The 141,011-nt window shown below is 48.0% G+C and overlaps 6 protein-coding genes and 3 pseudogenes across 7 annotated transcripts; 3 read left to right on the forward strand and 6 right to left on the reverse strand.

Moving 5' to 3' along the window:
* Positions 1-2,883: 2,883 nt before the first annotated feature.
* On the reverse strand, positions 2,884-6,072 carry TMEM125 (transmembrane protein 125). The gene is made up of 3 exons (XM_037149793.2): positions 5,887-6,072; positions 4,464-4,605; positions 2,884-4,226 (listed from the first exon to the last, which is right to left on the reverse strand). The coding sequence occupies exon 3, from the start codon at positions 4,076-4,078 to the stop codon at positions 3,425-3,427; it is 654 nt and encodes a 217-aa protein (XP_037005688.2). The 5' UTR covers positions 4,079-4,226; positions 4,464-4,605; positions 5,887-6,072; the 3' UTR covers positions 2,884-3,424.
* Positions 6,073-11,211: 5,139 nt separating this feature from the next.
* CFAP57 (cilia and flagella associated protein 57) lies at positions 11,212-69,133 on the reverse strand. Its single transcript, XM_037149662.2, has 22 exons — positions 68,977-69,133; positions 65,347-65,663; positions 63,604-63,890; positions 61,391-61,598; positions 59,293-59,445; positions 56,063-56,202; positions 54,885-55,050; positions 53,798-53,911; positions 50,964-51,176; positions 49,272-49,445; positions 46,558-46,719; positions 41,733-41,888; positions 39,650-39,743; positions 38,858-39,048; positions 35,273-35,446; positions 34,124-34,282; positions 31,609-31,752; positions 28,292-28,408; positions 26,916-27,050; positions 26,695-26,838; positions 19,682-19,814; positions 11,212-11,546 (listed from the first exon to the last, which is right to left on the reverse strand). Exons 1-22 carry the CDS (start codon positions 69,131-69,133, stop codon positions 11,332-11,334), a joined length of 3,753 nt encoding a protein of 1,250 aa, XP_037005557.2. The 3' UTR covers positions 11,212-11,331.
* LOC128626652 (transcription factor BTF3-like) lies at positions 45,315-45,782 on the forward strand (annotated as a pseudogene).
* Positions 69,134-69,513: 380 nt separating the features above from the next.
* EBNA1BP2 (EBNA1 binding protein 2) lies at positions 69,514-76,977 on the forward strand. 2 transcript variants are annotated; one of them, XM_037149675.2, is made up of 10 exons: positions 69,514-69,593; positions 69,685-69,772; positions 69,855-69,938; positions 70,175-70,344; positions 70,927-71,050; positions 72,167-72,256; positions 74,133-74,208; positions 74,423-74,516; positions 76,126-76,288; positions 76,448-76,977. In XM_037149675.2, the coding sequence occupies exons 2-10, from the start codon at positions 69,707-69,709 to the stop codon at positions 76,496-76,498; spliced, it is 918 nt and encodes a 305-aa protein (XP_037005570.2). In that variant the 5' UTR covers positions 69,514-69,593; positions 69,685-69,706; the 3' UTR covers positions 76,499-76,977. The 2 variants fall into 2 exon arrangements, with proteins under 2 accessions (XP_037005570.2, XP_037005571.2); XM_037149676.2 differs by having other exon boundaries at positions 69,516-69,772.
* A 5,128-nt stretch (positions 76,978-82,105) lies between these two features.
* CFAP144 (cilia and flagella associated protein 144) lies at positions 82,106-91,203 on the reverse strand. Its single transcript, XM_037149831.2, has 4 exons — positions 91,036-91,203; positions 89,026-89,085; positions 85,159-85,262; positions 82,106-82,269 (listed from the first exon to the last, which is right to left on the reverse strand). Exons 1-4 carry the CDS (start codon positions 91,166-91,168, stop codon positions 82,159-82,161), a joined length of 408 nt encoding a protein of 135 aa, XP_037005726.1. The 5' UTR covers positions 91,169-91,203; the 3' UTR covers positions 82,106-82,158.
* A 238-nt stretch (positions 91,204-91,441) lies between these two features.
* LOC119052450 (spermine synthase-like) lies at positions 91,442-95,858 on the forward strand. The gene has a single exon (XM_037149743.2). It carries the CDS (start codon positions 91,650-91,652, stop codon positions 92,745-92,747), a length of 1,098 nt encoding a protein of 365 aa, XP_037005638.2. The 5' UTR covers positions 91,442-91,649; the 3' UTR covers positions 92,748-95,858.
* A 20,465-nt stretch (positions 95,859-116,323) lies between these two features.
* LOC119052163 (olfactory receptor 2A1/2A42-like) lies at positions 116,324-118,152 on the reverse strand (annotated as a pseudogene).
* An 8,581-nt stretch (positions 118,153-126,733) lies between these two features.
* LOC119052223 (olfactory receptor 2A12) lies at positions 126,734-127,753 on the reverse strand. The gene has a single exon (XM_037149285.2). It carries the CDS (start codon positions 127,691-127,693, stop codon positions 126,734-126,736), a length of 960 nt encoding a protein of 319 aa, XP_037005180.2. The 5' UTR covers positions 127,694-127,753.
* A 6,814-nt stretch (positions 127,754-134,567) lies between these two features.
* LOC119052470 (adenosylhomocysteinase-like) lies at positions 134,568-135,934 on the reverse strand (annotated as a pseudogene).
* Positions 135,935-141,011: the final 5,077 nt, after the last annotated feature.

Here is a 141,011-nt window from a genome sequence, read left to right on the forward strand (position 1 = left end):
ATTTAGAAACAGCAAACTGGCTGTTTGAGAGAGGTCATATCCCTCTCCCATTCTCCATAGCAGCTCTTTAAAATGGCCTCTTCTGCCCTTGCTGGTTAGCTCAGTGATTGGGCACAGGCCTGTGAACCAAAGGGTCGTGGGTTTGATTCCCAGTCAGGGTCCATGTCTCAGTTGTGGGCCAGGACCCCAGTAGGTCCTCAATCAATGTTTCTCTCTCCCACCTTTCCCTTCTCTCTAAAAATAAATACATAAAATCTTTTTTTTTTTTTTAAAGATTTTATTTATTTATCTTTAGAGGGGAAGGGAAGGAGAGAGGGAGAGAAACATCAATGTATGGTTGCTTTTCATGCATCCCCTGCTGGGAATTGGCCTGCAGGGAACTGGTCTGCAACCCAGGCATGTGCCCTGACTGAGAATCGAACCGCGATTGTCTGCTTCGCAGGCCCGTGCTCAATCCACTGAGCTACACCAGCCAGGGCTCATAAAATCTTTTAAAAAATAAAAATAAAATGGCCTCTTCCTTACAGACAGAACAGTTGTTGCTCAGGGCCTTCCTCAATTTTCTGCTACAAAAACTACAAAGTTAACCTGTGTCTGTTCTTCCTTCTGTCTCATCCAAATGGCTTTACAAGCCCAGTACCTCCACTGTGTGTCCTGGGCCAACCTTCCCACCTGCTGTGCAGGGACTTTAAGACCAGCTACTTCTCTACCTTGTATCTTAAACCTCTTTTTGTGGATGAGAACCCATCTCATCTCTCCTATCTTAAAAGTCCGTCATGAAGACCTGCTGGTCCCAGCTTCCAAACATCCATGGAGTCTGTTCCATTTTACTCTGTCCCAACAGCCATCCCGTTGTCTACGCCTCTGTCATCTTCGACCTGGATGGTGGCATTAGTCAACCAACTGAGTTCCCTGCCTCCGTTTTGGCCCCTTGCGGGGAATTCTCTGGGCTGCAGGCAGAATGATTGTCCTAAACGCAATTCTGACCAGGCCATTCATTCCTCTGCTTATAACACTTTACTGGCTTCCTCTCGGCCTTAAGAAACTGCGCCTCATGCGGGCAGCTGCTGAAGCCCAGGCCTGCCTCTTCCCGTTACTGCGCCCTGTTCAAAAAACACACCCTTCGTAGTTGCTTGAAGGAGCCAAGTTCTCTTGTCCCCGGACCCTTCTGCTCCTTCTTCTTTCTGGGCGCTCCTGACTGCCTCCCAGCTTAGCCAGCTGCTTCCCATCCCTCAGGGCCCATGGAAATGTCGCTTCTTCTGGGACCACTGGGCCATTTCTTTTTATTCTTTCTCTTGGGAAGCTGACCCTGGCTCTACCTTGCAGCCGGCAAGTCCCAAAGCCTGCTCTGCTCAGAGTCCTCAGTCCTCTGATTAAACTCTCCCCCTGTTTGTGGGTGTCCCTCATCGGGGCTGCCAAGGTCATTGCACAGACGGAAGTAAGGGGGGCAGACTTGGTGGGAGCAAAGTGGAGGCTCCCCTCTGCAGGACGCTCATTTTCTCATGAGCTGGAGGGCTCGGGCCTCCTGCAGAGAGTGGTGTTGGGGGTGATGTGGATGTGAAGGGAGCGGAGGGAAGCTGCAGGTTGCCAGGGGAGCAAGTGACAAGGAACCAGCTGAGCTGCCTCGCAGACCAGGTTGAGACTGCTGATGAGGAATTCCTGCCGACGCTTGGCTGCCTGGAGGTGCTGGCTCCTCTAATAACTGCTCAGTGCGAGGCAGCAGGCGCAGTGAAGGCAGACGTGTGGATTTGTCTGTGGAGGGGCTTTCCTGGGAGAGTGGGACCAGAGAGGCAGGCGTCTAAGGAGATGAGGACTCTGTCGAGGAGTGGGTGGGATAATGGGTTGTAGAATATTAACCAGAGGGAGGTGAAGACAGGAGGGGGAGGTAAGGCAGGAGGGGGCAGCTTTAGAGAGACATCGGAGGGCCCTGTGGACATCTGGTTACAATGTGGGCCAAGATGGGGGTCTGCGTGAGAGGTGCTTGGAGCAACAAGCTGGAGGAGGGAGGCTGTGGGGCCGGCTTCTCTGACTGAGGAAGCGCTGGGTTTGTGCCCCGCCTGTGCCTGGACCCGTCTCTCACCCTCCCAACTGGTGCGGGCGGGTGTGCAGATCTACCTCCACTGCCCCCGGAAGTGGGCCCTCTGGGGCGGGAGCCAAACCCTCCATCCGCACCCTTTCCAGGGGAGTCCGACGCGGGCCTCGCCTACAGCAGCTGCTCCGAAAGACACTGTGTCAAGTAACCCTCCCCCTCCCCATTTTCTAGACCTCTGTTTTCCTTTACTTTCTTAAAGGAAATTTTATGAAAGAGTCTAACCTGCCTCAGCTGAGCCCTCTTCAGCTGGCGCTTTATCCTGGCCATGCGGGGAGTGTTCCTGCACCTAGAGGGGAGATCCTTCCACGGTGCAGGTCAGGCAGGAAGTGACTCTTACCACCCAAGGGCATTTCAAACGCCCCTCCCACACCCAGGAACCCAGAGGCAGGCCAGTCAGTGCGTTGGCTACGTGGCCCAGGATGCTTGGTTTCAGAGGCGGGGTAGGGACTTTAGCCTGCCGAGAAACCAGCCGATAAAACCCCAGCACTTAAGGCTTCATCTTGAGCCAGCACGTGAGCAAATACCAAGGACTCAGCACCCCCTTCCCTCCCTGGGACCAGAAACCCATCACCTTCCCGAAGCTGAGCACCCCCTACTCCCCATCTCTCTTCCAGCTTCAGGGTATCAAAGAGGAGAAAGCACAGGTGTTACGGAGGACCCCTTCAAGGCCCCCTTCATCAGCCCAAGATGGATAGGCACAGAGCGTTCATGTTGGAAGGGTGAGCGTGGGTAAGGGGAAGGTGGGGCAGGAGGCGTCTCTACGTGAGATGGGGGTGTGAAGACAGTAGCAATAAGAGCAGCCACCACTTTTATTGCACCTCTGTCACGTACCCAGTCCTTCCACACATGTCATTTGATCCTCAGAACTATCACGACCGCAGCCACGACTCTCAAGACACTGAGGCTCAGAGAGGTTAAGTCACTGGCCCAAGTTCCCCAGCTGGGAAGTGGCAGAAGGGGGAGTCCAATCCGAGCCTGTCCCATTCCAGAGCCCATGTTCTCTCCACTTTGTCACCAGCGATTCTCCTCAATGGAGACCTGCCAGTGCACCCTCTGGGGGGGCAGCCATTCCTCCCGGGGAAATCCCTGACGGGGTTGGAGGGCAGGGTTGGCTGGAAAGGGGTGTGGGGAATAGGAGCCAAGAGTCTCCGGGGATCCCAGACAGGTCTCTGCCCCAGGTCCCCAGATACAAACAGATGGCCCCTGGCAGTTCCACAGCCCCAGTGCACATCACACAGAAGGGCTGGACAGTCCTGGGGACACGTGCACACACACACGTACATGCACTCACTCACGCCCAGGCTCAGATCTGTGGGCAGGGTTCTGGCTTGGTCAGATGAGGCTGGCGATGCTGGACGTGGTCTCCTGACGCCGGACAGCAGACAGCCGTCCTGAGATGCTGAAGATGCTGCCGTTGCTGCCGTGGTCACTGTGGGCGGAGGGGGCAGCTGTGCAGATGGGAGGGCAGTGTCCACTCATGCCCACTTGATACAGCAGCAAGCCCAGTAGCAAGAGTGAGCTGGAGACAGCCAGGGCGATGCCCACGGACAGCATGGCGGTCAGTGGCCGGGCAGGGGTGGCGGCCAGCCCAACCAGTGTCAGGCCGGTGACCAGTAGTACCAGGCCACTGAACAGCACCACGAGGGCATCGGCACCACCACCGCTGCGCAGCAGGGCCACATGTTGGGGCTGGCGTATGCAGTTCATGTCCTGCACGGCTGAACTCATCAGCTGCTTAACCAGAACCAGCAGGGCCAGCAGGCAGAGCACGGTGCCCACTGCCAGCCGCCACTCACCCGAGCGACTGCTGGTGGAGGCGAGCAGTGCCACACCGCCCGCCCCGCAGCCGGCCACGAGGCCCACGGCCATGCCGAAGCAGATGGCCGAGCGCCGCGGCTGCTGGGACCACCACAACTCCACCTGCTCCGCCAGCACATCGGGGGGCAGCCCCCTGCCTGACAGGGCTGGAGCCTCTCCCCCGGGCATGGCTGGGTCTGGGACAAGTCAGGGCGGAGGACAGAACCAGGGAGGGACTAAAGGGTGTGGATCAGGGTCCGGAGCTCCCACCGCCTGCTCGGCAGCTGGAAGCCCAGAGTCCTGTTCCTTTCACAGTCCCGGGTGAAGTCACCGTCATCTGTGGGGGAGAGTCACAGTCGTTACCTCTGCGGCTTGCCTGCCGCCACTCGTGGTCTCTCCTGGGGGCTGTGGGGATGCACCCCGGGAACCCTCCCACATCCCCTGAAATGTCCCCCAGGAAAGCCCCCTCCCTAGCAATGCCCCTTGAGGGTGCCTCTCCAATGACCCCAGGAGAGTTTCCACACATATAAAGCACCCCACCCCTCCAAGGAACCCCCCTTGCCCAGCCCCTGACCTCTCTGGCTCTCTCAGTTGCCTGTCCCATCCCGGGTGGCCGAGGGAGCTGGTGCCACGATGGACTGCGGACGATGACGAGAGCCAGAGATAAAGCCTCATTCAGGATCCACTCACATGGCTTCAGCTGTCACCGCTGGCTCCTGGGGGGAGGGAGGCACGGAGGGAGGGGGCTGGGACTTAACCCTTCTGGGACCAGCAGCTTGACCCGGATCTTCTCACCTAGGGCTGTGTCTCTGCAGGTCAGGCTCTAACCCCTAAGGCCATAAGGCCCTCCTTCCCCAACATCCGGTCCAATCTCACAGCCACAGCTGCTGGGGCCCGAATCCACCCCACACCCCTCAAACCCAGATCTTCCTCCGGACTCCAGACCCAGAGCCAGTTGCCACCTCCATGTCCCATAGACTCCCTGTCAGCTCTGATGCAACAGGACCAGCCCCAGCTCATCTCACCCAAACCTGCTCCTGCTCCTGCGCTCCTCACTGACGCACGTCCCAGGAGCCACCTCTAAACATTTCTCCTTTGGTCCCCTGCCCTCATCCCCACGGCTTCCTGACTCCTCCCCCTCCCACCCCCAGCTCCTCAGGGTCTTCCTGTCTCCCAGCCCCCAGGCCTCTCATCACCCTCAGGGCACCCTCCTCCAAGATTTTTCCAAAGTTGCGCAAAAGGAAAGGAGGGCTCCGGGTCTGAATCCCAGCAGCAGTCCTTACCGCCCGTGCGGATTGGGGTGAGGGGCCCCATCATGGTTGCTCATTTAACATGTCCCTGAAAAGCCAGCCAGCAGGACTGGGGAAAATAAAGCAGCCAGGGTCTCTGCCCTCAAGAAGCCCCAGTTACTGCAGGTAGGTTTGTGGTTCATGTGATAAATGCTGGGTGGGGGGGTAGTTAGAAGAGGAATTTTGGGGGAAGGTCAGAGAGGTCCCCTTGAGTTCACCTCTTAGAGTTCCAGTCTCCTTATCCTAAAATTGAGGACAGTAACATTTATCTTGAGGGGTGGGGGCTAGTCATTTGATAGCTCCATTTCGGAATTCAGTGGGAATTCTGGGGCCTGTACAGATGCCTCAAACAAGATTTTTGAATGAAAAGACACTATGTTGGCTGTCCCCTCCAGTTTAGGATGGGACTCCTGCTAATACACAGGATGCAAGTCCTGGATCATTCAAGGACCGCGACTGTGTGGCTGTTCGTGGGTTACACCCCTGATGAGGTCTCCGTCCTCCACAACCCCCAGCAGCTGGGTAGGAGGGGCAGGTGCAAATGCTCCTGAGGGAGGTGGGGAAGGGGCTATGGGAGGGGCCCCTGGGTCAACGCCACATTTCCCAGGGCGGTGATTTCACGGGGCCTGAAAGTGCTCGCACCAGCTGGGGTGAGTTGGAGACGGGGGGGGGGGGTGGAGAGGACTGGGAGGGCTAAGGGGAACTCACGAGAAGCCTGGAATTGCTGGATCCAACCCGAGCGGGGCAGGTGGGGCGCTCCAGCTCCGTTTCCGGGGAGGTGCTTCACCTGCCTAACCTGCACCCCGTGAGACCAGCGGTGGGGAGGGAGATCAACAGGTGTTTCCTAGGCAGGGCTTGAGCCGATTGGCTGACGTGGCACTGCTCCTTCAGCGGACAGATGCATTCCAGGGAAGGGAGGGGCTTCTGTCAGCTGCTGTGAGGGCTGGAACAGAATTCCCAGACCTGGGCTGCAGGAGAAATGTTGTCTATCTGCTCTGGTGCCTGGGCCCTAACCCATCCCCCCCAGCTCCAACCCCATCTGGGCTTTAGCCCCAGTTCCAAACCTAACCCCTGCCCCAGCTGCAGGTTCACACCCGAACTAGAACTCCTAGCTCCAACCACAGCCCTTACCCCGCATCTTTGCCTCAACCCTGAATCTCAAATCTCAATCTCAACCCCCAGCCTCATTTCCACACCCAAGTCCTGTCCCAGCTCCGAATCCTAACCCCAAATCTGGCTTGAAACGTCAGATCAAATTCCTCACCGAACCCCAGCTCCAAGTTCTGGAACCTTCCTCTCATCCTCAGTCCCAACCTTGCCTCCTGTTCCAGAAGCCAGCCCCCAAATCCTAAATCCAAACTCAGACCATGCCTCAGCTTCAAGTTGCACAGCTGACCCCTGGCCCCAGCCCCTGTCCCTCCATTCTGTGGCACTTTCTCCTGGCTGAAATGCCCCAAGTCCCTGACTCAATTTCCTTCTGAGCTCCAGTGCCTGACTGTGTCCCACGGGCTAGTGCTGGGGGAGGCAGGATTTGAGAACACAGGGAGGAGGGGTAAAGGCACTTCCTGTGGGAAATAGGAACTCCCGTGCTGAAACCATATGCAGAATGAACTTCCAGATAAATGCCACACTCCTTCACAAGGGCTCACACACAGCAGGTCAGCCAGTTGCCACTGGTCCCTGCACTCCACCCAGGATTCAGATTGTTCCGGTTCAGCATGCTCTGCCCTCCACTCTGCGTTTCTGGTTGGTTTCTGAACACAGAGTCCCATCTGCTTGGGATACTGACCACCCCAGCTTCAGTCTGGCCAACATGAATTCAAATTCTTTAACTGAGATGTTACCTCCTCCAGGAAGCCCACTGTCCCTGACCTCCAGTCTGGTTTAGGTGTCACTTGGGTGCACCCATGGCCCCTGTGTTTTCCCCACAACTGCTCAGACTGCATGTGCTGTAATTGTAATTTTCCTTCTTTACTTACCTGTCACTTTCCACTAGATGTGTGACCTCGAAGGCATATAGGTTTGTGCCTATTTTGCAAACCATGGTGACCTCAGCCAGCACTGTGACTAGCACATGGGAGGCAATCGGTAAATATTTGTTCCATGAGGTGTGTGGGTTTTGAGCAGGCAGCACGTGAGATGAAGCTAGAAAGACAAGTTTGGCTCAGACTGCACTGGGCCTTGGACGCCACGGGGAGGCACTGGCTGTCATTGGAGGTGCCCACGGAGGGTCCCGAAGGCACCTCACACCACGCACTGTCTGTGTGGGCTGGGGGGGTTCTGTGGGAGGGGGTTGGGCTGTGCCCACCTCCTGGATCAGGCTCGTTGTAGTGAGTGCCTCTTGCTCTCTCCTCCTGATGTGTCTGCAAGAGACAAGGGAAACCAAGTCAAAGTTATCGTTCTACCAGCAGCTCACCCCCACATTGCACTCGCTCTGTCCACGCTTCTGTCTGCACTGTGCTGTAGGGGGGGGGGTGCTTGCGGGGCCGGGCCCGGCTCTGGGGCGGTGCTGTCCAGTAGGAATATAACAACATCAGCCACATACATAATTTCACATTTCCAGTATGATAAAAAAGTGAAAAGAGACATTCATACATCAACATTTTATTTCACCCCTAAATACTCACATTTTAACATATGAGTGATTAAAGGAGCTATTTCGGCCTTTCATTTTGTATGAATTCTTGAAAATAAGTTGTGTGCCTTCTACTTAGTTAGACTAGCCATGTTGCGAATGTTCAGTCGCCACATGCGGCTCGTGGCTCCCTTACTGGATGGCGTGTGCCGACTGCTGTGGGGCAGGCTGGGCCTCGGCGGGAAACACGAGGGTTTGCCACTTCGCAAAGCCCCAGTTACAGCTTTATAAAGGTGTCCCCTGTCCTGGGAGGAGCAGGGAGGCGGGGGGCACCCGGCAGGCTTTTGGGCTGTGTATTCCTCTTGCACATATCTGACACTTATTTATCCTCCTGGTCCCAAGGAAGGGCCAGTCCCGGGCAGAATGAGCTGGGGCAAGGAACTCATGATATTTTCCCTCCTCTTCTCCACTCCTGGTCCTGACCGGCCTCTCTCTCACTGCTCACTCCAAATCCAGAGCAATGAGTGTGAGGGGTAGGCCCTTCCTGGACATGCGGGTATTCCCGGGCCCTCCAGGGTCCCTCAGGTACTACTTGGGAGCCACTGGTTGGTAACTACTGGTCATGCTTTATATGGGGAAGGGTAGATGCCCACATCAGAACCTCCTGTGGGGCAGGGTCTTCGGCACTGGGAGAACAGGATGGCGGTGGAGGCTCAGTGGGAGCTCGTGCTGTCTGGTCACAGCTGATGTGGACCCTAGAAGAGGGCAGGGGAGCCAGGGGGAGTCTGAGGCCCAGGGGGAGGGCAGCCTCCATGGGTCTCAGCTGTCACAGCAGAACTGACCACATTCCCAGAGCTCAGTGATGGACTGACTGCAACCAGAAGGGTAAGAATGGAGTCCATGTGCCCATGCCTGGCCACTTGTGTGACCAGCAGGGTTCCTAAGGCTGCAGCAGGAGAAGGGGGCTGCCAGGCCCACTCCATTAGTGAGGAGTGGACCGGAGGGAGGGACCCTGTGAAGGAGGAGGCAGTGCCAGTGAAGGAGGTGAGACCCGCCCCATGGGGTCAGATTCGGCAGCGGAAGGAGGTCTCAGGTGCAGCAGCCGCCCAATCAGTGCCACCCAGCCGGCTGACGTAGGGACGCACAAGACAGTACACGGAACAGTAAACAAGATTGGACCTCTGACCCCAGACTTGCTCGGAAGAAGCTGTGCTCACTCCTGTGCAGCTGAGAAAACATGCTGCTGACCTGCTGGCCACGGGGCAGGCTCCGCTGGGCGGGGCCCTCCTTGGCCTGGCTTTCTCCTCCGCAGCTGGGCCCTGGCCAGGCCAGCGTCCATCACTGGAGTGTTGCTACATCCTAGCCACAGTGAATTAAATTCCTAGGGCCCTGAGAAGAGACCCAGTTTCCTCAGCATGTTCCTTCTTACCCAGTCTTTCTCCCTCCCTTGTTGCTTGGATAACCCCCACCCCCACCCTGAGTCCTAGAGTCAGAAGAACTCACTTCTCTGCTTCTCCAGTGCCTCCATGTTGGTTCCAGCAGCTGTCCCCACATGTGTGGTCCCACGGTGTCCTCCTAACCGGTTCCCCCTACCCCACTTTTGGGCCCCTCAATCAATGATCCACCCAGATAACTGAGTGGACTTTTGTTTATTTTATTTTTAAAAAAAGATTTTATTTATTTGTTTTTAGAGGGGGGAAGGGGGGAGAAAGAGGGGGAGAAACATCAATGCGTGGTTGCCTCTCACGTGCCCTCTACTGGGGACCTGGCTCACAACCCAGACATGTGCCCTAACTGGGAATTGAACCTGCGACCCTTTGGTTCTCAGGCTGGCACTCCTTCCACTGAGCCACAGCAGCCAGGACCCTGAGTGGACTTTTACATCAGACCCAGCCTTGCCTCCATGGAACTGAGAGCCTAGGAGAGGCAGCCTCAGACAACTGAACAGACATGTTCCGTGCGGCGAGGGTTTACGTGTGGCGAGGGTTATGAGAGGAAACTGGCCAATGTAATTGAGTCGGGGCGGGAGGAGTCAGGGACTGTCTTCCTGAAGAAGCGACATTTCCATTATCCTCTGAAGGATGAGTTCATTGGTGGAGGTATGAGGGCAAGGGCATTTCAGACAGACATACCAGCCCATGGAAAGACCCAGAGGCAGGGAAGAACGTGGCCTTTTGTAGGAATTGAAAGGAGGCCACTGTGTCAAGAGCTTGGGAGGCCGTGGGAAGTGACTCAGTGGCTCAGCACTGGGCTCTGCAGTGCGCCTTCAACGCCCGGCACCATCTGGCCCTGCTGACCTTATTTTGAGTTAGTTTCTTCTGCAGAGTCAAAGCCAAGATGCTGGTCTGGGATAGGGAAGCCTGGCTCCCAAAGAGCCTGTCTGCCCGGCGTGGCTGTTGTCTCAGTGGATGAGTCCCTGCACCCCAGGCCTGGCCTCCCAGTGGGCAGAGGACATGCTGGGGTGCACGCTGGTCTGGAGGAGATAAGCTGGACACTGAAACTGGGTGTGGTCTGGGGGGAGGTGGGCCTTGCTAGGGAGAGAGACCCATGTACATTTTGCTCCGTGCCCTCTGCCCCGAGCCTGCCTCCAGCTATTCCCAGCCCTCGGAGAGATCTGCCAAGTGTGATATCTGTGTCTCAGCTCTCGCTGGGGAAACTCACCCAAAGCAGTGCCCAAAAGCAGACGGGAACTTGGGGAGATGCCTTGGGGACACCATGGTTTAAACCAGCCATCAGGGACCAGCGGGTACTGGGGGCTTAAATATTTGTTATTTGGGTCTTTGGAGGGTGTCTGGCCTCTGCAAGGTGGGGAACACAGGACCATTTGGGTAGATTGCTTTGCTCTTTAGTGCATAAAAACTACCTTTTCTGGTACATGTGGCTGGGTCACACATACAGTATGGGGCCCCAAGGAAGAGGTGTCCCCCCCCAGAAATGGAGGAGTGGGGCAGGGCCCTGAGGAACAAGGATGGCAAGTCTAGAGTGGCAGGAGGTGAGACAAATAGGGCAGAGCTCTGATTATAGTTCTAACAACTGAGTCAGCAGATAAGGAAGACCCAGGGAACTTCGCCATGTTCATTATTTTACCCTCGTGTTTACACAAATGTAAAAATCCTCAGAACACCTCATTAGGTTTCACAGAGGAGAAGAAAATGCAGGAGGCTTTGTCTGGTCTCGTCTTGGCTGGCAGAGAAGGAAACCAGGTCAGAACTGGGAGCCAGCAACCCATCCGTGAGGCCCAGAGAGGAAAGGGGGTGGAAGGAAGCCAGCTACCAGTTCAGTGTGGTTTCTATCGGGACAGGCAGCCGTGACTCTGGAGGAGCTGGAGCCCCTCCCACCAGCCCTCAGGGTCCCTCTTTCCCTTCCTCCTTCCCCAGCTCCCTGGCTAAGCAGAGAGTTGGACACAGCTGTGGTCAAACACCTTTATTCTGAGCCAGCCTCACATTCTTCGGGGCAAGAGAAAGAGGCTGGTGCCCTCAGCGCAATCAGTGCTGCAGGGACCGCAGCCCAGAGTTGGTCTGGGGACAGGTGCTCAGTGCTTCTTCTAATGTGACTAGAGATGGCCCACTGGAGGGGGGTCACTTGATCTGCACCTCAAAGTCCTCTTCTGACCCGACGAGGGAAGGAAGCCGAATCCCCGTGATGGGGTGGAACCCGGGGACCTGCTCCTGTTCTTGGATCTGGTCTCTGAGGCGCTGGATTTCCAGGCGCTGCATTTCAATAATTCTCCCGGTTTCTTCTTGATCATTTAGTCTCACGGTGGGAGTGACGCCGAGCATGTTCGTACTGGACACTGTAAGGACAGAGCAGGACTAATGTGGGCCAGTCACTGAATGGCAGCGAAGCCTTTTTTGAAACCAGCATATCCTCCCTTCCTGCCTCCTCAAATTTTTATTGAGCACCTACTATAAGGCAGACACTCAATCCCAGATGCCAGGGATACAGAGATGAGCCACTTCACTGTCTCACAGAGATGGAGAAATGAAGAGACACACTTTAGAGTGATAGACAAATGCTGAGCATGACCTCAGCCCTGCCCTCTCCTGAGCACCCCCGACTGCCTGCCCTGAGGCCCCCTCCAGGGCAGGCTGCTCCTTCTCCCATTCCCCACACCCAAGCAGGGGGCCTCTCCTGTTGACTTTGGTCGCTACCAGACCACCAGTCCTCCTCCTCAGGTAAACCCCGGCTCCTGGAGACAGACTCCTCTCTCCCTCCTGCTGTGGCCACTCATTCACGTTCTTTGAGGCCTTTCCCTGGACTCTCGGTCACCCTCAAGTGCTGCCATCACCCTGGGCAACACTGGTGTCCACAAGGGTCCAGGGCTCATCCATGACCTTGCCTCACAAGGCTGGACCCTCAGCATCAATGTCCTCGGCGTCTGTGGGCCCCCCTCCCCCGTCACACACGAGCACTGCGTTCTCCCATCAGGGCCTCCCTTCCTGTCTTAGGCTCGAGACCCCTGGCCTGTGACTGAGTCTGGACCTCCTCTTCCTGGACAGCTCCATCTTTTCCCCAAGTGGGGTCCTGTTACATTCACTCCCTTTCTGTTAGACCCACAGTGAGTTTCTTGCTCCTTTTCTTGCAGCGCCCTCGGTGGTCTACCTCTTTTCCTTCGGCCCCCTGTGCCCCACACAGCCCAGACCTGAGACGGTCCCACCACCCAGTGTCCCCACTTTCACATCTGGCCTGATGCACGCCACTGAGAAAGTGTTGTGTGAGATTCAAGTTCTTCGTGTCCACACGAAGAGTCTGCAAACTCTCATCCTCCACGGCAGCCCTTCCAAAGGTCGATCTTGAGCTCCCCTTCCCCACTCCCTTTAAACAATTGTGATAAAATATATATAACGTAAAATTTGCCTTGTAAAGCATTTTAAGTGTACAGTTTAGCAGTGTTAAGGACATTTGCACTGTTCTGCAACCAATCCCCAGAACTCTTCTGATCTTGCAAAACAAAAACGCCGTCCTCAGTGAACGGCAACCCCCCACCCCCCACCCTCCCCATAGTCCAGGACAGCCCTAGGCAGCCCTGGGTCTACTTCCGGTCCCTATGCAGGTGACTGCTCTAGAGGCGCCTCGGATGAGTGGGACTGTGGGTGTTTGTCTTTTTGTGACTGGCTTATTTCATTTAGTATGGTGTCCTCAAGGTTCATCTATGTCATATCATACGTCTAAATTTCCTTCCTTTTAAAGACTGAATAATATTCTGTTGTATGTGTATACCACATTTTGTTTATCCATTCATCTATGAGGGACACTGTGGCTGCTTCAGCCCTTGGTTACTGTGAATATTGCTGCTGCGAACATGGATATACAAATATCTCTTGGATACCCTGCTTCTAACTCTTTGGGGTATATACTCAGAAGCAAAACTTCTGCCCCAGCTGGCGTGGCTCAGTGGATTCAGTGCTGGCCTGTGAACCTGGAGGTCACCAGTTTGACTCCCACTCAGGGCACATGCCTGGGTTGCAGGCCAGGTCCCCAGTAGAGGGCACGCGAGAGGCACCCACACACTGATGTTTCTCTCCCTGTCTTTCTCCCTCCCTTCCCCTCTCTAAAAATAAATAAATAAATATTTTTAAAAAGAAGTAAAACTTCTGATTCAAATGGTGACTGTATTTTAATGTTTTGAGGAACTGCCATACAGTTTTCCACAGTGGTTGTGCCATTTTAACACAGTAAGCACCCCACTGGGTGTGACGCGGCATCTTGTATCTTTGGTTGGCATTTCCCTAATCATTAGTAGTGGTGAGCCTGTTTCCATGTGCCTGTGGACCATTTGTTTACACCTTCTTTGCAGAAATGTCTATTCAAGTCCTCTGCCCATAGTTTAATCCCTCTCTTTTTCTTCCTTCCTTTTTTCTTCTTTTTTTGGTTGTGGTTGAGGTATAGAAGTATATATTCTGGGTATCAATCCTTTATCATATACATAGCTTGTAAATATTTTTCTCCTATTTTGTAGTTTGCCTTTTTATTCTTGTTCTTTAATGCACAAAAGTTTTAAATTTTGATATAGTCTGCTTATCTATTTTTCCTTTTGTTGCCTGTGTTAAAAAAAAAAAACTTTATTTGTTTTTAGAAAGAGGAGAAGGGAGGGAAAGAAACACTGATGTGAAAGATTGGTTGCCTGTAGGGGCTCCCAACTAGGGGCCTGGCCTGCAACCCAGGCATGTGCCCTGAGTGAGAATCGGACCAGTGACCCTTCAGTTCCCAGGCCAGGACTCAGTCCACTGAGCCGCACCAGCCAGAGGTTGTTGCCCATGTTTCTGATGTCATAACTAATAAATCATTGCCAAATAATACAATGTAATAAAGCTTTCCCCCTATATTCTGTTCTACAAGTTTTATAGTTTCAGCTCATATTTAGGTGTTTGGTTTATTTTGAGTTAATTTTTGTATATGATATAAAGTAAGGGTCCAGCTTGATTCTTTTGCACATGGACATTCCATTTTCCCAGCACCGCTTGTCTAAAAGATTGTCTTTTCCTCGTTGAATAGTCTTAGCATCCATGTTGAAAGTCATTTGATCATGTATGTGAGGGTTTATTTCTGGGCCATGTTATTCCATTGATCTGTATGTTTGTTTTCATGCCAGTGCCACACTGTTTTGATTACTATGGCTTTGCAGTAAGTTTTGAAAATCAATGTATGAGACCTCTAACTTTGTTCTTCTTTTTCAGATTGTTTGGCTATTTGAGGTAACTTGAGATTCCATATGCATTTCAGGATTAAAAAAAAAAATCTCATCCAAGGACATGCTTACTGATTTTAGAGAGAGGGGAAGGGAAGGAGAGAGGAAGAGAAACATCGGCGTGAGAGAGAAACACTGATGAGTTGCCTCTCGTACATGGCTCAGTTGGGGACTGAACCTGCAACCTAGGCAAGTTCCCTGACCAGGAATCAAACCTGCAAACTTTCAGTTTATGGGACAGTGCTCCAACCAACTGAGCCACACCAGGGCTGGACTTTCTATTTCTGTCAGGAAAAACATTCCTGAGCTTTTGACAGGTATTGCATTGAGTCAGTAGATTGCTTTGGGTGGCATCGGCATCTCAACAAGATAGTCTTCTGATTCATGATGGAGACACATTTTCTATTTATTGGTGTCTCTTTAACGTCTCTCAGCAACATTTGTTCGTCTTCAGTATGAATGTCTTTTGCCTCCTTGATTAAGTTTCCTCCTATTTTATTCTTTTTGATGCTATTGTAAGTGGAATTGTTTTCTTAATTTCCTTTTTGGAATGTTCTTGTTAGTATACAGAAATGCAACTGATTTTTGTGGGCTGATTTTGTATTTTGCCATGGGAATTTTTGATCCTGTGCACAAAAGCCCCCCTTATCCTTTTTGGAGGTTTGGAAGATTTTTGTCTCTGTACTCTGTCTGGTGTTCTGAAATTTCACGGTGATGGCTCTGGGGACGGTCTATTTTTAATCATTGTCTTAGACATGAGGTGGATCACATGGCTCCCTAGAATTTTCCCTTTGGTTCTCAGCCCCACCTTTATTCCCACTTCCACAGAGGTCCGCTGCTGCCCACTCCGGGGCCTCTTGAGGGCTCTGCCACGTGCACCAGGCCCCTCCGGCCTCCGCAGTCCTTCCGCAGGGGCCAGGCTTCTTGTGCCTATGAGGAGGGTCGACGCGCGGGTATCAGTTTTCCAGCTTTCAGAATTTTGTATCTCTTGTTTCCTTTTGGGTTTTCTTTGATCTTATGGTTTATGTATGCCATTTTAGTAGGTTTTCGATGAACTGTTTTTAATTAGGAGTTCTAATGACATGGTTTTAATAATGAAGAACAAGCAGGTATGACTATCAGAGCTGTTCATTAATGGTATGAATGGAAACATCATAATAAATGCAGCTAAAATGAAGATGGTGGTTTGGGAGTGGCAACTTCTTCTATTGGAATGAAGAATTCTTTTTTTTTTTTTTAAGATTTTATTTATTTATTTTTAGAGAGAAGGGAAATGAAGGAGAAAGAGAGGAAGAAACATTAATCTGTGGTTGCTACTCATGTGTCCCCTACTGGGTACCTGGCCTGCAACCCAGGCATGTGCCTTGACTGGGAATCGAACCAGCAACCCTTTGCTTCACAGGCCCGTGCTCAACCCACTGAGCTACACCAGCCAGGGCTGGATGAAGAATTCTTTTTTTTTCTTTTTTTAAATATTTTTTAATTTTATTGATTATGCCATTACATTTTTTCTATTCCCCCCTTCATTCCCCTCCACCCTGCACACCCCTCCCCCACCACTTCCCCCCCTTTAGTTCATGACTACGTGTCTCAAGTTCTTTAGATTCTATATTTCCCATACTATTCTTACCCTCCCCCCTATCTATTTTCTATCTACGGTCTATGCTACTTATTTTCTGTACCTTCTCCCCCCATCTCCTCCTCCCACTCCCCTGTTGCTAACCCTCCATGTGATCTTCATTTCTATGTTTCCACTCCTGATCTAGCTGTCCTCTTAGTTTGCTTTTGTTTTAGGTGTGGTTCTTAGTAACTGTGAGTTTGCTGTCCTTTCACTGTTCATATTTTTTATCTTCTTTTTCTTAGATAAGTCCCTTTAACATTTCATATAATAAGGGCTTGGTGATGATGAACTCCTTGAATTTGGTCTTATCTGAGAAGCACTTTATCTGTCCTTCCATTCTAAATGAAAACTTTGCTGGACAGAGCAATCTTGGATGTAGGTCTTTGGATTTCATGACTTGGAATACCTCTTTCCAGCCCCTTCTTGCCTGTAAGGTCTCTTTTGAGAAATCCGCTGACAATCTGATGGGAACTCCTTTGTAGGTGACAGTCCCCTTATCTCTTGCTGCTTCTAGGATTCTCTCCTTCATTTTAATCTTGGCTAATGTAATGATGATGTGCCTTGGTGTGTTCCTTCTTGGGTCCAACTTCTTTGGGACTCTCTGAGCTTCCTGGATTTCCTGGAAGTCTATTTCCTTTGCCAGATGGGGAAAGTTCTCCTTTGTTATTTGTTCAAATAAGTTTTCCACTCGTGGCTGTTCCTCTTCCCCTTCTGGTAGCCCTATAATTCGAATGTTGGAATGTTTAAAGATGTCCTGGAGGTTCCTTAGCCTCTCCTCATTTTTTTGAATTCTTGTTTCTTCATCCTTTTCTGGTTGGTCATTTTTTTCTTCCTTCTGGTCCACTCCCTTGATTTGATTCCCAGTTTCCTTTCCATCCCTATTGGTTTCCTGTGCATTGCCCTTCATTTCAATTAGTTTAGCCTTTATATGTTCCTCTAATTTGTGGCCAAAATCAATCAGTTCTGTGAGCATCCTGATCACCAGTGTTTTGAATTGTGCCTCTGATAGTTTGGCTATTTCTTCATCGCTTAGATTTATCGGCTCTGGGGCTCTGAGTTCTTCTTGAGCCATGTTTTGATCTGCTTGTGCCTGTTACTTATGAGGAGCGGAGCCTTAGTTGTTCACCAGGGCGGGGCCACCCAGGTCGCTGCTTTGTGACGCTATATTTTGGGGCGGGGGTCAGAGAGGGATCAGTGACGGTCCTCACCGCTCGTCCGCCCCCCCCACCCCCTGCCTGTTTATCTGTGCACAAATGTGCGACCGCTGTCAGCCTGACGCCCTTTGCCCTTCGCCGGGGCCTGTGAGGTCTGTCTCAATGCTCGTCTCTTCGCTGGTTTATCTGCGCACAAATGTGTAACCGTAGTCAGGCAGCCGCCCTGTGCCTTCCCTGAGTCCACCCTGCACCTGGGATCCTCGCCCTCAGCTGCCTGCCACCCAAGTTGGGGGATCTTTTTTGCTCAACTTGCTCTGCTGCTGGCTCTGCCCCTCTCACCAGTTTAGCTGAGCAATTTGTTGTTTTTGGACTCCGTATTGTTCGATTTTCTGTGGCTTAGCTGCGTTTATTGTTGTTAAAACTTTGTTGTTTTTAGATTTGGTTGTGCGAGGAGGCAAAGTGTTTCCACCTACGCCTCCATCTTGGCAGAAGTCCCCCTCTGGGTGAAGAATTCTTAAAACCCAACAGAATCGGTCAGTTCCTTAGACAGCTGGAGGATGTACATTTTAAGCTAACATGTCTTGGTGGGCCCATGTTCAAACTCGGAGGTTGGGCTGAGGTTTTTCACGATCAAAGCAGATGGTTGGAGATACAGGATTCAGCCATTAGGGACAGGATCTTCCATGAGAAAACTGTAGCACACGGTGACATGACGTTTGATTGTTTAAAAACAGTCCCTGATGGGTGTGGGGGGAAACGCCTGGGGGTGGGGACACTGACGAGGCAACAGTGACAGAGACTGGTACTTGTTGAGGTTGGGGGATGGATTCATCAGACTTTTCTCTCAAGTTCTGGAAAATGTTTGAAAATTTCCATGATTGTTGTAAGAAAAACCTGGCCATATCATACATCAACCTGAGGAGGTCTCACTTTGATTGTTTGCTGGGATGCTTGGGCATAGTCAAAGTATTTTTTAAGGAGAAGTTTTGCAGTTGTTTACAGGCACGTCTACGCTTCACCCCACACTGAAGGCCGTTTCACCTCCGAGAGGCCAAGCATCTCGGCCGTGGCGACAGGCTGTGCTCTTCCGCCGCTTTGGACCCGATGTTGCTGCTCAGAGGGTTTCTGTTGTGTCAAGTTCTCAACTCCAGCAAAAGGGCACAGGAGACCACAACTTTATATATATAATGTTCTAGACTCACAAGGAATGATGAAGGTGGCCGCGTCTGTCTTAACCCCAGCACGAGAGACAGCGGGCCCTTGGAAGGCCCGGTCCACAGCCCTGGGCTGTTCGGTTCACTGAGGTTTCTTGTGATTCTTACGTGTAACCCCCCACAAAACAATATACTTGAACCATATTGGCTTAATTTTCTATAGAAATGCCTTATCCTCTTGGTTTTTATTGACTGTCCAGATAAGAAATGAACACCTGAAAAATGTCCTTTACAGGTCTGAAAACCTATAGTGAGATACTATCAGTTATGTTATTCAACATCCCTTTTGTAAGCATCCATGTGATAAGTTTTCTATGCAATTTAGTGCCAGGGAAAGATCTGTTTCTCCAGAGAAAGAAACTTCCTTCTTCCATAAATGATAACCATGTAAATGCCCGTATTTCTTTGCTTCCTCTTTTGCCTTGACTGTCAGAAATTCTGAGGAACTTAAGGATATAATTGCAGTAATAACTCGTAATGTCATTCCCCTGCCCCTTTAAATAGCTTCTGATTTTTTGGTCTTTCATTGTGCAGGTGGGCAACTCCTCACCCACGGTTCTAAAAGCCAAGCAGCTCTACAGATAAAGAGCCTTTTTAAATGACCAAGTTTGGTGTGAGTGTCCGACAGAAACACTAACGTGTCTGAGTTCGGAGCGCTGCGCCCGGCTGCAGGGCTGCCCTAGAATACACGGCACACGGCGTGTTCCAAGACAGCGATTTTCAACCGTGTGCCGCGGGAGTTTTTAAAACACGCCATACCTAACTGTTTAGTCGGGGGCACTGACCTCTTTTCCCCTTAGATTGTCAAATAAAATATGACAACAGCTAACACCACAATAGCTGCCTGCTGTGAATGAATCAAAATTATACCTAATTTTTTGTCAGATTGGCAGGAAATATTATATATTTGTTGGTGTGCCTCAGAATTTTAGTAATTAGTTTATATGTACCAAGAGAAGGAAAAGGTTAAAAACTGCTGCTCTGAGATCCCACAAATTCTGGAGTCTGACGCCGTAGCTAACCCCGAGGGTTTTGGACCCGCATATGTTTGAAGGTAGTAGGTCCTCACACATCCTTTGCAGAGCTAGTGTGTGGCTTGCAGAGGCTCCCAGAAGCCTGCGGGGTGGATGTGACCCGGTACAAGCAGACATGTGGGAGAAAAAGCTTTGGAAACCAAAGGGAGACCTGCTCACAGCTGCCATCAGTCCCTTTGCCCCAGCGCCAGTCTCCGTTACCCACTGGCGACATTACCTGTCTCCGAACCCTCCTGTGGGTGGCCTTTCTTGGTCACCTTCAGCGCTGCTTTAAGGTCATAGACTTGGGAGCGGGTTAACTTCAGCTCCCGGCGGAGCTCATTAATCTCCTTGATGAGGGACACATTTTCCTACAGAAAAGAAGGAAAGGAGAGTGAGCACGGATGGATGGCTGTGTGAGCAGTGGGCACAGGGCCTGCCCGGGCCAGAGCCGAGGGTGGGGCACGGGTGGGGTTGGTCCCGGACCCAGACGGTTCTCGGGTTCCTCTGGTGGGGCCTGAGCCGTTCTCCTCGCCGATGGCACAGCCTCTCAAGGTCCCTTAGCTTCTGGTGGACTCGAAAGACACAGACAGTGCACACGATTCCTGATTCCCGTCCGTCCAGCCTCTTTCCAACATCAACAGCAACAACGGCACTTTCCTAAGAACTTCATAAGCACTTAATTACCCTATAAGTAGATTTTATTATAATCCCAACTTCACAAAAGAGAAAACTGAGGCAAAGGGAGGTTACCAAACTTGCCCCCATTACACAGTCACCGAGCGACAGAGCCAGGGTCCCGCCCCTGGCAGTCTGGCCCCAGAGCTCCGAGCTCTTAAGGGCTGTCCTATATGTTACTGATTTTTTCCCCATTCATTGTTGAACCTGCATTTATAAGGTATCTGCCATATCCCTGAGATGCAGACAAAAGAAAAAAAAGACATAACCATGTTAGGTCCCAAGAGCACATGTTTAGTGACAAACACAGAAGAGCAAATGGATCATTAACATTTGTGACACCCACTTGAAGGTCGCTCCTCTTGCGTTTGACAGTTTCTATCCACCCACCCACCCGTGCATCACCCATCCAATACATACCGAGCACAGTAATTATGCACCAGGCACTGTGCTGCCCTGTGAGAAGGGGCCCTGCCCCTGAGGAGTCTGGGTGCAGTGGGGCATCCGGGCTCCACTGGGCATGAGGGCTGCTTGCTGCGATGCAGGAGCGGTGCATAGAAGAAATGCCCTTGGCTCCGCCTGAATGACCAGGGTGGATTCCTAAGAATTGACCCTTGGGCTGAGGCTTGAAAAAGTTACCATGGAGAAGGTAAGGGGTTTCCCAGACAACCGGCACAGCAGGAGGAGAGCCAGTGTGGGGGTGACTCGTGGCACTGGAACGCCAAGAGAGAGAGGGGAGTGGGGAGGACTGAGGATGAACTGAAGAGCCTGCAGGACGCTGGGCAGTGGGGGCTCTGCACCCTGGGGACGAACACTCTTCCCGTCCCACACCTTCCCGTTCACACTCAGCACGAGGGCACCAAGGGTGGCTCTGTGGAGGTGCCCCCTTCACCACAGGCCCAGAGGGACACTGGCCACTTTGCTCTCAGAGCCCACAGCCACAGCATGCGGCATCTCACATGACTGTGCAAAAGAATGACCTGAGGATGCTGTTACAGGCGGCTTCTGACTCGCAGGTCTGGAGCTGGTCCTGAGAGTCTGCATTTCTACCCAGCTCCCAAGAGATGCTGCAGCTGGTCTGTGAGCCAGACCCCCCGTGGGTAGCAGGGCCTGGAGGGTGAGAGCACCGGAAATGGCAAATGCAGGCCAAACTCGCATAAAATGGACTCGTGCCAGGAACCAGCTCTGCTTCCATGCAGGACACGGTGTGGGAACGGTGAGGGCAGAGTCAGAGCCCTGAGAACAGGAGGGTCCGAAGCTCTGCTCTCACCGAGTCCTCACCCTTCTCAGTCACAGGGACAAGCCTGTGGAGCTGAGAGGGAGCAGGGACTAACCTGGAAACACCCCCCATAGTCTTTCCCTCCAGGGCCTCTTCATCTAAAGTCAAACACACCTTCAGATTTTCAGGGCATCACTGCAGTTTAGCCTTCCTCATCCCTCCCTTTTTCCAATCCCTCGTTCTCAGGTGAGGCTCTGTGCTGTTTTTGCGTAAAGTCAGCAGCTTTTCTCCGTCTGCTCTTTCAGCCTCTTCACCCACCCAGGTCTGGGTGACGAATCTCCCACCTTCCCTGTCAGGTGCTCTCCCGTCAAGCTCTGTGTGTTTCCTCCCCCAGAGCCCCTCCAAGCAGACTTCCAGGCATGATACAGTCAACTGAGTATGAGTTTACTGGGTTCTAGGACCTTGGACTGTCTTGCTTGTAAGAGGTGCTCCATAAATATTTGTGAACTGGATAAGCAGATGAATAACTAATGAGTGCACACAAAGTTGAATAAGACGAGATCCTTACTAATGAGGAAATTACAGCCTGGGGGTAAAGGTCGGGCAGGGCTGAGGAGACAGAAGGGCCTCTCAGAAGAGCCGCAGGAAGGCCGAGGGCACCTTGTGCACAGGCGGGAGCCCTCCCCGCTCCTCCTCCTCCTAGTTGGTGTCGCTGGGCTTCGCTCTCTTGCCTCGTTCAACACAGTAATTAACACTAATCAGCTTTCCTAGCATCTTCAGTCACTTCTTGGCCACCTCCGTCCATTTTCGTTACTGGATCCTGTGGATTTTCTGTAGGAACTGAACCTCCTGTCCTCCCTTCCTGCTGTGGTCCGTAGCCACCTCTCAGCCTGTCTTCCTTCCGCTGCCATCATGGCCCCAAGTGACCCCCTAACCCCAACCCTGTCCCGTGACTGGCACTTCTGGCTCCTGGTACCTTTTGGTGTGAATGCCCATTTCGGACCCGGCCATCAGCCTTGGACACCTCCACAGTGCTGGCCACCGAATGGCCCTCCAGGGTGTGGATGGCCCACCGAATGACTCCGTCCTTATCAGGGTGTGATGGGAACCCTTGACCCAGCACAGCCAGATTCCCGGGCTCTGCTCCGTCTTTTGTTTGTTCATTCATTCAGTCCTAGAAATTACCTAAGAACCAGCTCCGGTAAGGCCTGCCATACACTGGTCCTTGTGCCAGACACTGAAGGTCCAGCTTAGATCCGATGCCAAGAGACGCCATGAGAGTTTGAAGAGGGGCCCTCAGCCTGAGTGAGGAAGGCTCCATGGGGGGCAGGGAGGGGGGGACAAGGAAGAGCGTTTCAGGCCCAGAGTCAAGAGGGAGCAAGCAGGAATTGAGACACTAAGTACTTGATGGTAATAATAAAAGTAATCATAACTTCAAGAGTTGATTGGGCTCCCCTCCCTGGAGAATACTTCCTGGGGCGGTTCACGGCCCCAGGATCCAGAGGTCACACTGAAGGCTACTGTGCAGGCAGGCGGGCCTCGGGGCAATATCGCGGGTTTGGTTCCAGGCACCACAACAGAGCAAATAACGCAACACAAGTCACGTGAATTTTTTGGTTTCCTGGTGCATATGAAAGTTATTTCTATATGACACTGTGGTCTATTAAAGTGTAATAACATGATATCTAGAAACAATGTATGTATCTTAGTTAAAAATACTTTATCACTAAAAAAGCGCTAACTATGATCTGAACTATTGGAAAACCGACAGACTCGCTCGATGCCTCCACACACCCCACTCTGTGAACACACCACCTCTGTGAGGTTTGGCCAAACACGGCGCGCCTGCATGTGCTTTGCTAGCTTTGCCCGTTGAAACCGTGAATGCAACAGGTTTGCTGCACCTTCTGTTCCTGATCCCTCCTCAGTCAAGCAGGCCTACAGAAACCCCTCCAATACTCCAGACCCCCTGGCTCAGCCCCTCTATGGCCTGGGGTTCACCAAGTGCTCAGGCGGTGGGTATGTGCCAGTGGCGGGCTGGGGAGGCTGAGGTCTGTTGATATAAAAAGCCTTCTACAGAAAGGGACTCTCCCCAGCCGTCCAGGATTGCTGTTGGCAGAATGTGCAGCTGGAGAGCCACAGGTGGGAATTGGCTGGCACATCTTACCCCCGCACAGTTGGCAGGGAAGGCAAAGAATGCCTACTGCACCCCCTACTGGCTTCTCCTCAGTCAATATCTTTAAGAAGACCGCCATGTGGAAAGAGCAGACAACTGATTTATTCTGGGAACTTGGAAGCCCTGCATTGGTGGCATTTTTCTGGAACCCACAGTGGGTGGGCTCATCGTCTACCGAATTGCACAAATGAGCCATTTCTCTGCTCTTCTTTCAAACTTCTTCTTGTGTCTAACCTGTGCTGGGCAACAAAGCAAGGTCTGTGGACCCCTGGGACCCCAAACACCCCACAGGCCTTGCTCTTCTCTGCCTGTTCTCAGGCTGTGCCCTCTGACTGAAAGGCTCTTCCCCCCCTTGCTTCACCCTCCACTCACCCTTCACGGCCGGCTCAAAGGCCGCTTCCCCTACCCGCAGCCCACCTCCACAGGGAGCTCACAGTCCTGCAGACGCTGAGGGGGCAGTGCTTCCCTGTGTCTTGTTCCAGCTCCTCCGACGAGCTCCCTGGGGGAAGGCTGTCACACCCACCTTGAGGTCCTGCACCGACGGCACAGAACCGTCCAGGCGAGAAGCCCCGAGAACACACACACTGAATGAACAAACTACGTGCCCTACATATTTGCATCCCACAGCAACTCGTTTCCATGTCTGCAAGCGTGCTGGAGCCTCCGTGTTCCTGTCTGTACCTCCAGTGACACAGTGACCTCATTTTCTGTTTCCTAATGAGTTTCTCTCAGGTGCTGCGTCCACCCTGGCCTCTCCTGTCCTTTTTGGACTGAAGTGTGAGGGCCCTGGAGCCCACAGACACGGCCCCTTGTCAGTGCATACCACGGCGCCTGGGCCCCAGCTGGGGGGGTGGGTCTGGGATCAGTTGAGTGGCCCCCTCTCTGGCCCCCCCAGCCCACAGGTACCCCTGGTCCGGGTCGTGGTGGCCTTCCAGGCTCTCCCACTGGATTTCCAACTTGGTTCTTCAATAGGCCTTTTGCTTGGTAGACAGGAAGGGAAATAATTTTTGAGCACCTGTTCTGTAGCTGGCCCGTGCCGAGTGGTTTATATTAGTTATAGCATCCAAACTTCGCATTAACTCGCCGAAGCCATTGTTTTCTTCCCCATTTTGTAGACAGGGAAGCTAGCTCCTGAAGAAGCGAAGGGGTTTTCTCAGTGGCTGAGGCAGGTGAACGAGGTCTGCACAGCATCAGTGCCTGCCCAACACCTGGCCTGCCCCCGGCCCAGCCCCTCGCCTTCAACTTAGGATCAAAGAAAGGAACAACTTTTAAAACCCAGACCAGTGGTCTTTTTGTTTTTTTGTTTTTGTCCTCATCCAAGGACAGGCTTAGTGATTTTTAGAGCGGGAGGAGGGAGAGAAACATCGATCGGTAGGCACCCAGGCTGGGGGACCAAACCCACAACCCAGGCATGTGCCCTGACCAGGGATCGAACCTGCAACCTTTTGGTTTATGGGATTATACTCCAATCAACTGAGCCACACCAGCTAGGGCCAGCCCAGTGGTTTTGAAAAGTTGCCTTTAAAACAAAATTTTCCAAATAAAGTCTTAACACAGAGCCTGCAGTAAAAAGCAAGCTGGGGGTCGAGGGGTGAGGACCCTGCCCCCAACCCCCTTCTTGCTCCCTGCAGTTGTCCAGGGAACTTCCAGGGGCTCCTCAGCACATGGGTTTACAATGCTGCCCAAGAAAACACTCCTCCAGGGACTTCCCTCTGCCCGCCATCGGGGAGCGAGTGCCAGGGCCGGCCAGGCGCCCCGCGGGGCCTCTGCTGCTCCCCACCCGACTTGTACCCTGGCCCAGCAGGAGTGGGCACACAGCCTCTGGGGGCACTGAGGAGCACAAGGGGACCCCCGAGTGGCCTCACGCTGATGCTCGCACCTTCTGGCCAGCCTGCCGTCTCCGCTTCCCTTCCTCAGTCTCCCTCTGCTGTGACTGACTTTGGCTTTGGAGCCTGCTTGGCACGGAGAGAGGCACGGGCCCTGGCAGACCCTTCGGGCTTGTGCTCTGGGAGCAGCACGCAGACAGGAGCTTGGCAGTGTCACACGCCGCCAACTGCTCCTGAGGCCCCACTGGTCCCACTGCCCCGCACGCTGCACTCCCAGGAGGGTTCCTCGTGCTTGGGGGCCCTTGAGACCCTGAGCAATGGCTCTGTGTATCAGCTGCTCTGCCTCAGGGCCTCACCAACTGCAGCCACCTTTGCCCCTGGGCCTCTGACTGCTCTCTTGGCCCTGGAGTGGGGCAGTAGTTATCCACGGCGTGGGTTGCCTTTAATCAAGGGCTACTTGTGAGGTGGCACGGGACCTATCATGCCTGGGCCTGGCCTGAACTGCAGGGTGCTCTGCCCAGCAGTGAACGGACTGGCCAAGCTGGGCACTGGCTTGTCTCCATGCAACTGCAGCCCATCCCCATTCCAGTATTTTAATTATGGCATGAACGAAATATAAGCATGAAAAGGAATGTGCCTTATTAATGCGATTCTGATTAATCCACATTAATTGCCTTAGACAACACTGATACCCAAACAGAAATCTGGCAGAAGAGGCCTGACTGGCAGTCCTGATAATGTGCTTAAATGGAGGAGGCAGTAATGGGGTCAGGTTCTCTGTGCAGCCCTATGGAGGATCCTGGGAGGTGGGTGTGGCAGGCTCGTTAAATCAGAGCGAGGCTCTTCGGGTGGGTGCAGTCAACTCTGCACCCCAGAGATAAGGGTAGGAACCTGAGGCACCAGAAAAGTCAGATGGGGTGGGTGGAGACAGGCGTGTTCAGAGAAGAGAACTTGGCCAGCAGGGGCCATGTGATACGAGCAGCAGAATAAAAAGCAGCAGAACAAAGTCAGGTGAAATAGGAGCTGGAAATGCAGGAAAGGGGAAGGAGAGTGGGACTTAGGAGAGTTAAAATCACGCGGCTGAAGGTCCAGAAGGGACAGGGGTCAGCTAGAGGAGTGAGGCAGGACACAGAAGTGCTTTGGATAAAGATGAGGCAGAAGAGAGCAACGGGAGAAGCGAGGGGGAGAAGTGCACAGACAGCGGTGGGGCGGGCCTGGGCACAGATGTGTCTGGGAGACCTCCGGGGGGGGCTCTGGGCCCTGGTCATGGCCGGGAGGGGCTCTGGGAGGTCGGAGGAGAGGAGTCAAAGAGAAGGTTTCAGGGAAAGTCAGCGGGTCCCCTGTGCAGGTACCTGCATGATGCGGACGTAATCGGTGCGGTGCAGCTCACTCTCCTTCACCACCTTCTTCTTGAGAGTGGCCAGGTTCCTCTCCAGGTGCTCCCGCTGACGGGCGTACTCCTGCTGCAGGTCTGTGTTCAGCCCTGCGATCTCCACCTGATGGGGCAGAAGGTCCTCAGTGAGCGAGGGGAGACCAGGGAGAAGGGGAGGGTGGGCAGGGAGGCAGAGCTCACCATGTCTGCCCGCTGCACATACTTCTCAAAGAGACCTCGGACCTTCTCCTTCAGCTGCCGGGGCTCCTGGATGTACGCTACGCAGTTGTGCAGGTCTGTCTTAAACCGTTTGACCAGCGCCTCCAGGTCCCGCTCCTGCAAGCACAGGTGCTTACTTCTGGCAGCCAAGGGATTCCCCGGGGGCAGGGGCTGCAGGCTAATGGCTGCAGAGAGGGACAGGAGACACCACATCTGGGACTTGGGCACGGAGATGGGCAAACAGCCTGCAGGCACCAAAACTCCTGTGCGCCTGGCCTGAACAGCGTCACCTTTAAGGGGACATGGACTGATTCCTTTACTGGCTCTGGTTCCATTCAGGAGCACAGGCCTGAGAGGGAAGCACAGCAGTCCCCCTCACTCCTTTCTGAGCCAAGATGGATCATTGCTTCTCTCCTGCAGGTCCCTGGGCCGGCCAGGACTTCCATACCCCCTTCTAGCTCACCCAGGGTTTATCCTTCTCGAGGGCTGCTGTGATGGGCAGGGGGAGGAAAAAGACAAGACTGGGCTACATCCTCCCTTTCCCATCATGCTTTCTCTGGTACCCATGTTTCCCTTAGCCTTGACATAGCCAGTCTCTCCTCTCTCCTGGCTCCCATGGCCCTGTATTCACATGCCATGATTTTCCACCATGCATTATAATTATCACACACCCGCCACAAATCACCTGCCAATCGTTTCAGTTTGTGAAGGGCAGGATCCATGTCGGTTCATGTTTGCAGCTCTGTAACAGTTTCTAGTATTACCTAGTACAGAGCCAATGCTTAATGTGGGGGATGGAAACATTCAATCCGATCCAACCAACATGACAGGTGCCCGGTGCCAGGAGGTGAGGGTGCAGCCAAGGCCGGGCCCAGGGCCGGACGACCTGGTTCCTGGTACTGGCTCTGCACCTGCTAACTATGGATGCCAGCTGAAGTTTCTTAACCTCCTGGTCCTTCTGGACCTGCTTTCTTTATTTCTTTCACAAAGAGACTAGAGCTGGTGATCTCCGAGGTCCTCCTAGAATCAGCATTGACTTGGTAGCCAAGGTCTTTAACAAATGACCTCTCTGAGCATGTGCCTTTCTAGCACAAACAAGCCAGTGCTGTGAACATCCCCATGAAAATGGTTTCCTACCCACTGGTCACTTAACCCAAAGGCACCCTATAGTCCCAGATGGATTCGGTCACATAAATTTGCAGGGGCCTGAAATCTGGCAGGGCTGTGACCATGATGCCAGTTAAAATGCGATTGCATCTCAGCAGTGGGCTGGCTCTGTCTCTTAGAAGCCAGCTGCCTGCCGCAGACGGGTGCCAGATCCTGAATCTAAGAGCTCCAGACGCTGAGAATCCTCACACCTTCTGCCTCTCTCTGCGCATCTCCTGATCGGTGGCTCTTAATTTCTGCCACAGTTCTGTGATGTTCAGCTCCAGCTGGGAGTTCTGCTTATGGAAACGCTCCAGTTCGGCTTCCATCTGTAGAAAACATGGGACAGAGTCAAGAATAAGAAAGTAAGAGAATGAAAATTAGGTTTGAATTGAAATTTTTAGTGGGAATGTCTCCCTTGGTACCAGGATATGTCTTTTCTAGTTTCCACATGTCCTCTGGAACAAAACCTTTCTTTTTACTCCTTGCCATCCCCAAAGCCCCCGCCACCTTGGTTGACATGTTAACACAACCATATTTTTCTATAGCCAGGCTACGAATTTTTCACTGTTAGTTGCCCTATTTCTTCAACCAAGTTCATTGCCTTCTTCTCATGCATTCCTTATAAATTGATAACTATTGAGCACTGGAACCTCAACCGGAACCTCAGGTAGGGTGCTGCAGAGAAGCACCTTCCTTGGCTTCTTTGTGACGTTGTATGAGTGAATCTTGACCCTCTGGGGCCACAACACATCAGTGTCGATTCTAAAACAGAAAGTTTTGAGGGACGGGTGTGTAGGTGTCCCCAGCCAAAGGCATAAGACAGGAAAGAAGAAGCTGAGAAGGAAGCTCTGCCTAATCACTCTGTTGAAAGGGTCTTAACAAGTACAAATGAGGGGAGTTTCCCATCTTCAAAAGAAAAAGCAGCCCTTCCTGATGTGGCTCAGTGGATTGAGTGCTGGACTGTGAACCAAAGGGTCACTGTGTTCGATTCCCAGTCAGGGCACAGGCCAGGCCGGGTCCCCAGTAGGGGGTGCATGAGAGGCAACCACACATTGATGCTTCTCTCCCCCTCTTTCTCCTTCCCTTCCTCTCTCTAAAAATAAATAAATAAAAATCTTCTATTGAAAAAAGAGAAGGCAGTAACCACACGGAGCTTCTTAAAGATTTTCCTCATTATTGCCTTTTTATTACCTGAAGATGTGACTGACATCTGGAGCTTCTGATGAGCATGAGACCAGCTCTGGGGGAGCTCTCAGTTGGTCTAATTCCTCCCAAAGGGGAAGAGTGATGCTGATTTACACACTAAATCTTGTGGACCCTGGTGTCCCTGTTAGCAGAGAGGTTTGCCATTTTGGGGACATGGGGCAGTTCACTGGTTCTGTGCATAGGTAGATGGAGTAGCCCCTCTGGTCTATTTCAGGCCCTCTGCTCAGATTTCGAGGCTCCTGGACCCCTGCTGGGGATACCAGGAGGTCCGAACAAGCCACATTCTGTTCTGAACACAAAGGGGCAGACTTTAGAAGAACGTTCTCATTACTGAAAGCACTTGGTACACGCAGAGAAGCCCAAATGTGTCTCTGAGCCCCGAGACCAGAGACCTCTGAGGAAGGAGTCCGGCCCAGCTGGCAGCCGTGGAAGCGACTGGTACCAGGGTGGAGTAGGAGGCGCCCTGTTTGCTTACTCCCAAGGTTGGGACGTGTCCCCTACTGAGAATCAATGCCATGGTTGGCCCAGCTCCTGAAGGGAAATGAATAAGCTCTCAAGTATGCTGGGGTAGAAAGTGACTGACCTAATCTTAAACCTGGTTGACGAATATGTCAAATGAGGAGGGAGAAATGGGCAGCGATTTCCAGGGCTGGTGGCATATTGATTCCCAGGCAGGTGGGACCTCTGCTCTCTCTTTCATATTCTCTGGCTACCATTTTTGGGCCCTGAAATCACTCAAGAATGGCAGCAGGCCCGGAGGACGCAGCTCTGTGGTCAGCTGGGGGCATCTTTCCTTAACCCGGAGGCCAGGGAGAGTCACTGTCACAGGGACACACCTCCTCTGGACCACCCTGGCCCTGGAGATTCTACACCGGGCTTCTTCCCTGGGCCTCCTAGAGAACAGGCTTTGATTTTCTCCACCGTAGCGCTTGTGGATCCAATTCTAGTTGGATCCACAAAAGGGTGCTCTCTGACACCCTTTTCCTTGTTATCCCTGCTCAGCACAGAGAAAATGGAGGGAGAGGCGGAGGTTATTCTGGATAGGGAGGTCAGGGAAGGCCTCCTTGAAGAGGTGACTCATGCACGAGCTGAAACTTTGAAAGACGCAAAACCAATCATGTGAAGATCTGGAGCCTTCTGGGCAGAGGAAGCAGTGATGCAAAGATCCTGAGATGGGAAACACCTGGCTTGTCCTCAGAAAGCCCTTGGGCTGGAGAAGGGGAAGGAGCCTGGAGTTGCGGCTGGAGAGGAGGCAGAGGCTCGGTTGTGTCTCCTGGGCTTCCATGGGGAGTCTGGCTTTTATTCTAGGTGGGATGTGACACAGCGGGGGCTCGCTGTGGCCTCCGTATGGAAGAGAGTAGACTGGAGGGTGGAGGCAAGTCCGGACCAGAGGCGACGGGGGCTTGGATCAGGGTGATGGGCATGGAAAGGAAGGAGGGCTGGACTGGAGATGTCTTTTGGAAATCAACCAGATGGGCATTGGTGATGCTATGGATAAAGGAGTTCAGGGAAAGGGCGAATCAAGGAGACGTCTACGCATCTATATTAAGCACACGGGCGGACTGCAGTGCCATTTACTGAGCGGTGGGGAACGAGGAAGGGGAACTCAGGAGTTTAGTTTTTGATCCCCACGTCCCACCATCAGCTGCTCTCTGCCCAGGGAGGGGAGGCTGACAGGTGAACACGTGTCATAAGGAAATGCAAAGTGCAAGGGGCAGAGGGGCCAACCGAGGGCACCTGTACCTCACTGGCCTCTCAGAAGTCCTCCACCAGTTGCTCTTGCTTCTCATCTTGCTACCTTCATCCTGTTTGCTTCCTAAAACACACACTTAATTTTGCCACTCTCCTGTTCAAGGGCCTTTGATGACTCCCCATTCCTTATCAGATGAAGTTCAAACACAGCCTTGCAGAGGGCCCCAACCAACATTTCCAGTCTGAGAAAAAAGTGTTGAATTGGAGGCCTGTACTTTCTGGTGCCCAAGGCTGGTGGCTGAGTGCACATTGCCCCCTGGTGGCTGAAGGCCCAACAGCTGCGGTTTCCCTTTGAGGGCCCAGGGCACGCACCTTCAGGGGCCGGCAGGGCCAGAGCCCACTCTGAGGACCTGCAGCAAGAGAGATCCCAAAGCATTTTGCTTTTGCACAGCTGACCACCTGGTTGGGCCTTCTCTGTGGCACCCTGCACAGAGTGGAGGCTGTGCACACCTTGGGAACAGGGAGGGACTGTGAGGGGAGCTTCCTTTCATACCCCTCAGACCAGCCAGGAACAGCAGGGGAGGTGGCAGTGTGCTGGAGAGGGTGGGGAGGGCAGGTGGCTTCTCACCTCTTGGATCTGCTCCTTCATCACCTTGATCTCCTTCTCTCGAGGTTCTATTTGCTTCTTTAGCTCCTTTATTTTGTAGTCAAGGACAAACTTGAATTTCTCTAGTTCTTGATTTTTCTTTTTCAGATCATAAATTCGCTTCTCCTGCAGGTGAGAGAGAAATGAGGTGTCCAGAAGCCTGGGCAAATGGGACCCCTTTAGGCAAAGAACACACGTCCTGTGCCGTCCCGATTGAAGAGGCCACAGACAGCTCTCCTTGCTGGGGACACAAAGGCCGGCTCCCCACGGGGCGGCGGCACTGCTCCTTGGCCCCTGGGCCCGCACTCTGTGCGTGCACTCACTCGTTCACACACAGGCTGCAGACGCGTGTTTTCCAAAGCTGGCCTCCCTGGCCTTTCTGTGCCCACATGCTTTTGTACAGTCTGACCTTATGCTTCCCCATTAGGTGGTAGGACTTGATTGCCCCCCCCGTGCATCTGGCTGGACTTCTAGCTCACTTGTAACCCACAGAATATAGCTCACCTGGTGCTGTGTGGCTTCACAGGCTGGCTCAAGAAAGGCCAAGCAGCTGCCACCTGGTTCTCTGGGTAGGCCACCTACCATGTAGGCAGTGCCACTACACTGAGACCTCCAGGCTGGAGAACACGTTAGGTGCTCTGGTGGCCGGTCCTGGCTGATCCCAGCCCCCCTGCCATCCCTGCCAAGGGGCTGAGCACATGAATGACAAATCCACCTTATATGCTGGCCTTCCAGCCCCCAGCTGCCTGAGTCCCCCCGACTGAGGCCCAGCTTGGCCCCAGACACTGGGGACAAAGACAACCCAAACTGTGTCACCCTGTCTTAATTCCAGACCCAGAGACTCTGTGAGCATAATTAACAACTTGTTGTCTTTCCCTACTAAGTTTTGGGGTAATTTGTTGCAAGGTAAAAGTAATTAAAATGTAGGTCCATCTATCCATCAAATGTTTACTAAATAAAGACCTTTCAGCAAGACCTGAGATAACGACAACAACAAAAAGGAACAGATGCTGCCCTTAAAAGGAAAACACCAGCTGGGGAAGCAGGAGTGTCCACAAACATGCCTGCCACCCCACTCGTGATGGGTGGTACAGAAGAGGACGGTGTGCACGGGACAGTGTGCACTGAGCGCCCTGAAAACCAAGCGGCGGGTGGTCCACAGGACAATGGAGGCTGGAGGGGAGCAGGGATGGAGGCCAGGGCCTTGCATGTTGGACAAAAGGCTCCGAATGTACCCAGGAGGCCAGGAATTGGTCCAACTACAGCCCTCCGATCAAATCTGACCCTTTGCCTGTTTTCGTGAGGCTTCATTGGAACGTAGCCACCCCCATCCACTGTGTTGTCTGTGGCTGATTTCGCACTACGACGGCAGAGTGGAATAGTTGTGCCAGAGACCATCCTGCCTGCAAAGAGTGAGGTATTTACTGCCTAGCCGTTCACAGAGAAGAACGTTTGCTGACCCCTGCAGTAGGCCATGGGGAGCTAGGATAGAAGTGTACCTGGGAGACTGACGTAATTACAGAGGATAGGGGCAGGGAGCTGGGGGTGGGGGGTGGGAAAAGAGGCCTGTGGACTGGTCAGGAGGCTGTTGCAATTTTCTAGGTCAGAAGGTCTTCACCTCTCTCATCACTCCTCTTCCCTGCTTTGAGAATCTGAAGAGAGTTCTGGACCCTCCCTTAAAGACTGCCTGGACAAACACATGAACACTCACATGTAGAAATTACATGCAGGTGTGATGTCACGTCACCCTTATGAGAGGCCCCGAGGGGCCAGTTTCACCGGTGAGAAAACAAAGGCATGGAGAAACTGCCTAAGGGAAGCGCCTGCATGGAAACCAGCTAACTGGGCTGCAGCCCGGTGTTCTCTCCGCAGGAGAACTGCGCCCGAGGCGGTAACAGGACCGCCTGGATTTGCTCAGGGGGATCACACGGGATTTTGGATATTGAGGTGGTGTGTCCCACCAAATGTGATGTGTCCATCTTCTGAAAGTGTTTTGTGAGAAAAGGCACCCTGAAAAGTGACACCAGCCTTCTGGGGAGCCCGGCAGCTGTGGGGCCAACATGGGGGAGTTCCTCTCTGACCGGAATGTCAGTGTGTGGGCAGTGGGTGGGTGAGCTGCCCCCATTGCACAGGAAGGTTACCTGGGGACTGGCGCAGCAGACAGCAGGGCCCTTGCAGTCAGCTGACCCAGGTTCTTATCCCAAGGTGTCACCTGTAAATCGTGTGACCTTGGGCAAGATACTTAACCTCGAGTTTCCTGAGCTTTACAGCTGGGCTGCTCCTGGCCCCTGGGGTTGCTGGGAGAAATGAATGCAATGTGTTTACAGCAACTAGCCCAGGGCAAAGCACACAGTGAGCACTTCACTGACCGCTCACCCCCCCACCAAGTTAAATAAATGTGCTCCGAGAAGCCAGGGTCCCTCTCTCCTGGACTCTGTCCTCATGGCCTGGGTCCAACCAGGCTGCAGTGGAGGGAGCATGGGAGATGCGTCCTCACCTTATCCTGAATCGTCTCGTCCCTTTCCTGGATCTCCCGCTTGAGGCTCAGGATGTCCTTCTCCAGGGACTTAATGACTCCTTGCAGCTTCACCTGCTCTCCCTTCAGGGCCTCGATGTCATTGACTCGCTCTTCAATCTCCTTTTGTAGGCTGCTGAACTAAAGATACAGACGGCAACAACAAAGTCTTTGAACTCCCTCCATCTATTCTTCCCAGCTGGCTGTAAATGTAAAGAGCTCCCCGTCAGAATTTGGGACAGTCAGGAGTTCCCCAGGCCACAGGGACAATGCATGGAGTATTCTGTCTGAAGAGTCCCAGTCCCACCCCCTCAGGTGGGAACGGACTGCCTGCAGCAAGGGGTCCCAGAGACCAACTCCCTGAGTGGACCCAGAGTTTCCATGACCACACCGGCCTTGAAAGGTTGGAATCCATCTCCCAGCAAAGTCACAGGTAGGGAGCCCTAACTGATGAATCTTCACCGTGTCCAAGAAGGAAAGACGTGACTGTCCTCTGGATGGGCTAGTTGCATGATTTTTAGCAGGAAGGAGCGCAAGCTTGCTTTGAACTTGGCTTCTCTATCACTAAACATTTTGGGGAAACTGGCGATTCTATAAGGATCTCTAAGTTGAATCCCTCCTCACACCAACCATCAGTGACTTGTCCTGTAAGTGAAGCATCCTACAGCCCCACGCTGCTCCCACCCACAGAGCCTGAGCAGGAGCCCCCCAGGACTCCCTGCACTGAGGGCCCAGAGCTCTAAGGACACCTCCAGCGAGACCATCTCACCTCCACAAGACCTCATTTCCATTTCTATTGGGGATTTAGCTCTGAAAACTTTGACTGATTCCTACTTGCCAATAATGAAAGCCCAGAGAATGTCCATCAGTGTCACAGTGAACCTCACTGTCCCCAGAAAGAAAAGGGGAAGCCCCGACTGCGACCCTTTAGAGGAGGTGGTAAGGAGCCACCAGCCCGACGGTGCAGAAAGAACCCTCGCGCCAGGCGGCTTCCCCTTCCTGACCCACCCGCTGGAGGCGAGGACCGCTGCAGCCAGGGGACCTCTGCTGCGCCTGCCTGCCCCCCCCCCCGCCCCCACGCCTTCTCTGCAATCTGCCCTCCCACACCGGCCTCTCAGGGAGCGGCCCTACCTTCTTCCTCATGATGCCTGTTTCTCCTTTGAGCCGGAGGTTCGACTCCTTTTCATCCCTGAGCTTCTTCTCATACTTGGTTTTGATGTCTTGGATTTCTCGGTCTTCATCTTCTTCAATCTGTTTCTTGGTCTCCTCAAACTCTCGAAGCTGCTGCCTGACATCTTCCTGGGCCTGCTCAGAGAGAGGGAGGGTGTGCGCTCCGGGCAGGAGGGGCACATGTCACCTCCGTGCTAAGAGGGCCTGGGCCCAGGTGAGCCCGTGGGGCCTGCCATGGGGATGGGAGACCGAGTGTTACTACAGAAATGGAAGCCGAGGCCACGGGTCCCTCGACGCCACCAGATTCTTCCTATCTGTCCTAGCTCCCCTCCTTTCCCTGCCAGATCAGGCCTCAGGCTCCGTCACCTAGACATTGCCTTACCAACACCCCCAAACCCTGTTCTAGCTCCAGTCTTTACACTGACACCAAGGCTTCCTGTACCTTTCCTGCACTGAACTTGTGACACTGGCAATTTTATACTTATTTGTGAAATGACTCGATTGTCTCTCGCATTAGATGTAAGCTCCTCGAGGCTGGGAACCCCACCGTGCCCACCAGGGAGCTCCCAGGGTACATACAACACACAGCAGCGCACAGCAGGCGCGCGGTAAACCCCTGAGCAAATCAGCGAATCTTTAATTCTGCACCACTCGGGACCCCTAATCCAGTCGACGTGATCTTTCACCTCCCACTTAGGTGAGGGTTCCTGAGTCCATCACTTCTCGTTATGCCTGCACCACTGCCCACGCCACTGTCATCTGTCGCCTGGAGCACGGTCTCCACCTCCTAACCAGGCTCCCCGTCCAGTCATGGCTCCTTCCAGTCTGTTCCCACTCTCCAGTCATGGGGGGCGTTCTAAATCACACACCTGATCGTGGCTCCCCCAGCGTGAAAGCCCCCTGCGGCTCGCCCTTGTCCCCGGGATGCGCGCAGTCCGGACCACTGAGCTGGGTCTACAAGGCTGTGCATGAGTCAGCAGCCGCTCACCTCTCAGCCTCGGCCATCGCTCCCACCCCAAGCTCTCACGGGAGTAACCTAACTTCGGTTCCCCAAACGTGCTTGTTCCTCAGCTGCTGGGCGTGGCCCGCGCTGCTCTGGTTTTCAGCCCTCTGCCTGTGACTGTCTCCTGTTCTTCCTTCAGCTCTTGGCTCAGCTCTCACGTCCTGCTGCTCCCCGTGGCTTGTTGTACTGTAGTTGCCTGTGTGACAGCTTCCTCCACTGGCATGAAAGCTCCTGGGTGGCAGGACCACCTCTCTCTGTTCCCCACTGCGAACAGCAGGAACAGCACCGGCTGATGCTTGGTGCTGAGTGAGTGAAAGCCTGAGAGCCCAGATGCTGGAGAAGTCACTCTGCCTTGAGGGTGGGGGGCAGGGGCAGAGTCTGGCGAGTGATTAGGGCCCGACTCTCCTTTGCTTGCTGCCATGGGGGTGGGCATTTTAGATTCCTTCAGAATCAGTTCTTTCCTCTCATACCCACCCTGGCCCTCTCCCAGGCTGGACTGTGTGCACTGCGCCTGGACTATGAGTTTCGAGGGTTAACAGAGGTGAGATGGTTTTAAAACTGGGCTCACTGGCCTCCTAAGAAAGGCTTCTCTCTGCCCATCCCGCGTCACCACACCCCGACAGAGAGAAGCCTGGCCAGGTCAGCCCTGTAGCTCTGTCTGAAGCCTAACGTGGCCCACAAACGCCTGCTCCTTTTTCCCCATAGATGTTGCTAACAAGTAAAAGCAGCCCAGCCAGGTTAGTTAAGATGGCATGCCAGGTGGGCGCTCTGGAGAAAAGTTCTGAGTTACAGCTTATTGCCTCAGAAGGAGAAATGCATTGCGATCACTGTGGGGGATTCCGGGGGGAGGCCAGCCTCTCTCCCCCCCGGATGGATTCAATGTTCCTAAAGGCAGAACTCTGAATGCGGGGCGTCACCATGTAAGCCACGCAGGGGTAGGCGAACATAAAGGAAGCCTGCTGGGCCCTGCGGGAGGAGAGAGAGGTTGAGGAAGAAATCCTCAAAGAGTCTGCTCTTTCTGAGTCTGAAAGGTGGGCACAGGTGGCCGGGAGAAGAAGGGGAAGGGGTCCTGGGAAGAGGGATCATCCTGAGCAGAGGCTCAGAGGTTGTGTGGAAACTCCGGCTGCTCCGTATGGTAAGGTGGTTGGGAGCTGGACAGGCAGGCCGGCCGGAAGTTGGGGTGGGAGGGCGGGCAGACCCGAGTTGGACAGGCTCTGGCAAGCAGTGCTGAGGAGCACCCTCACATCAGGGAACCGAGGTGAGCCGCATGGGGCTGGGGGCGGTGTCGGCGCTCCGCCTGCTGCTCTGTGGCTCCCCACGTTGATCTCCCGCTGTCTGGCCCCCTTCCCAGGGCACTCCAGACTTCCAGGTGCCGATTCCGTCTTTTCTGCCATAATTGGGCTGGTTATAGAGGATCCCATAATATCTCCTTTTCTGACGCCTCTTTGGCTGGTCACTGGCTGACCTTTATTTTCTGGGGCACCACACTGATAAAACCCCAGCTCTGAACCCAGCCGCTGCGTCCCCCTCCCTCCCACACCTGCTTGCTGTGCCGCGCTGTGGAACCGCGCTCAGACTGGAGGATTAACATCCGAATTCTCGTCTCACACCTGAGCCGGGCTCTCAGCCACATACCTGCCAGCCCTCTTCTTGGCCACTTCCTTCCCCATTTCCTTTTTAAACAATCGCCCCACCCCCTCCGTGACTCTCCTGCCCTCTCACTCTCAGCACGCCATCTGCCGCCATCTCATTCCAGAAAGGAGGCCGTCTGGCCTCTCTCAGTTTTCTCTTCTTGGGAAACTCGGTAGTTTGGCACCTCCAACCGCTTGAACATTCTGTCCTATTGCTCTGTCCGGATGCTCTTCCCTCCTACATTTTCCCCGTCTCCTGTGCATTCCAACTCACATTCCTCCTGGATCGCATTGGCTGCTGCAGCCCTGCCCTGACCCAGGCGGGGGTGGTTGGTGCCTTTGTCTGAGTCCCCCTACTGTCCTGTGCACGCCTCACTGAGTGCTGATGTGTGTGACTGCCTCGCTCACCCAGCTGAGAACCGGGCCCCACGCTTTATTTCTCTTGGTCACCCAGCACTGGGGCTGGTGAACCAGCAAGATGCTATTTGTGTTTGCTAAGTCAGCAAAGCAACGATGTCATCTTCTCAGACAAAAGAAGTTCCTAGGCGGGTTCAGGCAACCCCCTTCTCCACTGTTCAGGGCCCTTGTTCCTCTCCAGGCTCTAGAGAAGCTTCTTCTAGAAAAGTCTCCCCAGGTGTTAAGGCTTGAGGGTACATTTAAGAGAGAACGATAGGTATCAACATAGTCCGGCCAAAGAACTTCAGACTCAAAAACTGAGCACCCCCAAGCTCAGTGGGTCCCCTGGTTTGCAGAGAAACAAATGCGTGAAACAAAGGTCGCTGGGCACACACACGGGAAGGAAAGCTGGGGAAGGAGGTGAAGCAGGCTTCCCGCAGCGCTTTGGGCTGCTCACAGGTGGGGCCTGCAGGACGCGCTGGGGAAGGGAGGCACAGCTGGGCTCTCGGGGGGTACCTCTTCCAGAAGGTTGGTTTTCTCCTGCAGTTTGGCCTCGTAAAACTCGGTCAGCTCCTCCAGGGCCTGGCTCTTGGTCTCATCGTTATCTCGAAGCTGTTTTTCATACTCCTCCTGCATCCTTTGGGACTTCAGCTGCAATTCCTGGTACTTCTCATATTCCAGAAGCAACTTTTGGTTGTTGCAACATTCTTAAGAGAAGCCAGAAAGGTATTTAAGGTGGGACATTAGCACCAACCTCAGGGACACCTAGCAGCCTTGGGTGTTTTCCCAACCCCTTCCAGCACCCGCTAGAACATCTGCCACCAAAGCCAAGATTCTCCCTCATCTGCCCACAGCACCATCATCTCATCAGGCAGCCAAACTCCCCGCCCCCCCTTTGCTGTCTGGGCAGAAAGGTTTCCAGGAAAGTACAGATGGGGTGTTTGGGGGCTTGGGGCCAAAAAGAATGTCCTGAGTATGCAAAATAGGTAGTAGTATCCTCATTTTACAGAAGAGTAAACTGAGGCCTGGTGAGGTCAACTGATTCCCTAGACCTCCTCGCAAGTACTTGGTGAGTCTGGACAGTCCATTAGGCTCCAAACCTGCACTTTTCCATACGCCTACTGGCTTGTGTTTAATGAATGAGTAAGATACATAGGGATAAGAGCCATGCTGCATTCCAGGAGATAAATGCAGCCTGTTCATAGACAAAGCCATATCACCTGGGACTTTGGCTGGGTCTGGGGGGCTCCTAGACTTCTGCCCCTAACCAACAACCCTGGGCCTGCACAGCCTCTACTGCGGACTCACCCATGTCCTGCAATTCCCGGCTTTGTTTATCTAGGAGTTCATCCATGCGTTCACGGTGACTTATATCCTGCTTTTCTTTTTCTGTTTTTAAAACCTAAAACACAGGGTCAAACATTCTTCTTCTACACACCTGCTGAACACACTCCCAGGCCAAGAGCACGTTTTACAGTGATGGCCACCTTCACTCACCAGCATTTCTCAAGCTCGTGTTTTGCACCGAGCACTGTTCTTCGAGCAACAGAGCTGTCACTTTTTATTTACTTTATATTCTGCTCTGAAAGTTCTATTGGGGGGGCAAAAAACCCCTGAAATTTATTTATTAAAAATTGTGGATTTGTTCTTACATGTTTAAACTTCAGTCACCTTCAAAGTACTCTCTACTTGATGCAATACACCTATGGAGATTTTTTTTCCCCACTGCTCAAAACAGTTTTTGAACTAACTCATCAATGTTGATGCCTTTTAGTGCTTCTGCTATTTTTTGTCTCACCTCTTCCATGTCACCAAAACATTCCCCTTTGAGGACTTTTTTCATCCTGGGAAACAATGGAAAGTCACTTGAGCTGAGACCGGGCGGGCAGAGAGGCTGCGGCACGGGGGTCATGCGGTTTTGGCCTAAAACTGCTGAATGGTCAGCACCATGTGAGCAGGCGTGTTAATAACTCCCCCATCATGAAATGGGCAAATGCATCTAAAGAATCTTCCAAAAAAATTCACTGAAGCTGAACAGAGCTTCTCACTCACTCACAACACCACCAGCTGGTGCACTGACACAGATGGATTCCTAGAACACTCACCTAGTGGGGGAAGCTTGTACCACAAGGGGCACGCCCTCCAGAAGACAATTCTGGGTTTTGTTGTAGATATACTTTCACTTCAGTAGAAGATATATATATATGCTTCTACTAAGTGTGTCTTAATAAGGACCTCAGTAGTTTTGGACATGTGGCAAATGCATTTTTTAGGTGAACAAAGTAAGGATTCAGTGGAATCTTCTGCTGTGGGCACGTTTTTGTTAACTGAATCCTTGGAGATGTTCATGTGTCAGCTTCCAAGGCAGCATTGTCTTTAAGGGAGCAGGGAAGCTCCCTGCGGGGAGGGGAGGAGCCACGCCCAGGACTAAGTTTGTGTTCAGCTGGTGGAGGGCCCGGAATCAAAGCTCACTGACTAACCGAATGGAATGATAAAATCAACAGCCAGCGTTTCCCCTCCACCCAAATTCTCTGGCCCATGGAGATAACATAAAAACAAAAAATAGTCCTTGAGCAGAAAATAGGTAGTTTTGGACGGAGGGCCAAGCAGATTAATGCAAATAAAAAAATTATTCCGAGGGAGTCCTGGACCAAATCTAACTACAGGAATACCGTTTAGACTAATTTTATTTAATCTATCGGCAATCCAGAGATCAATATTCTGCTGGCTTTTCTTTCTATACTTAGTTTTTCTTGTGAACTTTTCATTTTCTTTTTCAATAAATTTCTCTTGATCAGAAACATAATATATTCTTCTTGTAGAGAATTTGGAAATTATAAAAAAATATAAAGAACAAAATTTAAATTATCCACAATCCTAATTCTAGAGACAATCACACCATTAGCTATTTTCTTTAAAATTGTTTCATGCATATTTATTTTACTTAACACTATTTAGTATAGTGTTTTATATTCTGCTTTTTTTTCCACTTAGCACTTCTTGGTAACCATTTCTTTTTTACATCCTCAGCCGAGGACATTTTTTTCCATTGCTTTTTAGAGAGAGAGGAAAGGAGAGAGAGAAACATTGACTTGAGAGAGAAACGGTGATTGTATACACCTGGATCAGGGGATCAGACCCGCAACCTAGGTATGTGCCGTGACTGGGAATTGAACCTGCAACTCTTCGGTTATGGTACTACTCTCCTACCAACTGAGCCACACTGGCCAAAGCAGTTGTAATCATATCTAATGTTATGAACTATGCTTTCAGATCACACTTTGTCATATATCTTATTGTGTGGATATATGCCAGTTCCATCTAGAGTACATTGGAGTAAATAGGACATTTCGTGTTAGCTGTGGTTGTTGGTTTTGTCTCTCAAACAGACCTGGTTTTTTGTTTTCAAGGACTCCATTTCCTGCATGAACTTGTCAGCGAGCTCCTTAATCTTCTCAGAATAGTTCATATCCTTTAGTCGCAATTGATACTCATTTTCCATTTTCAATTCTTCCACGCGAGTCTTCAGCTCCAGCATGACCTGAGCCTTTGGGAGAAAGACACAGAATGGAGAACGCCAGCAGTGTGGGCCACTCGGCCCAGCTACACCTGCGGCCTTGAGCTCTCTGAGACCCGCAGCTCTGTCTAGCCTCCAACTCTGTGTCTCAACTAGAACTTGTCATCTTTCCCCCACAAGGCACGCAGACTAGAGACCAGGAGACACGTGAGCCTCTTCCTCTACCCACACATCACGTAGTCAGTGCGTCCCACTGTGTGCCAGACATTATACTAATGCTCTCGTCTCCTTCAAATATGCGTGAATGCCGCCTGCTCAGTGGGCTCTGTATGGACCGCACTGTTTATTCCTGCCACTCTCCCCTCTCATTCCCAGCACTCACCACCACCCCTTCCCCAGCTCTGTCTTACTTTTCTTTTTTTTTTAAGGTGGCTTCAATAGGGAAAACATACTTCATTTTCTTTTTTAAAAGTTTTTTTTATTTATCTTTAGAGAGCAGGGAAGGAAGAGAGAAAGAGAAGGAGAGAAACATTCATGTGCGAGAGATACATTAGTCAACTGCCTCTTCCACACCCACAACCAGGGCCCTGGCCTGCAACCCAGGCATGTGACCAGACTGGGAATTGAACCAGCAACCTTTCAGTTCACAGGCTGGCACTCAATCCACTGGGCCACACTAGCCAGGGCCACTCTGTCCTATTTTTAATTATTTCCTTAGATCTTGGCACTTTCTAACATATAAGTTATTATTTTATTGGTTGTCATTGTCTTCTTCCCCTACTAGGATTTAAGCCCCAAGAAGACTGAAGGTCTATGTTGAGTTTGGACGTTGATGTATCCCAAGTACCCAGAACAGTGTACAACACTTAGTAGGCGCTTGAAACGTATTTGTCCAACCATGATTCCTGCTCCCGCGGAACTTACAGTCAGAGAACTTACAGAGCGAGGCGGCCAGACAAACAGAACATTACAAACTGCATTAAGTGCCCGAAGCCAATACTGCTCATTTGCCCCCTCGCTGTCTGCTGGGCCTCGTCTGGCCTCACTGTTGTTACTTTAATTTAGGCCCCAAGTTTTTTTCTCCTTCCTGGTTCCTATGTCTAGTGTCTTCTTCCTCCTGTCCATTGTACTCACCGTTGCTACAGTGTTATGAAAATACTGTAATACACATACCCCTCATCTAACAAAAAGTTACAGTTGAGGACAGAGGAGGCGAGAACATGGGTGCTTCTTGCTCACTATGAGTACACTGCATGTGGTTGGGCGCAGGTGGGAGGCAGAGGGCGGGAGGGCGGCTGAGACTGGGTCAGACCATACCGTAGGCCATGTGGGCCATGCTAAGAAATTTGGAGTTTACCCCGGAGGGCCTCAGAAGGACCTTGGAGGGCTCCTGTCTAACCCGATGAAGCTGACCTTGGCCTTAAAAAGACATTTCTGATGGCAGTGTGCTGCACGGGCCAGATGAGAGGACTGAGGCAGGGGTGCTGCACGGGCCGGTGGGGGAGGTGGTTGGGGCTTGACTGGATGCAGGGTAGGGGGGGCGGAGAGTAACGGAAAGATTCGAGAGAGAGGTTTTAGGGAATGGGAGCCTGACTGGGTGTGGGGTGGAGGTGCAAGGTGAGGGTGAGAGGAGGGGGGATGAAGACTGTTTCTCTGACTAGGTGGCTCCCTGTGGGTGCACTTGGCCTGTCTTGCTTCAGGGTTTTATCCTGGGAGCCTGGTGTAGGACCAGCAGCATTGCGAGCACTAAATAAATATTTATCAAATGAATAAATGATGCCTTGGATAGTGGAATACATTTATTATGGGGATGATCTGGTGTTTGACATGTTGTGTTTGAAGTATTTGCTCATCGTCTTTCCGTAATCCCTTCTCTAAGCTGCTGCAAAGTAGTGTCTCCAAGACACAAACCTACCACATCGTTCCCTAACCCAAGTCTATCGGTGGGTCCAAGGGAACAATTTCCAAAGTCTAAACATGGCGTAAAAGGCCCACAAGATCTCTGTACAGCATTTTCAACCCCTCCCTCCCTCCCTCCCGCCCTCTCTTCTCCTGCCCCACCTGGCCAGCAGCACCTTGCCCAGAGCAGCCCCCTCTCCTCCCTCTGCACACACTTATTCCTCAGTGTTAAGGTCCTTTCTCATTTGTTCTGGAAGGCTCCATCCAAGGCTCCCTTCCTCTGGTACCACCGGCCTGGGTCAGGGTCCCTTTCCCACCATTGTTCCATCCCAACACCCATCATCCCCTGAATTCCCTTTTTAAATTTCACCCGATCTTCCTCCCAGGCTATACGCCGAAGGAGCCTCTATGTCCTTTGTTTCTGTGACCCCAGACCTTAGTGCCCAGCACACAGCAGACCCCTCTGTGGATACTGGCTGGATGAATGAGTAAACGCATGGCTGAATGAGGGAGTAAACCATGGCCTGAGAGAGCGACAGAGAATGTCACAGAATATAAAGAAAGGAAGGAGCTGGGAATCCTGGGGAATGTGACTTTTAAAGGACTGGTGGAGGAGGAGCCAGGGAGGAGTGGAGAGGCTCACAGGGAATAATAAGAACGTGGCCTGGGGGATGCTGGGACACTGCACACGCTAGTCACTTCCAGCTTGGCAGCAGTTCTGTCAGGCTGGGCAGGGGCAGGGGCAGGAGTCTGCCGAGACACCTCAGGCTTTTGGTACAAACGGGTGTCTCCTATTTGGTCTCTTCCTCTCCCCGGTGAGAGGGAGAGAGAAGGAAACAAAGAGAAGGAAGAGGAAGCACTTGCCCGCCTGCAGTATGCCAGGCCCCGGCTCTCGGGGGCTCTCTCTCGTCTCTTCCTCCCACTTTGCCTTTCCTGCAGAAAGTTCCAGGCAGCTCTGGGAAATGCCAGGGGCCTATCTTCCTGCTTTGGGGCCACTTTGGCATTGCCGGTCTGATGGTTTCACTTGTCTCCGTCCCTCGTGACTGTGATTTCCTGATCGCAGGACCCAGGCCTGTTCCACATAAGCATCCCCAGCACTTAGTACACAGGAGGCACTGGAAAAATGCACTTCAAATTCTGGACGAACGGCACTGGGCACATAGTTTTGCCCCCTGCCGTAAGCCTCTTGAGTGGATCATCTGCGCAACTTCTCCTGTAGGGCATGAAGCCCAGGGTGTGCACTCAAAGCCCTCAACACACACCCGGATGGAACGCTGACTACAGGAAGAGGAGAGAAGGCCCCCGGGGGAGATCGGACTCTACAGTAAACTGGATCGGAACCTGGTCCTGCTGCTTATAGCTCAGTGACTTTGGACACGCCACTCAACCTATCTGAAACCACCTGTGGAAACATGGGAGAATACCAGTATCTCCTTCACAGAAACTGTATGAGCCTAGCTGCCATCTTGTGTCCCCACGTGTGTGTGCTTATTCCCAGCTGGTCCCCCTGCGCGCCAACCCTGGTCCTCCACGTGGCCCCGTTTTCTCCCCAGTAAGATGGAAGAAACTGTGGCAAACTGAGAGAAACTGGCCAAACGGCAGGCACAAGTACACACTGGTGGGAAAGGCACTGCTCATAGAAAGGAGCAGGTGGTTCACAGAACAGCTACAGGAGACCATAGAAACCTTCAGTTCTCCTTAAAGGAGTTAGGGGTACACAATATTTCTGGTATCGAGGGGTAGGTACGTTCACAAGCACTCACTCTCACAGCCCTAAAGTTCAGGCATCTCTGGCAGCGAGCGCTTTCAGCGTCACAGGCCACGCTGAGACAACACCGCTGACAGCAGTGCTTCCCAGCATCTTCAGTCAGCTGCACAGTCGGACTAGTCTAAGGAGACTCACTGAAACCCCGCCCAAACAATCTGGATGGAAAAGCACCACTTGCTACAGGAGAGGATGGTGATGATGAAGTTCCAGATCTTGGGGAGAATGTTGATGAGGCTTCCGAGAAGGAAGCACACTGAACTGAGTCAACTTCTGAAGAACTTGAAGAAGTCATGGGTGGCTGCTATCTTATATTATGGCTGCTTTTTCAAATTTTGTTCATGGATCTGATAAAATCTGCATCTCTAATGTTTTTAAGCCCTAGCCCCTTGGACACTGCAGCTCTTTTCAGTTTTTGCTTCTCCACACATCATTCTTTGCAGCTAATTAAGCTGAAGAAGCCTGGGAATGAAGTTTGAAACCAAGGTTAATTTAAAAAAAAAGAAAGAAACTACATGAGATTTAAATGAGAAAATGCTTGTAATTAGCACAGTGCCTGGTATGTGACAAACCTAAAAAAGAGTTGGTTATTGATTTTTACTTTTATTGTTTTGTTGTTAAGAGGAATGGGTTTTGGGAATGCTTTGCAAATACCTCCTTTTTAAAAAAGAAGGCTCTATATACTAGCAGTTATTAAGTTTCACAGATACAACTGGGATACTCAGATTGTCAATTCAGTTTTTATCAATATTTACTGATTGTCTTCCACGGGCTAGGAACTTCCGTGGGGCCCACCATCAGAGAGTAGGAAGGGAAAAGCTAGTTCGTGGGGTGAAGAACAGTGTACAGCACAAGATGACCAAGGGGCAGAATGACAGACAGGGTGAGACGGGAACAGGTTGGGCAGCAGGGAGGAGAACGGCAGGGAATGCTGGGCCCCGGGTGCAGCCAGGCTGCGGGGGCCTCCAGTGCCAGCTGGAGTTTGGGAGCCTATAGGGACTCTCCGCATCCCTCTTCATCAGATCCAGTTCTTACCTTCTCTTCCATGTCTGTCTTAGTGACAAGCACCTCTTCGGCAAAGCCCACCTCCCTCTCTCGCTTGATTCCCCGACCATCCTTATCAAAGACCCTCCAGGTGAACAGGCAGCCATCCTCAGAGACCGTCAGCAGGAACTGGTCATCAAAGGTGAGCGACATCTGAGAAAAAGACATGGACAGGGGGCTTTCTGAGACCCTGGAGGGCCAGGACTGGCTATTGGGCCAGGCCCTCTCCATGCAAGCCTGGGCCCTGCTTCACGGGGAGGAGGACTAAGTCCTGGGTGAGAATGAGAGATTAGCCATCACGGGTTTCCGATAGTAAGTGAGGAAAGCAAGATGATGTCTACATTCTTTGTGGATTTGGAATCTTAAGAGTCAATTATTATCTAGACTATACAGAAAACTTTTAAAACTCTATAAAAAAAGCCCAAACAATCCAACTAGAAAGTGGGCAAAGTATGGAAACATTTCACAGAAGAGAGTGTACAGATGGCAAATAAGGTCATGAAAAGATGTTCAACATTATCAGCCATTAGGGAACTGCAAATTAAGACCATGATGAGCCCTGGCTGGTGTGTCTCAGTGGCTTGCATGCTGGCTTGTGAACCAAAGGGTCGCTGGTTCGATTCCCAGTCAGGGCTCATGGCCTGGGTTGCAGGCCAGGCCCCCCGTAGAGGGTGTGCAAGAGGCAACCACACATTGATGTTTCTCTCCTTTTCTTTCTCCCTCCCTCCCCCTCTCTGTAAAAACAAATAATCAATAAAATTTTAAAAAAAAAGACCATGATGAGCTATCGTTAGACATCTATTAAAACAGCTAAAATAAAAATAGTGACAATACCAAATGCTGGCAATGATGTACAGAAACAGGCTCTCCGCGCACTGCTGGTGGTAATGGAAAATAGCTTGACAGGCTCTTAAAAAATGAAATATACACTCACAACGACCCAGCAGTTGTACTCCTGGGCATTCACCCCGGAGAAATGAAAATTTAGGTCCACACAGAATCCTGTCCGTAATTGTTTTAGCTGTTTTATGTGTTGTAGCCAAAAACTGGGAGAAAATAAAAACATCCTACAACAGGGAGATGGTTCAAAAAACTATGGTACAACCTTACCATGGAGTGCTACTTGGCTGTAAAAAGGAGCGAACTATTGATACACAGAATAACTTAGCTGGATTGCAAAGACATTATGCTGAATGGAAAAGGTCCCAACTCTCAAAAGGTCCCATCCTGTATGATTCCACTTATATAACATTGTCAAGATGATGGCATCTTAGAAATGGAAAACAAACAAGTGGTTGCCAAGGACCAGGGATGGGGGCCGTGAGGCGGCCGTGTGAGACTGCGAAAGGGCGGCAGGAGGGGGCTCTTGGCCATGATGGCCTGGTTCTCCATTCGGATCACAGCAGTGGTTACACAAATCCATGCACGAGACAACATGGTAGGGACTCGTGCACACACGCATTGTGCCAATGCCGGCTTTCTGGTTTGGTGTCCTACTATACGTCCACTGGATGTGATTTCTGGGGGAATGTGGGTGAAGGGTACACAGGACCACCATGCTATCTTTAAAATTTCCTGTGAATCTACTATTATTTCAAAACAAAATGTAAAAACAAAAGAGCCGACTATGGAAATATCTTCCCACAATCAGTAGTATGTATCTTGAAGATGGAGATGCTCTTTCCCTCGGAAATTCCCTCTGTCTGGGAATTTAGCCTTAGGGGATAATCGGAGATGCCCTTGGAAGTTTGTCGACTAGGACATTTACTAGAGTTTATAAGGTAATTTCAATGCCGGGGTATAAGAGAAGAGTTAAATAAGTTATGGTCCAGTACATGATAGAATATCCGCATAGCTACTAAAATCGTGCTTTTGAGGACTATTTAATTATTGAATATGGCAAAGTGCGTTACTAGCATCCAGTTTAAAAAAAGGCTACAAAACGGTGCACATATTGGCATAACCTCAATTTATTTGAAATACACGCTGTATATATTTAAAAGAGTAGTAATTTAAAATGTACCAGAATATTAATGATGATATTATAACAAGGGTTTTTATTGCTCAAATAAACATGCATCACGTTTATAATCAGAATAACAGACATCTTATCCACGAAACTCAGTAGACCAAAGGGAAGGTGGGAGGGACTCTGTTACAGTAATTTACTTTGGCCCCAAGGACCAGGCTCAGTACAGGTGTGTTCCAGTTTATAACGAAAAACCCATGTCTGCAGGTGAGCCAATAGAGTCTGGGGCATGATAAAAAGCCTCAGGTGTTGTGGTGTCTAATCTGGAATGAGTGAGGGGTGGGGGAAGGAGACACACATTTCCCAGTGCCTGTTCTTCTGAACTCCATGTAATAGAAACACTGCTATTTTAGAAGGGAGAACGGAGGGACAATTTATTAATACAAATGTGTGCTCATGGTATTGCCCCCAAGAGGGCCTTTTGTAACTTTGTACATAAATCTTTAGGTATGTATCTGCTTATTTCCTGTGGTAAATTCCTGGAATAGTTTAATAGTTTAAACGAAGAATGTTAACAGCCCATAAATGTCTACTGAATGGATGTATGGACGGAAAAAGAAGACAGGAAAGACCCGGGGAGGTCGATGGGGTGAAGAAGGGATGAGGGGGAGGATCAAACGGATCCACTGACAGCCAGTCCTGGGACTGGGCCCCTGGAGAGAGGGGCCCCTCTCACCTTGGTGACAGGACCAGCGTGGGCCTGGTAGTCATTGAATTCTTTCTGCAGAGGCAGGGGGTACTTCATCGCACGAATGGTTCCCACTGAGGTCCCCACAAACAGCATGCGCCCCGAGTGAGAGATGACAATGGCTGTGTAGATGACATCAAATGCTGGTATCTCTCGCAGGATCTGGAGAAAGGACAACTCTGGTCAGTGTAAAGGGTGAGCCCTGTCCCCAGGTCCCCAGGTCATTCTTTTCCTCTCCTCTATTAGCCATGGTAAAGAAAGTTCTATGTTTAAAAAGTGTGTTTTCCTCTTCCTGACAGCATTTGTCACCGTGTTTAGCACTTAAAAGGCATAAGCTGAATGTTTCTCGGCTGCTGGACTGAGAGTAAACAGTTCTGCAAGTCAGGAACACCCTAACGAAGGGAAACCTTCAAACAGCACTGACTCGGGGCCAAGCACCATTCTGTGGCTTTTCTCCGTACATGTTGTGACTCTGAATCCTCGCAAGCCCCTTTGAGGGAGTTACTGTTACCCCGACACAGGGTCACAGAGATGGTGGGTTGTTTGCCTCCGTCCCCCACACAGTGAGTGGTTGTCAGACTCCAGAGCATTTGCTCTTGGCTGCGATATGACCATGCTTCTCAAACTCAGAATGGGATGTGGACCACAAATTTATTCAGCAAACATTAATTAACATCCATTGTATAAACAAAACTATGCTTTTGGGGAACTCATCCCTTCACATATTCATCCACCCGCCCAGCCGCCTGCCCGCCCGTGTGCCTGCCCACCAGGCACTGACTGGGTGTGGGCCACGTGGCGGATGCCGGCTGGTGGGAATACCAAGAGGGAGAACCACGGCCCTGCCCTGCAGAAGCTGTGCTCTGGCGCAGCAGTGCGGAAGCCAGAGCCAGGATGGAGCTACCGGGGGGCACGATAGTAAGACGCCCTACTCTGAGCCATGTTCCGGTCACGGGGAAACCTGCCCCAGGCCGGTCCGGTGCCGTGGTATCTCTGCATCTCCCCAGGTAACAGCACTAAGAGAGTGCCAAGCGCCAAAGAAAAGCGAGAGAAACCGGTGAAGACCAGATGCCGTGGGCTCCTGGAGAAGGACACAGCCATGAAGTGTCCTTGCTGAGCTCCCCTCTCCTCCCCAACCACGGTGGTGCCTCAGTACTGGTCGTTAATTGGTTCTGGAACTCGTGATGTGTGTTCCGAGAAGTGCCCAGCAAGCGCCAAGTGCTGCAACACGTTCTTGTCGACATGTGATGAGTACAGGGTCTGACGAGTACCGTGGTACGACTGTATTTGGAGCTAACAAACAAATATGATGGCAAGCCTAGGCGATGGCATAACTACAGTTCTGTTTCCACCAGGAAATAAGTGTGGGCCAAGGGCATGGGTGCTGTTTGGAGACACTGCTGAGCTCCAGGCCTGGAGGGTGGAGAGAAGTTTGAGACAGCAAGCAAAACAGAAGCGGAAGGGGCCCCACCATTTAGCCCAGTCAGGCAGGGCCCCGGGCAGGAAATTCTGGAAGTAACAATAACTGGGTGACTGAAGAGGAACGGGGAGCAGGGGCTCCCCTGTGAAGAAGGGACCCTGTTCTCTCAGGCCTTCTTCCCACCACGCTTTCCACTGAGAACGCAGGACTGTCCCCGAGGATCCGTGGGGCAGCCCAGGGGTGGGCGGGGGCAGACTCACGGAAGAATCTGCAATCTCCTTGAGGGTGTGGTCGGATCCAACAGCAAAGATAATTTTGGCATCGGGGGAGATGGTCACGCAGTTGTAGCTGCAGGACTTGAGCACGCACTCCGTCTCCCTCTTCCCTGAGGACAGGCTCCACTCATACACGGCACCGTCGGTGCCGCAGGAGATCAGCCTGCTGTCCTCCGCGTTCCACACGACAGAGCGGATCTGCGGGGGGCAGGGGACACATCCAGGGAGGAGTGCACATGTACGCACACAGCCTCCCGTGGAAAAGGCACACGAATTCTTCACATGTTCCACTAGACTGAGGCGCAACTCCTGGCACGCACTCTCCAGTAAGCACGAAACCTAGCTTCTTGGCAATAGCAACATTCTGTTCTCTGAGATGCTTGCAAAATACAAGAGGTGAAACACTCCCATTTCCTTTATAATACCTGAGGTGGGAAGACTGAGTTGTAATAGTCCCTATAATGCTAAAACCAATTATTGCTACGTTTAAAAACAAATAAAAAGCTTTCTAGGGGGAAGTAATTATATATCCACAGGAAGTAGCAAAAATGATAGAGAGACAGGGACTTTTGGAATGGCGGAGTAAGGATCTTAGCCAACCTTTTCTCCAACAAAATAAGTTAATTGTTGAAAATGATACAAGCAATTATTTGAAGTCTCTGGAAATGTGGAAATATCCACTCAAGAAAATGTACTCAGTCTCAGTAAGACAGAATCTGTGCATGAGCTGTGGCCTGCTGCTGTACCCTCCTCTGCCCCAGGATCTGACTCCTGCGCACTGTGCGTGTGTGGCCCCGGGGTGGGGCTCCTCCCCCTCTGGCTCTCAGGAAGGACGGACTGCTGGTGTTCTTGTCTCCAACCAGAAGCTCTGCTCCAGGCAGGCATGGCCAGGAGGACCCGGTCTCCCTTCCCCCAGCCAGGCCCCACTGGTGGTGGAAGCTCTGCTCCAAGTGCAGGAGGCCAAGAACATTAGTGACCCGAGAGTATTGACTCCATGCCACGAGGGAGAGCCAAAAAGTCCAGGGGCTTCCACTGCGTCCCCTCTGCAAGTGCCACTGAGAGTGGGGATGTCACCCCCGGAAAACGGAGCAGGGATTCTGCCCAGGGGGCAGGCAGGCCATAGAACAAGAACTCCATAGCTCTGCTTGAGGGGACTGACTTATCTGAAGCAGAGCGTGGTGTGCTTTGTCTGTGTCTCCAAAGTCACTTGGAGACCGACCCGACCGTAACACAGCTCTCACCTGTGACCTGTTTGTCGCTCAAGTCAACAGTCAGTTTTCAGTCTTCACAGGACCTCTCGCAGACTCAGAAGACTGGTGACCACTTTTTCCTTTTGGGATCAGGTTCCCTGGCCTCTCTGATCCAAGTCCCTGATTCCAGGTTCTCTTTGTACCTTCATTTGCAGTCTTTCTGATTTTCTCTTTTACAGTCCTTTAAATGTCGGTCACCTGTCTTCTGCCCAAGATTCCTCTGATTCCACATAGGCTCCTGGTGATCTAACCTATGCCTCCAACTTCCACTACAACCTAACCCCCTGAAGCCTAATTTTCAGCCTTGACCTCCTTCCTGACCTCCACACTCACCTTTCACACTCCCTGCACGTGTCAAACACATGTCCAAATGCAACTTGCTATCTTCCTTCTCCCTGTCCTTGCTACTAAAGCTGTGGTCTAGTCCCTAACCCGTCTTCTGCCCCCAATTCCCAGCTGGTCTCCATCCCTCCAGCTTCCCTCCCCTCTAATCCATCCTCAATACCGTTTGCAAAATTACCTTCCTGATCCCTTTACATCTTTTCCTAAATCCTTCTAGTTGCTTCTCATCACCTACAGACCAACGTCCAATTCCTTGGCCGGGCACACAACACCATGATAGTCAATTTCTCCAGCTCTTTCCTCTCTCGTTCCTCGTATGTGCCCGATGTGCCAGCCCTAGAAACCACCAACCACCATCCTATTTTATGCTCCCATTCCCTCACCTGGAACGTGTCCTGCCTAGAACAGCTTTCTTTTTCCATTTTTTTTCTCCAAATTTATCAGCTGACATCTTCTTAGCCCTTTCAATCTTTGGCCCCTCCCTTTTCTCCATGCTTCATATCTACTCTGTCTTCAGAACTATTGGTTTCAATTCCTAAGTATCTTTTGAATTCATTCACCTCTCCCTGTCTGTACCAGCTTCATCCTGGTCCAAAATACTATCTTCTGTTGTGTAGACACCTACGATAGTTTCCTTGTTTCTTTCAATACATTTTTTACTCTGTAGCCAAAGTGATATTTTAAAATGCAAATCTAGTCATATCATTCTCTGCCCTGAAGGTCTTCACAGATTTCAAGGAACAAGGATAAAGTACAAAAATCCTTAAAGGCCTACAAGGTTCCATGTACCTGGGCCTCAGCTAACCTCTCCAATCTCAGCTCACCCCAAGTTTTATTCTGATACTTATGTTCCAGCCCCGCAGGCATCCCAGTTCCTCTGAGACCCCACGTGGTCTCCCACCCCAGGGTCCTCGGGCCCCGTCTGCAATGATTATCCCCTCCAGCTCTGTCTGGTTCATTCCTGCCCATTCCCTTGGGACCAAGCCTTTGTGAACACCCCAGTCTCCTTCATTGTGCCAATTCCTTTGTATTTCCTCTTATAACGCCTCATGTTTTTCTTTCATCGAATGTACTGCAGTTAGCAACTAAGTTTGTGCACCTGTTTTATTGTCTCTTCCCCCAGGTAGACAAGGACCCCCCAGAGAAAAGGCATCTCTCTCGTTCAGCCGTGTCCCACTGACTGCCACAGTACATGGCTCCGTGCCCCCACATGCTTCACTCACTCACCTTCCCTGTGTGTCCTTTCAGGTTTGAGATGTTCTCTAGGCTTGTGGTGGTAAACACGTGAATCACATTTCCATTCACTGCAGCAAACAGGTGACCTCCATTGCTAAAGGCACACTACAAGGAAATACGGCCAGAGAGCAGGCTTTGGAGAAATGAGCCGTCTCCCTGGAGGTTACAGTCCAGAGCTCCTTTCCTCAGAGGGTGCAGGCTGAAGCCATGTGTGGGGGTGGGAACTGGGGAAGGGACGGACACACTGAGAACCGCCTGATGTTTTCGGACCCTTTCACTGGTCCTGCAGCTCATAGCAGCCAAGGGGCTGACACTGCCATGTGCTCTGAGTGTGAAGCTGCTTGGACCACAGGGCAGAACACTCATTGTCTGTACCAGGGGTCTCAGGGTGGGGACACGATTCCTGGAACTGCCATCTTGTTTCTGCACATCTTCTGGGGGGGGGGGAGCTGACGGGCCGCTTACCGCCTCGCTGCTTATTTTTCCTGACCCCTCCCAGTCTCCAACCTCACCTTCCCAGTTGTGCCTCTGGTTCTGCGGTCACATTTTCTTTTTTAAAAAAATTTATTTATTTGTTTTTAGAGGGGAAGGAAGAAAGAAAGAGAGGGAGGGAAACAACGATGTGAAAGAGATACATCCACCAGTTGCTGCCCACACGTGCCCTGACCGGGGACCACACCTGCATCCCAGGCAGGTGCCCTGACCATGAACCAAACCGGTGACCTTTCGCTGTGCAGGACGAAGCCCAACCAACTAAGCTACACTGGTCAGGGTGTAACTTCTCTTTTTCGGTACTTTCGTATCACTCCACAACCACAGACAAGACTCATCGCAGGTGGGGTCTTCTAAGGCTTCAGGCTCAATGAAACATTTTGGAGAGAATAAGAAAAATGTAACAGGGTCCTATACTCAGTAAGTTTGGTGGGAGAAGAATTGGATTTTTCTTTCTTCACTTTCTTTTTCAAAGCCACTAAAGTTTTCTAAGACACGCTGTGGTCCCACCTCCCTAGAATGTGTTCCTTGATGTTTCAACCCTGGATTTCCAAGAAAGGAGACCTTCATCTCCAGCAGTTCTCACCTCTCTGCATCCTCTGACAGAGTATTCTTTGAAAGGACGTATGTCATCGATGAGCAGATTCATGAGGCACAGTTTGTCAGCAAACCCTACTACAATGAAGTGACCAGACGGATGAAGGCTGATTGCATACGCCTCTTCTTGGTATTCCTTATAGAGTTCCAGACTGCTGTGGAAAAGATCAGTTACTGAACTGTAAGTCTAGCCTGCTAAATCCCTCAAGCCCCCCGTTGTATCTGGTGTGTAGTTTTATCATAGCACTCAAGACACTTTATTGTTTGCAGTGACTACTTCCTTTCTTTTCTAGATCTTGGTTGCTTGAGGACAGTGTCCAGCATGAGTATGGCAAGTCGGGGGACTGATCAAGGGCTTCTCTGGTGACATTGAGTGTGCAGCTCCATTTGGAGTCCCTGCACCAGAAGAACAGCCCGTTTTATTTTTCAGCAACCCCAGCAGCTGCATGTAAGAACAAAGAAATTGTGGTGCGGGGCCAATCTAGGTCAGAGACTTTCAGGGAAGCTATGCCAGGAGGAAAAAAAAATCACTGGGGGTTGTGGGCAATGACAAGGAGAAAAAAGATAAATAATAGTCTGGCGAGCTCTATGAGGTCAAAAGCAGATCCAGTGGGAAAGAGGGATTAGGAGAGCTGGAAGGACATAGGAGGTCGTGAAGGACAGTGAGGTACTGGAATGTTGTCTCTATTTCCCCAGAGTCCAGCATAGTATCTGACAAGGAGAGATCATTTAGTAAATCCCAAGGTCACCTTCCAGCCTATGCAAGAGTGAAAAGAGAAGGTAGGCCAACTGACTCGATTAAAAAAATTTTTCTGCCTTGGCAGTTGTGCCTCAGTGGATTGAGTGCCAGCCTGTGATGCAAAGGGTTGCCCATTTGATTTCCAGTCAGGGCACATGCCTGGGTTGCAGGCCAGGAACCCAGCAGAAGGTGCTTGAGAGGCAATCACACATTGATGCTTCTCTCTCTCTTTCTCCTTCCCTTTCCCTCTCTGAAAATAAATAAAATTCTAAAAAAAAAAAAAAGAATTGTTTATTTTTTAAAAAATAAATGTTTCCAACTGAAAGCTTCTAAGTAATTAAAATTTAAAACCCTCTACAATAATTCACATGAAAAATGTAACAACCCACAATCTCCATATTACAGCAGCAAAGCCTTTTACTCCTTACTTTGACTCATAATTCCAGATGCGAACGGATCGATCCAGAGAACAGGTAGCAATGAGGGGTTTGCGGATGCAAGTAGCTAGGCCAGTGATGGATGCTGAGTGTAATGGGTACATCAGGTAGTCAAAGTGGGCAGGCTCCCCCTGGAGAAACACACAGAAGGAGATCGGGAGAGTGAGCAGACGGCCAGCGGTGCACCGCAGCCCTCATTACCACCCATGAACAGGGGTCAGCCTGGGGGCGCAGGAGCAGGCCGCGAACAAACTGTTCGAATATGAGGCATATTTTCCGGAGCCACTATTATTTAAAAACATTATTTCAGTGGCAATAGAATATTTCATTCCATGAATATACCAGGATTTAATTTAGCCATTCCTTTATGGGAGAACATTTAAATGGTCTCCAATTTTTGTTATTTGGGAATAACTAAATTTCCTTGCAGGCAAGTTGGTGCACCTCTCTGGTACTCAGGTACCATCAGTATCCTTAGATACTGTAGACATTATACTCTTTCACTGTGATGTAAATGCATGAGGGTTGGCGTTGGATTGTCGGGACAGCCATCTGAAGAAATTCGTCTTGAATAAACATATTGCCAGCTATGTGATGTAGCAAAACAGCAGGGAAAAGAATTAGGCTGCCCTCCTCTTTCAGGAAAGCCTGGATAACTTAGATACCTTATGGCTTCAGTGACCCCGCTTCTCTCTTCCCGTGCCCTCATTCCCAGTCTTATGCTACAAATTATGCACTAAAGAATAACCCCCAAAACCCTGGACACCCCACCCTTGGACCCTAATAAAGGCAGAGCCCCAGCTCAGTGCTCTCTCTCTACCTGTGACCTCTCTGTGTGGCCCCTGGGCATGCATGCTGTGTATCCACCAGGACCTGTGAGTCATAAATCATGTTTTTCCGAATTCCTGATGCTTTTTGCTGAAGTGCACCTGCAATTATGATAAGGACCAGAAAGGCCCATCCTGCCACAATGCTGGCCCCTGTAGGGGAAACATGCAGGCCTGGGCCACGGTCTTGGGCTTTCCCAGCTGACAGCGTGACTGTCAACAGGCTGGACAGATGGCACAGCAGGTACATTTCCAGACCGGAGTACCAGGACACATGGTGTGAATGGTTTTCAGGACCTTGATAGGTACTGCCAAATTTCTCCCCAGGGAGGCCATGCTACTCTATCTCCAGCAGCAATGGGGCTTGCGTGAATGATGTAAATTAAAGTGTGTCCCATTACACTGCTTGTGTAGGCTGCAGGTGCCTGTCATCAGAGCCCTTGTCCCTGAGGCACCTGAATGAAGACAGATGATTGGGAAATTGAATGAGGGGTACATATTTCGGGTCTGTTCCCAAGACAAGGCAAAGGCTAAGGTGCGTGCGAATTCCCCCCAATTCTGGCCCTCCCCCACTTACAAGCTTATCTGTATCATTCCATCATTTCCTACTATCTCAGAGAAAGAGGTGCTGTGCTGGGTGGGGGGCAGGCGCGGAATACAGCCATTCTTCATCTATTGCCCCTTCTTTCTCCAATACCTTCAAACTCCCTGCCTCTGTAGGCACATTTCCTATTAGATGTTTTTGTTCTCCGAAGGATGAAAAAGAACCAATATGGGGAAGAGGGGAGAGAAGAGTGTTCCAGGCAGAGGGGCCATCGTTTGCACAAGCCTTTCAGCAGGAAGGAACATACAGATTCATGGCAATGGGAAAAGTCTGCCCTGTCAGGTGGAATGATGGGATGAGGCTGGGGGGGGGCAGCAGGCCCAGACCATGGGCAGCCCATGCAACCCAAGTTCGGTTCTTCTCAGAGCACAGGAGCCACCGAAGGATGGCAGCTGTGGTGGCGGTGGTGGTAGAGGATGTATATCTTGCAATGACCAGATACGGGTTTGGAAAAGACCACTTTGGCATCAACATGGAGTACAACTCAGGGGCCGGAGAGCAGAGTGTAAGTGTGGAGACTGGCAGAGAACTCACAGCTGAGGAGAGAGAGTGGAAACGCTCCCCCTGGCAGAAGATCCAACTCTTCTGGCCTAGTTCTGTCCGCCACGCACCCCTCAAGACGTCCCTTTGAGAGGCCCCGCCCACCTGGAGGGAGCGAGGCTCCATGCCGTGGGCTCACCCCTCCAGACAGAGCGAGCAAACAAACTGGAGAGTGGGCCATCAAAAGAGTCCTTTTGGCATTTATGTGAGTCAGTTCTCAGATAAAATGATAAAAACAGTTTCCCAATCAGCAGGTTAAATCAGCCCTGGCTTCATGGTGACCCCAAGGACAGGCAGACAGACCCAGCTGAGAGCGTCAGCCGGGCAGCTTCACCTCCTTTACTCACCTATGAATTCCAGGTAAGAGGTCACCTCTTATGAAAACAACCTGTGTTCATCGATTGATAAATGAATGGAGAACATGCGGTACATACAGGATACTACTCAGCTATTAAAAGGGTGAAACCCTGCCATTTGCTATAATGACCTTGAGAGGATTGTGCTAAGTGAAATAAGGCAAGTGGATGCCCTTGTGGAAAAATAAACAGCATATGACATTATTAATATGTGGGCTGTTTAACAACAGACAAGCAAACAAAACCCGAAAATCCCACAGAGGCAAACACATTGGTGGTGGGGGGAAAGGGAGGAGGGGGTAAGATGGGTAAAGGGGTCTGCTGTATGGTAATGAGTGGAAACTGGGTTTTGGTGGTGAGCATGATGTAGTACATACAGATGTCAAATTATAATTTAGATACCCCAAATTTATATATAATGTTACTTTAAAACAAGAAAAAAGAGGCCATCTCTTACAACCTCCTGCTGAAAATATGTAGAAAGAGGTGCCCAGAGAGGTTTAGTTCAGAGAGATTTGGCCAAAGTCACACAGGAACTTTTCAGAACTAGTCCCCCAAACTTTCATAAACTCTTTGGTGAATGATACTTTCAAAATGCTCTACTGGATAGCATCGTTTTTTTTTTAATTGAGATATAATTAACATTGTATTCTTTGGGTATATACAACACAATGATTTGATATGTTAGCCTACTAGCTCACTCAGATCTCTCTTATCTTAAAAAAAAACAAGCCATTCTCTCTCTTTAGCCTCATTTCTACACCTTCTTCTATGAGGTTAGTATTATCCTGATACCAAAAGCAGACAGAGGCATTGAGAAAAAACCGCCAGACCAACTCTGTTATGAATATAGACGAAAAAAGCGGGGAGGAAGCACTGCGGGGAAAGACTGACCTTGCTGATCTCCATCAGGGACATGGTGATGACGTAGAGCTGGTTCTTACTGGTGCTGGCGACGAGCATTTCCTCGGAAGGGCTGAAGCACAAGCAGAGGATGTCCTGTTTGTCGGACTGACTCGAGTCGTTGCTCTGCAGGTCCACGGGAATCTGCCCAAGACGCAAGACGGCAGTCAGGGGTGTCCCCACCCTGTCGGTGGGCCCTTAAGCTTTCAGAGTTCTCTCAGATACTTTGAACTCCCAGCTCCTGGACCAGCATGGCTCCGGGCTCCACCTCAGAGGTAGAGAAGGGAGGGCTTGAGTTGCCTCTGTTTCTGTGGGTTTTCTATTCACCTTTAAGTGATTAGTGGTTGAATACTAAGACAATGGCCTACATAAAGATGATCAATCTGCACATGTCAAGTTGAGATCTTCTCTGAAAATGAGCGCTTTCACACAAGTCTAATTCCCACTCATTCCCAGTCTTGGGGTTTTTTTGGATGTGTTGAAACCCATTCAGGTGCCTGCCTGCCCCAAGCATACCAGTGTGCACTTCAGGGCACACTGTCAGGGGAAGGTGACAGCCCTTCTCCCACAGGGGGTGGGTGACAGGGCAGAGAAGAGGGAAGGGGGTCACACAGCTCCTGCCAGCTGTCTCTGAGAGGGCCCGTAGATCCCAAGTAGACATTATAAAATTTGATCTCCTTTTCCCTGCTATCGTTTTTCTTCCATTAACCACGGAACTTCTTGAAAGGCTGGCCTGCACAAACTGTCTCCACTTCTTTATCACACACTCAGTTCTTACTTCCTTATCATTGACAAATGAATTTTCCTTCCACTGCATCATTTACTGAAACTGTCCTCATGAGCATCAGAAACTTCCTTAGCACCAAAGCCAGACACTGTGCTCATCCTCATCTTCCTGACTCTTCCAGAGCCTGCAGCAGCGATGGCAGCACGTCCTCCCTGGGCCCAGGACACGGGGCTCTCGTGCTTCCTTTCCTGTGCCTGGAGCTCTGTCTTGCTATTTACCCCCTTATGCCTTCTTCACGTAGTCAACTCCTCCTGCTCCACAGGACAAGGAAGGCTCTGGGAACCTGTCCCTGACCTGCCCTGGGCTGGGTGGCCACTAACATTCCCTCAATGAGCCTGTAGCACCCGACAGCTCCCCCTGCTGTACATTCATCCCGCTGTGTAAAGCAGAATGGGAGCCACGGACTGGGGACTCGTCTGTTGTCCAGCTGCTGTCTCCCATAAAACCTGAAGACACAGAGGTTTTGCTAGATTCAGCTGTCATCTAAGTCACTCACCCAATAAGCAGTAGAGTCAAGTTTAACTCATTCAGTATGTTTTTAACCGCTTCATGTCCAATGGCCCTGAACGGCCTCCACTGTCTCTCGTAGGCTGGGTACTGTTCTTAAGTATATGCTTCTCCACTCAAACAGGTTGTCTGCTGAATTACATACACACTCCTCAGATTGGCATTTGGGATCTTTCACCTGCCCTAGCTGCCATCTTCTCCCTTCACGTGACTTTATTCCTTCTCTACTGGGGCACGGGGGCTATCCCGAATGTACCACCTGCTCCCTGACAGTGAGTGGTGTCTTTGCTTAATTGTTCCTTCCATCTGGAATTCCTAATCTGTTTCTTTCTGTCAGATGTTACCCATCCTCTAAGACCTCTCCTCAGAGATGACATCAAATACCCAGAAGCCTCTCTGGTTCTTCCCCAACTAGACACGCTCTCTCTCCAAGGCAGTGCGCATCATTTATTCCATACACATTTACCAAATGCTCACTGTCTGTGGGGTAGTATGCTGGAAGTTAAATATGAACATGTATCACAATCATACGATTTTTATGGGAACACTAAGCTTCTAAGAGAAAATAGAACTTGCCGAAGGTCTTTCCCAGGATTCAGATCTAGATCTGCCCAATTCTGAACTCCAGCTCCATTCAATCCATCCTAAAAACTCCCTCAGGACAAACGGCTCGAATCCTCATTTCCACTCAGCCCGACAGCCCCTCTGGTCCCCGTCAAACTCCTGGTCGGTGCTCTGCTGCCAGACAGCAAGTGTCTGCAGGACCCCAGCTCTGCCTCTTCCTCCCCTCCTTACCCGGATTTCCCTGGCCTCATGGTAAACATCCTTGTCTTCCATCTTCTCAAACAGCAGAACTCTTCCCGGCCCAGCAGAACAAGCAAATCCCTTCGAATAGGCTGCAATGGCAAACACCTGGGGCATGGCCAGCTGACTGTGGCTAGTGGTTACCATGACCTGTTCATAGGAAGGGACTGGGGAGCTGAGTGGTGGAAAGTCGATCAAGCTAGAAAGAGAAAATTGCATGTAAAGTTTACCGACACAATCCCCAGGAGATGAATTCTGCCGGGGGGTGAGAAAGCAGGGCTGTCTCTGGGTGTGGGAGAAGCCGCCCAGGGCAAGCGCCTTTCCCAGAGCCGGCTGCTGCCCTTTGCCCTGGGAATGCGACCCAAACTCCAAAGGAAGCCTGGAAGGTTGCGCATTTATTTGGTGGTCTCACAATCCTGTGTGGTCACTGCTATTATCATTGGTCTTGTTGTTATTATGATTACATTATCCTCATTTGGGTGTTTAGTAAAAAAGGGGCTCAAGGAATTGAGTTTCCTAAAACCACATGATTAGTAAGTGGAAGAGCTAAGATTTGAATCAAGGTGTCCATTTCCTCCCTCCCTCCCCTGCCTCTGCCCCCTCGTTTATTCATTCACTCATATAATAGTATTTATTGGCATTATACCGTGTTAACAACGCTGTGAGACAATGGTAAATGAGACTGATACAGTTCCAGCCTTCAGGAGGTTACAGTCTAGGACAGTTACAGAGAAGGTGCGCGTACCAGAGATGAGCAGAGGCTGAGCCGAAGAACAAGCAACCTTGTGTCAGGTATCGTGCATGTGACCGTGGAAGTGGGGTGTACTGGGGGGGGCAGGTGAACTACACGTGACCAAGTCCAGAGGCAAGAGCGTGCATGAGGCTTGCGTGGTTGGTGGAGGCCACAGCCAATGCCCTCTATGTAAAGGGTCAGAGTAGCAGTGACGTGTGGGTCAAGTTCAGGACTGTGGGCTTTATTCTTAAAGCCCTGGACCCAGTGAAGGATTGTGAACCCAGCAAAGTGGAGGGCATTAGGAAGCTCTTCATCCAATCACAACAGAAAACGAGATGTCATTGGCATGGGGGATGGTGACAATGGCGAAGTTACTGAGGAAGAAGGATCTGTAGTACGCTACTGCGGCCAGGGCTCAGGCTCTGGAGTCAGGCGGGTCTGGGTTTGATTCCTGACCCTACTACTGGACAGTGCTGTGACCCTGGATGAGCCAGTTCACCTCTTTGAACCTCAGCTTCCTTGTCTATAAAGCAGGCATGATAATAATATGTATTCTACAACATAAGACTCAAATGAGGATACTTATGAAGTGCTCAAGGAGGTGGGCCGGGTGGAGGAAGGTGAAGGGGAAAGAGTGGGACAACTGTCATAGCATAAATGATAAAATATTAAAATAAAAATAAAATTTTAAAAATGTAGCTAGCAACTAGAAAGAAACTTTTTATTGGCTAGCTGCTTTGAAAAAAAAGACTAATTTCTCTAAATCTTGTATTTCAAAAGTCTTCTACAAATTTCTTTTAAATAACACTCTTAAGACACTTAGATCTATGCATCTCATCTACTTAATTTATGATGTGAATAATAAAAAATTAAAAACCTTAAAAAAAATACAGTGCTTAAGGCAGCGCCCAGGACTTACAATGGTGCAGGCTGGTGTGTGTGTGAGCTGGATGTGGTGGAGGTAGAAGTGACAGCTCCCTCCTAAGCCCCCACCCGAGCCCGTGCTCTTCTGTCGGGTTTGCCGATGACACGTCCTCGTGCTTCTCTGCTGGTCTGTGGCCTCCTACTGAGCCGTAATGTCCCGGAGGATCTGTTTCCCCAGAGCCTAGCAAGACGCCGTGCACATTGCAAGCACTTGCTGGGCATTTATTTAATTGATTCAGTAAATTAGGCAGCCATTAGAAAAGAAATTTTTGGAAATCTGTAGCTTTGAGGACTAGTCATATTAAAATGTTTATAAAATGAGGTTAGGTATGAAAATAAAAAGAACTGCCTCTAGGCTATGGTCCTAATGGTCAAATTTGTGCTTGACGACAGATGGACACCAGAAAGGAAGAGGGAAGACAAAGAGTTGATTTTTAAAGTAGAGAGGAGAGGAGTGATTTTAAAAGAATGCTGGTTTCGGTGTAACGATGTTAGTATGATGAGTATGTTTTCACAAGAGCCCTGGCCCAGGGGCTGCCGCCATTACCTATCTGATTCCTGGAGCACCTCCAGATTCTTTGTCTCGCTGATGGACTCCTGGACCATGATACTTGTCTCCCAGCGCAGGTCTCCAGATTCAAAGAGGAAGAGCCTGCCTGTATCAGTGCCGACGACAATCTTGTCATCAGACACCCAGGTGTGGGCTAGGTAGTTCTGGGGTTCTCCCCTCTGAAAGTTGGTGTGCTTCAGGGTTCCCTCTGCAAAACGGAGAAGCTTAAACATCCCATTTCCAGTGACGCAAACCTGTGTGTTATCGTGAGGACTGAAGCTCACCTATAAAATGTTAAAAAATAAAAGACAAAGATTTATAACACTAATCTTGATGGAGTTGTTTCTCATTTTGCTAATTAATATTTATTTCAGGTAGCTCAGAGTATTCTTGAAATATCATTAACTCATATAATTTTGATATTATGTTTGATAAGAGCACAGACCTATACTCATTATACTTGTGGGGCCAGTTGTTTTAAACCAGGGAACATACAAAAGCCATTTTACAAAGGCCAAAAACCAAAATGAGCAGCTCTTGACAATGGCCAGACACTGTGCCAACAAAACAGAATGAAAGCTCTGGGGGAGACACAGAAGCGTGAGGATCTCGCAGGTGAACGTGCCCTGTCTGGGGGGAAGGAACTAAGTCCCTGTCCAGGGACTGCTATGTGGTCTCCTACCCGCTGAGCTTTATCTGCACCCACAATCCAATGCACAATAACAGGCAGTCGACCTGCCACCCCCACTAGATGGTGAGCAGCCTGAGGGGCTGTGGCTTTTTCATCTCTGCACTCCCAGTGCTGGGTTCCTAGTGGACGTCCAACAAGTGAGCACTGACTCTATTGGAGCGGAGAAGCTGTCTGCTCTGAATGGGGATGTTGCTGCACAGGCTTCACCGTGGCCCAGAGGAAATGACCTTCTGGCTCTACCTGAATTTGAGACAACCAAGCTTTCTGATGGCTAATTTCACCTTCCAAGCTCTCTGTGACTAGGGAGGAAACACATCGGATAAATGACGTGAGTGCCCTGGCCCTGACATGCCGGGTTATACACTGGCCTCTGGTGAGAAGAACTGAGTCTACGCCTGGGACACTGAAACAGCCAGGATCTCAGAACATGAACAGAACTGAGTTCCCCAAAACTTGTAAAGCTGAGTTCTAGATCCTGGACTGTGTTGACTTCACCAAGATAAAACTCCTTGGGACCCGTGGCCTAAGCAGGGACATGCTTTCAAACAGGTGGCCTTCATTGTGCCTTCACACTACAATAGAAAACTCTGCTCCCCACATACTTGCAGTTTCATTGAAAGCTTTTTAAGATCTACCACTTCATATTACATCCCTGAAATCTTCCCACTGCCTAGCGATGCTGCTGGAAAGGGGCCGGAACCAGAAAGACAGAGCGAATTTGATCATTTCACCCCTGGGTCCGACCTGTGACTGGAAAGCAGTTCTGGGCCAGAGTAGAGAAGACAGGAACTGAAGCCAGGGCCTCCTGATCTGCTCTTCACTACCTCTGGGATTTCAGGTGAGTGACAACCTCCTGGGGCCTCAGTTCCCTCATCCGTATAATGGGGATAATAATTATGCATACCATATATGGTTTCTGTGAGACTGAGTTTAAAAATGTAAGTTAAGAAATTAGCACTCCTCCTGCTAGATACAAAGCACTCAATAAAAGACTGCTCGTATTCTTTTATTTTTATAGTTCACATGATACTTTTTATGCTGGAAGGTACCTGGTAGACACTGTTGTTCTGAGAGTCAGTTCTGACAATGGCCATTACTTTCTGTTTTTCCCACAGCCAATAGACAAGGTTGGACTCTGGAGGTGATGTTTGAGTCAACAGGTATTTGGAGTCCGGAGAAAAAGCCATGCAAGTAAACTTTTGAACTGGGAAGTCAAAATTATTAAGGACTTTGCGCTTCCGGCAAGGGATGGATGACAGTTCATAAATGGTGATGGCAGGTTTTTCTTGCACTATCTCGGACATAGCGAGGTATCGCCGATTAGGGCTGATGGACAAGGCCAACATGGCTTGACTCTTGTCTGAGCCTGCAAACAGGTGAAAGGAAATAATGAGGGTTGATCACCAAGACTCAACCGGGACCAGGCACGGTGGTAGGCTCTGCTGATGTAACAGGGGCCACGCGCAGAGACAGGTCATTGTCAACCGGGTGAAGCTCCTTGGTACAACTATGCCTGAGGTGTGATGAAAATGACTAGGATGGGCACCTCCCTGAGGCCAAGGTGGGAGGGGGACCGATTCTTGAAGGAGGACAAAGTGGGACAGGGAGGAGAATGGGGCAGGTGGCAGGAAGAGCAAAGGTGAGGGTGTGAGAAAGTAGGATGTTGCTGCAGCATTGCATGTGAGCCAGGGGAGGCCACGGATAGGTCTAGAGGGGTGGAACAGGGTCAGATCACACAGGCCTTTATGTCCTGCATGTGCAGCACTCAATACTCTTCCTCTGCTTTCAAGGCTGCGATGCTAAGTACTGGATTCCTCAGCCTCCCTTCAGTTAGGTGATCTATGTGACATTCTGGCCAGGAGATAGATGCAGAAGTTGGCTGGACTGGCTTTCTGGTAAAGCCTTTGCTTTCCTGAAAACCAGGGATAGATGCATTCTATCCTCTTTTCCCTGGAACAGAGAGGTGATGCCTCGAGATATGGCAATAATCTTACGACAATGAGGTAACAAGCATGAGAGTGAAAGCTATGGTCCTCTACCTAGCAGTGCCCAAAGCAAAGGTTAAAGTGCAAATACTCTACATGTAAAATGCAATCAAGGCCATGTTATGATTTTCGTGGGCTCTGGGTACTACTGCTTTCAGGAGCCCCTTCCTCCATTGAAGAATGTTTAAAAGTATATTTTGTGATTGCACTGGTATAAAGAAAAATATATCCAGGATGTATTTGTTATGACACATTTATTATTTTTTTCCTGATTTTATTTATTTATTTTTTAGACTTTATTTATTTATTTATTTTTAGAGAGAATGGAAGGGAGGGAGAAAGAGAGGAAGAGAAACATCAATGTGTGGTTGACTTTCATACACCCCCTGTACTGGGGACCTGGCCCACAACCCAGGCATGTGCCTTGACTGGGAATCAAACCCACAACCCTTTGGTTTGCAGGTTGGTATGCAATTCCCTGAGACACACCAGCCAGGGCTGATTTTAAAATAAGTTAAAATTAAAACATTTCCTTGGGTCCCCAAATATATCACAGGCCCTAGGCTCTATGTCTTCTGTGCTTTGTGGGTAGTCCTCTGTCTCAGTTAACAGCAACACCAACCTTTTGGCTAATCAGGCTAAACACCTTGTTGCTTCTTTTTCTCTTCCACCAGGTATCTGAGAAAATCTGACCCCTCCACTCTCAAAATGTATCCAGGATTTGATCTCTTCTCACCATCTCCATCACCTACAACCTGCTCCTTGACACCGTTTTTGCTCATCTGGATTATAGCAATAGTTTCTCAACTGGTCTCCTGCATCCTCCCTTGCCACTCCTTAAATCGATTCTCTATACAGTTAACAAAATGAACCTGATGAAACAGAAGTCAGATCATATTATTCTCTGTGCTTAGAATCCTCCCATGACTTCTCATTTCATGCAAAGTGAGAGCCGATGACCTACAAAGCCCGATGTGGTATTGATCCCATCACTTCCTTGCCTTACCTCTCACTCCCTATTCCTCCATTTACTCCATTCCAGCCACACTGGCTTCCTTGCTATTCCCCTAACACACTGAGCACCCTCCTAACTCAGAGCCTCAAAGGTGAAAGACAAAAGTATAAAGCATAATAGATATAGGAGAATATATTAATAATCTTGGGTTAGGAAACAATTCCTGAACAAGATACAAAAAGGAAAAGGTTGGTGAGCTTCATTAAAACCAAGAATTTCTATCCATCAAAATACCATAAGGAGGGAGAAAACACAAGCCCCAAACTGGGAGAAGTCATTGCAATACATATATTTGACAAAGTATTGGTAAACAGAATATAGAAAGAATGCTCATAAATCGGTAAGAAAATTACCCCCCAAATCCCTTAGAAAAATGGGTAAAAGACATGAATAAGGCATTTCAATGAAGACTAAATAGGAACAGCCCATAAACATGTGAAAAAATCATCCTCATTAGTAATAAAGAAATGCACACTAAAACCAGTAACATACACTTCCTCAATCACTAGATTAGTAAAAAATTAAGAAGCTGGACAAATGTTTGCAAGATTTTGGGGAATGGCAAGTCCTGAGCACCCCTGGTGGAGGTACAGAACGGTACTACTGTACCAGTTTTAGCTCTGGCTGTGTGCCTTGGAGGACCCCTGTGCAAAGGGACAAGCATACATGAATGCAAAAATTTTATACTGGCATGGTTTGTAATAGCAAAAAAAAAATGTTGTGTCCCAAAAGTCCATTAACACTAGAATTTATAGACACATTTGAGGCATTAGATTCATAGCTTGGAACACTGAGTAGCAATAAAATAAACTCAAGATGCACAATTTCAGAAGCAAGATGCTGTACAAAAGAAGCAAGTCAAACTACATATACTATGATTCCATTTATATAAAGTTAATAAACAGCAAAAACAAAACTTAATGGGGTTAGAAGTACGAGGTTTATTCAGAAAATGTCCAGCCATCATTAAGGTCCCAAGGTGCCTACTCTGAAGGGGACTTAAGTGCCACTGTCCTATGTACAATGTTTCTTGTATCTTTTTCAATAAATGTCTCTATTTTTCATACCACGTGGCTGGATACTTTCTGGACAGACCTCACAAATGGTAAAACTACATGCAACAAAGAGTGGAAAATGGGAATGTGATTAAGTTGTGGAAATCAAGCACATCATCAACAGGACCAGTGTGAACAAAAACAGATGTAACATTACACATATGATTATTTGTGACTTGGGATAAAATCTCCAGTGTCTTCATCACACATGCATTCAGAAGGTGCTGGAATGAGGGTAGTGTACTATGGAAAGCTGTCAGACAACTCAAAAAGTGGGCCTGGTATGACGAAAACGATATTGAGGAAGCATGAAGAGAGGCTCTTTAAAGCAAATTTTCATTAAATCACTGTGAAAAAAGTACTTTTAAAAATGTTTATTTTTTAACCAAATTTATCGAGGTCACATTGGTTCACAAAACCATGCAGGTATTAAGTGTATGACTCAGTAAAACACCATCTGCACATTTTTACCTGTAATGCAAGCAGCCATGCATTTCTTCTACATTTAGAGAACTATGCGTTTATTCAGGTTGGCCAAAACACTTCCCTTTCAATCATCGTGTTGGAATTATGAGGTTATATTTGCCACAAAAGGTTAATGTGTCAGGATGGAAAGGGTTTTACCTGGAATGAATTTTTGCCACTTCTGATCTATATTGTATTTCACACAGTAATTTCCTGAAGGAAATATAATAATCTGTTCATCGAAGAAGCAGATATTGTTGGTCACGTGGGATCGAAGACCAAAAGCATGCTGCGAGAGTGCAACCACGGTCGACATCGTCCCTGGCCGAAGAGTTAGTTCTGTGAAAACCGAGCGCCGCCCGTGAGCTCCAGTGCTCCGCCCCGCTCCGCCCGGAACACGCCCCTGACTCCGCCCCCAGGCTTCCTCCTCGCACTCCCCCTCCTCCAATGCCCCTCACTCTCACACTGGGCTAGTCTCCTGGTTCTCCCCTTTGCTTTGCACCCTTGCGGCTTCCTGCTCCTCCGGATGACTCCAGGGTACCCCCTCTCACCTTTGGCTTCTCCTCTCCGAGTCACCAGACGACACGTGTATTCAGGGGGAGTGTTCGTACGAATCCCAAGCGACTGGGGCACTTTCAGACGCTGTAGCGGTTCCTATAGCAACAGAAAACCGGAAGCTTGGGTCGGAGGCCGGAAGCGGAAGTCCGAGCAAGAAATACTGCAGCGGCAGTGGGTTGGTGGCGTCGGAGTGGTGCGCTTCCACGTGGAGCATCGTGGTGAGGGTCGGGGACTAAAAGCAGGCGGCAGCGGGGAGAGGCGCCCTTTTCCAGCCGCGCGGGCCTCAGCCTACTCTGCTTCCTCGGTTAGTGTTGGATGTGTGCGCTGCAAGATGGACAATGCCCTGCTCTCAGGCTCGGACTCGGATTCTGAAGATTCTTTCGTCACTGACAAGGAGGTAGGTGTCAGCCGAGTTGGTGGGGCTGGGCGCGGGAGGCCGCCTTACTCCCCTAGTACTGACAGCCGATTGTGCCCTGCAGTTGCAGGATGCGTTTTCTCGAGGGCTCCTGAAGCCAGGCCTTAATGCTGTGCTGGAGGCTCCGAAAAAAGCGGTGAACGACGTGGTGAGCTTGGGTGCCAGGTCGGAGGATACTCGGACGTGAGATGAGCACTTGGAACAGTTGTGCTTGGGTGGCTGAGTTCTTGTTGAAGGAAGGACGCAACACGCGCATTGTCAAGAGGGTCCATTACCTGTTGCGGTATTGGGGGTTAGCACTTTGTCGGTTGGCCTAGCACCCTGGGCTTGGGAGAAACATATTAAGGCTTCCCTTCTTAGGAGCTCAGTGTCTGAATTTCCTAGAATGGCCTGAAGCAGTGTTTGACAGAATTCAAGCGGGATCTGGAATGGGTTGAAAGGCTTGATGTCACCCTCGGTCCGGTGCCAGAAGTCAGTGGACCTCAGTCAACACCTCAGAACAAGGATCAGAAAGCTGTCGATCCAGAAGATGACTTCCAGCGGGAAATGAGCTTGTATGTTTTCAAATGTGGGAGGAGTTGTGGGTCCCTGTGCTACCGTGGGGGTCAGGGCAAGTGGCGGCCGGGGGACTGGGGTGGGGGGAGTGGAATAATGAACCCGTACTCCTCAGAAGATATAAGAAGCTTGGGAGCTGGGAGGAAAGCTTCTCTTGACCCAAAAGAGCTAGTGTGTGTGTGTGTGTGTGTGTGTGTGCGCGCGCGCGCAATTATTAGAACAAAAATTTTCTTACAGAAGGTTCTTATGTGGACTTAGTGACTACAGACCGTGTAACAATTCATAATTGGCATTAGTTTATAAGTTGATAGTTACTTTTAGAATGGTCATTCTCTTAAACTAATTCATTTTCAGTAATACTCCTGCCCCCCTCCTTTTAAAAGAATGTACAGTTAAATTGCTTCCAGAAACCAAGTTAATGAGATTTTAATAACTACAGATTTTGTTTGTGTGTGTGTTCTTGCTGATGAGGGTCAGATGTTGAGGGTCCTTCTGACCTTGGATAACTCCTGAGAGGCAGTGAGAAGGAATGTAAGGCCTCCCCCACTTAGCTTATTTCACACTTGGTGTTGTATCCTCAGCTACCGGCAGGCCCAGGCTGCAGTGCTTGCAGTATTACCCCGCCTCCATCAGCTCAAAGTCCCTACTAAGCGGCCCACTGATTATTTTGCAGAGATGGCCAAGTCCGATCAGCAGATGCAGAAGGTAAGAAAAAGGGAAGGTTTTGTTTTTTGTTCTTGTTTTTTTTCCCCCCAGAAAGTTGAGCCTTTGTACTTTTAAGTATATTTAAGTATATTTAAATATACCTATATTTAAGTATATAGGCTAATCACCTATAATGTTTAAAAAAATACTAAGCCTAATAGTAGGGAACCAGTTTCTCAGAGGACAATTATTATTTCTATTGTCTACTTCAGACTCATGCCAATCACCACCAATTAGGTAAATATAAGGATGACTTTTTCCTGATTTAAACAATTGAAGGGAGGAAAAGCAGTGGAAGAAGTGTGGTCCTAAGGTAAAGATGGCCCTGTGCATTTCCTAGCTGGCATGAGCAAGGCACGATGTGTAGAAAAAACACAGACCTCGTCCTGCTGTTGCCAGGGGCAGTGCTACAACTTGCAGACAATTCACTTTCTCTGAGCTTCAGTTGTCTGTAAAATGAGGGATCCATACACAGCTCAGATGTAGTATAATTTAGAGTTAGGTAGAACTTGGTCCTTATTTGACTTTGGGAGGAAGAGAATTGCCAAAATCTCATCCTAGATATTTCGAAATAGCTCCCTTGGGTCTCAAACTGGATGATAGGGAGCTCTTATCTTGGTGGTACTTAGGGAAGCTAGTCTCTGCATTCACACTGACAACTGCTCTTTCTTTAACTGAAATGTGTGTGTTTGATGGAAAAGGCTAGGTGCCTGATATCTGTTGGAGTTTTAGTGCATATCTGGTGTGTTGGAGAAGGGAATTGGGGCTGCATGCAAGTTTAACCTCAGTCTGCAGACAGTAGGTATGGGCAGAAGTTTATTTCTCTTGGCAAAACTGCAAGCAGCAGTTTTATATAATGGAGCAAATGGCACACTAGGATTGGGAAGGCTGCTTTCAATTCCTAGCTTCACTGCTGATATGTCTTGACAAAGTGCTCAGTCTTTGGGTCGCATTGCCCTCATGGGTAAAACTAGGGTCTTGGAGCAGATGCTTTACAGGGTTCCTTTGAGCTCCGTAGTTTGCAGAGCAGAAATATCTGTTTCCTGCTGTAGTGCACCCAAAGCAGTGGTCATCCCAGGTTCAAATAATGTGAGCTGACAACATTTTGTGTTTTAGATTCGACAGAAGCTGCAGGCAAAACAGGCCGCCATGGAGAAATCGGAAAAGGCTAAGCAACTTCGAGCACTTAGGAAATACGGAAAGAAGGTGAGGAGGAGGGGTGGGGGCTGTGGAAAGAGGCCCAGTGTGTTTGCCGGGCCCGGTTTCTGAGGTCTGATGTGGTTCTGCGCCCCAGGTGTGTCCGACCGTGTGTTTGCTCTCCTGTAGTGGGGTCTGTGCTCATATTCGTAGGTGCCCTCCTTCCTCCACACCAGTGTGTTACCAGGAGTGGTGTGGAATCTGTAGGCAAGTTCTTTACCTCTCCAGCTTGCACTTCTCTGTTTTTAAACCTTTAATTTTTTTTCATGTTTTTTTAAGATTTTATTTATTTTTGAGAGAGGAAGGGAAGAAGAAAGAGAGGGAAAGAAACACTGATGTTCGAGCAGTCAGTTGCCTCAGTCATGCCCCCAACCAGGGACCTGGCCCACAACCCAGTGTCCTGACTGGGAACCGAACCGGCAATCATTTGATTTGCAGGCCAACACATAACCCAGTGAGCCACACCAACCAGGGCTCCAGTTTGCACTTCTGTGCAGTGAAGAGGTGGGGGTCCAGATCAGTGGTTTCCAAACCTGACACAGCAGAATCGCCTGGGGAAATTTTTCAAAACAGATTGCTGGGCTTTAGTGTCTCTGGGACTCCGAGTATGTTTTCTTCCCTTCCCCTCAAAGCTCCTCCAAGGATTCCACTGTGTACCCTGGTTTGAGAATCACTCGCCCTGGCGATTTAAAGTCCTTGGAGGAATCATATTGATTGTCATTCAGTCAAAGAAAAATGTCACCCGTGAGTTTGAATGAACTATGACCATCTGAGTTCTAATGTAAAACCACAGCAGGCATACCATGGACTGTTTTTTGGTTTTTCTTCTTTATTTCACGATCCCTTAAGAAAGAGGATGACAGGAACTAAAGTTAGGGTTGTGGGAAGAAATGTGTGTGAGGAGGCTCAGCACAGCTGTTAACAGTTTGCTCATATTTTGGACATAAACACAGTGAGCTGGGGTGTGAGCTGCTGTCCTCATTTGGGGTCATTTCACTGATGGACCCTTCGTGGAGTAAGAGTAGATTAACATCCTGTCCTCTGGGGACGGGCCGCTGTGGATTTATTGGATTGATCTGGTGGTCAGTGGCTGAGATGAGCTCAAAAACATGGGCAGTCGGTTTAACATAAATGATCAAAAGCAAAGAAAAATTCGGTCAGGCCAGTTAGCTCACTTTTTCTAATTTGAGGAAATCTTAGGGCACTGCTTCTGGACTGGGGTGATTTTGCTTCCTGGGGGTCATGTGGCAGCGTCGGAGGCATTTTTTATTGCACATCTGGGTGGGGAGCGTGCAGCTGGACCCAGTGGATAGAGGACGGAGGCTGCTAACCATCCTGCAGTGCCCCGCATAGGCCACCCAGCCCGAACGGAGAGTTTTACCCTGTCCGGACTGTAGCAGTGCTGGGTTGAGAAACCCACCGTAGGGTCATCTCCTTTGTCCTTACTTTTCTGATTTTGGGGGACATTGCTTTTTTCCATTGGCAGTTTCATGACTAGTAACAATAGGTTAGTATTTAGTTAGCCCAGGTCCAGTTAATGGGGAGAAAACTGGGTGTGGACTGAAACGTGGTTTGCTACAGTTTTGCAGGCAGGGTTGTGTAGTGGGGGAAGGGTGCAGACTGCCTGCCTGTGAATCTCAGCTCTGCACTTCCCTGCTGTGTGACTGGAGCGAGTTACTTCACCTTTCTGTGCTTCAGGGTCAGGGACGTTAAGAATTTCTGGGAAGCTGAACTGAGAATGCACTTAGATCCGTAGCGTAGTTTTGGTATGCAGTAAATATTCTGTGGCAGTGGTGGCATTATCGCAGCCTTGATACTGGGAGAATATATACCCAGTTCAGTGATGGCGTGGAATGGCAGTAACAGTCCTATGTCTGTGTCCCAGGTGCAAACAGAGGTTCTTCAGAAGAGGCAGCGGGAGAAAGCACACATGATGCATGCCATTAAGAAGTATCAGAAAGGTCGGTATATCTCTCTCTGCTAAAGATACAGGGAGCGGGGTCCCTGCGGATTCTGTCACCTGCTGCTCCGGAGCCTTGATTGATTTGGAACTATTGGGAAGGGTGTGGGGAGCAAGATACAACTCTTCGAATCAATTCAGTAAGCAATGATCTTTTGAAGTTTAAGCACTTCTTAAAATGCAGTGGCACTAATGGAAATACTGCTTCATCCCAGGCTTCTCAGACAAACTGGACTTCCTTGACGGTGATCAGAAACCCGTGGCACGAGGCTCGAAAGAAGGCGCTAAAGGCCAGCCGACGCGGAAGGGGTAGGGAGTGTGGGTTTGCTTGGTGGTGTGTGCTGGGCAGCAGTTCACGGTAAGGCAGGGGCCTCCCGAAGGAACAGCCTCAAGGTTCAGAGAGCGTCACTGCTGCCTGTGGCTGAGACTTACTGGGCTGTGTGATGGTCCTTCAGCCCTGTCAGTCTTTGAGGATGAAAGTGAGCTGCTCTAAGGATTGGCCCAGTCCCGTGAATGTTCAGGCAAACTTGACCCCCCGTCTCACAGTGGGGTGGTTAAGAGCACGGTCGACGGTTCAGATCCAGACTCTGCCACTCATTGGGAAGGTAGCTTTGAGGAAGTTACTTTACCTTTTGAAATGTCGATTTCCTCATCTGTGAATGTGAGAAAATTATGTGTGCCTCCTAGTGTTATAAATATCAAAAGGGATCACGTTGGATATTATTATTCTTTCTAGTTCACCGTTAGGCATTCCTGGACACCAGGCTGTGGGTAGCGATCATTTCTGTGGGATGTAGTGCATGCTCTGATGAGGTGTTTAGGGGTCGTGTGGAGGCATGCGGGAGAGATACTCCACCTGGCCTGGGGATGGCTTCCTGGAGGACGGTCCCCCCTGAGCTTAGTCTGAAGGATGAATAAGAATTAACCCGGAGAAGAGGAGAGACGCAGGTTTGGGGAATGGGGGAGGACACAAATGAGCAACAGTTTAGGGACAGGAACAGCAGGTTCGTATGGGAACAGCAAGCATCTGGTGTCCCTGGGAAAACGGAGACTTGAGCGGAGACGCCACTGGAGGAGGCCCTGCGCCGAGTTGCAGAGATGGTGTCTGTCTGCCTCGGGGAGCAGCTCGGGCTTTATCCATGGGCAGCGGGGAGACTCCGATGGGCTTTACTCAGAATAATTACTGTGCAGGTCATATTTGTGTTTTTTAAAAAAATTAGTGTGAACGATAGACTTGAGGGGCAGGGAAGTTAATTAGGGGACTAATAAAGACCAGGTGACCAGTGGTAATGACCTGAGTGTGGTTGTGGGGGTGGAGAAGAGAAAATAGGTGGAAGGAATATTCAAGAGGTCAGCTAGCAGGACTTGGGCATAAGGAAGAATCGAGACTGACTCCCAGGTTTTACTCACCTTTGGTTTTAGTCGGTGTCTGGGCGAATGGGAAGTGCCACTGGCCTCTTTAGGGCGTATGTGCAGGAGGCGAAACCACGCCTGGAAGGGGGCGGCATGCGATTTTGGAAGGCTGAATTTGAGATTCATGCGGGATGACCAGCTTTAAGATTTTTTACATTTGAATGTTAACTGCGGGTCTGTATCCCCGAGAGGCACAGACACAACTGAGGATGGTTTAGCAAGATTTAGTGAAAATAGAAAGCTTTTTGAATTTAGTCGGTGAGCCACAAAATGTATGTGGATCCTTTCCTGGTCCTTGCTTTGCTTGTTTTCCTGCTCTGGTGGTTAAACCTGTGAACAGGCGAGCTTGCCTGGGGAGTTTGCTTGGTAGGAGTGTGGGGCCAAGGATGAGATTCTGGGTAGCAGTGCTGTCTTCTTACAGACAGAATACTGAGGGTGTTGCGGGCCATAAGATGGATCAGGATTTGCAGGGCCGAGGGTGACCTGTAAAACCACTTTTTCCCAGTCCCAATGCCAAACGTCGCTATAAAAACCAGAAGTTTGGTTTCGGTGGTAAGAAGAAAGGCTCCAAGTGGAACACTCGGGAAAGCTATGATGATGTGTCCAGCTTCCGGGCCAGGAAAGCTCATGGCAAGGGCCTCGCCAGGCCTGGAAAGAAAGGACCAAATGTAAGTGAGCGTGGGGACCAGCTGAGAGGCTGCGCCTGCCTCCTCTCCCCACCCACACCCACCCCTTCCCTTCCCTTCCCTTCCCTGTGCATCCTGGCTGAGGGGGGCACAGAAGGCCAAGCTGCTGTGTGACCACATGTGGCATTTCTTTCTCTGTAGAAAAGACCTGGAAAAAGGACGAGAGAGAAAATGAAGAGCAGAACACGCTAAGCAGCATCTCCCAGAAAAAGGACGAAGACTTGGGATTTCACAATACATTGGATCCCTTATGTTGGTTTCTTTTTGTAAAAAATATTTTCACTAAATTAAAAAATGTTGAAACATATACCCTTCGATGAAAACTCAGGACTAAAAGATTTAGAAGTTACTTTTACATGTTAACTGATAATTCTATTTATTGATAATAATTTAGACATTGAGTCCAAATTGTTATCCTTTTATGATAGATGAAGATTTAATGCCCCCATTCCTCTCCCTCATCCTCCCATATAGTTATCTCATTACTTTAAATAAATCAATAATCAGTGTTTATATCATTAATATCCTTTAAACAGCCATCGTTGGAGAGCTAGATGAAATGTGATGTTTACTTTGTGGCACAGTTTTTGTTTTTTTCTTGGGTTGTTGCCTTACATTTTTCTGAGAGCCCAGTTTTCCTTCCATGTCATTATATTTCCTTAGATGTTTCATTGTTTTATCCATCTTCCTAATTTCCCCGCTGTAACCTAGGTCTGTCACACTAGTGTCCCCTTGTCCCTTTACTAGACCTTCCAGGTTGTATCTGCTGTTTCCCGGAGCCCATATTTTCACGTTTACCCCGTGCCTCCCCTTGCTCTGCACCATTGTCTGGTATCTTCCTGGGAAAAGGAACATGGGAGGCGAATTTCTTGTCTCTGCGTCACTTGACTTGCCTTTAATTTGGCCGGATTCCGAGGGGGCTGAGCCATGCCGCTTTGTCTTGGGGCCTCCTGTGTGGCCACTGGGGAACCTGTGCCATTGTAACCCTCGACTTGCCTCCGGAAGCTTTTCTTGTGCCCGACATCTGAACGCCATGAGGCCAGGCCTCGGTGTGCACTTCTTTTTGTTCTTTGCTTAGGGCATTTGGATGGGTGGGAGGGCCTCAGTTCCGGTAGGGTTTGTGTTGGGAAGCTTCCCCTGTCTTCTTCGTTCTCGTTCTGCAGTTTCTGTCAGGGAAATAAATACTGAACCTCTCCTGGTGATCTTGGTTTGTATTCATAGCAAGCTCTACTTGGTGGGAAGATTTCTTTCATTTTTTCTAATCATTTTATTGAATACTTATTTTAGTGTACATTTTTCATTTTATACCCGAGAGTTTTTTGTGTTCCGACTGATCCTTTCTCACATCATTTTACTTCTGCTCTATAGATGCAGTCTCCAATCCTATCCACATAAATTACAGTTTGGTTTGTAAAAGGTTTCTTTTGTTCTCTTCATTCTGTTACCTCGGGATTCCCCACACCCTTTTCTGTGTGTTTGGGTTTCCATTTTTCATGTTGAGTTTCTAGTACAAAAAGATTGAATTTAGTTTCTGAAAACTAATTTCACATAAAATTCTGAGCCAAGAGGTCATATTTTGAGAAGAATTAGTAACTTTGAATTATGTTTGGAATATATTGAGTTGTAAGGCAGGAGGGTACAGGTTAACTACATTTTATAAAGGTAAGAATAAAAGTAAGCAGTCTGTGCTGTGTACATTTTCAGCCCTCAAAGTGAATCGGTGAGGGCACTCTTCACCCTTATGTTCTTTATTTTCTTTTTTTTTAAGATTTTGTTTATTTTTAGAGAGGAAGGGAGGGAGAAAGAGGCAATGTGCACCTCAATGTGCAAGAGATACATCGATCACTTGGCTCTTGCATGTCCCCAAGTGGGAACTGGCCTGCAACCCAGGCATGTGCCCTGACTGGGAATCGAACCACCAACCTTTCCACTTGCAGGCTGGCACCCAATCCACTGAGCCACACCAGCCAGGACTATACTTCCTGTTCTTTAAAATGCCATTTCTTGCATTGCAAGGAAGCAGCCTAGCAGTTTCCAGGACCCAGGACAGGCTGTTCTTGCTTTGCTCAGTTCCAAAATGTGTGGGTTTCAGTTATCAAGTGCAATTAAGTAACAGCAGTTTCTCAACACTGTTCCAACTTCAATGGTCAGAGTATTGTTAAGTGTGCGTGCTAGCAGAAAGGAGAAACCTTTCTATTAGCCTTTCAGTCCCCAATCACTGCAGGAGTTACAGAGGCATAGATTTCAAGGTCTAGGTGATGGTCCCTGCACATAGTGACCTGTGGAATTGTCGCTGTGCCTCCATTACCCAGCAATGAACCTGCATGGCACTTTACAAAAGTAGATAATTGAGGGAACTGATGAAGATGAAAGCACAGTGAAGAAATGAAAAGTGATGAGGCCAGAAGCAAAATTCGAAAAGCATACACATGGAATTGAAGTCACAGCCGAGGTGGGTGTGGTGAGAGCTGTCATCCTGGAGAGCAGATGTGCAGCCAGAGACCTTAATGGACACGAAGAGGAAAGTGATGGGGAGGATGAACACGTCCGGAAATAATGGCACTGGCAAAAGTAACCGCACAGAAGGGGTCCTTGGAGATATTTTGTTACATTGAAAGTAGAAATGATTAAGTGCAGAAGTGATTTCAAATTTAAAAACAAGATTATCTGCAGAGGCGTAGAAATAGTGCCTGCTCCGTGTCATGATAACAGAAAAAAGAAGGCAAAGTCTGTTTTGTTTTGTTTTATAGGAAACACTTGATTCTCAATGTTTTGGCTTAAATTATGGTCTACTAAGTAAATAATAGTGTTTTTCATTTTCTAGAGCATTTCACAGTAAGATGTTTTACTAGTTTGACAAAAGTTTTAAAATTCATTGTCATGAATATATTTGGAAGAGAGCAGGAGAAGTGGACTAGCTGAATCGGACAGAGGCAACTCTGATCTAGTGTGAATTACAGATTAGCTTCCAGAGTCTTCGTCAGCACAGTGTTGTCTGCTGCGAGAGTGGTCATGGCCTCTCCCCCTTGTTTAGAGCAGCCACCTCCCCCTGCTTGCACCTCCTTCCCAACATCACTGTTACTTTGTCCATCAAGTCATCTGAAGAGGTACCTGTGTGTAGTCTTCAGTTGACACAGTAGTGCAGCACCGGGAAATGACCTCTTGCTGCAACTATGCAAAGTGATCTTGATACACTTTGACAGAGTTTAAACGTGGGGGCGTGGTGCCTAGAGCTTCCATGCCCTCTTTGGACACGTCCATGCCCTCTTTGGACACGCCGCCTGGAAGGTCTCCAAACCCTGCAGTTAGAAAGGTTTGTGGAGGCTTCTTCATGCAGACATGGTTGAATAAATCATGGCCAAGGATGAGAAAGTCTTCACCCCTGTCCTCTCCCTAGAGGTGGGTGGCAGGGCTGAAAGTCCCAAGGTTGTAATCAAGGCTTGGTCCTACTGGTGAGCGGCCCCCATTTGGGATCTATCTAGTGGCTGCCAAGAGTCACCTCATCACCTCATTACAGCAAAAGACTATCACGTAGGAATTGCTGGGGATTTAGGGGCTCTGGGCTAGGGACTGGAGAAAGCAAGTATCTTCGGATGACACTAATGAGCAGCCAGAGGGGAAATAAAGCAGGGCTCCTGCCCAATGCAATCTAATGAAGAAGTTAAAACAACAGGAGGCTGGAAGCAAAAGGGAGACACATCTCACAACCCAGCAGTCCTGACCCTAGTCCAATAAGATTGCCAAGTGTTCTGAGAATCAGAAGCAAAAGTACGATAGTGCAGGAGGAGGGGAGCCCTTGAAAGCCTGTGGATTCATTCCCAAGGTCTAGAGGGCGGGACTAGGGGGAACCTAGAAACCGAGTAAAGTATATAACCCCCGAACCCCAAAGGTTGAGGCACTCAGATTAGCTGGGTGCCCATTTGTAGTCATGTGCTCAAGTGTATAGAACAAACCTAACAACTTTATTTCCCCATACACAGGGCACGCAGACTAGCCGGGTGCCTGCTTGCAGCTTCGTGCTGAAGAGTATTTCATAAATAAACTTGCAATCTGAGTTCCACTCTATGGGTTTGCCTCTCGCCTGAATTCTCTTGTGAGCAAGATGAGAACGGAGGAGGGGCAGCCCTCCCGACTCAGGCAAATACCTTCGTCTGATACCACATCACCTCCTGGTCTTTGACCACAGACCCTCACTCAGAGCAGCGATTTTCTACTGGTGCGCTGCACGACTTAAAACATGCAAAATCGGGCTGTTTAGTCAGGGACACCGACTCTTTTCCCTTAGATGGTCAAATAAAAAAATGACAACAGCCAACACAACAATAGCCATCCAGTGTGAATGAATCAAAATTGTACCTATTTTTTTTTGTCTGGTTGGCAAAAAAAAAAAGGGGTTTGGTGTGCCACACAATTTTAGTGTATACTTAGTTGATATGCGCTGTGAGATGAAAAGGGATGAAAAATCACTGCCTTATAGCAAAAGGATTATTGGCACATTCCTAGACTCCCACACAGTCATTAATAATTAGTCTAATCCATCATCTATTGTATGAAAATGTCTCCCGGGGGAGGCCACGCAGGTTTGCGGGCTTTCACCAGACACTCAGGTCCCCAAAGCAGGAGTGATTTCAGCAGTGCACGGCTTCAGCCTTTCAGACGCGACTGGCAGCCAAGTGGAGGAGATGCACAGGGCGGTGGGGGCGGGAGGGGCCGCGGAGCTGCCCTGCCTTCCCTACTGCGCCACCTCCCAACTCCTCCACGTGTTCCCAGACTGCGCGTTCCCTGGCTTTTTTTTTTTTAGGATTTTATTTATTTTTAATAAGGGAGGGGAAAGAGAAGGAAAGAAACTTTGATCTGTTCCTCTCATACCCACTGTAAATGGCAACCAAATCCAAAACCCAGGCATGTGCCCTGACCAGGACTCAACCACCAACCTTTCATTTTGCCAGACGACAACCCAACCAACTGAACCACACTGGTCAGGCCCCCAGCTCTTTTTCCTTTTTTTCATATAGAAGTTTCTCCAGTCTCTAGTGTTTTGTTTTGTTTCTTACATGAGCTTTTAGTCCCCTTACACATTCCCACCCCAGCTCTTTTTAAAAGGACTTTTAAAAGGATCTATGTGGGAGGTTTTCTCTCGAGAGCTGTTTTATTCTCCCAGAGAGGATTCCACCAGCTTCAAACCCAGGGTAAAAATGCATTACAGCTGTGGGCTAGGGATTCAACCTCTCCTTCCCAGATTTTCAGTTTTCAGCCTCATACCTTTGTTGCTACCCTGTGCTTTACTGAATTTCCCGGAACCCTGGACTCTTCCTGTTTCACGGGAGAATAACCCTCCAGTGTGGGAGATGTTAAATGCCTGGGCGCTGGTGCGTGGAGTGGGCCTCCCTGCAGACTCCCTACCGACGTCCACTTCATTTCCCCGTTTCACACCCCATTCTGTCTAAGGGCCCAGTGACAATTGGGACCTGGGCTCTATGCCGAGAGGTGTCCCACTGAGCCTGCATTTGGTGGCTTCTTACACCCTCTTTCACTAGCTTTCCATCTTCGAAATGTCTTCAGTTTTCTTGGTTGCTAACGATTCTCTCCCAGTTTGTGTGGGTTCATACCATCCGTATCCCTTTACTTCCTTTACTGGGGCCTGGGAAGGCAGAGCAGACACTGTGTACAGTGAGTTTGCCATCTCTAACTGGCCTTGGACTAATCTGGAAGATGAAGGATTTGGTCCAGTGGGCAAGGGCAGAGAGGAGAAACAGGAGACTCTGGATAGGTGAGTTTAGGCTTTCAAGTATCTTTATCTGGGCAGCACACACTCTGGGCATTAAAGACGGGCAGAGATCACTGCTGGCAAACTACTTGTGGCGATCATCTTCACCCAAGCTCCACAGTTTAGCCTTGTACAGACTGATGTCAGTGTAGACCTTGAAGTGGTTCAGCCTGCGGTCGGCATGTTCTGGGTTGACCTAGATGGGAGAACGTAAGTCAGAAAGCAGCCTGTGGGGAAGGGAAAGACCTGGGTTAGAAGTCAATGGACCTGGACTTGAATTAGGCCCCACTGTGCTGGTGCACAATCCTTGGTTCTTTTCCTGGCCAAACCCAGTTTATGAAATGAAGATAACATTGAGATTGCAAAAGCTGCAGGACTGGATGAGAATATCCTGTGCAAAGCTTCTGCCCTTCCCTTTCCACTGCCTAAGTTCAAGGCCTCTGGACTCTTTCCCCCACTGGAACATGAGCTCCTGGAGGACAGGTCCTGTCTGGGTTAGTTCCTGCTTATTCTTGCACCTCGAACAGTAGGCAGCAGGCACTAGGAACTCTGTACATATCTACAAATGAATGAATGAATGTTGAAGTGACACAGAGAACTGAGTAAGAGTAAGAATTCTGACACATAAATCTTACAGAAACTCCACTGTGCTATCAACCTAAAGGACACGGTTCAGCTCACGTGGAGACCAGAGGCTGAGCATATTTGTTGAGTGTGGCTTCCCCGGTGATCTATTACTGGGGTTGTGCAGCCTGAGGTCCTGCCAGGGAGCCAGGAGCCCTAAGTGACGTTGGGGCTGATGGAGCCTTTTCTGCTTTCAAGCACAAGTTGCTGTTTGCACCACAACTGGATGTCAGGGGATTGGGGTACCTTCTTACCGTGCCACCAGTGCCACCTAGCGGCAACGTCCCCAGTTTATAACGATGCACATGCTTAGCTCATTTGCAGACCCTTCACGACTCCGTGATGGAGAAGTGCTGTGAGGCCCGAGCAGTCAGTTAACTGCAAAGCCTGGGGGGAGGGGTGTGTCGGGCAGGGCAGCGCCGGCCTGGGCAGTCACACTAGTCCTTCCTGTCACGGCTTGGTGAGGCTGGTGTCCCACCTGCAGCCTTTGCACATGCGCACTCTGTACCCGTGGGACTCAGGCCTTTCTCGTTAAGAAAATGAAGAACAATGACCTAAATGACTGTGCTCTGTAATAGTTTTATAAGTTGCCAAATGATCTACCTTGGGTGACTTTTAAATCACCCTCCCATTCTTCCCTTCACAACCCTCCGTTCCTCCGTCGTAAGTGAACCCCCCCGCCCCGTGCACACACGCGGCCCTATTTCCCTTTGAGCATCTGTCTCTTCCCCGGCCGGCCGTCTGCCGGCGGTCTGCCGGGCCTGGCTGTCCTGCACTCCCCGTCCCGGACTCGGACCCCTGGGAACGTGGTGGGGCTCCCACTGGAACCCCCGCCCTGTCTCCCGCAGCCTCCTCCCTCCAAAGCCATGCCCCGGGTCTGAGGAGGGGCTGTTGCAAATGCGCAACTATTAGCTCTCCCCCCACCGGTAGAAGTGACTTACGAGACACTTTACTGGGTGTCCACACGGTCGCCCAGTGGCAGAGCCAGGGCCCCAGCCTGAGTTGTAGAAGTGGCGGGAAGGCCAGGTGCCCACAGTAGAAATAAGAGGTCAGGGGTGGGGGGGTGTGCACTGCATAATCACGCAGGGGGCAAGGACAACAGGGTACAAGCCGAGGGGCTGGGGAGGCACCTGGTGGTCCTGGGGGGTCAGTGCCCTCCTTTCTGTTCTTCACTGACAGCACAGTAGCGTGCATCCATTGGGCACTTACTAGGTGCTAGGTACGACCCTAGCAAATTATATACGTTTTTGGTTAATCCTCACAACAAACATTGACGTTTTTATCCCCATTTAACAGTATGTAAGTGGAGATTTCCAGTTTCAGTTTACACAGGTAGAAAGTAGTGGACCTGGGATTTGAACCCAGGCTGTCTGGCTCCAAGCCACCAGGTTACACTGAAACCCTGAACTGAGCTATAACAGCAGAAGGCACATGGCACTGCAGAAGCTCAGGGCGCAGTGCCCAGCTCGGCCTGCTAGGGAGTGGGAGGTATCAGTCCCTTAATGGGACTTTCTGGGAGAGGTTTCTCCTGAGCCGTCTTGAAGAATGAGTAGGACTCCCCCAAGGAGTAGTGGTCTGGGGTGCAGAGCAGAGCGCGTGCAGACACAGCGTGTGCAAGAGCCCGGCGCCTCTGAGGCCAGGAAGGAAGTTCTGGCACAGCTTCGGAGCAGCGCCTGCAACGTCGGATCACCCGCACAACACACACATGCACCAAAAGCCAGGTGCTTAAAACACACAACATTTAGGGGGCAATGCAGGAGAAAAGTTCGTTGTTTTTGTAAAGATGTTTGTAAACCTCCTGAGGAAGGCACAGACCCCAGAAACCATAATGGAGAAAATTGGCACGCTGGCTAGTTACACATTAAAACCGGCTATGTAATGAAAAACACAAGCAGAGTTAAAAGACAAGAGTGTCAGAAAGTTCTGCAAGATGTCTCTTTAAAAGTCTACGTTTTCCCCCAGTAACAGAAGCCCTACATCACTCAGGGTGCTGATGTGCTAAGGCTCCTTGTAGGTAGTGGGGATCTTCCAAACCAAATGAGGTAAGGACTGTTCCTATCATTCCCACTCTACAGGAAAGGGGAAAACTTAGAAATGTCTTAACATGTCTTAACATCTCGACATGGCAAAGACCAGCCTACGGGTTACCAGTAAAACAAATCCCGGCAGTCCGTCTTCAGCTGCCTTTCTCTTAACCCACACTGGCACGGTACTCACCATGTGGCAGGCTCTGCCTTCCACCTTGCAAAGCCTACCTCGTTTATTCCTCCTGACCTTATGAGACACGAGCTGTAATATCTCCAGCCCACACCCAGAAAAGGGAGTCATTACATAGCCCGGTCACTTATCCAATGTCACAGGGTCCGTAAGTGGTAACCAGAGTTCAACACCAAGCACCTGGTCTATCTTGGCCCCCACCTCTGCTGCCTCTGTGCTTCCTAAGTAAAGGAGACACACTTACCAAGGGCTCTGAGAACCATCCGATTTCTTGGCTTTCAGTCTGTGTCTCCGAGTATTTCTTCCTGGGTCCCTGGGCAGCATGGTGAATAAGATTCAGAAATTTGTCTGGAGGATGGGGCATGAGTTACAGAGAGTCAGTCTTGGGGAACAACCTGTGGCCCTGTGCTCTTTTTAGTCTGTACGCTTTCTTTCTTGAAAGAGGCAGAGCACCTGGGCTCAGAGGCTTGCTTAGGCCTCACGCCTCATGCCAAGGGTGTCTGCTTCCTTCACTCATTTTTCAACAAATACATTGTTCAGCACGAACTGTGCCAGGCATTGTTCTGGGCTCTGGAGGTAGAGTAGAATGAGATCCACATGGTCCCTGCTCTGCTGGAGCTCCCAGTCTAGGAGGAGGGACAGGGGATAATGTACAAGTGCACAAGCAAACCCAATGGTGGCAGAGAGCGATGCGAACTGGGAAGAAGGGCGTAGTCACAGGGGCACACAGAGGTCAGCTGGCCACATCCCACTCGATCGTGAGAGGAGGGCTCTCTGGATGCCAAGCAGGAGCCGGCCCTGAGGAGGAGGCGGAGGAAAAGTGCACCACTGCTGGCAGTGAGAGCGAAGGCCTGAGGCACGAGTGAGTCTGGACCATGCAGCTGTGGCCCAAAGAGTGAGGAGGAGGGCTGTCAAATCCTTCTGCACTGAAATAAGTCTGCCTGCCTGTACCAGGTATATCGGTGGCTCCACAGCTTAAGGACTTAAAGAATTTTCATTTCTAATTTCTACCTTGTCAAGTCTCAATTTGAGAGGCAGTTGGCCATCGGGAAGAACCTGGGGTTTGTAGTGTGACATTCCTGGATCTTCCATTACTAGCTTGTCAAGGAATTTAACTTCTCTGGCCTCACTTTGCTCATCTGTAAAATGGGCTGAAAATATCCACCTCAGCAAGGTGACTTAGAATGGACTGAAGGAGTGTGAATAAAGGGCCTGGCATCAGCCGAGCATATCCTTAGCATAAGGGAGCTAGTAATGAACTCCTGCCTGGCTTTCAACACCTCACCGCCTGTTATTTTTCTTATTGCTACAAGTCCCCAGCTCCTATCCTTTACTCCAGCCAGGCTAGTGTCTTGACTGCATATAAGAGCCATACTTTTTTTTATTACACTCTTTCAATTAGTTCATTTACTTGTCTGTCTCCACTCTGTTATGTGATCATTGGTGCTCCTCCCTCGTCACACCTCCCACTCCATCCTCCTATATGTCCTACATCCTTCCTCCACTGTCTTCTACTCTAAGAAAGCAGAGGGAAGGAGAACAGCTTTCCAGGAGGGATTAGGCTTTCCATCCAATATTCATTCCTCTTCCCTCATTCCCACACATGGCCGACGTCCACCTGTATTACTGTAGCCCTGCCAAAGTGCTCACAGTTCTAGGGCCATGGTGGTGCCTCTCATTTCTTTTATTTTCATTTTTAATATATTTTATTGATTATGGTATTACAGTTGTCCCATTTTCCCCCTTCATTCCCCTCCACCCTGCACACCCTCTCCCACCTACATTCCCCCCTTTAGTTCATGTCCATGTGTCATACTTATAAGTTCTTTAGCTACTACATTTTCCATACTATTCTTACCCTCCCCCTGTCTATTTTCTACTTACCATCTATGCTACTTATTCTCTGTACTTTTTCCCTCTCTCTCCTCCATTTCTGTGGTTCAGTTCCTGTTCTAATTGTTTGCTATCTTTATCTGCCCTTCCATTCTAAATAAAAGCTTTGCTGGGTAGAGCAATCTTGGATGTAGGTCCTTGCCTTTCATGACTTGGAATACTACTTTCCAGCTCCTTCTTGCCTGTAAGGTCTCTTTTGAGAAATCCGCTGACAGTCTGATGGGAACTCCTTTGTAGGTGACTGTCCCCTTATCTCTTGCTGCTTCTACAATTCTCTCCTTCATTTTAATCTTGGCTAATGTAATGATGTTGTGCCTTGGTGTGTTCCTTCTTGGGTTCACCTTCTTTGGGACTCTCTGTGCTTCCTGGATTTCTTGGAAGTTTATTTCCTTTGCCAGATTGGAGAAGTTCTCCTTCATTATTTGTTCAAATAAGTTTTCCACTTGTTGTGATTCCTCTTCCCCTTCTGGTAGCCCTATAGTTCAGATGTTGGAACGTTTAAAGATGTCCTGGAGGTTCCTAAGCCTCTCCTCATTTTTTTGAATTCTTGTTTCTTCATTCTTTTCTGATTGGATGTTTCTTTCTTCTTTCTGGTTCACTCCATTGATTTGAATCCCAGTTTCCTTCCCATCACTATTGGTTCCCTGTACATTTTCCTTTATTTCACTTAGCATAGCCTTCAGTTTTTCATCTAATTTGTGACCAAATTCAACCAATTCTGTGAGCATCCTGATCACCAGTGTTTTGAACTGTGCATCTGATAGGTTGCCTATCTTTTTGTTGCTTAGTTGTATTTTTTCTGGAGCTTTGATCTGTTCTTTCATTTGGGCCATTTTTTTTGTCTTGATATGATGTTATGTAGTGAGGGGCAGAGCCTTAGGTGTTCACCAGGGTGGGGCAACCCAGTCACTGCATGTGATGTGGTATTTGGGGTAGGGTTCCAAGAGGGAACAATGGTGCTTGCTCCACTCTCTGCCAGATTTCAGTCACTTCTGCCTCTTCTCCCAAGTAAACTGGGCCCTTCTGGTGCTGGTTCCCAGGTGGGTGGGTTTGTGTACATTCTAGGACCCTGTGGGTCTCTCCAACAAACTCTTCTGTGAAGCTGGGAATCTCTCCTGGCATCTCAACCCCCACAGGCATTTTTAATTGGTGTTTTGAGGCTTTATTTACCCACGCTGGGGCCCTGGGTTGTGCGGTCTGTCTCACTTCCCAGTTTTGCCTGGTTTATCTGTGCACAAATGTGGAACTTCCCGGTCTGCCAGCCGCCTTGTGCACCATGCCCATCCACAATCTTCTACCTTGCTGGGTTCACCCCACGCCCAGGGTCCACCAGCCACCGCTTTGCCCCGAGCACTCTCCACCCAACTCCGCCCCTTCTACTGGTCTGGATGAGCGTGTCTACTTTAACTGCTTGGTTGTCAGACTTCCATACAGTTCAATTTTCTGTCAGTACTGGTTGTTTTTGCTTCTAAACTGTTGTTGTCTTATTTTACTTGTGTGAGGAGGCACAGTGGGTCTACCTATGCCTCCATCTTGGCTGGAAGTCTCATTTCTGTGTCCTTCCATATAACTTGGAAGGTCCTTCCACCCCCTCCTTTAAGACGACTTCCCCAAACTCCACAGCCTGACTTAGGTATGTGTTTTCTATGCTATTGCCACTCCGGTCCTAGTCTCTAATTTATTGTCTGTCTTCTTCACTATGATATGAGATCCCCCCCCCCGCCCCATTGCAGAGTACTATTGCATAGTGACTACCACTAAGCAATAATGAAAACAATTATATTAACCTACATTTTCTGATCATCATGTACCAGATACTGTTCTAGGCACAGGAAACATTTTGTTTAATCTTCACAAGAATCCTTAGAGATAAGCTCGGGGAGGTATAAAAACTTACCCAAATGACATAATTAATGAGAGGCAGAACCAGGACGGGAACTAAGTGTGATTCCAAAACTTGTCCTTATAACAGCCAATGTTTGATGAACAAATGATTACAATGTTCAGGTCATCAGAAACATTTGTGTTGGCTTGAAAGTTAGACTGGGAGTGTGGTAGAATATGTCAGCCTCTTGTAAGCTTAGTTAGCATGAGTCCAGTTTTCAGATGATCAAAGCAGAGGGCTGCGTTTTGCCCCAAGGTGGGACTACCCTGCGGCTGTGCAGCCAGCTGCCTCTCTTTGTTCTATCTCAGTGGTGTCTCAAGCCCCAGGACTTACCATCTGCAGGCTCTTCCATGTTATCATGCCAAGACATGGGCTTTCTGGCGATTGTGTGAACTAGAGCAAAGATAGTATCACAAGTTCGTGTTAGAACATTAATTCCTTACCCTCTCTAAGACCCACCTTAGGCCAGTCACCCATTTAGTATTTTCTCAGTGTCTGTCACATGTCAGATATTGTCCTGGGCACTAGGGAAAAAGGCCCTCAAGGGTCTCACAGTCTAGAATGTCACTGTCCAGTTTGGTGGCTATCAGCCACATGTGGCTACTTGACTTTGAATACTTAAATACAATAAAAAATCAATTCTTAAGTGACACTAGGAGCATTTCAAGTGCCCAAGAGCACATTTTGGGCAGCACACATATAGTATAATTTCATCATTGCAGAATGTTTTCTTGGACAGCCTTGGTGTTCAGGGATGCAGACACACCAGTCAGTCAAACAAGGTTAGACAGACAGTGATCTGTACCCAGGAAGCTACATGATAACAGAGGTACAGAATCCACAGACACTCACTTAGCTTGTAATTACAGGTGCACTGTAGACAGGGCTGTAAACAGAGAAGGCTCCCACACTCCCTGAGCTTCCATTCCATTTGCGGTGACTGACAATATACAGCTACATAATTCCAGGCAAATACAAGTGAGATGCAGAACAACAGAGTAGGTCCCGAGGGTCAAGAATTGATGGTGGAGTGGGAGTGGGAGATACATGAGAGCAGAGTCCTGCATAAAGTGAGGGCTTGTGCTGGGTGAGGATATGGAAAGAACCTGAGAGTGACCCTGTGAGTTTGGGAAACATGTAAAAGGCCAGGGCAATTCAAGAGGAATAAGCGAGGCAGAGACTGGTAGGAAATGGGCAGAGGCCAGAAGGAACCAGTGAGGATGGGGGGTGAGGATGGGAGTGATGGGGGTGAAGCTCCGTGGGCGGGCGGCAGAGCCAGACCCATTGGGGTCCACAAATCTGCTCAGAAGCTGTGAGGATTCTGCAGAGGGATGGCAGGATCAAATTTGCCTTTTAGCATACCTCTAGCCCCCAGTATAAGGGTTAGGGGTGGGGTGGTACTTGGAGGAAAAGAGCAGTTAAGAGCCCACCAGATCAATCCAGGCAGAAGTAAGGAGAGCTCTACTGAGGACTGGGGGTGAGCATGAACAGAAAGGCAGACTCAGGCACTATTAAGAGGGAAGAATTAAGTGAGGAGAGGCAGAGATGCCTTCACACACGTGATGGTGTGTTTCACCGAGGTAGGAACATGGGAAGGGGCAGGTGAGAGAAATGTTAACCTGAGGACTTACTTAGATGTGTAGAGTGAGAGACACAGTGATTGAGGATGACTCCTAGGCTTCTAACTTGGGAGAATAAATGGCTGTGGTGACTTTGGCAAAGACAGGATATTCTGGAGTAGCAGCAGGTGGGAGGGGAGGTGGGATGTGTCTAGTTTTGGAACTGGTGAGTTTGAGACAGCCATGGATTGTCCAGGGGAAGAGAGGCCTGGGGGGCGTTTGGTCATATGGGTTTGGGGCTCCATTTAAGCCTCAGTGGCATTCAGGGGGAGTTGATGTGAGGGTACCAGTGAAACCACCCGAGGGATGTGCAAAATGAGGAGTGGAAGGTAAGGCCGTTTTATCAGGTGGACACTATGGGCCCTGAGTCTACTACCCCTGAACTTTCCAAAGGTCTAAGACAATTTAGAAGTCTGAAAAATAACCCCAAACTTTTTTCATTAAAGACAAACAAAATCACAGGCAAAACAAAATACATAAACCCCTGCCCAATGCAATTATTTCAAAGGCAAAATTATAAAAAGACTTCCTTACAACTTCCTTACAACAGAAACATTTTACCGCGGCCAAATATCTCTAACATATCTGATGCGATGTGGGGTGAGACGCACCCCGCCTCCTGGGTTCCCTAAAATTCCTGAAGTCTAGGCATGTGGGTGAGGTCAGAGAAGGCCCCTCTTGCTGTGCTCCAGCCCGCACCCCCCTGACCCGTGGAGCCCCTCACCCTTGCGCTGGGGATTCACATGATACTGCGTGTAGAGTTGCTGGGTGCGTAGCTCTTTGAGGTACAATTCCCGCAAGATCTGGTTCTGATGCACCTCATCTGGCACCACCTTTTCCTTTTGGTGTCCAGCCATGGCCTTGGCCAGGCTGAGTCCGACCCAGCTTCCTCTCACTGCCTTTGCGACTCCGGAGGAAGGCGGGGCAGCCGGAGGTCTTTAGACTTAGACACTCCTGGCTGTCTCCAGGCAACAGCGTCCTAGGTTACCCTACTCCCTCAGCAATCACTCAGGCCAACCACGCCTACAATTTTATTCCAAGCTCCGCCCCCTTGGAGTGCTGGCTTCACGTTCCGCCGCTTCTGTGGACGTAGCCTGGTTACTAGGACCGCCCCTGGATACTGCCGGAAAAGGACTGGCTGTGCAGTGACCCACCGTGGCGGTAATGGGCGTATGATTGGACCTCATCCGGGTCCGTCATTTATTGCAAAAGATTTTGAAGAGGTCAGAAACCTCTCCTACTTTGGGCAGTCCCCGCCGGCCGCCAACTAGGCGGCAGCAAGGTACCCTGACTCTCGCTGCCGCCCCTGTCGGGCCCGGACCAGGACTGAGCCTCGCTATGGCCGCTGCGCGGCAAGGCACGTTGGACTTCATGCTCGGAGCCCAAGCTGACTGCGAGGCCATTTTGAAAAGCCTCCGCTCGGTTTTCCAGGAGCTGGGGATGGCGGAGTCGCTGCACACCTGGCAGGATCATGGCTGTTTAGCGACCTACCTCAACAAAAACGGCAGCTTTGCCAACTTGAGAATTTACCCGCATGGCTTGGTGTCACTGGACGTTCAGAGTTACAACAACACTGCGCAAGCCAAAGAAGTTGACAGTCTTTTGAACAAAATAGAAGAAAGAGTGAAAGAACTGAGTCAGGACAGTCCTGCGCGGGTGAAGCGACTGCCACCCATAGTTCGAGGAGGGGCCATCGACAGATACTGGCCCACTGCTGATGGCCGCCTGGTTGAGTACGACATAGATGAAGTGGTATGTGATGAAGAGTCGCCTTATCAGAATATTAAAATTCTGCACTCGAAGCAGTATGGAAATATGCTCATCCTAAATGGGGATGTTAATCTGGCGGAGAGTGATTGGGCCTATACTCGGGCTATCATGGGTAGCGGCAAAGAGGATTATACTGGCAAAGACGTATTGATCCTGGGAGGCGGAGACGGAGGCATATTATGTGAAATAGTGAAACTGAAGCCAAGGATGGCCACGATGGTAGAGATTGACCACATGGTGATTGATGGATGTAAGAAATACATGCGAAAAACGTGTGGCGACGTCTTAGACAATCTTACAGGAGACTGCCATCAGGTTCTCATAGACGACTGTGTTCCAGTACTGAAGAGGTACGCCAAAGAAGGCAAGCAGTTTGATTATGTGATTAATGATTTGACAGCTGTTCCAATCTCCACATCTCTGGAAGAAGATTCCACATGGGAATTTCTCAGACTGATTCTTGACCTTTCAATGAGAGTACTGAAGCAGGATGGAAAATATTTTACACAGGGTAACTGTGTCAATTTGACAGAAGCCCTTTCACTCTACGAACAACAGCTCGGGTGCCTCTATTGCCCTGTGGAATTCTCGAAGGAAGTCGTCTGCGTCCCTTCATACATGGAGTTGTGGGTATTTTACACTGTTTGGAAGAAAGCTCAGCCTTGAAGCTCAACATGCCCTCATCCTGTGTGCTGCAAATGGTCTTCCTGACCTTTGTGTGCTGCCCATGACATTGAATTGAGTCAGGCAATTGATGGTGAATCTCTTCAAGTTTTATTTTTTTAATCATTACTTTCAATTTAAAAAAGCAAATGGAAAATGTATATTTTGATGAGCTAGGGGGCTATTTGTTGGTGGTTTTTTTTTGAAAGACAGCTGGGAGAAGGCTGCTAAATGCACACTGAACCCCTGTATGGTGATTTTGTTACTTTTAAAAAATGTGTGGGCTTTTCTTGTTTTTTTGTTTTGTTAGACTTTGAGTTTGATTGTTTGGGGGAGTGAACATGTTTTGTTCTGGGGGGAAATTCTCAATGATGTTTCTTTCCTCAAAAAGTTTACTTAGATATTAGCAATGCTTTGATTAAAATTACAAATGAGAAAAAATATGAAAGAAACCTCTCTTGCCTTAAAGCAAATACCCAGAATCAAACCTTCTATGTCTGTTTCACAAAACAGCAGGGGTCTCATAGCTGAGAAGGCATTCGGCCCAGGTCATCCATGTGATAATGTAGACAAAATAATCCTTTCCTAATTTGAGTAACTGGGGGGCTTTATAGTTTTTTTTAAATTTTAATTGTGATAAAATATACAAAGTTCTGCCTTCTGAACCATTCTGAAGTACATATTTCAGTAGCGTTAAGTGTATTTACATTGTACGAGACCAATCTTCAGAATTTTTTCATACCCATTAAACAATAACTCCCCATTTCCCCTACTGCCAGCTTCTGGCATCCATTATTTTACTTTCTCTGTTCCGAATTTGACCACTCTAGATACCTTATATAATATAGTTTCTTTTAAAAGAACCCAAAATAGGCCTAGCACAAAGAAAGGAGCCACCCCTGGTTTTAAAATTAAGGACCTAAACACTGACTCCAAAGCCTGTGTTCTTCCCACTGTGTCTCTCTTCTTTCCTCCCTCGAGGCACTCAGTCCTTCACGACTGTGTACCAGGATGTGCTTAGGTCTGGGGGACGCAGTGTTGAACATGTCAATTATGTGAACATATGTGCCCAGACCACAATTTCCTGAGCCCGGCAAGCGACTTCGTGACTCCTTACTTTAGCTCCTGCCCTTTGGCCTGGAAGGCTCGTTCCTGCATTGTCTACCTGGGGAACACCTACCCAGTGTTTATAATGAGCTCACATGCACTCATCTTTCAAAAACCTTATTGGACTCTATTGCCAGTTTTTCTTTGTGCCTATGCTCTACCCCAAATCTGCAATTTTAGAATGCTTTTACTAATTTGTTTATATCTAAGTTACTTGAGAACAACAACTCTGTCTGGTCCACCTCTGTATTATTAGTACCTGGCACGATACAGATGTGGATGTTTGGTAAATGTTTGCTGCTGACTGGATGTCCAACCCACTGGCACCGTGATTTTCTTCTTACATCATTACAGATTTTATCACATGCTGACTGAGCTGGAGATGCGCCTTTGTTAACTTGCCATTGTGAGCCATGCCTGGGTCCCTTTTCCTAGTGAGGCTCAAAAAGCCTCCTGAAGTCTTCACTACCTTCCTAAGACTGAGTTGTCATTCTGCTAAGGAGCTACACTGTAAAGCTCTGGGACAACTGGCAAGACTGTTTGCCCCAGGCACACTGACATTTTTTCAGCCTGTGCTCAGTGGTGTAGCCCTTCCTCCACACAGGGCCGGGGCTCAGAATGAAGAGGGGTTGAAATTGCTGTAGCTTCACCTCTACCTGAGCTCCACATTCTTATGGTTTCCTGATATGGAGCCCTGATATAGGGCAAGCCATCCCAGTGACTCGGGCTAGCTTCTGTTTACTTTGGGTCATTCCAGGCCATCAGTGTGCTTCTAAACTCAGACTGTGTATTGAGAAATACTGAAGAGCTGAAAAACGTAATTGTCCTGGTCCTTTATCTCACTCATCTGGTGTGTGAGGTTACAGATATTTCTTGAAGTTTCTGGCTTACCTTTCATTTAGGATCAGATGCCGAGACCCAGATAATAGGGAGAAATCAACTAGGAAATAAAATACTCACTTTCGTGACAAACTGAATTATGTAGGAATTAACCTGATGGAATGCATGAAACTTTTATGACTAAAAAAATTAGTACAATTTCATAACACGAAAATATCTTAATAAATGAAATAAACATTGTGTCCTGGTGAGACAACTATGTGACAGAATCACACACTAGATGTATCAGAGCAATAAGGCAGACCTTTAGAAACAATGTTGACTGAATAAACTAGAAAAGGCTAAAGTTTCTAATGTAATACTATTCATTGAAACTAGAAACAAACCAATCTATATGGTACAAGACTAGTTCTGCATGGTATAGAGTTAATGTCCGTTTGGGTGAGGAGATTAGGATGGTACAATATAGGGTGAAGATATAAAGTAAGATTTTTACTTCTAGCCACAGCAGAGGAACTGGGACTAAGTTTGACCTCCTGCTATGAACAGCTGGACAAAGTACACAAAACAATTCTTTTCAGACACTGGATGATAAGATGTGATCTCCACAATTGCCCTTAATTTCTGCCTGGAGACACTTTCTGAGATGAGCAGGAAAGGGAAACCCAAGCTGAGCCAGGAAATTTGCCTTGTTGGGAGAACACAGATGGAAACAGATTGAGGTCCATGGAGTGTGAGGCACTGGAAATTCGTAGAGCAGTAAACTGGAGAACAGGAGGAGAAGGGGGAGGGGAGTGGAGGGGAGAGGAAGAAGGAGAAGGGAAATTTATAGCTTTAAATACCGGTATTAGAAAAGAATCAAAGTACGATATTGGTGGATGAGGCTCCTATCTTAGGAATCTGGAAAAAAGAAGAACAAAACAATAAATATTAAGAAGTAGAAGAAAAATAATAAAGATAAGAGTAGAAGTCAATTATATGAAAAATAGGCAAGCAATAGAGAAAACCAAAAAAGTAAAAAACTGATTTTTTGAGCCCTGGCTGGTGTGGCTCAGAGGATTGAGTGCCCATCTGAGAAATAAAGGGTTGGTGGTTCAATTCCAGGGCATGTGCCTGGGCTGTGGGCCAGGTCCCCAGCGAGAGGCAACTGCACATTGATGTTTCTCTCTCTCTTCCTCCCTTTGCCTCTCTCTAAAAATAATAAAATCTTTTTTAAGAATGCAAAAACTGTTTTTTTGAAAATATTGACAACATGGATAAACTTATAGCTAGGCTAAGGAAAAAAGACACAAAGGACTATCTTAAAGAATAAAAAATGGGACATCACTATACATCATACAGACTTTAAATGAACAGTAAGGATATACTATGAAGAATTTCATCAATAAGTTTGACAACTTAGACAAAATGGGTAATTTGTAAAAATATAAATTTTCAGAACTGAAAAAAATGGGAAAATTTGCAATGTTTTATATCTATTCAAAAATATATTAAATTGAAAAACCTCCCACAACATAAAATCTCTAGGCCCTGATGGCTCTTCTGCCTAATCTGTCAAACACAGAATGAAGAAAATGTTTCAGAAAACAAGTGGAGGGAACATTTCCTAACTCGCTTTATGAAGTCAGGATTGTTTTGATACCAAACACAGAAAAATTATTACAAAAAGGACAACTAAAAGAAATATTTCTCATGATCATACATGAAAAATTTCTGAACTATGTATTAGAAAATAATATCCATCAGTATATTAAAAACAGTGCATCCTGACCCAATGAGGTTTGACAAACGCGCCAGGTTGGTTTATGTTTAGAAATGCCCAGTCACCATATTAATGCGTAAAGGAGCCAAGCCACATGATCCTCTCTCTGCTTTGGCCGGTGGGGAGGGCTGGGATGTTTACGAGAGATCCTTGCACCTTCCTCCAGACACTGCAACTTGTCCCAACTCACAGTCACAAGTCAGGGATTCTTGAGAAGCACTTAAACAAAAAAGCAACAAAAACCACAATCTTTTTATTGTGAAACATCACACATACAACAGAAAAGTGCTTTCTTCCAAAATGTAGTTCGCAGGGATTTACCACAAAGTACACATATTTCACCATCATATGAGCCCAGAAATAGAGCATCAACCATCCTCAGGGAGCCTCTCTCAAACACTGCCTTCTCCTTTCTCCTCAAATGTAACCACTACCTCTGATTCCATACATTAGACTTCACATGTTTTGCACGTTGTATGAGAGGATTCATACAATGCGCATGCTTTTGTGTTTGGCTTCTTTTCACCTACATTATGTTTGTGAAGTTCACCCGCGCTGCTGTGTAGAGCCGTGGTTTCATCGTTTTCATTACGGTACAGCATTTTATTTTCTGACTAAACCACAATTTATTTATGGATGCTATACAGATGGCCCTGTGTTGCTTCAGTAAGGACTATTACCAATAATGCTGCATGGACGTTTTTGTAGATCACTCTTACTGCACATGGCTGTATACTTAGAAATGGAATTGCTACTTTTAGTAGATAATAATCTACTTTTTACCATAGGCATAGTGGACATGCCTATGGTTCACTTTTAGTAGATGATACCAACTGTTTTGCAAAATAGTAGAGCTGATATACTACTCTACTGCTACTAGGGTTCTTGTTGCTCCACATCCTTGCCAACACATGATACTGTCTTTTTAATCACAGTCATCTGATGGGTACATAATAACAATTCATGGTTGTTTTTTTGTTTTGTTTTGTTTTGTTTATCTTTAGAAGGGAAGGGAACAGAGAGAAATATCAATGTATGGTTGCTTCTCATGCGTGCCCTGCTGGGAACTGGCCCCTGCTGGGAACTGGCCTGCAACCCAGGTATGTGCTCTGACTGGGAATTGAACAGTGATCTTTTGTTTCACAGGCCCGTGCTCAATCCATTGAGCTACACCAGCCAGAGCTTAACAATTCATGGTTTTAACTTGCGTTTTCCTATTAACCAGCGTGGTTGAACAAGTTTTGAGGGTTTTTTTGCATGTGTATTGGTTATTGGATAGCCTCTTTTGTGAAGTGCCTTTTTCAAATATTTTCTTATTTTTCTCTTGGATTGATAGTATTTTGTTAATCAATTTGTTGGAGTTCTCTATATTAATATATTGTTGATATAGGCCCTTTCAGAGTTGTATGTGCTGGAAATTTATCTCCCTATTGTATGACTTGTCTTCTTAGTCAAGAAGATAACTAAAAGGTACATAATGGTGTCTCCTTTACATTTAATTGTGGTCAAATGTATAGGTCTTTCCTTTTATGGTTAGTGCTTTCTAAATGCCACTTAAGACATTTTTCCTAATTTGATATGGGAAGATATTTTCTTACAATACCTTTTAGATCTTTGCTGTTTAGTAAGAAATATAAAACTACATATGTAATTTAAAATTTTCTGTTATCTAAGTAAAAGAGCAAAACAAAACAGAAAATTTCCAAATATTTAACCCAATATATCCAATTTCTTATTTTAACAATTGAATATAAAAATTATTGAGATTTTAAATATACTCAGTGTTTAAGGGTTTTGTATTTATTTATTTTTAGAGAGAGGGGAAGAAAGGAGGGAGAAAGAGAGCCACAGAAACATCAGTTGGTTGCCTCTCATGCTCCCCCAACTAGGGACCTGACCTATAACAGGCATGTGCCCTGACCTGTTATAAGTCAGGGTATCAAACCAGTGACCTCTCAGTTTACAGGCTGGCACTCAATCCCCTGAGCCATGCCTGTCAGGGATAAGTGTTTAAAACCCAGTAAAAAGATTACATTTTATATCACATCTCAAGTGTTCAATAGCCAGGCACAGCCACAGCAATTCTGGAAGAGTTCATTATTTTTACCCTTCACATTTGGATCTGTTTTCATGAAACTGAATTTTGATAGTAGTGCAGTCTATAATTAGAGGTATTTTTTTTCTTGAGCATTTCCAGTTGATGCAGAACCAACTTATCAAAAAGACTGTTGTATCCCCACTGTGTCATTATGTTATTTTTGTCTTAAATGTCTACATATGTGTGAGTCTGTTTCTGGACTCTAGTCTATGTCATTTGTCTTTTGTCTTGCACCATTACTACATCATGTTAATTCCTGTAATTTTTTTTAAAGATTTTATTTATTTCTTCTTTAGAGGGGAAGGAGAGAGGGAGAGAAACATCAATGTATGGTTGCCTTTCGTGCATCCCCTGCTGGGAACCGGCCTGCAACCCCGGTATGTGCCCTGACTGGGAATTGAACCGCAATTGTATGGTTCACAGGCCCGTGCTCAATCCATTGAGCTACACCAGCTAGGGCCTGTTGTAAGTTTTGATATTTGTTAGGGAAATGGTTCCTACTAGAGAAAGCCTTGGTTATTCTGAAACTTTCCTTTCCATATAAATTATGATCAGCTTGTGAAGTTACCCCAAACTATGTGTTAGAAGTTTGATTGAGATTGCACTGAATCTATATATGCATTTGAGGAGGGTGCTTTATTTACTTTTGAAAAAATTGTTGACAGTATTACAGAGGAGAGTACTTTAAAAAATGCAGAACATGCATTCTTCTGATGCTGTCACCTGGGCAGAATCTGAACAGGTTCTTCCTTCCAGACACTGCGACCTGCCACATTCCAGGGTGTAGGCTGCAGGCGGAGAAAGAGGCTAATCCCAGAGCTGTGAAGAGAACACAGTGGAGGGTCCCTTCTTTCCTGCAGTAGGCATTTTTCAAGGGCAGAAATGTGTAGAATTCCAAGGTCCTAGAATTCTAGGATACAAAAAAAATTACAGTTTAAAGGAACCAGACTAAAAAAGCCTTGTGTCCTTATGTATCAATAGTAGGGACTCGTACCCTGTGTATGAGTTCTCAGGGGCCACCCATTCTTACATTCAATTTAACTCAGGGTAAATCAAATGGACTTAACCTCCTAGAGATCAGATTAGGTGCTTTCCACTTTTCACTCTTCTTGCTGTTTTTTCTGTGGTCACTGGCCCAGTTCCATGGAGAAGCCAATGACAAAGGTAGAGGCCTCTGCAGGCTGCCTGGTCAGGCAGGAGAGGAAAGGAACAGACGCTCTGGAAATGGGAACTTGTTAAAGGTGTCTCCGGCATCTGAAGGGGATTGATAGACTGCAAAGGAAGACATTGTACAAATGAGATTAAGTATCACATCACGGCTGAAAACAGGGGGTCCTGTAAGGAACCGAGCTTACCCTCCAAGCTGAATGTTGTCAGGCCTTCACCTCGAATGTCTCATGTCCACCAGGTCGGCTGCTGGCAATCCACAGTTCTAGAGATTCTACATTGCACCAGAGCTGTGCCACGGGTAGGGGGATTATCTCTCCGGGGCAATATTTGTGAATTAGAAGGTCTGGATGGGAGAAGGGGGGAGGGGGCTTGAGCGTTGACGAGGAGCAGAAATCTATGTACCAGAAAGAGGGGCTAGGAGGGACAAATAGGGGCAAAGATAGAGGAATAGCTAGAAGAGGGGCTACGCTAAAGGGGGCAGAAAGTTGGGTGGCCTGGAAGGAGCACAGGAATAACTGGGAAGGTAAATAACATGGGTGGGGTAGTGGAAAGAGTTGGTGGTATTCAGAGGAGGGAGAGCTGTAGGGCAGAAAAGACAGAGAGGTGAGTGCCACACGGGGGTGGGGCCAGAAGGGTTAGGATTCAAGTTAGGAAGGTTGCTTAGAAGATGAATTCTTTTAGGAACATAAGGAGGAACTGGAGGCTTGGGTTGAGATAAGCTAATTCGAGGTAGCTTGCTTCTCATTGTTCCAAAAATGTTACTTATCTTGTCAAGTAACTGTACATAAGCTCTGACCCGGTCCAGCAGTTATCTCACACACTAGCCCTTGTCTCATCTTGTGACATAATGCCCATTATGACATGTACACCTTCACCCATTGGACAAATGGATGAGGCCCCATCGAACCAGGGAAATGGTCCTAGTTCCTAGGTGGAAGAGTGATCGTGGAAAGTACTGTCGGGAACAGGGCTGCAGTGTTTGCTCACATTCCCTGGGAAAACCTGAACCCCTTGGTTGGCCAATGCTGGTCAAAGGCCTGGGTTAGAATTAGGGGCTTGGGATCTAGGAGTCTGAAGCAAAAATGGGCTGAGTCAGACAGAAATAACCTGTCAAGTGTTACTAATTTCATGGCGATGGGTTTGTTTGCATAAATTCAGTAAGAATATGTTCTTCTTGTAACAGGAAATAATAGAAAACTGGTCTTATTAGCCAAGGCTTTGACTGAAATATCAGTTTGAGAGAGTCATACATATAGACTTGGATGTCCCCAGAAAGCTTTAAGGGATTAAGATCGACTTTGGAAGCCAATAAAAGCCCTTTGGAGAAACAGCCTGGTACCTTGCTAATATGAGTCATAGCAGTCTTTTGAGGTAAGTAACAAAGGTTGCTCTCCTGAGAGGTGGCAAAAGAACAACCTCAGGACATTTTGGGAACCTCAAGAACCTCAGGAATTCACCCAAACCTGCAGGTATTGCAGGCAAATCCTGGCTTGGCTTCCCAGCCTTGAGACACTAACTAAAGTTCACTCTGGAGATTCCTTATAAGATTCCAGAAAAGCAAATTTGAGAGAGTCTGTATAATCAATTGTTATTCTTGACTTGTTTATGAAAATAATCAGGCCAAATTTATTGAAACTAGATTTATGCAATAAATAAATTAGTCTTAATTTGGCTATCATGGATAAAATTGGGAGAAATTGTTTTTCGGTAGAAACAATATACAGTTGTGGATTAGATTATAGTTCACTCAATTGTCTTTAAAGTTTTATTTTCACCTATAAACTAGACTGGATTCTGAATTTTTCTAGTTTTCTTAAATATTTGGCTATAACCCTTTGAACTAATGTTTCACTTTTCTCTCATCCTTTGACTTGGAATTATTGAGAACTAAAACTTTTTCTCTAAGCCTTGTAATGGCAAATTGCAGGTAAAGGGCATGCCATGAAGTGGAGAAATTGCCACAACAGCTCACGTTTAAGCAATCTCAGTGGCCAAGGCTGTGCAAGCCGAGCAGAATTTCCCTGAGAAATGGCCCTGGGACTCGCTGCTGGTTCTGTGGCACCCACAGCCCTTTACAAGGCATTCTGGGTAAGTGCTCTTTGAAGAGTTTGTATGTGCTACTAACGCCTTAAGGCCTTGATGTTAAGACTCTTGACTGCTTTGGCCCCAGGGAAACAAATGCTGGGAAAGTGGGTGGAGTGGGTGGTGGGAGAGGCACAACACACAGGCTTTAATCTTTCCAACTGTCGTCTTCACTGCAGATCCTGCCCCAAAGCTGCTGAAAGAATTTGGTGGTTATCAGCAATCTGGTCGTGTCACAGAGAAACCTGAGGAACCGAGTCCCGAGTCCTATCTGTCCCTAAGAAAGGAAGTGGATCACAGTGCTCAGAGGAACTGGGTTGGTTTCATTTATCCTATCCTGCCAAATCTCAAGATGGAGTGGCAATCTGATCTCTCAGGCCTGCTGAAGTCCACGTTCCCTCAGAAAATATTCAGGCCTGCCCTTTCTGTTCCCCGTTTCTCCATTAGGTTCTGGATCTGGGCCTGTGGTAGCATCTGCAGGAGAAAGGGAAGGAGCCTCTTCCTCGCCCTGCCCCTTCCTGTGTCTCCATCTTCCAAGGCCTGCCCCAGGCTGGTTGCCTGGGAGACATGGAGCAAGGGAGTCTGGGAAGGCAAGGGATCTGGCAGGCTGCCAGAACAATGAAGAGAAGATAATGAAGATAAGAGAATATTTCCCTACAGGATCTCTGAGGCCTTCACTACCCTGATATCAAAACTAGACAAAGACATTACAAGAAAATAAAAGTATAGATCAATGTTCCTTATGAACATAGATTCAAGAACTCTAAACAAAATTTTACCAAACCAAAGCCAACAATATAATAAAAGTAAAATACATCATGACCAAGTGGGATTTACTGTAGGGAGGCAAGGTCAAGTTGACATTAGAAAACCAATCACTGTAATTCATCATATTAACCAACTAAAAACCATATGATTATCTCAATAGATTCAGAAAAAGCATTGACAACATCCAACATCCATTTCTCATGAAAACTCTCAGCCTTTGTAGGAATTGAAAGGACTTCTTAACCTGATAAAGAACATCTATAAAAACCCTGTAGCTGATACTAAACTTCACGGTGAAAGGCATGAATAACTTTGCAGTGGCAATGGGGATGAAGGTAATACTGGTGATAATGATGTTGAGATGATGATTTAGGTGGTGGGAATATTGAGAATGATAATGCAATAGGGGAAGGATGAGATTTTGAGGGTGAAGTCTTGGCTGCTATGAGTCAGTGGACTGAGCACAGGCCTGTGAACCAAAGGGTCGCTGGTTTGATTCCCAGTCAGAGCACATGCCTGGGTCTCAGGCCAGGTCTCCAGCGGGGAACACATGAGAGGCACCACACATTGATGTTTCTCTCTCTCTCTCTCCCTCCCTCACCCTCTGCCTACAAATAAATAAATAAAATCTTTTTAAAAGAAGAATAATATTCTGGGGGTGGTGATAACGGACAGTGATGACGAGAACCCCTGTGGTGGGGAGGTCATGATGAAATGACAGAGTGAAGATACTGGTGAAAGCAAAGGTGCTTTGGGCATGTGCTTAGTAGCTAAGTGTACACACTTGGGATAACAGATAAAAGTTCAGACAAGTTCTTTCAGGTGCCTCTGAGGGACACTGAGTCACTTCTAATCTTCCTGCTTAGCTGCAGATACTGGCCCAGCTGAGTAATAAGCTGAAGTTCTTAATGATGTTCCTTCCATATTCTTAAGTGCTGAAATTAACAAGCCTCCCAGGACTTCTCACTTCGGAGCAGCTCACCTGTGGCCTAATTGAGCCGCAGCCAGAAAGGAGGACTTCTGGAGCAGAGGGACCCAGCAGCGGCTCCCAGTAACTGGGGAGTAAACTTGGAAACTCACAGCGGGGGGAGGGGGGGAAAGGTGATCAAGATAGTATATCTAGTTTAATTGGGATAAGAAAAGTGTAGTTCTCTGTATAATTGATAGTACTTATATTCTCCTGGGAGGTGTCAAGCCGATGCACAGCTTCTGGGGAATTCTCAAGGTACCTCAAAGTCTGGGGCCTGTGATTGCTCTCAGAAAGCCACACACACAGTTTCAAGGCAGGCCCTGAATTCAGGTGGCATACACTGCCTGAGAAGTGTTTTTCCACCTTGATCTAGCCTTGACCTGCAAGTCAGTGACTAAAGATGAGAGCTGTTAGGAGCCTTACAGGTGACGCTGATAGCTGGTTACATCAGAACCCCTAAAGTTCTTTCACTGCTATTATTCGTAATTTCTCTTTTTCTCTAATATCAAGTAAACACTAACATACTCATCATAAACATCCAAACAATATGTGTAGGTAAAAGTCCCCTTTGATCTTCTCTTCAGGACCAGTCCCCACACCAGAGGTTAAGTCTGCCTGCAGATATTTAAAAAATATACTGTAGCTTTGCATACATATGAACATACAGAAATGTAATTTTGTTCTTTTTTCCCTAAGGTGGAGAATATAATGATATCATAGCATGATAACGATATAAATGACTTTTTTATTATTAGGTCAAAAAGTATATATAGTACTTTAAATTTTTCCACTTTATTGAGGTATAATTGACATATAAAATTATAAGATATTTAAAGTGTATATCGTGGTGATTTGATATACATATGCATTGTGGAAGGATTTCCCCAACCGGTTAATTAACACATCCATCAACTCACATATTTTATCTTTTGTTTTTCCTTTTTTTTTTTATAACAACATCTAAGTCTTAAGACTTAAGTTCTAAGTCTTAGCAAATTTCAATTCTGTGATATTTTCTTATCAACTATAGTTATCATGTTTTACAGGCTCCCCAGACCTTATGTATCTATTAGCTAAAAATTTGTAGCCTTTTACCAGCCTCTCCTTACTTCCCCTACTCCCCAGTTCTGGCAACCACTTTTCTATTCTCTGCTTGTATGATTTTGAAATTTTTTCTTTTTGTGTTTTAGATCCCACATATAAGTATGTGTCTTATTTCACTTAATGCCCTCAAGGTATATCCATGTTGTTGCCAATGGAAGGATTCCCGTATTTCTCACAGCTGGTTAATATCCCCTTGTATATGTACCACATGCTCTTTATCCCTTCAGGTGTTGCTGGGCATTTGGGTGCTTCCATGTCTTGGCTATCGTGAGTAATGCTGCATGGAACATGAGAATACTGATATCGTTTCAATATTCTGTTTTCATTTCCTTTGGATATATACTCAGAAATGAAATTGTTCAATCATATGGCATTTCTATTTTTTAAATATTTGGGAAACCTCCATACTGTTTTCCCTAGTGGAGACATCAATCTACATTCCCACCAACTATACCAGTGTCCTCCTTTCTTCATATGCTTGTCAATACTTGTCATCTCTTGTCTCTTTGATTACAGCCATCCTAAAAGGTGGGAGGTGATATTGCATTGTGGTTTTGATTTTCATTTCCCATTAGTGATGCTGGGGAAACAGACTGTTGGCCAGCTGTATGTCTTCTTTGAAAAAATGTCTATTCAGACCATTTACCCACTTTTTGATTGGGTTATTTGTTTGTTTGCTTTTGCTGTTTTGATGTATGCATTCCTTATAAATTTTGGATATTAATTTCCTGTCAGATAAAGGGTTTGCAATATTTTAATGCAGAATCTATGTCTGCCATTTTGCTATTTGTTTTCTATGTAGATTATGGATTTCTTGTTCTATTCCTTCATTACCGTCTTCTTTTGTGTTAAACAGATATTTTCTAGTTTACCAACATAATTATCTTGTCATTTTTATGATAGTTTTTGAGTTATTTTCATAGTAGTTCCCCTGAGGATTACAATTAATGTCTTAACTTATAATAATCTAATCTACTGAAGCATAATTCTGATAGCAAATGAGAACTTTGCTCGTATATACCTTCATTCCCACCCGACACATTTGTGTTTTTCTTGTTCACTTTAATTTCATCTCCATTGTGTGTCCACCAGCACAAGTTTGTAACCATTATTCTGTGTCTCTAAATTAGGAGAAAAATTGTTAACAAAAATACATACACTGGATTTTATATTTGCATATGTAATGATTTTTACCAGTGTTCTTTATTACTTTATGCAGTTTGATTTACTGCCTATTGCCTTTCCATTTCAGCCTGATGGACTCTCCTCAGTATTTCTTGTGGGGTAGGTTTGCTAACAATGAATTCTCTCAGTTTTCGTGTATCTAGGAATGCCTTACTTCTTCACTTTCAAAGGATAGTTTTACTTCACATAGAAGTCTTGGTTGAAAGTCTTTTTCTCTTAGCATCTTGAATTTATCATCGCACTGCTTCTGGCCTCTGTGGTTTTGATGACAGCCGTTACTGAGTGTCCTTTGTATGTGATGAATCACTTCTCTCTTCCTGCTTTAAAGATTGTGCCTTTGGTTTTCGATAGTTGGATTATGATGAGTCTAGGTATAGATCTCTAAGTTTATCCCACCTGGGGCTCATAAACTTCTAAGATGTGTGGAATAATGCTTTACATCAAACTTGGGAAGTTTTGGACCATTATTTTTTCAAATATTTCAGCCTCTTTTGATACTTCTAGGATTCTCATTAAGTAAATGTTGGCAAACTTGTGCTGTTCTATAGATTGCTGAGACTTTGTTCATTTTTCTTCATTTTTTTTTCTTTCTGTTCCTCAGATTGTATAATCTTGGTTGAACTACCTTTGAGTTGGCTAGTTTTTGTTTTTGTTGGCTCAGATATGCTATTAAATTCCTCTAGTGAATGTTTTCATTTTCATCTTTGTACTTTTCCACTCCAAAATTTTTATTTGTTTTATTTTTTCACAATTTGTCTCTTTATGGAAGAGACATTTTATATTTGGTGATATGTTGTTCTTATACTTTACTATTTTGGCAGGGTTTCTCTTAGTTCTTTGACCATATTTAAAATGGTTGATTTAAAATCCTTGTTTAATAAGCTCATGAGGCCTCCTCATGGCACAGTTTCAGTCGATGTCATTTTTGCTGTGTACGGGCTGCACTTTGTTTTTATGTTGCGTTTTTCGTTGTTGAAAACTAGACATAATGTAATGGGGCAGCTCTTCAAATTAGATCCTCGTTGCTCCCACAGGCTTGTTACCATTCGGTTTGTTACTTTTCTGAGTTAATTCTGTAAAATCTGTATTCCTGTAATATTTCATGGGCTGCTGACATCCCCACTCAGTTAACTTGGTGTCCAGACAGTGATTAAACAGAGATGTCTTTAAACTCTTGGGACCCAAAAATGTCCCAGTCTTTGCTGCAGGACTCTGCGTGGATGTGGGGCATGCCTTCAACTCCGCAGGCAGTGGACGGCCCTGCCTCAGCTCTTACTTCCAGGTTGTTCAGGACCTCAAGGTCAGTCCAAGGTGGGAGCTTAGGACCTTTTCATGGCTTCCCTTAGCATGCATGCACACAACCCTACACAACTGCCAGAGTTTTTCAAAGTCTCAATAGACATATCATTCCACAGCTTTTTCTTTTGAACCTTGCACTGTCTTATTGCTTGTCTTAATTATTGAACACTACCTCAGGGAGTTATGAAGTTTATCAGTTGCTTTTCATTGTTTTTAATATAGATCCCTGTAGCAAAGGCTTTTTGTACAGGGCAAGGTGCAAGTCAGGTCAGATAAAGATAGCCATGCAAGAGATTCCCCAGGTCTTCCCAGGGAATCTCTACAATACCTTACTGTTAATACTACAGTTTAAATATGTAGCTTTGTTTTAATCGATTCAGTGCTTACATTCATAGTTTCTCCATTGATCTCCTAATTGGCCAGAGTTCATGCTTCGGTTACTTTTTTCAACAAAGTATCCTGAATGCTTGTATGTAAACAAATTTTTGTTACCTATGTATGAGAAAAATGTTTGGCAAGATATAATATTCTTGGGTTACACTATTTTATTCCCATTTGAGAGCTTTGGGTAAGGATTATTCCACTGTCTCCTGTCTTCTGCCATGAAGTGATGTTACGAAAAATCCTCAGGCCAGTCTAATATTTTTACCTTAGATTTTATTTACCAATGAAACATAATATGCTTACCAGTGTATGTTTCTTTGTTGCTCTTCTACATTAGTTCTTACTAGCATTTCATATTTGTCAACTTTCAATTTGTAGACTCAAAGCTAATTTTTCTTAAAAAATTTTTTGCATCATGTATTTAATTTAAATTTTTGTTATATATACTTAGTATAGTCTTCAAAGACACAAACTGCATATGTCGGTTTTTATTTGTTATATATTTAGCATTTCTCTATAATCCTTTCAAATTCTTTGTTAATTTTCATTTTAATTACTTAATGTTCTTGTTCCAACTTCCTTGCTCCTAGATGTGGTTTTGGCAACACCTGGCTGATGTTTGGCTATATGCAATATGGCCTCAGTTTGGGGTCATTTTATTTTTCTCTTTCACTTTTTTTGAGAGTTGTATCAGCTCATATCTCATTTCTTGATGAGATCATGTTATCACATCATGTATTTACCAAACTCTTGAATTTCTTTTCTGAGTTCTTTAGTTGTTTCTTAAGCATTTTGAGTTTTATGGCCATTAAATGCTATATTTAAACTATACAGGGACTAAGCATGTTGCGTGACATGTATGAGTCCCTGGAGAGCAGGAGCCATGTCTGGTTTTGATCTGCAGACAGCAGGCGCTCTGGCAAGGCTGTTAAGGAACCTCTTTAAGCCAACATTTATTCACCCATAAATACAAATGCTGCCTCTCAGGTAGAGTGAGTCTACCTGTTCCAAATAACAGATGATGAAATGAAGACAAACCCCGGACTCTGACCCCACAGGCAGGTCCCTTTCTATGCTAGAATGCCACAGAAAACTAAAGCCGACCCATGTCCCAGTATGTAGGTAGGTGGCTATATCTGAACCCATGTTCTTACAGTTCTGGCTTTATCAACCCCAGTATTGTTTACATTGTGGGCTGGAAAACTCATTATTGGGAAGAGTACTGTATATTGTTCAATGCTTTACATCATGTCTGGCTTCCATTCATTAGATTCCAGTTGTATTCCCTCTTCTCTACATACCCCCGCTTTTGGGTTATGTTTTCCCTGGTATCATTATTGTTAGGATCTCTTATCCAGTCCCTCCCACATCCCAGCCATCAAAGCCATATTCAGAATTCAAACCATTTCATTCCCCTACACTAAATGATCTAAGATCTCCACATTGCCCAGGGCACAGTACTGGATTCTTATCCTGGTTTACGCCCCTTCTTTTTGACCTAACACTGCTTCCCACTTCAGCTTCTCTCCCAATCCCACCTCTCATGTGCACTCTCGGGTCAATCCACCCAGGTATTTTCTGCTCCCCAAACATGCTGTGTACTTTGACATTACCCAGACATTGTTTGCCTGAGTCTAAGATTCTCATTCCTTTTCCACACAGAATATTTGATTGCATGCTAGAGACCTAATGTCAATGTCAATCTTTTGGGCAAACTTAACTACAACCTACCCCTACTGAGCCCTTATATTTGGCACAAACCTCACTGAACATCCTAAAGTCACTTGGTTGTAAGTGCTTATTTACAGGTAAAATTTTCCTCTTGACTCTAAATTTTCTTTAAGACTTGGCCCAGGGAAGAGATGTGAAAGTGCACTGGAATACAGAAAGTGGAGGTGCCCAGGGGAGCTGGTGTATATTCAGGAGCAGAAGTCATTTGGTTGCATTAGGCTGGAGGCGACAGCTGGATCCCTCACAGGTCACCCAGGAATCCCAAGAAGAGTAACGGAGACTGAGCGTAGCACGAGGAAAGAGTATTCATCGCTCCTTTCTTGAGGAAGGTGAACCTGAAATTTAGGGGGCACTTGGAGATATGAGAGAATAGAAGCTTCAAATGGAGTGCATAGAAGTTGCAAAATTGGGAGGTAAATAACTTCACAGATCATTTATGGTAAGCCAGGCACAGTACTAAAGAAGCTTTATATTTATTAACTTCATTTTATTTTCACTAAGATCCTATTAAGCAGATTTTATTTTACTATCAAAAGGCCTAGAGGCCCAGACAGGTTCTTGAAACTTGCACAGAGTCAGAGGCTGGTACCTGTGTGAAAGCAGGGACCACCATGCAGTCCAACACTAATCCAGAGGAAATGTGGAGGAGCATGGGAAGACATGGACAAAGAGAAGAGCAGCCTGACCAGGGTAAGAAGGGCATTTGGGGAGCGGTTAATGTTTGGGCTGGATGCTCAGGGGGTCTGGCTGTACACAGTTTTTAGTACTAGGTGTTGAAGTTCAGGCTTGATGTTCAGACCTTAGGGGATTCAAAGGTATAGGGACCTCATTAGGAAGTCATTGGATTTGTCCTCCTGGGAATCAGAGCCCCTAAAATCAGAGTTTCAAAGGAGAGCCCCTTAGCCTTCTGCCCCTCACTCAGAGCCCAACAGCAGGTAAAGAGCAGCAGGAACAGAGGCAGAGGGCCCTTCTGCCGGCCCTGTTTCTCTCTTCGGTCTGCAAATCCACACATTTGTGTGTCCCTTCATGCCTGTGCTTCTTGCTCTGTCCTTCGATTCTCTGTTCACATCTTCTTCCCTGTTTCTCTCTCGGACTTGCTTTTTTTTTTTTTTTTTTGCTTATTGATCTAATTGCCTTCATTTCACTCTCTGTCTTTATCTGGCTTAGTACACATATTTCCCTCCAAGGCCTCTGGCCTTTGGTTGGTTGCTAGTAGAGACACAAAAAGGGGGCAGGACTGTTGTTGGAGAGGCTGAGGCAGCTGGGCTCTCCCACACCCCCTTTCTAATCAGGGGAACCCTTGGAAGTGGGCAAGACAAGGGGTGGCAGATGGAAGGTGGGAAAGTTTGATAGAGCCTAGAGTATTAGGATATGCGAGAGGAGATCTCAGGGGAGGCAGAGATTTGGGGGACTACCCAGAAATTGCTCTAAGGATTTGTTACCGGGGAGCAGGGACCCAGTGTAGATTCATCCCACCAAGACCCCTGCAGTCCAGTGATGCTCCCTGCTAGCCACCAGCGGTGGATGAGCTGAGCGAGCTTTTGGAGCCTGCTCACCCATCCTTTGCTTTCACTTCCTCTGCCTCTTCCCCTAAGCACTCCTGCTCTTTCCCCCAGGTGTTCCACACAATGTTATGGATACTTAAGTAGAGATTACAGCCCAAAATGCTGCCTTAACTGTTCCTAGCAAATGCTTTCAGACTGAGTGAGTGGGCAGGACTGGAATTTCCTAGTGAGAGGTTGCTGCAATGTCCCAGGCATGAAGCCTCGGGAACAAGTAAAGGTAGATAATAAAGAGGACAGAGAAGATTTTTAAAAAGTTCTTGGCTTTTCCAGGTGGAATGGACCTCAGCAGCCCTCCTGCTTTACCTCTCCCTAAGTCCAGGTCGATCCCAATGCATCCCTGACATACATAGTCAGCTAGATTCATTCAGCCTGGAACTCGTAGTATTGGGAGCACATTGCTTCTCAGGAGAGTCCTTTCTGTCTGTGAACAGCTCCAAGCATCAGGACATTTTCTCTAGTCGTTCTGGAGCTTGCCACCCTGGTCAAATGTACACTTCTAAATTTGGGTCTCTGTGGATCAATTTTTACTCATCTTCTTTACCACAGCTCTTTGGATACTTCTGTAGACAGATCTCAGCATCCTCTCTAGCTTAAATTTCTGCAGAGAAAAATGTCACCAGTAGCTTAGATTTATTTTTTAAATTTACTTATTTTTAGAGAGAAGGGAAGGGAGGGAGAAAGAGAGGGAGAGAAACATAGATTGGTGCCTCTCATGCACCTCCTGCTGGGGACCTGGTCCACAACCCAGGCATAGGCCTTGACTGGGAATTAAACTGGTGACCTTCCAGTTCACAGTCTGGAGCTCAATCCACTGAGCCACACAAGCCAGGGAAGATTTATTTCTTTACCATGTTGCAATATATCTTCCTACATACCACAGCTCGTCTACCTCATGCCCCTCTAAGACACAGATCACAGGTGTGAAATCTATGTTGCAAATGTGTTTGCCCCACTGGAGAGGACAGATGGCAATCACCTCTCCTTGTCCTGCCAACATAGCTTCCAGGATGGAGTTTAAGACAGGCATTCCTGCTTTAATAATTTAATGCACATTGAGTCCCTACCATGTGCCAGGCACAAGGATTGACACTGGAGAAATAGTGGTGAACAAAGCAAAGTCCTCTCGAGCCTCATTTCCCATCCCTCTCTGGCTTGGCTCCTGCTTCATGACTTCACACGCGATGCTCCCTCTGGGTGGCATATCCCTGTCTGTGCTCCGCCTGTAGTTAGTGTCTACCCACGAGTCTTAGAGCAGCCTCGTTCTCGCCCCCTGCAGGTGCCTTCCATAACTCCGGAGGCTGCTGTAGTTGGTGGCCAATAAAAAGGGGGACGTATGAAGTGTTTCCTATTTATAAACAACTTTATTAGTATTTATTTAATTCCTGATTTTAATTCACATTTAATTCCTGATTTGTAGGTTAGCTAACTTTTAAAAAAGTTAACTATTTAACTATTAAACACAAAATCAAGATTCTTTTGTGTTTAATAGTTAAATATTTAGGTTTCTTCATCTCTTAGTTTGTCAGGCAGATCCTCGTCCAAGTCCCCTTGGCTGAAGTAAAAGGCAAGAAAGAGTAAGCAGACTGGAAATCGTGTTGCCTGTTCTTCGATGGTATTTGAAGACCATGCCTTTATGTGTGGGACTCTCATTGTTACGAGTTTTTTACAAATTCAGTCCGATGGTCTTTGTCTTTTAATGGGCTTGCTTAATAATTTACATTTAATGCAGTTAGTGTTGCCATTAGGTTTGAATCTATCATCTTATTACTTGGTTTCTATTTGTCCCACATGTTCTTGGTTTCTTTATTCTACTTTTCCTGCCTTTTGGGGGGTGGTGCAGGTGCATTAACTGGGAACTTTTAATTATTCCCTTTATATTCTGTGTTGTTTTGAACTTTCCTATTTCTTATTATTCCTTTGATATTTCAGAAAAGGGACTAGTAAACCCTATATTTTTAAAAGGTTAAAAAAACAAATAAAAACATGCTACATAGATTGCACATTGCTTGCAAAACTTGAGATATTTATTGTCTGACCACTTACAGAAAAGTGTGCTAACACCTGACCCAGAGACTAAAATATGCACCTTTGACTTCTTGTGGTCTCACTCATGTTAGCATTTCCCCAGCAATGCAGAACTTTTCAGTAGTTTAAGTCCATTTCCTCCTCCTACTCTTTGGGCTATTTTTGTCACTTATTCTGTCTACATGTATATTTAAAGCTCCACATAATATTGCTATTTTTGTTACTTTAAACAAATAATATTTTATCATATTTATCCCATACTTACTATTTCTGGTCTTCATCCTTTTTTTCAATTGCATACATCTTCAGGGATCCATTTTCTTCAGCTAAAGAGATTCTTTAATATTTCTTTTACTGAGTCTTTTGATTATTAATTATCTGTTTTTTGTTTCATTTTGAGAACAAAAGCTTTTATTTCTTCAGAATACATGCATTCTTTGAGTATTGTATCCTAGCGTGGTAGTTTGTTCCTGGTTTCCTTCCTTCCTCTGTCCCTCCCTCCCTCCCTCCCTTCCTTCATTTCTCCCTTCTCTCTTCTTTTCCTCTTTTCATTTCATATCTCCCTCTCTGTGTGTCTCTTCATCTCTCCCTCTCTCTGATGTGTCACCTGCCTCTGGTCCATGGAAACACATGACTTTGACTCTTCATTGAGTGTGGTTTACTTACAAATAATAGTTGTCTTCTGGCTTGAGTCAGATATCCAATAACTGTGTCCTTACACTTCCAGAGTACCCATCAAGCTATCAAGCTATCCAAGTGGTCTCACTGAAATACCTTTACACACACACACACACACACATTTTTCAGTTTCTTTGGATGAAGATTATGAGTTGGGTCCTCTGGATGAGAGCTCTCACAAGACTTCAGTGAAGGTGCAGATCATGTGAGGCTTGACTGGGAAAGGACTGCTTCCAAGCACACCTGCTTGTTGCTGAGATTCAGTTCCTGGGAGGCTGTTGGACTGAGGGTCTCATTTCCTTCATGACTATCGTACAGAGCATCCATCAGTTCCTTCCATGGGGGCCGCCCCCTGGCGCAGCACAGCATGTGGCAGTTAGCCCCATGAGAGCGAGCAAGAGAGTAAGAGAGAGGTGGGAACAATAAAAAAGCAGTGTCTTTTGTAACCTGATATTAAAAGTGAATGCCCCTCACTTTGGGGGTATTGTGATGATGAGAAATGAAATACTGGGTCCAGCCCAAACTCTAGGGAAGGGGATAACACAAGGGCATGAATACCAGGACGCAGCTCAGGGGCATTGGTTCATGCAAAGTCTTTCCCTTGTGATTTAGACTCTTGCTAATCAAGCAGCAGTATATGGGTTAGCATCACCATCATCATCTGAGTTGTTGAGAAATGCAGTCTTGCCTCCCTCCACCTGCGGAGTCAGAATTGGCATTTGAAGAGATTCTGCAGGTGATTCCTGGGTACTCTTGTCTGCAAACAATGTTTTAGCCAGCACTGCGACACCCTATCCAGTATAAACTCAAGCCTTTTTAATTTAAATACATTAACTCTTAAATGTTAAATATATCAAAGATCGTGAGCACATGAAACATTTTATTCTTGTATTACTATTGATTAATTATTATTTGTTTGTATTACAACTGTAAACATACTTTCACCCACCCCTGTATTATGTGTTTAAGTAATATATGTAAGTCTTTCACTATTATGGAAGTGTTTTTAATTGGTTCCAATTTTCCCATATCTTAAGAAACACAATGAAAATTGTTGTATTTATTACTTCCTACACTTCTGACATCTATTCTTTAAAATGTCCTAAAACTGGAAGTATTAGGCCAAAGTACTTAAGGTTCTTGTTACATAAAGCCAGATTCTCTTGCAAAAAAGATCATTTTATACTCCCACCAGCAATGTGTGCAAGTCCATGTTTTATTGGCTTCTGGTCACCCCTGATTTTATTGTTTAAAAACTAGCCAGTTTCAAAAGTGGAAAGGGTTACCTCATTGGTGTTCTTTGCATTTCTTTGGTGCCTACTCTGGTGGGATTTCCCATACGCTTACTGATAATTTGGACTTGTTTTGTGAACTGTTCCTCTCTTTTCCCATAATTCTGAGATGTTTGTATTTTTCTTACCAATTCATGAGAGCTCTTTCTATGTTAATGATATTATTCAAATGTCTGTAAGCATCTTGAAGTTGTAGACCCCGTTTTATTATCTGCTTTTTACTTTGGCTCCATTATTTATACAACACTCTGGCTCCTGGACAGTGGGTAGAATAGTGTCTTGGAGGACATTGTGCACCTGTAGCCGTGGGCTCTCATGGAGGGCACAGGCCTTCACGTTCAATAGTTCTGGCCGGCACAGCTTGTTATTTTTGTGCAAGGAGTTTCACAGGCATGTGCATCAGCAAGGGGCCGGGAAAGAAGAACCTGAGAGGGCTGCATGTTAGCTTATGGGAAATGTCCCAGGACATCACTGGGATTGCTTTGTTGGATGCCGGAGTTGCTGCAAAAACAGCAAGCAAAGGCAAAAGCCAGTAAAGCCAGTGACATGACCCTGCAGGTTGGAAAGGCCTGGAAGAACACATTTTACACTTGTAAATGTTCTATGAGGAATAAGCACAATTTCATGACAGGTCCCTCCAAGCTAAATTTTGCCTCTCGGGGTAACGACATGCCCACTCCCCTCTCTAATTTTCCTCACTCTTTCGTGGACAGAGTCCCTTTTCCTTGAGATCACCCAAGATAGCCTGTAGTTTTCCAAAATGGATTTATTAGAAATAAAAGGAAAAGAGAAATAAAAAATGCAAATGAACAGAAACAAATGGTACTAAAATAGTATTTTTTATCTTTCTAAGATAATTTTAGTTGACCTCAGATGCTCTAACTGGCACAGTTTGGAGATGGGTAGATATAGGCTCATTTCCTCCTTCTCAAGTCTCTTTCTCATGCTAAGTGTCTCTGCTTTTCAGTCTTTGAATATTTACTTCTTCCTCCCTCCCCCTTTTTAAATTGACTGTAGGACTCTAGTCACTTGCATGGATCAGGAAAATTATAGCTGATTATTGGCTGATAGTTCATCTTTGAGTAATAAATTTTAAAAATGAAAATGAACATTTGTTGAAAGATTACTACCTGCCAGGTTCTGTACTAAGCACTTTTTATTTATTATCTCATTTAATCATTACAATTTCCCTGTAAAAAAAGAGGTACAAACTTTAGAGTAATTAAATGACTTGCAAAAATGCACATATCTAGTCATTGGCCAAAGCAGTTGTCTCATCCTGGTCTGTGTGGCACTCAAGTCCAGGCTCTCGACCATTGTGCCCCATCTACTCCGTCACCTCCGCCTCACACTGCATCACCAGAGATACCACCAGTGTCTGAGCACCCTGTACCCTCCCACTGGTCCGGGGTGACGTTAGCCTGATGGCGCCCAGCTCTTCCAGGTCTCAGGGAAGGGTGCTCATGGTGAGTGTGTGTCCTGCTTTGCTCGCAGGCCTTCAGCTTAAAGGGGCCCTGCCTCACCCCATGAACTTGAGGAAAGCCTTTTTCATGTTCTTGTTCCTCAAATGACAGGGCTGAGAAAGGCTGTGGCAATGTTATAGAAAAGGGCCATTTTCTTGCCACTGTTTGACAAGGAATCAGAGGCAGGGCTCATGTACATAATGAGGCAGGGGATGGATGGTGAACAGGGTGACCACAGTGATGCGAGAGGCACAGGTAGAGAAGGCCTTGATCTGCCCCTGAGCTGAGCGGATCTTCATGATGGCGGCCAAGATGTTGGCATAGACAATGACAAATAGGGAGAGTGGGACCACAAGGACATTGAAGCCCATGATGAAGTCCACCCCGTCAATGAGTAATGTGTCTGCATAGGCCAGCTTCAGGATGGCAAGAAACTCACAAAAGTAGAGGTCAGTTTTGTTAGGGCCACTGTAGGGCAGATGTATGGCAAAGAAGTTATAACAGACCACCCACCACACCATAGGCTGCAGAGATGCCCACCATGAGGAGACACACTCAGTGACTCATTATGACCTTGTACCTGAGAGGGTGACAGATGGCCATGTACCTGTCCACGGACATGATGAGAAAAAGCCAGGACTCAGTGGTCCCAAAGTAGAGGAAGATATGCACCTGGCCACACAGCTAGCAAAAGAGATGGCCCTCTTCTTGCTGAGAATATGCATGAGCATCTGGGGCACTGTAGTGGTCACGTAGCACACATTCAGCAGGGAGAGAGCGCTGCTGACAAAGCAGGTGGGAGCACGGAGGCCCGAGTCTCGGTGGATGAGGAGGAGGAGGAGGCTGTTGCTCACAAGCATCAACAGGTAGAAGACTAGAAAGAAGGTGAAGAACAGAGGATTGATTCTGGGGTCATGGGCAGAGCCCAACAGAATGAATTCTGTCACAGCGGACTGCTGACTTCCTGCATCATGATCTGCCTGTTTAGAGAGTTCACTAGTGTGTGTGAGAAGCCAGGTAGGAGAGCAAACAGTAATCCAGATTAGAATGACTCACTCACTCCAGGGTGGGACCAGGGCAGCTCCCAGAGGGGAAGTGTGGCCACAGAGACAAAAGAGAGGGAAAAAAGAGAGAGAAAAGAGAAGTAAACTTTTATTCTAGATTCCAGAGGCCAGTAAGTCCCTGGGGCTGGCAAACCAAGGCCATGGTAGCCTGAGGGCGCTTGTTCAGCTGAGGGCCCTGAATTTGGAGTCAAGTCCACCTGAGCTCCAGGAGCAGCACTGCCCCTCTCGCTGTGTGACCTGCACAAATTGCTTCACTTCTCTGAAGTTCAGTGCTTCGTCTGCACACGGGACTCTTCAGGGGCAGCCTCGGCCTGAGCCAGCACAGGTGGGAACATAAAATGCAGACACTTTTTTGCCCCCTAGACTTCTTTTGGGCCCCACAAGGGCCCGAAGCATATTGGAGCTGGTGAGAGGAGGGAGCTGGACCTGGAAGAGAAGGGCCCCAGCCTGCTCCGAGGGCGCCGGCTGCTCCCCGCTGGCTCTGGCCCCATGATGGGCACCCAGGCTCCCTCACAAGGGGCCCTGCTAAGATGGATACAAGCCCAGAATGAGGTTGCTCACGACTCCAGTTTACATCCCTGCCATCCAGCTAGGGCAGAAAAGTCAGTTATTAATAAGAAAAGATCGGAATTCCTACCATGCATAGAAGGCCTTCACTTTCCTGGCCACCCCCTTTGCGTCCTGTAAGGGCTCTCATGCTCACTGCAGCACTGGCTTGCTGCATGACCTTGGGAAAGTCACCCACCCTCCTTGGCCACTGTGATCTCACCCGTAAGAGGAGGGTGGTGAATGACCTGCAACTGCTCCTGCAGGATAGGCATCCACCCCCTGTTTGTTTACACCCAGATTTGGAGGCGAGGGGGCCAGGAGTTGGGCTGTGGAAACAGATCAAAGGGCCCCACAGTCCCACCCTTCTCCAGGTGCCTGGGGGACACTGTGATTAAAGGTCCTCCCAGGAGGGCCTCCAAGGCTGAAATGGGGGTGGAGGGCGTGCCACCCTCCAGGCTGCCCTGAGAACAGAACTGGAAGTGCTGGACTGCACGGGTTTTGGAAAAAGAACTTGGAGTCTTAAAATTTGGGAGTTACACATTATCAGGTTTTTAAAATCCTTGAACCTTCCTGTCAAAGACCTCAGAACCATTTTGCTCACCCCCGCCTCACCCAGACACACGTGGCTCCCTGTGATTCCTCAGAATAGTTGAAGCCTCCTTGAATCTTACTTTGATAACCACTAGTACAAGCCTCTCATTTTATCAAAGCCCAGAGAGGGGAGGCAACTAGCCTAAGGTCACACAGCAAGAGTGTCTGAAGTAAGGTGAACTCCCAAGTGACTTGACCCCCTAGTCCAGGCTCTCGCACTACCTAGCACTGCTCTCAGAGATGAGCTATGAGCCAGAAGATGGGACTTAGGGACAGAGAGAACCTTGTGCGGCACACTGCACCCTCTCCCCAGCTCCCGAGGTGGAGACCCTTAAACAAGGACTCGCTGTGAGAGGCTGCCATGTCTTCATCTGCAGCGTATGCCCCCAGGCTGAGGTGGGGGAAGCAGGGAAGACGTGAATGGCAGGTCTTTGGCCCCAGGACTCCTTGGACTCTGATGAGTCTGTGCTTTGTCCAGAGAGGAGCCTGGGGACTGGCGGCCACTCTCACTTTCTTTGGCCATCTTGCTGAGTGTCTTGGGTCAGTTGCTTGGCCTCTCTGAGCCTTAGGTTTCGACTCTGTCACAACCAGGTTTGGTGATGACCTGTTACCAATGAGAAGACAGAAATGGATCGTATGAACCCAAGGTCCTAGTAGGGGTGAACCTCTCATCCCGAAGCTGGCCAGGCTTGGGACTGCGGGTGTCAGCGTTGGTCCCCTGCCGGCATGTAAGGTAAATCGGAGAAAAATCACCTGCTTTGTCACTTGGATCCTTGTATTTATCTTCTCCTCTCATTTCTACTGTCCTTCAGGCTAGGAGATGAAAGACTCAGGACAGTCTTGAATTTTTGCTTTTACCATTTACTGCCATGACTCTGAGCAGGAAATGGTTTCTTTTTTGTGAGAAAGCAGGCGGAGGGGCAGGGAGGCTGCTTGGAATAACATCTGATTGTCGGGTTCTGAAGATCGGGCCTTCTCCTCCCCATTTCTCCTGCCCTTTCCTCTCTCTTCCTCGGACACCCCCCCCTCCCCCAGCAGTACCTGCACAGACCTGCAGCGGCTAGGAGTGACCCGGAAAAACAGGGGAAATGAGAAAGGAGCAAAAGCAGGAAGAATGAGGAAAAAGACGGGAGGCCCAATAAAGGAAAGAGACACAGACACAAGCCACAGGAGGCAGAGAGAGGCAGAATCTGTGGGCACAGACAAGAAAGGAGGGAAAGACAGAGGCTGGGAGCTCAACAGACATGGACAGGAGAGGCAGGGGACTCAGATGGAGGCAGGAGGTGGAATGTTCATTCTTCTCCTCGTGGAAGAATAGGGAGAGGCGTGGAGCCATGGGGAGTGAGCCAGGGCTGTGGGGAGAGACACAGGAGGTCTGAGAAGGGCGACTGGACCCAGAGAGCAGACAGAGAAAGACAGAGGCCATCAGACGGGGAGTGTGTGTGTGCTGGTGGGAGGCTAGGAGGCGAGTCCAGGTCCCTGGGCCAGCAAAGAGCTGGAAGAGAGGCCAAGAACAAGAAGGTGGGCGATGGTGCACAAGGGAGGGTAGGCAGAGAGCTCTGGTGGAGGCTGAGGGAGTGGGAAGGTGAGGAGGGGTGGGCAGGGAACCAGGTTCAAGGAGAGCCCCAGAGAAACACAGCAAGAGGGGAGGCCTTGTGGATAGAGCAATGGCAACGGGTTGAAGAGAGAGAAGCAGGGATGGTTAGACAGGAATCCGCCACAGGCAAATCCAGAGGCAAAACGAGCAATGAAGAGAAGGAAAGTGGGAGAGAGGCAAAGAGTGAGCTGAGACCCACTCAGAGGAGGCAGAGGTGGAAAGAGCAGGGGAGACATGGGGCGAAAACTTCAGAGGCAGAGGCACAGAAGCAGAAAGAGACAAATGGAGATGAGTGGAAAGCAAGACAAAGCAGAGGCAGAGACAGGTAACAGACCCAGGGAAGGGAAAGGATGGACGGGCTCAGAGAAAGGGAGGCAGAGGCAGGCCGGCCTGTACACACTCCCGTAAAGAGACGGAGGCAGAGAGAGGTGGGGGAGGGAGGGGGGGGAGAGACATGCAGGAGACCGGTAGTGGGAACTGGGAAGCCAGCAGAGTTCCTTTCCAGAGCTCCTGCAGGACCCAACATGGAAGGCAGCCAGTAGCCTTGCTTTCTCCCCAGAACTGGGGCTGTTGGTGTCCTGAGCTTTAACTCTGCAGGAAAGGGGGTTGGGCAGGCTCCCTCCGACTCAGGGGCCACTCCCAGGGCCCTAGCCAGGACAGCTCCTGAAGTCACCTCTGGCCCAGGGAGGAAACACCAGGCCCCACTGTGGCACCTCCCTCCCCAAGGACACTCAGGCCATGCCCTTGTGAAGGCCCAGGCTGGGCTGGGGTAGAAGACATAGCTGGGGGTAGATGCCAGTCTTGCACAGGGGGGCTCACTGGGGCTACCACTGGGCCCTGAGGGCAGGTTTTTTCTCATCTGCTCTTCCTTCTCCAGGAAAAAAAATGAAACACCCCAGGAGGTGTAGGGTGTCGAAGGCCATGAAACTGTCCTCTCCCCTTGCCAGGCAGCAGGCCCAGGGCTCGTTCGATAGTTAGAAATTCTGGGCAAAAGATTTATGGTCCTCAAGCTTTCATAGTCTACAGGCACGTTGGGGACCTGAAAGAAAAGATGTAGGCTCAAAAATGGAGATTCCACAAATTAAAAACTAGTAAATGTTTTAATGACTAGTAATATAACATTTTATCAGTTAGTCAATGGCAACTCATAAAATTCATATATAAAGTATATAATTATACAATCTCCTATAGAGTCATACAATGATAGAATAATTATATTGAATATGGGGACATTTTAACATGTATCTTATAAAGCATAATGTCCATGGCGGCCTTTAACTGCCCAGTGGCATCTCAGGGGTCAGCCCTTGAGGGTGTGCTCTGTCTGGCATTTCAGATCACTTGGTGAGAAGCTTTTCTCAAGCAGGAGAGAAGGGTCAGGCTCCTGCTGTGTCACTTCACTCCCAAGGACTGTAGCACTGAGGACTTGAGGGTTAACAGGAAGAACTTGCATTCTGCTACTCGGAGACAGTGAGGCGAGACAGGGAGGTGGCAGCAGAAACTCTGGAGTCCCCTCTTTTGATGTTCCTGGCCAAAGGGTAGGGAGGAGTTCAGCCCCACCTGGAGGGCAGAAGAAACTTCAGGCTCCATCCTTTGTGAGAATGTGGTATAGCCAGCCCAGGGGGACTGGAGTTACACTTGGAACTTGGCCCAGTGTGTTCCTGCAGGACCCAGGCTGGGGCATGGCCAAGAAGTAGAGAGCCACAGTGGGGAGAGACCTCTGAGAGGTGAGCCCAAAGAGCCTGGCTTCTGAGACAGGAGGGCTCTTTAGCCCGCGCCACCCTGGCTTATACTAGCCTCCTCCTGGGTACAGAAGGATGGGCAGGAAGTCAGGGACAGAGCTCTGGAGCCTCACTGTACCCCACACTCCCCGGATAAAGTTCCCCAACTCTCCTTTTACTGGCCCCTCCTGTGACCACAGTGAGGGCTTGACGCTTTCTCCCTGATGACCAGTCTCTCTCTGGGTCCCTGTCCTCCGCTCCTGATCCTGATCCTGAAGCATGCCTCTTTCTCCACTTGGTGGGAGCTCAGGACTTGGCGGGGTCCAGTGCAGCTAAATCTGATGGAGGTCCCCTCTGAGACCCTCAGAGCTGGAGGCCTTTGCCTGCCCCACCGGAAACATCCTACCTGGAGGGTCTCCTCACAGCTCTGGAGGGCTGTTCCTTTCCCAGCATTCCCTTGGCCCAGCCTAGAACCCATCCTCCCTGGCTGCCCAGCCTAAGAACTCAGGGACTCCTGGTCTGAGATCCACCTCCCTTCTCAGGTACCAGGGCCTGAGTTCATCAGCCGGGCTCTGTGGGCAACAAGGGTTCACACAGGTGGTAGAATCGTCCTCCTAACCTGCAGCTCTGACCTCGTTCCTCCGCTGCTCCAGAACCTTCATTGGTTCCTGTCTGCGCAGTTCAGTGGCAGCTTTTCTGTTCTGCCATCAAAGCTCCCTCAGCTGACTCTGCCCGTGTCTGCGGCCTCCTCTCCTGTCTCGCCCTGCACTCTCCTGCAGCCCGAACCACCTGTATATCCCCAGACAGCCCTGACTTTGCATGGCCAGGGTGCCCTGCCACAGCCCCCTGTCTGGAAGACTTCCTGCTCTCCCATCCTGAGCAGCTCCTCCCTGGCACACCCATGCCTCCCCCTTCATGAGAGCCCTCTGGGATTGCTCCTCTGTTCCTCTCTGCCTGTGCCATGGTTTCTCTAGCCTACTGTTTGGTTCTACAAATGCTCAAAGGTGCCAACGTCACTAATCACTACAGACAAAAGGATGAACAAAACTTGGTGTGCCCCTAACCCCTGGCCCTGCCTATGCTGGCGGAGGACTGGGAGGGATGGAGATGGATGTGGTTGTCGCTAGTGCATGGGGCAGGGTGCACATGCAACTATGTAGCAACTTGGAGGAGGGTCCCCCTGACTCGTTTTTTCTTCTGAGGGATGTGGGAGAGAGTTCGCAGAGGAGGCAATATTTGAGCTCCTAAAAGATGAATAGTTGTTTGAGATGGAGAAAGTGGAGAAGGGTTTCCAAGATAATATACAAAAAATTTAGAATATTTTTCCGTTTATCGCACTCCTGATATCAATGTTACCATTTTTAATATTTTAGCACATCATTCAACCCCATGAGACGTTACCCGTATTCGTTTGCAGAGACAGTGCTCATTTGCACTTGCCAAGGTCCATATGGCTTTCCTTGCCTTTCAGACCTTTCGTCTGTATTTACTTTCCTTCCTCCAAAGTCCTCACTTCAGAGGGACTGTCTTGGCTGGAGTCCTGATGGTGACAAGTTTTCAAAATTTTGTTATTCTGTAAATGTCTTAATTTATATTCAGTCTTTATTGATATTTTGCTGTGTATAGAATTACACTTAGGACCGCCTCCCTGGGGCCTAGTCCGCAGGACACCTCCTCTGAGTCCACCTGCTTCTGGAAGGAAGAGCCAGACTTCTCAGAGGTCAGTCTGTTCGACAAGTGGGACCCCAGGACCTTCTGTATGTTTAGCAAAGACAACTTGCAGTGACCTCCCCAAAGGATGGCAACACCAGACAACTGTGGTTTGATTCCCAGTCAGGGCACATGCCTGGGTTGCAGGCCAGTTCCCAGCAGGGGATGCATGAGAGGCAACCATACATTGACGTTTCTCTCCCTCTCTCCTTCCCTTCCCCTCTAAAGATAAATAAATAAAATCTTTTAAAAAATCTTATTTTGGCAAAAAAAATTTACATGAGTTAGCTGTTTTCTTTTAGCACATTTCCATTGTTGCTTTTCAGAAGAATGCTGAGAGGCATTAGCTCTTTAAAGATCTGTCCTTTGGTCCCTCCTCTGTTACATTTAGTATAGTCTCTAACTATGCTGCTGTGAAGATTCTCTGCGGGGCATCCATCTGTGGATTTCTTTTTTATTCATCCTGTTGTGTTTTGTGATTAGGAATAATCTTTGAAGATTATTTAAGATCAAAAGGGTGGGTATTGTCCAAAAAACATCGTCTAAGACTTGCAAAGAGGCAAAAGAGATTTCTTGGTGCCCTCTTGGTATTGTCTAGCAGATGCTCCGAGGATTATCCGACTTTGTAGGGGTGTACTCCTTTAAATGACCTTTCATGGACTTGGATGCTTTACGGCTCTGCAGGCGTAGCTGTGAAGGGGTAGAAAACTGAGAGCATTGCAAACGATTCCTGTCCACAGCAATGCACATGATTCATATTCATAATAATGTGAATGTTCAGTAGAAAACATAAGTTTCTGTAAGTCAAATTCTTCCCTGAAGCAATCCTAACATCTTACTGGTTCCTTCATGAATCGATGAGCTCAGTGAAATTTCTGACATATGTTCACTTAGGAAAAATTGTAAAGAAAAAAATTCATAAATTCATTAAGAATTCCATTTATTAAGTTGTTATCCTAGTCTGTTCATCAAAAGAAAGTGGAAAGAATATTCTTCAGCAGTAGAACCAAATCAACATAGATACTTGTCAAAACTTATTGTTGAGTTATTGAATCAAGTTACAGAGGATACATACTAAATAATTCAATTTTGAAAATTATGAAAACAAATAATAAATTATTTAAGAATTATATTATATCTTCAAAAATATTAAGTAAAGCAATGAAAAGTTTTAAAAACTAAAATATAGACACTAAAATGTTAACAGTACTTATCTCTGGGTCTAAGGTAATGGATGATTTTCATTTTCCTCTTTTTGTTTGCCTCTGACTTTTGCAATATAGAAAACAGATAATAAACTAAAAAAAGATATAACATATTCAATGCATGTAACAGACAACAAATTAATACCCAAAATATATATATCAAACTACAGATCAAGAAAAGGCAAACAATATCTTATATTGTCGAACACATCATTTGTTACGATGATAAATGCTTTACATTATTGTCTTATTTAATTTTTTCAACAACTCTGCAGTGTATACTATTTTCTTTCCATTACCAGATGAGGAAACTGAAGCACAAAGAAATGATGTGACTTGCACATCATCACTCAGTTAGTAAAGGGTAGGTAGAGCTGGGATTAAAACACAGAAGTTCACCTAAGGATGATAAATAGTGGTGGATGGACACTTGACTTGGAGTGATGAACACACAATACAGTGTGCAGGTGATGTATTATAGACTTGTACACACACCTGCCACCTGTATAATTTTCTTAGCCACTGTCACCCCCAATAAATTCAATAACTTAAAAAAAAAGAACACAGAAGTCTGACTTCAGAACCGACTACACTCACTTCACAATACTATCAACAATCTCATGAAAAGATGTTAACTCACTAGCAAGTAGGGAATTACAAACAAAACAAGAAGCAATGTTGCCTCTTTCCATCTATACAATAGGTAAGAACATGAAGATGTTTGAGATACATGAACAACATCTAGTGTTGATAGAATGAAAGGTGTAGACGGTTATAACTACTTGGAAGAACAATTTAGAAGTATCTGGTAAATTTAAATACTTTGGTTTTATAACATGCAAAGTCCACATATACATAAATTCTGGGAAAATACTTCTATACAGAGAAATGTCCAAAGGCATTATTGCAGAGTTATTTAAATGGTGAAGAATTAGGAATAAATGAATGTTCAATAGCTGAAAAGTGACATGCGGTGTATTCAAATGCTTGTCAAAGGGAACATGCTAAGCCTATAATTATCAAGTAGGTAGATGTCAGAAACATGATGTTGGCATCATGATAGCATGAAAAATTAAACTTATACAAGAACAATTCTATATATTGTTCATCTGTGTGATTGTGTGTCACAAAAACTTAACAATACACTGAATAAACTTTCAGTTTAATCACTGATTGATTCAGGGGAGTTGAGAATATTCAAAGAACACTTCATTTTTCTCTTTTCTTTCATTTAAAACAGACTAAATATAGTAAACTATTGCTAAGTGTTCATTTAGGAAGAAAAATGGAGTCTTCGTTATATTATTTTCTATAATCTCTATGTAACTATCTCTTCTGTGGAGAGAGAGATATATGCATACATATATATATAATTATATACAGATATATATAAACACATATTTTTATTTATAAAATATGTATTTACTTTCTCAAAATCAAAGTGAAATTTAAAATATAAAACCAGGTCAAAGCCAGTTTCAGAAGTTGAGTCCAGATCAGATTAATTATTAGCTATACTGTTATACAGCTATGTCTAAAATAATCATAGCTTACATTTTAGAGTATCTAATGCAAAGGGTGATGCTAAATATTATTTGTAAGATGGCTGTCTTTCTGCATAATCTATCTGCTCTTTATGTCATTTCCGCCCCTAAATTCTTTACACTGTGGAAAAGCACATGTATATGTTAAACATTTGACTGTGATGACATTTTACTGACATGAACTTACAAAGGTGAGGAAAGAACCCAGGAAAAGCAATAAAGCAATGACCTTGAGCAAAAAGGCAGAGTATAGTCTTTACAGAAAAGTTCCTTTGTTTTCAATACTTAACTGAGTCACTGGGTGGTAACAGCTGAAAATTTTCCAACCAATGGGGAGACCTTCCATTTAGGGGTGGCCACACCCTCTCTCAGTGGCTCACAACCCCAGGAAGGCTCAAGGTGATGCAAACTGATGTATTTTCATGAAACCACATGAGGCCCATCAAGTCTGCTCATGACTCAGGACAACTGTGAAACATTCTGGGTCACTGAGCTCTCCCTCTGCCACCAAGTACCTTCAGAAAGGCCCCCTTTACATCCTTGTTCCGGAGGCTGTAGATGATGGGGTTGAGGAAGGCAGAGACAACGTTGTAGAACAGGGCTAACTTCTTGTCCCTCTCTGGGTTGTACCAGGAGCCAGGCCTCATGTACATGATCATGGCCGGCCCATAGAACATGGTGACCACAGTGACATGGGAAATACATGTAGAAAAGGACTTGAACCTCCCCTGGGATGAGTGGATCCTCAAGATGGAGGCAAAGATGCGGACATAAGAGGCCAGGATGAGGGAGAGTGGCACCAAAAGCAGGATGAAACCCAAGATGAAATCCAACTGGTCGTTGAAGGAGGTGTCTGCACAGGCCAACTTCAGGACAGCAGGGACCTCACAGAAGAAGTGGTTTATCTTGTAGGGACCACAATAAGGCAGACGCATGGTGAAGACAGTATAGATAAGAGCACCAGCTATGCTAATGGACCAACAGACTGTGACCATCTTGATACAAATGGCACGGCTCATGAGTAGGGTATAGTGGAGGGGGAAGCAAATGGCCACATACCTGTCGTAGGCCATAATGGCATAGAGGACACACTCAGCAATGCCCAGGACCAAGAAGATGAACATCTGGGCTACACAAGCTCCCCAGGAGATCATCCTCCTTGGACACACCATATTAACCAACATCTGGGGCACGGTGGTGGTGACATAGCTCATGTCCACCAAGGAGAGGATACTGAGGAAGAAGTACATGGGTGTGTGGAGGTGTGAATCCAGGTAGATCAAGGTGATGATGAGTCCATTGCCCAGAAGGGTGATGATGTAGAGCAGGAGGAAGAAAGTGAACAGGGCCATTCTGACCTGTGACTCACTGGAGAAGCCAAGGAGAAGGAACTCGGAAACAGAGCTGTGGTTCTTTTTGCCAAGGCTCTGCATGGTGATCTGCATATTAAAGACAAATAGGACTTCTTTGTTCTGTTCTTAGCTTTGTGGGAGGGAGGACACAATTGACAGAAGTTGAGTCACACACACAGCACCTTGCACTGAAAGTTGCACAAATGTGGACAAAACTTTGTTGAGTTGGATGAAAATGGAAAGAAAGCTAGGGCAGCTCTGGCACTGGGGAGTAAGTCAGGAGATCTGGTAGCACACCTGTAACAGAATATAGGCTATCTGACGGCCCACAGACCCTTCTCCGGACAACACCCTCATCCAGAGAAGGCAAGGCATCTGGTAGCCATGTTTGTAGCAGGGCACCCAGCCAACTCCTGGCTCCTGTTAAATTCTACCAAGGTTGTACACTTATCCCAAACTTGAAGACAACTCTCTGCTGTCGATTTCAAATGACACCGAAAGCCTGTGTAAGTGAGCTGTGGGTGCCTGAGATACTCTCAAGCCAGAACTGGTGAAGTGGTAACTCAACATCCCAGGGGAGCTGAAGCTGTAGAGAAGAAAAGGGGAAGCGTTGCATCAATGACAGAAGAGCAGACATGCTGGGAAGCAGAGAAGAGACCACATAGCCCTGAGCAGCGGAGAGGGTGACTGCTCCCTAACATGCTACTGCAGCTCTTCCTAAATGTCCCACAGTTGTCACTTACCCAGCTATGTGACCTTGGGCAAGTCCCTTCACCTCCATTGGCCTCAGTCTCCCCATCTGTTACATTGAGGTGGAACATCTGTGGCACAGAGCAATGGCAAGGAGCACATGTATCTCAGATACTGTATGTCAAGACACTTTGATATACATATCAAGGTGGTTAGTATGGGTGGAACAAGTCTGGAAATTGGAAGAGCAGGAGTCTGGTTCTGACCCTGCCCTGATTTTGCTGTGCAATTTTGGGTAACTCCATAGGTAACCCTCTGTGCACTTGACAGCACCATTTTGAAGTGATGCTGTTGGACATGACCACTCCAAAGGATCCATCCAGCCCCCCTATTCTTTGATAACAGGGATTATAGGCTGGACCCTTCTGATTGCACCAGTTGTCATGAGCACCATAGGGAGATGAGGTGTCCGGTGAACAGGGTTGTGTTGGTGGGAGATTTTTTTTTGGAGCTGAAGATGTGAGACCAGAGCATAGGAAAATACAGAGAGTGTAGATTCAGGTCAACACACCTGAGTCTTGCAGCCTTTTTTACCTACTCTCCAGTCACTTAGCCTCTCAGAGTCTGGTGTTTGCCATCTGTAATATCTCCTCCATAGTGGATAGTACATGAAAAATATGTGGTTTATCAAAAATCCTTAGTAAATGGTAGCAATTTGGGTAATGGGAAGATGAGTGAAAGGAAGAGTATAATGAGGGGAGAGGAGCCATCGTGGCATTTTCTGAGATTCCGGGGGACAGGGTTAAAAACATGATTCTGAGGACTGGTTGCTGCAGGATGATGGTGAAGGTCTGGAAGATGGAAAATTTGTCTGAGGCTGTATGGGCAAAAGAGGGCAGTGTGGTATTTTTGTGCTGAACTTTAGAGAACATCAATAATCACATGAAGGAGAAAAATGTTCTAGATCAGAAATGCTCGTGAAGGGAAGAGGAGAACTAGGGATGCTCGGAGTCTTAGGCATTGAGAGGAGAGACTGAAAAAATAAGTGCTGGTCAGCAGTGCAAATGGCAAACCCTGAAGCCAGGATCATAGGGCTGCTCACAGCCTCCCATCCACCAGTTCACGCCCCCCACCCTAGACTTTTTCAGTGTCCTCCCTCGCTAGTGCACCCATCAGCAGGTACCGTTTCATCTCTCATACCCTTTCCCATGCCTCCTTAGACTGGAATTGAAGGCATTTCTAACAACTTTGCAAGTCCGTGGGATTCCCCAGGACCTCTGAGATTGCTGAGCCATGATGCTAACAGCACAATCACAAAAAGATCCCAGTCTGGGCACCTGGGCTGGCCTCCTCTCTGAGCCGAAGACCTTCCAAGCTGCCCGACTCTCTCAGAATCTGCTACTTAGGCCAAGCAGATCTTCACCTCCCTTTCCTCAAGAATTTATCTGCTCAAATGCCTCCCATAATCCCTCTGCTTCTGCACATCCCACTCATCTTCAAGGCATGCAGCTCGGGGTTTCCTTCTTACCCACCAGCCTAGTCTTGTGGATTTCCTGTGTTACCTTCCCAGCCATGTGGTAAGCAGAGGCTGTCTCATTTAGATCTCTCCATAGGATCTAGTAGGGATTGGCAGACTGCTTGTGGAGCTGTGGTCCAATACCAGTTTTCTCTGCATTAGCACCAATTTCTGTTCTGCATTCCACCAGGCTAGTACGTTGCAGGACCAGGCCTAATTCCTGGGTCTCTGGCTGCATAGACCCGCCAGGCTCTTAACCACCATGCCTACTGCCTCTCTCAAAGGCACCCAGTGAAAAAACAATTAAGTCAAAACCTCATACCAGGAAAGTGCCATATTCATACATCCACTCTCCTTTCTCCATCTGCCCTTGCCTCCCTGTCCCTTCCCAGCCTCTCTAAGTCTGGTAGAGAAGGGAGCAGATGCCTCATCAGAGGCCCACCAGGGGAGGGACGGTGCTCTTGAGAAGGTCATGTGCAAGTATGGAAAGGGTGCTGGAGATCCCACTCCTGTTTAGTGAGGACAGACGCACCCTTCTCCCCTCTCCCAGTGAGTGGGCGAGACTAGGGTGGGAGTCCTTTGTCTATTCTTGGGGATGCCAGGGAAGGACTCTCCCCCATCCCTTTCCTCAGTTCCATCTACAAATGACCAGCACCCTATTTTTCTGCCTGACTCACCTCCTTTACCCCTGTGGCAGCATCAGCCTGGTTTCTGCTGGTCTTGGGCAATGCAGTGGGAAGCAGAGCACCCCTGCTCCTTAGCACGGTGGCCCTACAGGGGAGATGTGTCCCTCTCCTAAGAGTGGCCCTGGAAGGAGGGGTTTCCAGCTGGCAGACAAGGATCCTCTTCTATCAGAATGGGGTGGGGGAGTGGATTTCTAATCCCTGAAAAGCCTTGAGGATTCCCTGCCCATGCTGCTAAATGCAGCACAGGGCCTCTGGGAAGATGAAAGACACAGCCAGGAAATTAACGCTCTCAAGATATTTCATGCGTGGCCCCTGGAGCAAAAGAGCTGGGCATCCTTGTGAAGTTTCCATTTGGGGACTAAAGTTTCTTCCCACTGCGACCCAGAGGAAGGAGGAGTCCTATGTCTGAGCTGCCATGTGACATAGTGATAATACTAAGACATGCTTTGTTTCCTCTCGAAGCACTTGTGTGTGTGTCGTTTATGTCCTTAAGCATTTTATCCAAGGCCGTACACCGAGTAGGTAAAACTAAGGCCCGACCATAGATTATATAAATGCTGCCAGTACTTACCAGTGTCCTCAGAACTACCATTAATGGAAACCTATTATCCAAGGCCACACACCTCATTGTGGTATAAATGCTGCCAAACCTTTTACTACAGCAATAACTACTGCTATTGAACAATTACTCTTATCAGATGCCATGCCAGGCACTACTCATAATGTAATTAACCTCACAACAAGGTCAGTAAGGAATCTGATGAATCAGGAGGCACAAAGTGTTTCAGAGAATTAAGTGGCTTGTTCATACCACATAACAGACACGTCATGTCATCTGAACTTGAACCTAGACCTATCAGGCTGCAAATCATTCTACTGTAGCACCTCTATGGCCAAGGTGCAGTACTGGTTTACAGGGTGGGGACAGTCAGGATGGGAGTGTCTATAAGGCTGGGTGTAGGAGCCAGGTAGTCAAATGCACAGGAGGGCAGATGTGTAGTCGTCCTCAGACCCATTTGGAGACATTCTCCCCAACTAGGTACTCCCTTGAGTCCTTCTGGAATTCGAAGAGAGAAAGGCAGTAGACTGGCTCAGCCTCATTAACTGCTGCTGGGCAGAGCTCACTGGGTAAAGCCTGCCTAGTGGGTGGGAGGCACTGGCCAACTAAGAGAGACAGTTCACTCCAGTAAGGAAGAATTTAATTTCTGAAGGTGTGGTAACAAAGGTCAAGTTGAAGGCAAGGTGAAGTTTACTGGGACTCGTAAGGCCAATGGGGAATGCTTTTACCTTGGTAGAGGTCAGTGATGAGAAATCCAGGTCAAGTGATACTTATGGGTCAAAGGGTGTCTCTGTGCAGGAGCAGGCCTAGACCACTAGATGGGACCTAAGGGGAAGAACTGGATGAGTCCTGGTAACTGGGAGGTGTCTTGGAAACAGGAAGTCATCTTAAAGGACAGGTACTCAAGGCGAAGTCCAAAGAAGTCCTGTTAGTGTAGCTGGAGCAGGAAGTTGAACGAGCCAGCACCTGAGCAGGACTGGATGCTGTTCCAGGGCATGGGACTGTGACTGCTCGGGGCCCTGGAGATGTAGCGCATTCACTGGGGCAACTCAGATTTTCAGGTGTGACGAGTATCAGCCACAGTGATTGGCCCACCTGTGGGGAGAAACAGTAGGACAGCCAAGGATGGAACTGGGTAGGGAGATCTCATATCCTACTTCTCACGAAACAGTTCTGCTTTGTTCCTGTTGTAGATTAATTAACTCCTGTACTTATTTTAAATACTCCCCTTCACTCTCAAAATGTGTCTGAGTTTGGACATTATATGGTCTCCTGGATATGGGGGCTGTGAGCTGGGTAACTACCTACCCGACCGGGGCAGCCCTGCCCAGGGCACAGGAAGCGCATGTTGCATAGTCCAGTCATGGATTTTGATGTATTTTCTCTCTTGACCCTTTGTTGGTTCTCCATCTTTCCCTTCCCCAGGCTTAGGTTCTGAAACTCTCACGACACAGAGCCAGAGTTTGTGGTGCAATATAGAAAAGGAAAAAAAAGAGGCCAGACAGACTGCTGGTTGAATGCTCATTCTAACCACCTCCTCATTATATGACCTTGAGGAAATGACTTTCCCTCTCTGAGCCCAATTTTCATACTTAGAACAGAAAACAATGCTTTGAAGGTGAAGAAGGTGCATGTAAGGTGCTTAGCACACGTCCTGCTATCTATGGTGGAAGGGGCTCAGTCAATGGTAGGCCCTATACTGGCAGGAATAACTGAGCAGCGTTCAGGGTCAGTCTAGTTCTCCTCTGGGACAGGGAGGGAGAGAGAACACTGTGTAGCAGGGACTGGAGCCCCAGTGCCTGATCCATAGTGGAGGGCTCCTTCCCAGCCACACATGTCTCTGGGAACTGAGAGGGAACTGAAAAGGGGTGGCTCTCTTGACTCTGGCATCCTGGAACATCTGAAGCAGAAGTTTCATGTTCAGGAGGGGACTGCACGTCTATAAATAAATAAAGAGGGTATGGGAGTTTGTCTAAGACTGCTATGCCAACTGCTTAGTAGTTATCTCATTCAATTGTGATCTGGGTTGAAATCCCAGTTCCGTGTCTACTAGAAATTTAAGCAAGTTACTTAACCCGCCTTGGCCTCAGTTTCTTAAACTAAAATTTGGACAATAATACAAACTTTACATGTTGTTCTGAGGATTAAGTGAGGCAAAGTATTTAAGTACATGACACCATGAACATAGCATGTGCTCAAGAAATGGGAGGAGTCTTTGCCTTGATCATCATCATCACCACCCTCTAAGGTCACAGAGATGGGAAGTGGTCCAGGTGGGGCTGGAGCCCAGACCGTGTTTCTCTGAAGCCTGTTTTCATCCCAGCAGGCTTCTCTGCCTCTCAGCTCGGTTTATGTTCACCTACCAGTTGCACGTGCTGTATTAACCTTTCATGTACATAGTTGTATTCAATTTTTAAAGTTTCTTTGAGAATTTTTGCATTTGCATTCATGAGGGACATGGGTCTGCAGTTTCCTTTGCTTGTAATATCTTCAGTTTTCACGCCAGAGGGGCGCTGGCCTCCCAGAATGAGCTGAGAGCTACTCCCTCTGACTAAATTTTTTAGGAGAGTTAGTACAGACTTGCAAACAGTTCTTCCTCACAGGATTGCTAGAATTCACCAGTGAATCCATCTAGACCTGGAGTTTTCTTTTTAAAAACATTTTATTGTTATTCTATTACAGTTATTCAAGTTTTTCCCCTTTTGCTCTCCTCTACCGAGCCTACTCCCTCCACCTAGATTTTTTTCTTTTAGGCACCAAAATTCTTATTTTGTTACCTTCCTGCTCAAACATTATAAGCATTATACAAATAAATATTATAAACTAAAGTAATCTCTTTTTGATCCAGGGTTGTGATAGGAACCATTACAAAGTGGTGGCAGATCTGTGCCTGCTTTTAAGATTCTTTGGCCCCTCTCAGCCTCTGGCTGTCACTTCTCTTGTCCTTTCTTGTCTATCCCATAACAGTATATTTTATAACCCCTGTAAAATAGGGACTGAAAGTACCAACCTCATTGTTCGGAGGTTTAAGAGAACGCCCAGCACTAAGCCAGACTCTCAGGAGCATTCAAACTCCAACAGTTCCTCCCTGCCCACTGGTATAGCTCCTTCTCATTTGTCATGGGCTGAGGAGCCAGTGAACCTATAAACCCAGAACGTGGGTACAATATCCATAGGCCAGGTGAGAGGCAATAAAGTGCTCAGGTGTTGTGGCCACCACTTCCAACTCCCAGCCTAAGGAAAGACTGAGTGAGCAGTTCCAAAACCCCTGAGCTCTTGATTCCCATGTATATCACGGTGACCAGGGCTTGAGGAGGGACTTCTCAATTCCCCCTGCCACACATGGAACAGTATGAGGGATGTAGCAGAGGCCGAAGACTGAGTGACCAGCCACAGGGAGTCAGTGGAGGGTCATTAACAAACCATTCTCAAAGTTGGCACCATTTGCTCTTGGGGAGGAGAGGTGGGACCTGGGCAAGGACAGCAGCTAGGAGGCAGAAATGGCAGGCCTGGTCCTCAGTATAAGTAGTGATCTGGCTTGAAGGGGCCATCACAGGGCATGCCCAGGTACTGGCTTGCTTCTCAGTCAACTTGGTCAGCCTCACATGCAGCTTGTTCAGATGAGCTTCAGCTACCGCTTCATCCAGGTTCTTGGGTAGGAAGTGGACCCCAGCAGGGTACTTATCTGAATGGGTCCACAGTTCAATATGGGCCAGGACCTGGTTGGTGAAGGAGTTGATCATCACAAAGCTGAGATGCCCCATCTCACAGCCCAGGTTGACCAGTTGGCCCTCCGCCAGCAGGATGATGTGGTGCCCATTTTTCAGCCAGTAGCAATCGACCTGGGGCTTGATGCTCACTTTCTACACAGCACTCTCATTCAGCCATTTCACATCAATTTCCACATCAGAATGTCCAGTGTTACATACGATGGCATCATTCTTCATCTGCTCAAAGTGTCTGCTGAGGATGTTGTCAATGCAGCCTGTGGCAGTGACAAAGATGTTGCCCTCTCAACAGGCCTGGTCCATGGTTGTCACCTCATAGCTCTCCATGGTGGCCTGCAGTGCATTGATGGGGTCAGTCCTAGTAATGATGACTCAGGCCCCACAACCCTTGCCCATGTGGCCATATCCTGCTACCACTGCCACCTTGTCCACAATCATCATGTCTGTAGCCCACTTGATGCCATCCATGAGGGACTCCCAGCAGCCATACAGATTGTCAAATATGCTCTTTGTGATGGAGTCAGTGACATTGATGACAGGAGCCTTCAGGATCCCATTAGCCATCATCTTGTGTAAGTTGTGGAGCCCCATTGTGGTTTCCTCAGAGATATACCTCAGATGCCAGACAAGAACTGTGGGTACTTGGTGTGAAGGAGGTTGATGAGATCACTGCTGTCATCTGGAATCACGTTAAGGGGCCCACCCTTGAAGTACAAAGTCTGCTCAATGCACCACAGGTACTCTTCATCTGTTTCACCCTTCTAGGCATACACTGAAATGCCGGCCTTGGCAATGGCAGCTGCTGCCTGGTCCTGGATGGAGAAGATGTTGCAGCTGGACCACTGCACCTCAGCACCCAGGGCAATGAGGGTCTCAATGAGGACAGCTGTCTCAAAGGTCATGTGCAGGCAGCCAGCGATTTGGAAGCCGAGTATAACTCCTGCATGCGCGTCAGGCCTGGCTTCTCATTCTCAGTAATGTCCAGGGCCTTGCGTCCCCAAAAGGCCAGGGTGATGTCAGTGACTTTGTAGGGCAGTTTGTCCGACATGCTAATGGCAACTCGGCACAGAGTGATAGACACAGGTGAAGGGGGTCGGACCTCCAACTGGGTGTTGGAACAGGGCAGGCTGCAACGGTGAGAGATGCCTAGATTTTTAAAAAGAATTAGTCCAGACTTGCAAGCAGTTCTTCCTAACGGGATTGCTAGAATTCACAAGTGAATTCATCTACATCTGGAATTTTCTTTTTAAAAATATTTTATTGTTATTCTATTACAGTTGTTCTAATTTTTCCCCCTTTGCTCTCCTCTACCCAGCCTACCCGCTGGGGTTTTCTTTGTGAAGAGGTTCTAATTTCACATTCAGTTTGAAAAATAAATACATGGCTAGTCAAATAACCTCTTTCTTTTCAAGTGACGTCTTTAAATGAATTTGAATGTTTTGTCTAAGTTATCCGATTTTTTGAAATAAAGTTATTTATAAAATTCCCCTGTTATCCTTCTAATAGCCCCTCCTCCCCATCCTCTGTGGTGTCCTCGCACACACGCACCACCGATCGGTGCTCAGTGTGGACTGGAGCCGACCTTCTCCGACCTCCAGGGCTTTCTCTCTGTGCAGTGCTTCCCTCCAGTGCTCTGCTCGGTGCACCCCAGCCACCTTGGCCTCTGTCAGCATGGGCTGCTGAAGTAGAATGCCACAGACTGGGCGGTTTAAATAACAAACATTTATTTCACACAGTCTTGGAGGCTGGAAGTCTGAGATCAGCATAAAAAGCTTATCATAGAATATCAAGGTTTTGAAAAGACAGAATACTGAATCCATTAGGATTTTCCAGTCTAAAACAGAAAACCCAACTAACAGTGGTTTAGATGTGCAGGCATTAATGTTTTTCACATAACAAGCAGTCTTGAGACAAGCAGCTACTTGGGTTAGCTCCCAGCTGGCTTATGTGGGTGAGAAGCACCCTGTGCTTCTTGTGCTGTTCTCCTCACGGTCTCAAGATGGCTTGCTCAGTTCCAGACATGACATCTGTATTCATGGTAAGAGAAAGGGGACTTGGGAGAAGAGGTTGTGTCACAGTGACTCTTTCCCTTTGTTAAGAAGATAAATATTTTCACAAAAACTCTCAGCGGTTTCATTTTTGTCTCATGGAACAGGACCAGGTTCCACAACTGGCTCAGCTGGAAGGGATTCTGGGTAAGAGAGACATCAGAGTGTCACTTGGACAGTTCAGTACCCACAGCCCCCAAACAAACGTGGTTGGTAGAAACATGGTCTTATCCACAAAGAAGGGGGAAATGAATAGTCACCCAACTAGTATGAGTCACACTAAAATTGTATGTAAAGTATAACATCAGTGAGGTGAGGGAAGGTGTCACTTTCATTTAGATACAGAAAAAAAATTAGAGAGAAAGGCAAGGAAATTTTCTTTGTTGCACGGAAGGAACTACAGGGTAATTATATTCTTTTTTTCTTTTTTCCTATCTTTACAAATTTTCTTTCATGAACATGGATTACTTCACTTAGAAAACATGGCAGGCTCTAGCGGGAATTGCCCTGTGTATCAAAAAAACCCCACAGAGGAACGGCCTCCAGACCGAGAGTCGGGGTGGTCTGTTTCTCCCAGACTCTACCACCCTGAAGCTGAGGTAGAGGCCTCACGAGCAACTTGACTCCCAAAAAGGCTGGAGCCCAACTTGAGGGGGTCAGAAAAGTTGAGCGGGGCCCATCCCCAGGCTAGAGACTTGGGTGGTCCTAGCTTGTCACCACCCCCACTGCAAAGGGAGTGTGTTGGAGGAACTTTACAGCCAGACAGACCTAGGCTGGGATGGCAGCTGCCTCAAGCAGCTGTGTGACCTTGGACAAGTCTTTTTACCTCTGAACATCAGTGTCCTCCCCTATGAAGTGGAAGTAATGCGTTTCTTTCACAGAGTAGTTGGAGAATTAAATGACTTGGTGCCTGTGCTGGGCACACAGAAGGTGCACAACAAATGTTAGTCCCTTTCCCCCTTTCCTTCCTCATTCCCAGAAGGATGCGTATCTAGCCAAGGCCCCAGAAGAGCCCACTGCCCTCAAAAGTTGTGCTCTCAGATCTAAGTGTGTGAGCCACCACCTCCCCCTCCACAGGGCTCTATTCTCCCCACCTGAGAGGTTACCCACCTCTGTCCTGGCCTGGCCTGTGCCGGATTGTGTCCTGGGTTCGGCACCAGTCAGAAGCATGGGAAGTCCGCATCTGGGGCTTCCGCCAAGATAGAGGCATAGGTGGAAGCACTGCACCTTCTCGCACAACTAATTTTAAAAACAAAGGTTTAGCAACAAAAACGCAGCCAAACCAAAGAAAATTGAACTACGCGGAAGTCTGACAACAACAAACCCTTCAGCCAAACCGGTAAGAGGGGTAGAGCCAGCTGCAGAGAGGGGTTGGGCAGGAAAGATCCACCAGACCAACCTGGGCGTGTGACCCAAGTGTGCCAGCAGCCGTGGGCAGATCCCAGGTGTGGAGAAGCGGGCAGACCCGCTGAGGGCTGGCTGCAGTCACACATTCACACGCAGATAAACCGGTGAAGGACCGTGTAGGCCCCAGAGGTAGGAAGCGGCAGAGGGAAGCGGCAGAGGGAACCGCCATTGTCCCTCTCTGACCCCGCCCCCACATACAGCGTCACAAACCAGCAACCTCGGTGGCCCCACCCTGGTGAACAACTAAGGCTCCAGTCCTCATACTTAAAGGGCGCGAAAAGATCAAAACATAGCTCAAGAACAACTCAGAGCCCCAGAGCCGATAAATCTAAGCGATGAAGAAATAGCCAAACTTTCAGATGCACAGTTCAAAACATTGGTGATCAGGATGCTCACAGAACTGGTCAATTTTAGTCACAAATTAGAGGAACATATAAAGGCTAAACTAAGTGAAATGAATGGAAATACACAGGAAAACAATAGTGATGGAAAGGAAACTGGGACTCAAATCAAAGGAGTGGACCAGAAAGAGGAAAAAAACGACCAGACAGAAAAGGATGAAGAAACAAGAACTCAAAAAAATGAGGAGGCTTAGGAACCCCCAGGACATCTTTAAACGTTCCAACATCCAAATTATAGGGGTACCAGAAGGGGAAGAGGAACAGCAACAAATGGAAAACTTATTTGACCAAATAATAGAGGAGAACTTCCCCAATTGGCAAAGGAAATAGACTTCCAGGAAATCCAGGAAGCTCAGAGAGTCCCAAAGAATGTGGACTCAAGAAGGAACACACCAAGGCACATCATAATTATATTAGCCAAGATTCAAATGAAGGACAGAATTCTAGAAGCAGCAAGAGATAAGGGGACAGTCTTATCCCCTTATCCCCTTATGTAGGGAACTACAAAGGAGTTCCCATCAGACTGTCAGCGGATTTCTCAAAAGAGACCTTACAGGCAAGAAGGGGCTGGAAAGAAGTATTCCAAGTCATGAAATCCAGACCTACATCCAATATTGCTCTATCCAGCAAAGCTTTCATTTAGAATGGAAGGACAGATAAAGTGCTTCTCAGATAAGATCAAATTCAAGGAGTTCATCATCACCAAGCCCTTATTATATGAAATGTTAAAGGGACTTATCTAAGAAAAAGAAGATTAAAAAGATGAACAGGGAGAGGACAGCAAACTCACAGTTATTAAGAACCACACCTAAAACAAAAGCAGACTAAGAGGACAGCTAGATCAGGAGCAGAACCATAGAAATGAAGATCATATGGAGGGTTAGCAACAGGGGAGTAGGAGAAGTGGGGAGAAGGTACAGAAAATAAGTAGTATAGATGGTAGGTAGAAAATAGATAGGGAGGAGGGCAAGAATAGTATGGGAAATATAGAATCTAAAGAACTTGAGACACGTGGTCATAAACTAAAGGGGGGAATGATGGGGGAGGGGGCGTGCAGGGGGAGGGGAATGAAGGGGGGAAATAGAACAACTGTAATGGCATAATTAATAAGATATATATTTTTAAAAAGATGAAAAAAAAAAAGAAGCATGGCCTGCATGGCCAGGCAAAACCGTGTTCAGGATCCTAGCTCTGCACGGCCTGCTTAGGGCTCCAAGCTCCCATTTCCGTATCTATAGAATAGGGATAATAGTGCCATAAGGATTTAGTATAAATATCTGGTCCATAATGACTACTCAGAAAAAACACAAACAAGCGCAGTCGTAAGTATTGTTGTGACATGGGGAGCACGGCCCCATTTTACACTGAGGAAGCTGAGGCGCTGGGAAGCTAAGTGACTTGACCAGGTTGCAGTGACCATGTGTCTGTCTGATGACACGTCGCCGGGTCCCCTGTGTGTGGTTGCTTCCCCAGAGGTTGCTCTTGCTGAGCAAAGGGCGGGGCTGTCCCTGTGCTGTCAGTGGGAGGTGCCTGCTGGGGCTGCAGCCTGGCATTAAAGATACTAGATGAGGGGGGTCCAGCCTGGGAAAGGTGGACCAGAGCAGGGCATGAGGGCTTATCAGGAGCAGAGACGGCGATTCAGATAACCCCACGTACCCTTTTGAGGAAAAATAGGGCAGGTGAGGGCTCCTGCCTTGTAATACATACAGCCTGGGGATTCTGGAGGAGAGAAGAGAGTGTGGTTAAAGATGGAAGGGTAGAGAGGCAGGTATGGGGCAGAAGGGCGCTTTAGGGGGCCCACCACTGGTGTCAGAAGGGACCAGTGTCTGCTTTTGGCTCAGTACAAGAAAGGCTGGGAGGGGAAGACCAGGGCTGGGGGTGCAGGGCTGGGGCAGGCTCCTGCTCCGAAGCAGCCTCTGCCTGCGGAGCTTAGGGGACTTGCACTTTCAGGCATCCATGTAAAGTGTGCTCTGGCAGGAGTGCGTGAGCGGAGGTGGCAGCTGCCCCAGCCCACCCACCAAGGACCCCTGAGGGCCAACACCTGCTCCCTGGGGCCAGGCTCCAGGCTCCTCTCTGACCCTCGGATTCTGTCTTCAGTTTTTATTCCTTTCCAGGCTAGTGGCACTGTTTCCTGCCTCTCTGGTCCTCTGCGTCTCCTCGTCTGCCCATCTGCGTATGTTGATTTTTTGTTGCTGTGGCTTTATTCTGCCCAGTCTGTGTCTCTGGTCTGTATTCTCGTACATCTTTGCTGCCCACAGATGGGGACCTGCCACCTCAGACCCCCAATATACCTGCTCTGTCTTCCTCTCCCAGGATCTCCAGAATCCCCAGGTTTTTCTGACTTTTGTCCCCCCAGCTCAGCAGACCCCTGGCCCT

This window comes from Artibeus jamaicensis, unplaced genomic scaffold (assembly GCF_021234435.1).
Source record: "Artibeus jamaicensis isolate MK-2021 breed Jamaican fruit bat unplaced genomic scaffold, CSHL_Jam_final scaffold_847, whole genome shotgun sequence".
Classification (NCBI taxonomy): domain Eukaryota; kingdom Metazoa; phylum Chordata; class Mammalia; order Chiroptera; family Phyllostomidae; genus Artibeus; species Artibeus jamaicensis.

Bases quoted from the DNA above. Each gene is read 5' to 3' on its own strand.
- TMEM125 (XM_037149793.2), bottom strand. From the start codon at position 4,078: ATGCCCGGGGGAGAGGCTCCAGCCCTGTCAGGCAGGGGGCTGCCCCCC.
- CFAP57 (XM_037149662.2), bottom strand. From the start codon at position 69,133: ATGTCGACCGTGGTTGCACTCTCGCAGCATGCTTTTGGTCTTCGATCC. The intron at 49,446-50,963 runs GTGAGTCTGCCC...TCCTTTCTCCAG, and splicing joins AGGAGATTGCAGATTCTTCC to ATCCTGCGAGAGATACCAGC. The intron at 39,744-41,732 runs GTCTGTTTGAGA...CCTGTGTTTTAG, and splicing joins CCTTGAAAACAAAAAACCAG to GTTTTAAAAACAGAAAAAGA.
- EBNA1BP2 (XM_037149675.2), top strand. From the start codon at position 69,707: ATGGACAATGCCCTGCTCTCAGGCTCGGACTCGGATTCTGAAGATTCT. The intron at 72,257-74,132 runs GTGAGGAGGAGG...TCTGTGTCCCAG, and splicing joins TTAGGAAATACGGAAAGAAG to GTGCAAACAGAGGTTCTTCA. The intron at 74,209-74,422 runs GTCGGTATATCT...GCTTCATCCCAG, and splicing joins CATTAAGAAGTATCAGAAAG to GCTTCTCAGACAAACTGGAC.
- CFAP144 (XM_037149831.2), bottom strand. From the start codon at position 91,168: ATGGCTGGACACCAAAAGGAAAAGGTGGTGCCAGATGAGGTGCATCAG. The intron at 89,086-91,035 runs GTGAGGGGCTCC...TCTTTGCTCTAG, and splicing joins TGTGAATCCCCAGCGCAAGG to TTCACACAATCGCCAGAAAG. The intron at 82,270-85,158 runs GTAAGTGTGTCT...TCTCCCATCTAG, and splicing joins GATGGTTCTCAGAGCCCTTG to GTCAACCCAGAACATGCCGA.
- LOC119052450 (XM_037149743.2), top strand. From the start codon at position 91,650: ATGGCCGCTGCGCGGCAAGGCACGTTGGACTTCATGCTCGGAGCCCAA.
- LOC119052223 (XM_037149285.2), bottom strand. From the start codon at position 127,693: ATGCAGATCACCATGCAGAGCCTTGGCAAAAAGAACCACAGCTCTGTT.